The sequence below is a fragment of the Cygnus olor genome, chromosome 13 (assembly GCF_009769625.2).
Source record: "Cygnus olor isolate bCygOlo1 chromosome 13, bCygOlo1.pri.v2, whole genome shotgun sequence".
NCBI lineage: Eukaryota > Metazoa > Chordata > Aves > Anseriformes > Anatidae > Cygnus > Cygnus olor.
The window spans coordinates 21,343,351-21,451,304 of NC_049181.1; the positions used below are offsets into that span (position 1 = coordinate 21,343,351).

The 107,954-nt window shown below is 50.6% G+C and overlaps 4 protein-coding genes across 10 annotated transcripts; 2 read left to right on the forward strand and 2 right to left on the reverse strand.

The window, feature by feature from the left end:
* Positions 1 to 3,059: 3,059 nt before the first annotated feature.
* LAMP2 (lysosomal associated membrane protein 2) lies at positions 3,060 to 21,382 on the forward strand. 4 transcript variants are annotated; one of them, XM_040572395.1, is made up of 10 exons: positions 3,115 to 3,277; positions 8,208 to 8,326; positions 8,813 to 9,026; positions 9,673 to 9,834; positions 10,624 to 10,841; positions 12,147 to 12,266; positions 12,546 to 12,621; positions 13,052 to 13,219; positions 17,550 to 17,616; positions 18,279 to 20,390. In XM_040572395.1, the coding sequence occupies exons 1-10, from the start codon at positions 3,196 to 3,198 to the stop codon at positions 18,280 to 18,282; spliced, it is 1,230 nt and encodes a 409-aa protein (XP_040428329.1). In that variant the 5' UTR covers positions 3,115 to 3,195; the 3' UTR covers positions 18,283 to 20,390. The 4 variants fall into 4 exon arrangements, with proteins under 4 accessions (XP_040428328.1, XP_040428326.1, XP_040428329.1 ...); XM_040572394.1 differs by lacking the exons at positions 17,550 to 17,616; positions 18,279 to 20,390 and adding an exon at positions 14,499 to 16,932 and having other exon boundaries at positions 3,060 to 3,277; XM_040572392.1 differs by lacking the exon at positions 17,550 to 17,616 and having other exon boundaries at positions 3,110 to 3,277.
* Positions 21,383 to 21,568: 186 nt separating this feature from the next.
* On the reverse strand, positions 21,569 to 34,705 carry ATP1B4 (ATPase Na+/K+ transporting family member beta 4). 2 transcript variants are annotated; one of them, XM_040572398.1, is made up of 9 exons: positions 32,380 to 34,705; positions 32,176 to 32,222; positions 30,289 to 30,451; positions 28,983 to 29,111; positions 27,844 to 27,948; positions 27,439 to 27,635; positions 26,825 to 26,881; positions 26,174 to 26,269; positions 21,569 to 25,607 (listed from the first exon to the last, which is right to left on the reverse strand). In XM_040572398.1, exons 2-9 carry the CDS (start codon positions 32,212 to 32,214, stop codon positions 25,446 to 25,448), a joined length of 948 nt encoding a protein of 315 aa, XP_040428332.1. In that variant the 5' UTR covers positions 32,215 to 32,222; positions 32,380 to 34,705; the 3' UTR covers positions 21,569 to 25,445. The 2 variants fall into 2 exon arrangements, with proteins under 2 accessions (XP_040428332.1, XP_040428331.1); XM_040572397.1 differs by lacking the exons at positions 30,289 to 30,451; positions 32,176 to 32,222; positions 32,380 to 34,705 and having other exon boundaries at positions 28,983 to 30,282.
* A 49-nt stretch (positions 34,706 to 34,754) lies between these two features.
* On the forward strand, positions 34,755 to 60,113 carry TMEM255A (transmembrane protein 255A). Of its 3 annotated transcripts, none has more exons than XM_040572399.1 (9): positions 34,755 to 34,891; positions 38,653 to 38,795; positions 43,734 to 43,796; positions 48,450 to 48,539; positions 50,435 to 50,497; positions 51,473 to 51,561; positions 53,634 to 53,796; positions 55,117 to 55,260; positions 58,666 to 60,113. In XM_040572399.1, the coding sequence occupies exons 1-9, from the start codon at positions 34,834 to 34,836 to the stop codon at positions 58,822 to 58,824; spliced, it is 972 nt and encodes a 323-aa protein (XP_040428333.1). In that variant the 5' UTR covers positions 34,755 to 34,833; the 3' UTR covers positions 58,825 to 60,113. The 3 variants fall into 3 exon arrangements, with proteins under 3 accessions (XP_040428333.1, XP_040428334.1, XP_040428335.1); XM_040572400.1 differs by having other exon boundaries at positions 53,637 to 53,796; XM_040572401.1 differs by lacking the exons at positions 53,634 to 53,796; positions 55,117 to 55,260.
* A 2,281-nt stretch (positions 60,114 to 62,394) lies between these two features.
* ZBTB33 (zinc finger and BTB domain containing 33) lies at positions 62,395 to 68,218 on the reverse strand. Its single transcript, XM_040572391.1, has 2 exons — positions 68,101 to 68,218; positions 62,395 to 67,325 (listed from the first exon to the last, which is right to left on the reverse strand). Exon 2 carries the CDS (start codon positions 67,321 to 67,323, stop codon positions 65,284 to 65,286), a length of 2,040 nt encoding a protein of 679 aa, XP_040428325.1. The 5' UTR covers positions 67,324 to 67,325; positions 68,101 to 68,218; the 3' UTR covers positions 62,395 to 65,283.
* Between the last annotated feature and the right edge of the window lie 39,736 nt (positions 68,219 to 107,954).

Here is a 107,954-nt window from a genome sequence, read left to right on the forward strand (position 1 = left end):
ACAAATTAATTATTCACAACAAATAAGAAGTAATGAATATTTGTCAGAGCTTGAATCCTACCAGTACTGAACATACCAGCTTTCCACAGAATTTAAGAGAAATCAAACAACCTCTGACCCCAGCCAGTACAATTTTTTTCTAAGGAAAGCTGGAGGGTTTGTTAACAGAGGGAGAGGAGCACAGTTCATTTTGTTCCTTCCAGAGCTACCAACAGAAGACAGGCCTTGGGAACTGCCCAAAAATGCTCCCTTTAGGGAGAATACTGCCAAAACCAAGCTTCTGTCAGTTGGCTGGGCCAGAGGAGAGTATCACTATGCAAGAACACACTGCTTTGCAAAACCCCAGACAACCCTTGTGGATAACCACCATGTTCAGACACATGAAGCACATAGGTTTTGCTGAGCTAACTCCAAGACGGCCCTTGTCCTCTTGCAACTTCAGCTTTCTGCTAGTTACTCTTACAGCCAGTTTGGGGCTAACTTCATGGCAAGAAGAATTAGGCTCATACGTTGTTTTCCATAGCTCCAGGGGAGGAACCGTCCTCTCATTTATCCTGATTGATACAGCAAGCAAGAAGTAAACTCCTGAATAAAAAGTACATACAACACATCACGGTAAAATAGCATAACACCACAAAATGCATGTGGAAAGTGGTTGTACAGCAAGGATGGAAATACAGGGAGGGTAAAGCAACCAGGTGCAAACAAGCAAAGAGATGAATCTGTGTTCTGATATTAATGAAGATATTTCTGGTGCAAAATAATGTATTTCTCACTGTACTAAGTTATATAAACTGGTTTTTAATCCTACACCAGTTGCTAATTTCAGTCTGTGTTACTGAACAGAAACCGATTCACTTGTTATGGTATCTGCCATTTCATTTCACATTTCCCTAAATTGCTGTAACGGAAACAAAGTAATCGGTCTGCCCTTTACTTGTGCAGAACTTCTTGTAATTTCGGTCTGTTTCCTAGTACAAAGCAAAAGATCAAAAATGTTCAGGATTCTTCACTCAGAACAAGGAGATATTTGAATACAGCAATGTTTATAAATAAAGCTACATGTCCTGAAGTCAACGTTCCAGTTAACACAAAATACAACATTCCAGCACACAAAGTGCCTGAAACATACCAAACATTTTCTCCTCCTTCTATTAATTAAAGCCCAATTATGTCTCTATCCTAATATTCAAATCCTCTTAATGTAATTGCTCATAACTCCCTGAGACACCACTCTTTATAGACAGGACTTTGCACCAAAGCAATGAAGCATGAGGAAATGTAAAAGCACCAGAGGCAGGGCCCTCCCAAGCCTCTGAAACGTCCTGTTCTTCACAACAGAACTGAGAAAGATGAAAGACTTGCTACTTTCAGAATTAGTGGTTTTAGCTCTGATGCTGTTACCTGATGCTCCCCTGCAGCCTGCAACAGGTGCTGGCTCGGGTATGAAGTTTATTTTGGTAGGTAACTTTTCTGTAAATTAAGCCCAAAGGTTGAATAAAAAATATACTATTTCTGTGTATTTTGAAATGACATGAATTTTGATGTTCACACACAAGATGTTTAGGCAGATGTACCTACATGTATGTATATACACAGTAGGTTGGTTCTAGGAGAACTTGTGAATCACAGCAAGAAATGTAAAGAAATAGAGAACAAATCTGACCACACAAGCACATAAGCATGGATCCCCCATAGCACAACTCACTATTTTCAGTGGTGATCCTGCCTTGCCAGGTGTTGTTTTATGGTGCTTTTTGAAAAAGTACAAAGTATTTTACCATGGAGAAGTATGGTATTACAAGTACACAATGGAGAATATTTAACTGACCTTTCACCACCAATTGCATTATTTCTACTTCCTCAGGACTTCATACCACTTTCTTATCTACACCATCTATACTCCCACTGTCTCCTTGTATCAGATTAATGTGTTTTATTGTCCTTGAAGAGAGCTGTCATTTTCTTTTCTCACGACTGGGCATGTCTCCTAGTTCCTGACTATTCAGATAGGATTTGCAGTTTTCCTCCAGCACCAGATGCAGGAATATCTTATTCCAGAAGAGCCTTTCCTTGCTGGACCCAGAGCTCCTGCTTACTCAGAGCATCCTCCTGCCATTGCTTTTTCTGTCTCCCAGTCTCAGTCTCTTCTTCTTCTTCCCCATATCTCACTTCTTTGCCAGACCAGTCTTGTCTTCTTTTCATTTTCTTTTTTCTCTTTTCTCCCCTAATCAATACTCTGCAGGCCGCAGTCCAGCATACACCACACTTTATACCTTCATCCAGCCTCAAGTCAAGCAGGTTTCTTGCCTTCCCTGCCTTCCTACCCCACTGTCCTTTCCCCAGGTTTGCACCAGGCAGCCGCTTTCTCCCACCTTCGCTCTGCATTTTGGCATCAACAAAACCAGCAGCAAAGCATCCCAGCTCTCGGTGCCGGTGCCAAACCCCACCCCGCTCAGCGGAGGCAATTACGGGAAATGTTTCTGTCCAGTCATCGCACCAGCTTGCCAGGGCTGAATCTGCTCCAGCATTAGGGACACAAATATCCCCCAAAAGCTGTGGCTGCTGCCTGTGGGGCAGACGATGGATCTACCACCACCCTGGCAGGGCAGCTGGAAATGGGGGCACCACACAGGGCACTGCAGCCGCCATTTCGTGACGAGAAGCCTGGCTCACCCATCTTACGCTCTTGCCATGCCTGCCCTGCTACCCAACTTCAGTGTTTTGTTTTAGCTCATTTCTCACCCCTTTATTACTTTATTTAACACGGCAGGTGTTTTAAAGCTTTATTTTTTTGCAGTGAACACCTGTGTATGGGGTGCCCTGGTGGACGCACCTTCCCTCAGCTCTCCTCACGCAGCCCAGCCTCCCCTGAGGCTCAGGCCACGACTTTGATGCCAGGCACAGAACATCTTTTCCCTCAGCCTCGCTTCTGGAAGGGGCTCAGATGCGCCCAGAAACACCATTCCCTTCTGCCTGGGAAAGGCGAGCACGGACGGAAACCCCCAAGGATCCCTACATGAGGAAGAAGCGCGATCGTGCCGCGGGAAGTCCCGCCCGCCTCGCGGGCGGCAGGCTCTCCGTCCGCGAACCACAGCACCGAGCCGCGCCCCTCCCCTCACATGATCGGTGGCGAGGCTCTTGCCGCGCCCGCCTCCCTCGCTCACCCCTCGGCAGAGCCCTTGGGCCGGCAGCATGGAGACGCGCCGGGGCCCCGCCGCCCTGCTCCCCCTCCCCCCGCTGCTGCTGCTGCTGCTGCTGCTGCTGGGCGCCTCCGGTGAGCGGGGGGGAGGAGGGGGCACGTGACGCGGGCAACGGCCGTGCGCGAGGGGCGGGGGGGGGTCGCGCGCTCCTTCCATCACGGGGCCCCGGCTGAGGGGAGACGGCGGCGGGGCGGGGGGGTGAGGGGGGCGCTCGGTACGGCCCCGGTGCCTGAGCTCCAGGGGGGCTGCGGAGGGACCGGGGGGGAGTGTGTGCGGTCCCCAGCTGCCGCCCTGTGGGTGAGCAGCCTTCTCCTGACGCAGCTTCGGGCCGCTCCCTCGTAGGGGGTGTTGTAATACTTGTGCTTGTTTTTTTTTTCCTTCCTCCTCACGAAAAATAAATAAATAAATAAATGGTTTGTTCAAGTGGTGCTGATGCGGCTTTATATCTTTATAGCTGTGCGCTTATATGTGTTGTGTTTTTTTTTTTTTTTTTTTTTTTTTTTGAGGCGGGATCTCCCTCACAGGCCGCTCTGGAAGCATGAAGCATGCCGCCCAGAGCTGCCCTGCTCTTGTGAAGCCGGCCTTCTGCCAGTGGCCTTGTCAACCTGTTTCCTTCCCCGTGTTGGTTAATGCTCTACCTGCTCTATTAAAAGGTCTTACGCCTAAATGCTAACTTCAGCAACTTTCTGCAGTTGCGTTAAGTGGCAGGCTGTGCTACAGCTTCCTGGTTGAGTGGGTGCCTTTATAATACAGACAGCAAAGTGTGTATATATATATATATATATATATATATATATAAATCACACCTTTATACACTATATGCATTCTTATAAATGAATACGCTGACCAATTTGTAAAAAGACAGATTCATCTCTCAGTAAATGTAACCTACCTTTTTATTATCATGGGCTTTACTGTCTCCAGCACTGTTATGCAAGCAAAGCACGTAAGGAGGCAGTTTGATCCTTAGGTTTTGTGAAGAGTAGCTCTCGTGCTTTTGGTGCCTCTGTTTTCCAGATTATGTATTATAAATTTAGCGGTTAATGTAGTCCATTGCTATGCTAGTGCTTCTTGCCAGGTGTGTTAAGTTACCTTTGCACACCTGACTTTTGAATGCATCCTCTAATCAGTTATTTAACAGTAGAACAAACGCTTTATAAAGCAGGGATCGTGTATTTTTTTCTGTCATCTGGAAAGAAGTTGTGCTGGACAAAACATATTTTTCCAGTTGTCGTTAGCTGCTGTTGATGTAACTAAGTAGGTCAGGGTGTGCAAGGTGCATGTGTGTATTGGAATTACCTGTGTTGGTCCAGTCTACCCCGTGAAGTTGCTTAGTGTAGGATTTCTCCATTTCTCTTTACTGTTGCATCTAATAAAACCTATGCAGAAATATCCCCTTTGGAGAAGTTATTTGCAAGCTAATTTCTCTGTAAATAAAACAGTCTGTGTGCTAGTTAACCCGATACTTCTGATTAGGGCCCACTTTGTTCTGAGGATATTTTCAGTCTCTGTAAGTATTGCTGTCTCTTTGCTGCTGTCACTTGCTAACCCATAGCACAAACAGAATGTCACACCTCAGTTACAGCATTCTATACTTGTGTGTCTTTTTAATGAAGGTGAAAAATACGTGCTGTGTAAAATAACATGGAAAAATTTTAAAAATAAAATCACAGCATTACAAAGCAAATCACTGAAGCATCGTTATCAAGCTCCTTTTGATTTATACTGTTCTGGGGTTGTGGTAAAATAATTATGTCCTGCACGTACCATGCATTATGGCTTAGTGGGGGTGTTTAAGACAGCAGGTGATGTGACCTATAGATGTGTGTATATGGCTGTCCTGGCTAGGTTGCAGCTGTTTCCAAAAACTTAAGGTTTGGCCATATTCCTTCTGAAATGAGACTGGGCAGTAATGCAGAGCTGGTGCTCAGGTACAGTAACAAATACCTCCTTAAACGAAGACAGAGAATTTTATATTTCGTGTTGCTGGAACTCTAAGCTGCTTCTTGGCAACAAGTGTGTGCTCTATGGGAGTAGATCGCAAAGCTGTTATCTCTTGGTTGCACCATAGAGCTATGTGCAAACTTTGCCTGGGAAGTAGATGCACTGCCTGCGTCTGTACAGTATGGGTGCTGTGGAGGTCTAACAATCTTCTGCGTAGAAATTAGTGAAAATAGGGAGATTCAGATGTACGGGTATTCTTCATGTGCTGTTAGTCATTTTATTTGTTTGCTGTCAGTCTGAAAGTGAGCTGGGTTCTGCTCTGCCCACAGTCAGAATTTTATTCAGTGGTTAGGTGGCAGAGGAAAATAAATATTACAAAATTTTGAGAAACAGCAAGTGTTGTGGATGGTGGAAATAACATTCAGAACCGTCTTTTGATTTATTGGATTGCATTCTCCTTTTCTTCAGTTACTTCCCAGGTCTAAGTATAAAGTTTTACAGTTAGTTAGGGTCAGCATCCGTGCAGATATTAAATGGAGAACTTCCAAGTGCTGTAGAAAGATCTGCAGGCTTCAATGGATCACACGGAAATGCCGCCGCATACAGCAGATGATTGTAGGAAAGTGGGAATGTATGGTAGCCCTAAGGATTTTCAGGAGTAAAAGTCCAACTGTTGTTGTTTCTGGTGTCTCCAGGCAACCATCCGTGAGCAACAAACTTCAAAGGTCTGCGCAGAAAGGAGTTGCTTTCTTTGAGTTGTCTCCTCCTCCTGTTTGTACCTGGCAGGTTTTACATCTACCTAGTACTGCTGGTTTTGGCAGGGGATGGGGAATAGGGTAGTTAATGAATATTTAGGTGTTGTTTATCTTCAGTGTTTTTAAGTAGAAACTTCCAGAAACTTGAAAAATATCCTGAGAGTAATAGTTCCAGTTCTGTCAAAATTGTTTTTGTTCAAATTGATGGTCTGAAGAAATAATAGATTAAAATAGATAAACAGAGAAATTGTGTGATACAAAACATCTTCTGCTTCATTTTTAATGCCAGAATGATGCTTTGTCCTTCTGACATAGTCTGTAATTGTTGTGAGAGCACTGTATAATTCTGCAGTGTTGAAGCTCTAGCTTCTACATGTTCTCAGATCTCACTCCAAATTCAGCCAGCAACGTTTCCTGCTCTCCCACTGGAAAGAAGCAATGCTCATGCTTCCAGCTGCCAATGCTGCCCATGCTGCTCTTCACTTGTGCTGAAGCTGTTACGCCAAGCAATCACAGTGATACCAAAACAACTTTCCCCGATGGTAGAGGGTGCGGGTGAGCTACTACGGGCTGCGTTGCTGGAGGCAGTAGCCCGAAGTTCTGGTGTACCCTTTCAGCTTCTAAGGGAGGGAGGACATCCTTTTGAGACCACACACTGAGTGCTGTTGAAGGCTGATCGGTCATTGATCAGAAAAGTATTGCTTAGCAAAACATGCAGGCACTGAGGGCAGGAGGAAGCAAGCTCGATGGTGCAACAGAACCCAAATTTTGGTTGTGGGTTTTCATTTCCTGTCAGTGACTGAGGAGGATAGCACGAATATGAAGGTTGCTTCTGTTAGAATGGTAGAGCCCATATTAGTAGGTCAGAAAAAAAATAGTGTGACTGTTAGCAACGAGTGGCTTTTTATGGCTCTTTCAGATTATTGAATAAGTCATTTAATGAGCTGATTTAAAGTGGTTGGTGAATTTTCTTCCAGGAAAATGTAGATAACAGGGGCAACAACAATTTGTGTAACGAGAGCAGGGTGCACATTTATGTGCCTACTCTCGACAAATAGAGTATGGCCTCAGTTACTTGACGTGATAGGTAAATGGTTTTAACAGGTATTATGCTTCGTAAGGTGGGGTAGTGTATTTGCTGCCACCATCGAAGCTAAAACTCTTTGATATTTATTGCTTCAAGTTCAAAATAAACCACGTCCAAACCCTAATTTACTGCCTTGTTCTTAGTCCAAAACGTTCTTACAACACGATAGCTACATGAAGGTTATAACACTAATAAATCACTGGTGTGGCATCCAGCACAATTTCCTGTGCTTCAGAGTGGACTTTTCTCCAAGCTCTGCCTTAGATACTTTTTACAGGTATGCCAGTTTAAGCTTGTCAGTGTACATAGAGTTTTGAGTTCCAGACAGCATCAACAATGCAAGCTGCAGTTTAGTGTTGTGACAGCCAACTGACTTTTGTACTGAGCTTGGTATTGCTGCTAGAGGAGAGAACCTGTATGGGGCAGGGAGGAAATCCTCTAATATTGAGGTAGAACATGAAGCTAGTTGTGAAGTATTGTTGTGTGTTAGAGGATGAAGAAACTCAGATGGCTGTTGAAGAGAACTGTGTGGTCATAGTTACTGTATGTTTAAGGAAGGTTGCCTGATAAACATGAACCTGAGGTTAGTCAGGATTGATTCTTTTGATCCTTATGATCTATCTGTTATAGAGAGATGTGGCAGACTAGAAATTGCAGACAAAAGCAAATGAAAACTGACTATGGGGAAATCCCCCTGTTGAGAGTCAAGACTGGGTTAAAAATCCAGCAACTATAAAAAGTTCTCTAAGATCTTAAATGGAATTTAACTTCCATGTCCCTTGAGCAAGAAATCGTGGAAACACAATGAGGGCACGCCAGCGTCTTCTCTTAGAGGTCAACTTGGGTCGTACCACTGATGAAACATGTCAAATAGTTTGGAGACTGGTCTACAAGCACTACTTTGTTTCAAGTGTGGTTTTTGTGCAATTCAGTTTACTCAGTTTCAGTCACCAGAAAGTGAATGCTGATTTAGATGATTAGTTTTCGTCAGGTAAGTAGACTATAAAACATCCTCTCAATTTTTATCTAGCCTTGATAACGTCATGGTGGGCTTCCTAGTTTTTACATTTGTCAGAAATTCACTGACTCTCATTGTCTGGCAAATTGAATCCAGTCCTGAAATAATTTACCCTACTACTTTGTAATGAATCATTCTCCTAAGTGCTTCTAGAAAATGAAGTAAAATCTGTCTTACTAGCTAATAATCCTATCTTACAGATTTTTTCCAGTCCTATGCAGTGGAAGTAGATGTAAAGGATGCCTCTAACGTTACGTGCTTGTATGCACAATGGATGATGAAATTCTTGATAAAATATGAAACAAACAGTAGTGATTATGTAAGTAACTGAAGCTAACTTTCATTGAGAAATGCATTTTGCCTTGGATAAAACTTTTAAGTACTCTCTTGTATTTAGTTTGTTGATTTTCTTGACAAAGTCAGTTAAGAATACTCCTAAACATGCATTTTGAAACAAAGCATAAGTTCTTGATTAATAATACAAGTAACTGACAAGTGCCCTATTGTATTTATGCAGAAGGCATAGTGGTCAGACTTGATGGAGTTTGCTTATCAATGTAGTAGTGTTCTTAACACAAACAGTAAATGCTCAGCGTATCTGAGATTTTCATCCAAGTGAGATTTGTACTTTTGTACTCAAATCTGACGTGGCTCCTCCCTGATACCCGACTCATATAGGTTATTGTACAAAATTGTGAAAAAGAACATTGCGCAAGATTATTTTAGCCTATTGCCAGGACGTTTGTAGTACCATCACGGGGAAGAATTGTTATCTGAAAACATTTAAAACTTTTTTTTCTTCTAGAAAAATGCAAGTTTGGATTTGCCATCTACTGTGACACACGATGGAAGTGTCTGTGGCAATGACACACAAGCTGCACTTCTGGCAGTACAGTTTGGAGATGGTCACTCTTGGAGTGTTAACTTTACAGAAACTAACGAAACTTACCAGGCTGACTTTATCACGTTTACCTACAACACCAATGATGCTGCTGTATTTCCTGATGCTAAAAGAAAAGGTAGTATCCAGTGCGGAATCTTGCTTAGAAAACAGTCTCAGGTCATATCTCACGTATCTGACCTTGCTAGGCTTTTTCAAAATTTTAAGTATTAAGAGTGTATCTAGTGACTTTGATGCCGTGTGCTGCCCAACCGTTGCTCAGAGTACTTCCATGCTGGATAAGAATGCCAACTAGTTAGCTTAACTAAATCTAGTAGTGCCTCTAAACAGAAAGGAAGGGGAATGTTAACCATTTGAACAGCCTTGATTGGTGTGCTGCTAGTACGTAACAAGTATATAGAAGACTTATTTCTTTGTGCACTATTTCACCTTCCACCTAGTGAAACAATGCGGTGTTAGGCTTTCTTTCTACTAATGCCTACTAATAATAGGGTTTTTTTGCTTGAGGAAAAATAATAAATAGGTAAGAGAGTTCTTCTTTCTAATGACTTCTCTAGTTCCGGAAGCTTGGTTACTTCTCAGCAGTACTTAGCACCCTGGGTCAGGACATGTGGGTAAAACATTCAAGAGAGGATAGGATTGTTAAACATAACTCCCGTTAGTTCTCTCTTATTTTTAATACTATGGAATTATAGATAATGTGACACTGCCTATAAATGTTCTTGTTGTAAACAAGGTATTAAAATATTTGTGCTTGTTTGTAGGGCCTGTTACAGTTGTCGTAAAGGATTCTATGCATCCAGTTCAAATAAATAATGTCTTCGTGTGTCATCATACTACCTCTTTTGAAGCAGAAAATGTAACGCAGTTTTTCTGGAATATTACTATGCAGCCTTTTGTTCAGAATGGCACAATTGGTAAAACAGGTGAGCTTTTCAAATTGTGAGTGAGCATTTTTGTATTGCATTTTAGTGCAGGGACCGAAGTCCTGTAATACAAAAAAAAAAATCCAACAGTTCTAAGATGTGCTATATTCGATAATATATAAATATCCTTTATGCCTTTCCTTGTTCCTGGAAAAATAAATTAATAGAGCAGATTTAGCTATATATTGTAAGGTAGATTGTTTTCATGCCAAAGCAACAGTCTAATAAAGTGTGTATTTCAATAATCGGGGTATTAAACACTACAGAACTATTGTTGTAGACTAGATCATTGGAGCTTCAAGATTTTTAACTCATTGCCTTCTGTTTTCAGTGGTAGATTCTCTGCTTTTAAATAATACGGAGCCTGCTGTAGCTTGTAGTCTCATAGCTCAACTAGTCAGAATAGACTAGTACATTATCCTGCTACCTACAGCTCAGTAGGGTTGTTTACTTAGTTTGAAGCAAGTGTGCATCAATTTTTATAACCACCAAGAGTAATTATCTTTGTAGATGTGTTTCAGTTCAGTGTATCAGAAGTAGTATTGTTTGTGGTACATGGATTTAAAACTGTGGGCATTAATAAAATTTCTTAGAATAAATTGTAGCAGTTAATTGCTTGGCATCCTGTGCCATAGGGCAGAGTTTGAAACTCTTGACTTGGGGATTAGCAGATTCCCAGTGGGCTTAGATTTCACCAGAGAAATTGGTATTTGTATTGAACTGACCTCTGGGTCATGAGACTTTAACCACCATTTCAATGCTGAAATTTGTGTTAAAACTTCTTTTCAGAGACTAGATGTCATGCTGATACGCCCACTGCTGCACCTACTGTTGTGCCTACTGCTGCCAATGTAACTACCACATCCACCACCACTTCATCACCTGCTCCAACCGCTGCTCCCAAACCTGTTGAGAATCCAGTCACAGGAAACTATTCTCTTCAATCTGGAAATAAAACTTGTCTTCTGGCTACTGTGGGGCTGCAGCTGAATGTTTCCCAAGACAAGGTGCCTCTCTTATATTTTAGAATCATAGAAGAGTTTGGGTTGGAAGGGACCTTAGAGACTATGTAGTTTCTACCCACCCGCCACGGGCAGGGACACTTTCCACTAGTCCAGGTTGCTCAAAGCTGCATCCAACCTGGCCTTGAGCACTTCCAGGGATGGGGCATCCACAGCTTCTCTGGGCAGCCTGTTCCAGTGTCTTACTACCTTCATAGTGAAGAATTACTTCCTTATATCTAATCTGAACTTACCCTCTTTTAGCTAAAGAAACATTAGCCCTTGTTCTGTTACTACATTTCCTGGTAAAGTTTTTAACATCTTTCTTGTAGGCTTCCATTAAGTATTGGAAGGCCACAGTAAGGTCTCCTTGGAGCCTTCTCTTCTCCAGGCTGAGCAACCCCAGCTATCTCAGCCCCTCTTCATAGGAGAGGTGCTCCAGCCTTCTGTTCATTTTCATGGCCCTCCTCTGGACCCGCTATCATAGGTCCATGTCCGCCTTGTGCTGGGGGCACCAGAGCTGAACACAGTGCTCCAGGTGGGATCTTAGGGGAATAGAGTAGAGGGGCAGAAACACCTCCCTTGACCTGCTGGCCCCCCTTTTGATGCAGCCCAGGGTACAGTTGCCTTCTGCAAGTGCATGTTGCCGGCTCATTTTGCGTTTTCCATCCATCAGTACCCCCACGTCCTTCTTTGTGGGGCTGACCTCAATGCATTTGTCAGCCAGTCTGTACTGGTGTTTGAGATTGCCCTGACCCTGGTGCAGCACCTTGTACTTGGCCTTGTTGAACCTCATGAAGAAGAGTAGAAAGGTTGTCCAAACTGCTTCTCAGTGTACATGACACCTCTCTGGCATCAGGATAGTTCTGCGGCATGATATGTAATTAGCTTCAAAACCTTACCTGCATTAAACTTAACTGGTTACTGGAAGCACCTCTAATGTCATTAAAGGCCTGGAACTTTCTTAGCTTCTAAGGCTGTTGGGCCCTGCAGATGCTGGCTTTTCCCCCAGAGGGAGCCAAAGCTAAGCTGTTGTTTTAGGAGCACAAAAGAAAAGCACTGACCTTTGCTTTTTTTTTCCTTTGCTTTTTTTTTTTTCTCTCTCAAGTCAGGATGAGATACCACAGGGCAAGTTGTTTGTGTTACCAGCATGTAAATGTAACTCAAACAGCCTTGGTTAGGTAGTAGCCAGACGAGGACTTCATGTTGTCCTCTCCTTCATGACAAGTTCTTCTAGCTTGAGACTGCTGTTGACTGAAATAATAAATTCCTGATGTTAGCTGAGCTGCTTTGACATGGTATGTATTTCAGCCTCTTTTGATCAACATCAATCCGAAAACAACTAGTGCGGATGGGACATGTGGGAACACATCAGCTACTCTGAAATTGAACGATGGAAACAGCACATTGATTGATTTCACGTTCATTGTTGTAAGTAACTTCTTTTATTTTTAACTAAGATTTAACTTTTAACAGCATTGCATGATGAGCATTTTTGGTTTAAAAAAACAAACATTTCTAACTTGCTGGTGGTAGGCTGCTCCATAGGAAGTGGAAGTGGCAGCTCACTGCCTCAAGACAAATGGATAACTGGGATAAAGTTGTGGGAAATGTAAGACTGGTAAATGTGATAGGCTTTGGAAAGCATGTGTTACTAAAATTAAAAATGCAGACTGGCACACTGACAGTTGGTTCTTGCTCGTTAAACAGAATGCAAGTGCAAGTGTACGAAAATTTTATCTGAAAGAGGTGAATGTTACACTACTCAACCACCTGAATGGTTCTGGTAAGAGATAATACCTGCCTTAAAGCAAGTGTAAGCTTTAATTCTATGTCTGTATTTATCAGTTCCTTCTGAAATAAATACTGCTGGTGCTTACTGTTACTTCCTGCTTTTAAATCTTTAAGTGGGTATGAACCAAGTATCAACCACAAATGGCTACAAAAGTTGCTCTAAACAACAGTGTAGGTTTGTTTTTTCTTAGGCTTCTGCTCATGGAGCCTCTTTTTGATAAATATAAATCGGGTGGGCTTCTGTATCACAGTTCTCAGTAAAATATTTTTTTGAGGTACAACTGTTGTGTCCACTGTGAAGCTCTTTGTCTTTCTTGGTCCATCTAGATTCAGCTCCTTAGTCTTATGAATGTATTAACATCTTTCTTGCATTTAAAGTGTGCGTGCAAATTCCCTTTTTTTTTTTCTTCCCCTTTGCTTAGTCATTTTAAATGCAGATAACAACAACTTCAGCAAGTGGGATGCTTTCCTTGGTAATTCCTACATGTGTCGAAAAGAGCAGACTCTTCAGATTAATGAAGATCTTCAAGTACATACTTTTAATCTATGGGTTCAACCATTCCTCGTGAAGGAAAACAAGTTCGCAATAGGTAAAAGTTCTTTCTTTGTATTTGATTGTTTTTTTGCAACAGCTCTCGCTTGCAAAATCCTTACTTGCTAAAAAGTACTAGAGCTGGACATAAGTACTTTGCTTTTGAAGCTCTTGCCCCACTGGTTTGTTTTTTTTATATACATGGAATGAATTGAACTTCTGAGACTGACATTCCAGGTCAAGGAAGACTGTCAGCTTTGTTCTCATTACTTAAGGAAAAAAAACAGTCTGCTAATTATGTTGGTTCTCCCTCTCAAAGGATCTAGAGACGCTAAAGAGGGACTTAGCATTGCCTTGCACAGTAGGTTAGAAGTTCTCCAACATCTTCTTGACATACATACAGCTTTTTGTAGCTTAAATGTATAAGAACATGGGATAAAACTTTAGTGGAAGACCTTCTTAACACCATCAGGCGTTTCTTTTCTTTAGACCTGTTCATCTTTTCTTTAGACCTGTGGGTCTAAGGAATAGGAATGTTGGGGAAAAATGAACTGACAGAGCTACTTTTGGAAACAGTCTTGAGTATCCAAGACCAAAGAAACAATCCAAAACGATTGTTTGCTGCACTATCCTGATTGTCTGGGGAAAACTGGAGTGGTTTAAATGACCTAATTCTTACCCTTTGGCGTAACCTGGTATTCAGACTGTGCTTCATGATAATATTTGTAGATTAATCTGTAGGTAAATAGACTGGGTGCAGATTTTTGAACTATTTTTCCCCTTAGCGAGAGGTAAGTAACCTCCCTAGATATAAACAGGGTAAACAGTATTTACTGTAATATGCTGTAAAGAGTTAGTCCCATTTTACCTTGTAGTTCCAGTTGCAGCTAGCTGCTGCTTCTTCTTCCTTCTAGCTAGCAATTTCATCTCACTGTAACGTCTCTATTCTAGATAGGTTCTCAACACCAAATCCAGGTTACTTTACTCTTAATCAGTAAATGTACCAGACTTGCCTTAAGCATGAAATAGGTAAGCCTGGTTTTGTCTTAGCAGTAGAAGAATGGCTGCTCCATTGTCTAGTACAGACCTTGTGTACATGAAAACTTGTACGCCAGGACAGTTCCTTTAGTTTGTTAGCTTATCAAATGTTCCAAATGATTGTTAGGATTAATATATGCTAGTAATACTCATGTGACCTCTACAGTTCTTTTAGCATAAAGATATAATAATACTTGATTTTGAGCATCTTCATATTAAGGAAAATAGATTTTTATACCACACTTGGCAAGTATTCTATCTTTATTTATTCCTTGTTGCAACCTTTCTCTCATCTACAGCCCAGGAGTGTTCGCTGGATGATGACACCATTCTAATCCCAATTGTAGTTGGTGCTGCACTTGCTGGCTTGATTGTCATTATAGTGATTGCTTACATAATTGGCAGAAGAAAAAGCTATGCTGGATATCAAACTTTGTGAATCTAAATGTAATCACTGTTCTGATTTCACTCTAAATGAAGCAAGTGCAAGTCCAAAAAAGCCCCAAACCTTAGGACTAAGTGCTAGCCACAGCTAATTGGAGTTGGGAAACAAAGGGAGAATGTTTATCCCAGATGAAGCAGAACTACGTTCTTAGTTTTCCTGCTCCAGAGAAGACGACGTGGGTTTCATAGCTGTTCTGAAGATGTTCATATACCACTATTGGATACATTGCTAGGCTGAGTATTTTATTTTGGAAGAAAAACCACTGAAGTGTTTAGGATTCATTTCCACTTTTTACAAATTGTAGCCTGAAACTAGAACACATTCTAAACTGATGTGCATTGGGCAATTCCCAGGATTGCATAGGATATGTACTTGCTTCTCCCTTCTGCGTTCCTTATTTGTCATAATTGTCGGTTAAGTTGACAGCATTAGTCACTATGTTGACTCACGTAGTACTTACGGATTGTATGATGCCCAGTAATAACTTTGTTTTTCATAGAGTTGAACTTCAGGCTGGTAATTAAGTGGTGTTTTGAAGTGGCAGCAGTAACTTACTTAGCTTTGACGGAGTTTGAGTAGTTTACTCCTGCCTTGGTGGTTTCAGGAACCATTCCCATACCCTGGCTGTACAAACAAAGCGGGTAACGTATGCTTGCCAGGTGGTTGATATGTTAGAAGACTTCAGTGCAGTTTCCAAATGCTTTCCAAAAATAAAAAAATACTGTTAGGCACTGAATTCTTCATCAGTTATATACCTTGGCAATCCCCTGAAATAATTCAACTGAGGCAGATTTCTGCTAAAGTCATGCAGGCTTTTTTTTTTTTTTTTTCCTGGAATCAGTTTAAAGGGAATAACTGGTCTAAATATTCCAGAACTTTAAAGTGCACTTAACTTTATATCATACCTTGCACAGAACTGGTCTGTCTTGTTGCTTTGAATTACCATTGTTTAAAGATGCTTTCATTTAATGAGCCAATATCTGTTGGTGCAACTTGAGCTGTCTTTAAATCTTCATCTTGAATGGTTCTCTGCTAATCAAAATCCACATAACAACTGTCTGCCATTGGCATCCTCAGTGTTTAATGTACTTTGTGTTTGATTGTTTGCTGTGTACCATTTATTAATGTTAAGAATGCAAAAGCCAAACAAGTTTGAGATAGACAAATCACACCTATTTTTCCTTGCTGTGTGGAAAGGCTAACTAGCTTAAAAAATGCAGTGCAAATGGACTGTTCTTAAGCTGCAGCTCTGTAGAGTCTAACCCTTGCTGCACTTTTTTTTCTGACCTCCTTGTGCTGTAATACATAATTTTTACTGCATGGAAAAAAACTCTTTTTCTAAAATGTGTGACCTTTTTGCATATGTCATAACATGAGCTGCCTAAACTAGTCATTTAATGAACATAATGTCTCTTCTTTAGAATGAGTTTAGCTTGCATCAAAGCTGGTTTAGTGTTTTATTAGTGTTTTCTAGGCTTGTAGAGATGTCTGTGGCATGTTTGTGTACAGATAATACACTTTCAGTAAAAAGACTTTTTTGGTGAAAACAGTTTTGCCTTGACAGTAGCTAAGGAAGCAAGAATGGGTGGATAAAGCTTACTATAGCTTGTAGTCTGCAGCTTGAATTTTGCATCAGTTACTGAATCATTTTAATGAAAGTGGGGAACTACTATAAGTTTAACCTCAAAACAGGCTTCAAGACTTTACATTTTAATTAAAAACAAAATCAAATAGTGGATCTAATGACTTTATCATATTAATACATCATTAAGTGCAGAAGTTCCTATAGATTTTTAGCGTTTTCCTGACTGATGTTCAGTGTCACCAGTTATACGTACATTTCTGTTATGGAGTAGTCACCACACTGTATTCATCTGATCATGTGCATTTTTGATCTTTGCATGATTTCCAAGTGACAAAATAGAAGATTAGTGCAAACTGCTCCTAAAATCCAACAAAACTAAATGCACCTTTGCAAAAACCTGGAGCTTGATCTTTGTTTGCAACTCTACTGGCTGAGAGATTAAAGTGCTCCTAGACCGATGTGCAGATAACTGGTTCAAAAAACATCTAAGTTTCACCTGACTGCCTGCTGTTATAAAACCACTAGTTTTCCTGTATGTATTGCTCCATAGGGAGTTGTCGACCCGCTCAACATGTGCTCTAAATAATAAAGATTGTTCTGTTTCTTAAGGAAACTTGTTCATATTTTTTAACTGATTTGAAAACAGACATCTTGTATTACCTTTTTTTAAAGAAAATAAAATAAAGGAGTAAGGCCAACTTAATCAGTCTATATCTGAGATTCTGTTATGTAACTTGTGAAGGTGCTCCTCAAAGAGTCCTTGGTTGCCTGTGTCTTAATGCTTTGTTTTGTAGTACATTCTGCAGTGTGCTTGGGTACAATCCTCTAGCAGAAGACAGCTTGAGAACTAATTGAGACACTGTGTCCCATTCATCATTAGAAATTTGCTTGTAAACTCTTTTGGCAATTGTTGCTCCTTCCAGATAAGATGCCGTTACAATTTCATTTTTGCTAGCCATCTTAAACTGGTGTACAGTTGTGAGTAGTTCATTTTTTTTTATTTTTATTTTTTTTAAGTTGTCTTGGAAAATGAAGTAAGTCCCAGCATTTAGCAAGAGTGGGAAAGCATTAGGGACTCGTCAGGGAGCTGGTTAGCAGCTTCATCCTCTAAGGCAGAAGTTATGTTGGTCCTCTCTGTGCTGCCAGTTCTTCTGATAACAGTACTACTAAGCAACTAAGCACTTTGGCTTTTTCTGCATCAAGAGAGACACTAGTCTTCTCTTTACCATGCCTCTTGCTGGCCTGTGTTGTGAACTGAATGGTGATATGATGGGAGGAAAAAGTACAATCTAATCACACACCCTTTCTTCTTGATTCTAGCCTGCACTGCATATGCCATCATTACATTAAAGCTACCTTCACGTCTGCTACCTAAAGACAAAATAATGTTAGTACCTTTCTGAAATGTAAGCTGAGGTCAGCTGAAGCGTTTTAATGTGAAGAATAACAAATATTTTAACAGGCTCTCGTTAAAGAGCTTAGCAGTTTCTGTTTCTGAGGCTGTAAATCAAAGTGAACTTAAACTACGATGGGACTGCAGGCATCAAACTGCCATCAGCTTGTCAGTACGTGTCAGTCTGGCTGAGTCTGACAAATCTTGAAACAAGCAGCAATTACTGTTGTCCTATAATAAGCATAAAGGTTTCTTAACTTTTTTTTTGTTTTAGTCAAAGCATTACTATTTTGACCGTAATTATATCTCCAGTATTGCTCTCTATCCTGGAGACTTGCAGTTGGTAACTGGTCACCGGAAGCCTGGGTATACAAAGAGTATACAATAATTATAATTCTTTATATAGTAATATACAGATAGCTGCTTTTCAACAACATGCATCATGGAATTATGAATCTGTTAGTATGATGCTTGGGAGGGGGGACTATTGCTACCATATTTTGGGGAGGGGGGAGGAGGACAAGGTTTTCTGGATGACTGTCTTAATGCCCTGATGGGGAAAGGGTAACTGTTCTAAATAATTAGAGGGTGCTTATAGTATTAAATATTTATGTTGAAATGCATTTCTTTTTCAAACTTGCCCTTTTTCTATTTAGCTGAAGACTGCAGCCCAGAGGTGGACAACTTCATTGTACCCATAGCAGTAGGAGCAGCTTTGGGAGGATTAGTTGTCCTAGTACTTATGGCTTACTTTTTTGGCCACAAGAAACACCGTAATGCTGGATACGAGCAATTTTAAAATGGGAAAGTGTAACTTTCTTGAAGCAAATTAGTAAAACTGAACTCAAAAGACTCAGAACAGCAGCTTGCTTGCACAGTCAGGCAAATCATAGGTTAAAACTAGCATCTGGCTAAGAACTGATGTGGAATTTATTGTCATGGTTTATGTTTGAACTTTACGACGTGCAGAGTATGTTCTAGTTCTTAATCAACTGATGAATTAATTTCAGTTCTTCTAAAATACTACATTTCAAATTTCAGAATTGTGAAGACATGCAGTGGCATTATAAGAATAAACAGTTTTGTTCTGGTCTGTGGAAACAGTATTTAATGTGTGTGTTTGTGGATGTTGAATATTAATGTATATAATCTATCGTGCACTGCAGTTTGTTTTAATTAGTATTGACTGTGCCTTATATACAGTTTACTAAATATGAAAACTGTGCTTTAAGATACCAAGATTTCTGGTCTTTTAGCTTAAAGATGCCATGGTAGTAGTCCTTGAAAAGTTTTTTCAGCCAATGAATGCTTCCTTTTAAAAAGTAAAAATAATAAACACTATGGCGTTCTCTATTGTATAGCCTACACCAATAAAAACATTACAAAGTTTTGGGCTATTAGTTGCATCTCATGACTGGAATTAAAAGGGAAGCTAGCTTTTTATACCAAGGCTAAAAATCTTGGTAGCCAAAATTTCTGGTTATTTTGAACAGAGACGTTCAATCTAATGTGTCTAAAACATTTAACCCTTTTTCTCCTAATGGCCTGAATGTGAAGTCTGTTTATGGTGATGTATGGTTTCCAGGTGGTCTGTTTGGAGATGCTTCTCTGAAGCTTCTCACAATTGTACAGTGGCAATATTTAGACAGACGTGAGCCAGCAGCGGTGGCAGACTTAAGAGATGGGATGTTTCTGGTCTTAAACTTTAAACCTTCTTTATCCTGTTAATTTCTTGCAACGGTGCTATATTGTAACATGCATTGCAGCAATCTCCTTGCTTTTAAAAAGAGGAAAAGGGAATTTCTGTTGCTACCTGCCGGGCACACTTCATCCCTAGCAAATTGATTCACGGTATTAATTACCCATTATGCAGCATGTAGTAATTAAATCGTATGTGTTAATCCTCAGTGATCAAAGGTATAGCACAATTCACGCTTCTCTTTTAAGATGCTTAAATACTTTTTTCAGTAGTCCGAATGTTTTGCAACAGCTCATTGTACAAGGTGCATGTCCCATTCCTCTTCTTTCCACTTTGAAGTGTTGCTCAGCTTGGCAGTCGGTGCCTTCAGAGTGTCTGAGATCAGTATTTTCAGGTGCTGAGCCCCTCCATATTCTTGTTTTCCTTTTTACAAACCAAAGGCCTTGCATAGCCTTTCTTTGAAGGTTGGTGGTCACTGTGCTGGACTGTGAGTGAGCTAAATCAAGACAGTAAACTTCCCATAACTAAGGCTGATTGACACTCAAATGGTTTAAATATCCACTTAATAGGTGGTAACTTTTGATAAAGCATTGAGTGTGTGCATGATGCTTATTCTGCTCTAAAACTTGAGCACATTCTAAAATAAACTTGAGCAAAAAGGAAATTTCTAAGGAGATGCTTTAAAAGCCCCATAGCCGAACACCCTCGCGGTGCTGAAGCAGGATGCTGATGCTGAATCTCACTTACTGAACATCCCATTTCTTGGCACCACGTGAGTGGAACCCGGCCCTCTCTTGAAACGGGTGAAGAATGCTAAGCTCTGCTTCCACGTGTGCTCCAGGCTGCATTTGATGGGATCCCAGCTGTGTTTGCTGATACTTGCATGAGTGTTTGTGTCGGCGAGGAGTTGGTCATATACTTTCCAACTGGTGTGTTGAGAAGCACTGCAGTGTCACAGCTGTCTCCTCTCTTCTGTTGATTTCAGTAAGGTCTGCCTAATTCTCAGCTGACAATGGTAACCCTTTTCTTGTACTTGAATTGAAAATAAATAAAGTTACCCACCCAAAAAGAGTGTCCCTCAGTATTTTCCGCTCAGTGCTTTCAGCATTTGCATCTTGGCTGTCTTTTAAAGTCTCCAGTAAGTTTCTACTTTCAGTTACTTCGTTGGCTTCTCTGTTATCTGTCCATGTCTAAAGCCTAGAGCAGGTTGGTGATTCGAGGGTTTGGGAAATCGCTTGGACAAGACAGCAGTATACCAGTCTGGTTTATGTTCCTTTATTGCTGTTAACTCAGCTGTAATTAGCCAGGTGTAATTAGCTAGTGCATGCTCAGGCTATGGTCTTGTCTTCATGTTTCTAGTATATCTGAGGGGATGGTACACTAGAGCAAGATGAAAGTTAATGTACAAATCTGGAGTATTTTACCAAGCAATGTGCTCAGTATATATGTTTAAAGAAATACATCTTTATATCAATTTTTTACTTAATGGTGATGTTAATTCAAATGTATTATTTACATAATACAGTGATACGTATTAAAAAATGTAAGCATCTTCTTGTTCCTTGCTGTACTTGGATTCTAATGCTTGGTTTCCTTCACTAATTTGTTCTCCCTTGCCTTTTTCTTTTTTTTTTTTTGTTCGTTTGTTTTTTTGTTCTTTCTGCAGCCGAAGAATGCCTTGCTGATTCTGACCTGAACTTTCTTATTCCCATCGTGGTGGGCATGGCACTTGGCTTCCTTATCATTCTTGTCTTTATATCTTATATCATTGGAAGAAGGAAAAGTCGTACTGGCTATCAGTCCGTATAATCTCTTAGTTCCGTCTCTGCTGCCACCTCTCCTGCTCTTCTCCTTTTCCCAGACTCACTGATCTGCCCCTAAAAAAGAAAAGTTCATAGTTTATTAAAAACAAACAACCCACATGCATCATGACAGAATAACTTGCCATGAGATGAATTGGAAATGTATTTGAAGTCCCTGTATGGTTTTGGAGAAAGTAAATATTCTGAGGACCGTAGGACTGAGCGGAGTTAATGTGTGCACACGTGAGAAATGTGATTATTTTGACTACAGACAACATCTAAGAGACTTTATTTCTGTTGTTTAATCTTTTTATACGAGAAAATTTCTAGTTGTCTAGAGCTTATCTCAGATAATGCTGAAGCTAAAACCATGTGATAATTAAAGGTATGAGTGCTACGTAGAAAAGGATTGTGTGTGCTGTGGGAGAAGACTACCAAGCTCTTAACAGACTTCAAGTTAGAGCTTGGCTTATGGCTGTTGTCTTTTCTCATTGCTTTGCAGCTTTTTCTTGTGAACCAGTCTGAATTTCCTGTTCCTTCTGAATGTAAAGGTAGTACTTGGCCTCACTAGTAAATCAACCTAATACGAGAACAGCTTATTCTTCTGGTAAATCCACGTGTATAACGCCAGTATGAAGAAGTTGGTTGCTAACGTGTGTGCAACGGCTTTGCATTAGCATGTCTGTGCTCACTAAGATAAGTTTTGGTGAATTTCCACTACTCAGAGAAGTCAGCAGTCTGCTAAAGCTAATGTTTTTAATTTGTGTTTTTCTTCTTGTTCTGAGCCCAGTTGTGAAATGAGGACGGGAGGATGGTGCTTCACTGGCAGCAGCTTGTCTCAGTTTCGATTCTGTGCACAGAGGAGAAACCTTGCAGCCTTTCAGCCCTGCTCCATACGAGGCTTGGCTGTTCTGAGCGCTGACTGAGAGCACAGCTTGTTCAGAGATTCCTGCAGCTCCATTGGAAAGCTTGCATGGGTTAGTAGGCGATCACTGAAAAGCTGTGGTCTAGGAATGTGTTTATAGGATTAATCTGGCTTTAACCTCCTAGTTATTACACACTCAGAAATGTTTAGCAGGGTAAGGGCACAAACTTTATAGTATGAGAAATGCTGACCATAAAGCAGAAACTTCAAATATATATGTGTGTATATATGTGTGTATATATTATATACACACATACACTAAAGAAAGTGGCTTCTGAAGGAAAAAATATCTGAGGTTGCTTTTTTTTGTTACTTCTTTTGTTCTGTATCTAACCTGTTTCAAAACAGAAGCTAGTCATTTGAGGTTGAATTCGTCTTCGCTCACTAGGTTCGTGTTGATAGATGACAGAAGCCACTTTCAGCCTCTTTGGTCCAGCAAGGCAAAAGCCTTTTGCAGCTTGTGAACCCCGTTCCTATTGTGCGTGGTTTGAGAGCTGCCGGGTCTGCAGGGAGGTGCTGGTGGCTTGCAGTGTGGTGTTCAGTAAATCTGCTTAGTGCTGAGTCTCTGTGCGCTGAGCCTGTACCTATGCCATGGGGAGGGCACCTTCAATAACTCATCCACAAAGGAGGCAGTCAGGAACGTTGTTTAGTAGCTCACATCTATTCACGGGAAGGGAGATTGCTAATAAGTTAGTGCCGATTGAGAAATACCTGTGTGTTCAGTTATTTCTGTCCTCAGTGTGACCAAACCTAAGCTCTACCTGAGTCTGACTTACCTGACTTTTGCACTGCAATGGGTCCTGGAACTGAGCTTTTTTTTTTTTTTTTTTTTTTTTTTTTTTTTTTTTTTTTTTTTTTACAGAGTATAATTTAATGCTGCTGACTCAGACTGGGTTTCAGTTTTGGTTGTCGTGGTCTTTTATGTTGTATCTTTGCTATCACAATACCTGATCTCCCTGCCAGAGAGCTGAACGGTGAATTATTTTGAGGCTGGCAACTTCTGCATAACATCTGCTTGTTGAGGGGCATTGCTTCTCTGCTGCCAGCAGGTGGATTCCAGCCACGGTTTCATGCTCAGGTTGCAATCTTGCATCACTTTTTTGCATCATGTGCTAGGTTGTTTTATTAAAATGTGGTGAACTCCTGGTTGCACACACACGTATATTTTATATGTGTGTGTATATATAAAATATATGTATATAAAAGACTCTTTTGGGCTTCAATAGAAGTCAGAAATTGAGCCAGCACTTAAAGGTTGTTGTAGCATGAAGAACGGTGTGTACAGCTCTCCAGATCTTGGAGTGACAGTTTGAACCTGCTGGAAGCAGAATATGTGTATGGCAAATAAAGTTAACTCTGATGGTTGTAAACGTTTGCATTGGTGTAAGTAGACACGCATGCAATTTCCCAGAGCTTTTCCAAGGGGCTTTTTAACATGCCTAGGTCTGGCTGTTGGGGTGACAAAAAAAAAAATTGTATATTGGTACAGCATCTGCCAAAGGACAGTCCCTGCTGCTTCGTGTATCCTTCCACCAGGCAGGCATGGAAGGGATAAATAATGTTTGATCCTGTTGCTGGCTAGATAGCTGTTCATTTCTTGGCCTGAAGCACAGTGGGGTTTGTTTCCTTTCAGGATCCTATAGAAACAGAAGTGCTTTAAAAGACCTAAAGCTGTTGGCAGGCTGGGAAACATCTGTGGTTTTAACTTAGTTCTGATGTCAAAATTAGAGCAACTATCACTGCAGTGCCTTCATGGGCAGAGGCCGTTTTCTGTTAATCAGAACAAGCCCTTTTGGGTAAGTTGTGGAGGAAAAAATGATAACGTTGCCCTGTCTCCTATCAATTTCATGTGGATAATCACATCTGAGGAAAATTAACTCCTAAAATACCTGTATTTAATATTTTTAAGGGTTCTTAAGAAACAGGTTTTGCCAAAGGGTTGATTGTGATATTTGCCATTTAGTGAGACTTGCTGTACTGGACTTCTAAACTCTTCAGAAAGTTAATCAAATGCTCAAAATTCAAGGATTACACACATTACATTCGTCTTTGAAAACCAGTCCCTAGCTGGCCAGCAGAGCCCACAAAAGTTACAAATTACGTTTGTTACATTAGTGTTTTAAGAATGATACCATAGAGTTAATTTTACTGTAGTCACTTTATTTTTAATACAAAAAAAGACTTCTTAGAGACTTATATAGATAAAAAATGATGGCAGATTAAGTATCTGGACTAGGACGTAGGACAAACATACCACAATGCTCTTGTTCAGTCAGTAAGTAATTTTAGTTAAGTGTGCTTTCCAAGCAGTACGTTATCCTAAGGTGTCCTGTCCTGCTCATAGCTGATAAGAGAGATTAAATATACTCTCTGTATGTTAATTGTGAAGGTGTATAATAAAAAAAAAATCTCATTTTCCAAAGAATCAAAACTACTTTAAATTGAGTTTGGGTGTCTGTAGGAACAAAGTGTTTGGCTGTAATAGATGCTGAAATCACCACTGCTTTGCCCTGGGGAACAAAGATAGCAAATACCTTGATCGACATGAACATGGATTAAGCCTTGTAACGTCTCTCTGAGCTAGCGCAGCCCTGCTTCCACCTGAGGAAGCTGGGGATGGAGCAGAGTGGGGGCTTCCCCAGGGAGGAATATTTTTCACGGGCACTTCTGGGCCTGAGCAGGGGAAGGAGGAGTTGTGAGCCGTGACAGGGAGAGAATAAAGAGCTCCTTTCATTTGTCCCCTGCCCAACAGACTCGAGAGAAGTACTGAAGTGAGGAGGAGGGAGAAAGGCACTTGTCTGCCTGGGAACAACTGGAAAAGTTCAAGGGCTGCCCTATGTGGCCTTTGCTCAAGCACCTGGCACACGTTGACCAAGCTGCATGAGCTGCTGAGGCTCCTAGGAGGCATCCTGAGATTTGCCATTTTCACTTCTTAGCTGTCACTGCAAGCATAATCCAGATTTTTTGCTGTTTATTATTTTAACAAGAATAGTACTTATAAATTACCATCTTGTTAGCATTTGCCTGAGAAATGCACATAAAACTATGGTGAAGACTGAAATTTAAAGCCAGGAAAATGCATTCCACAGGGGTGACTTGTAAAAGACCTTATGAAAATAGTGTTCAGATACCAGAGTTCCTCTAATAAAAACTGAAATGCTCTTGCAGGTTCCCTGCCCAGGGTATAACTTAACTTTTACTAATAATGATTTACGTCAGCTGGTAAAAGATGTGGTTCCACACTGTTGCATCTCATTTGTTTCCTAACTATAAACAAAAATAAATTAAAATTTTCCATGTGTCTGTTTTCCTAGCAGGAAAAAAAATGCTGCCTTTATGCTTTAAAAAGGAAAAAGCCTCTGCCTGACAAAACCTAAGTGCCCTGTGTTTGCTGTGGCTACTTCCCGATGCTGAGCATGAAGATGATCCGGCCCAGGAAGCGGTCGCTGTTAACGTCATTGACGATCCCTTTCCCGTGCAGGCTGCACTGAATGGGGACCAAAGAATTCCTCTTCACATCTGTGAAGTGCATGGCCACCAGTGGGGACGTGTAGTTGACCTGAAAAGGAGGGAGATTTGCTGAGGGAGCAGGAAAGCAGGCGATGTTCTGTCATGGTCAGTAAATATCACGGGTAATTGGCTGCATGACCCAGCTCAGCCCCCACCAGTGGGACCAGAAACACACTGGTGTTTGCCTGCTCTGCATCAAGCTGCTCAATTTGCAGTGGTTTTGTCATGTCTTTAATAGGAACCTCATTTTAAGGGGCTTTTCCTCCTGTGTTGCCTGTCACCTTCCCCAGCACCCTAGGAAAATGCTGGTGTTGAGACCAGTGTTAGTGTTAGTTAGCATCCCCCCAGAGTTAGTCTGGGGGACTAGCACAGCCAGTCCTGGACTCCAGGCAGAAAAAGTAACTGTTCCCACTGCTGGCAAGGGAAAACCAGCGTCCCTAAAGATTCCCTGCAGTTTGTTAGAGACAAAAATAGAGCGCTGCAATCCCAGTGCCCATGGCCTCCCTCCTGCCTGCAGCTGCCTGAAATAGCCAGTGAGCACATCTGTACCCTCTGCAGTAGCTCCTTCCCAAGGAGAGGTAACGAAGCCACCAGAACATCCGAACCCTTACTTACGTGTGTGATCTTGCCGTAGTAGGGATAATACATGAGGTCAAACGTGCCATTCCCAGGGTAGAAGTCCACTGACCTCAGGTCACTCTCATTGCCTTTCTGTGATGGAAACAAAAAGGTACTCACATAGCGTGTGGGACACAAAATAAGTAAGGCAAAGGAGCTTTAGCACAAAAATCTCCTGCAAATCCCCACCACAGCTCAGCTGCGCCAGCTGCTCACTCGTGGCATGTTTGCTCCGTGAGCCAGTGGCTGTTCCAGCAAGCCAGAGCGAAACTGTGCTAGGAGGGTACAGGTGAAGGTTACAGCGTTTGCTGCCCATGGATCTCTCTCTGTGCTTGGCTACTTCTTTATCGCTCTCTGAGGGTACAATCCAGCTGCTGCCCTGCATGGGAGTCACTCCTGCTGCTGTCGGCTTGCAGGGTGCTCTCCGGGACAGGGCTGTGGGTGGATGCCAGCAGCTCCAGCCTCTCCCCCTAGCTCCGGGGGCTTTGGGAACCAGCAGTGAGAGGGTGAGGGCCAGGATGGGAAGCAGGAGGCTCGTGGTCAACCCTGCAGCCCTCAGCAGACCACCTCGCTTGGGCTGGGAGCATGAGGAACACAGGGCCTCGTGCAGGCACTGGGCTAAGCTGAGGGCACAGCGCGCAGCGGTACCTGCACTTTGCAGTCCACGCTCACGGGGACCCCAGCGCCAGGGCGGTAGCCTATGATCTGCAGAGAAAAAAGACATTCACGCTTGTAGGAAATGCAACGCCAAGCATGTGCTGCCTCCCTTTCTAGAGCTCTTGTGCACAGCAGTCGCATCGCCCAGGAAGACCACAATGTGTCAGGAGAGGCAGAGCAGGGTGCTGGGAACACCCCTGGTATAACACAGCCACCTCCTCACACAGCTCACTTTCCACCCTCCTTTATTTTTCCAGCAGCATGCGTTGAGCTGCCAGAATATTGGAAATTTTCTAATAAATTTGGTTCTGCAAAAATACCCATTATAAAGAAATGAGGGCCTGAGGTGTAGCCCTAAAGCTCACTTTAGGAGGCTGGCACAGGTGCTGCCATGCACCCAGCCCTTCATCAAATCAAATCTGGAGAGTTTTGTAGTGCTTCCTTTTTAGGTTTTCTGGTAGGTACAAGTCAGCAGGTTTGGGGTTTCTCATTCCCTGTTTCCCTGGGCCTGAGAACAGGATGAGTTTCGGTCCCCGCATAGTCCTTAGTCTGTCCCACTGGGATCCACTGAAGGAAGGAATTACGACAACCAGATTTTTTTGTACCCGGTTCATCTTCAGCAGGATGCAGGGCTGGCCTCTGGAGTAGCCAAATGTTTGATCCTCGATTCCCGAGCAGTTCTGCAGCAGCGAGCGCTTGAACTGGCAGGCCTTCTTCTCTTCGCTCTCATTGCCCCCTTGGATGAAGTAGTGCCCCGAGATGCATTCAATGTTCTTCTCCTCTTGAACCTTGTCATCATAAGCTGGTGGGGACCAAGCGACTCATTAATGCTTCTCCAGACCTGCTTACATCAAATCACTGAGTGCACCCTCACATGAAGGGCAGTCCCACCTGGATCGGGAAGTTTCCTCCCACAGAAGCTCCTGAGACCACCTCACGAATCCTCCCTTTCCAGGCAGGAGACGTGAGGCACCCAGAAGTGCTCTGCCCCACGGCCCCCCAGCGCCCACCTGCTAGGAAGTGGTGCATGCTGTCCACGTATGGCTGCCACGTGCTGCGCTTGGAGATGTTGAAGGCGATGGTGAATCCATTCAGGTACGGCCTGATCATCACTCCTGGAGAACAAGATGGACGCCGTCAGAGCAGGTATAGGGACTGGCCACGGGCTGGGGAGCACGTCAGGTGGGCTGGGCACAGGCATGGGCCAGCAGCACCAGCTCTCAAGCAGACAGTGACATCGTTATCATCCTCATCATCCCCATCCTCATCCTCCTGCAGCACGCAGGGGCCAAGGGACCCCCATGCTCTCAGACAGTTGTGGGTAGGGAGAGGGCCGGGGGGGGTCACTTGTTCCATACTGACATGAAAGCCCAGGGAAATGCTGCTTCTGCCATGGGGAAAGAAGGTTTTGAACATTGTCCCCTATTCCTCCCCCCCCCAAAAAAAAAACAAACCAAAGAAAGTGTAAAAGCTACTCCTGATTTGCATTTTGGTTTCGAAGGTCTGAGGTATAAAAGGGCAGCAGATGAAATGAGTGGGTATCATCTATGAAATGCCTAAACTTGCCTCTTTGAGAATAATCAGAATAATTGAGTAATTACAATAACAATTAATATAATCTGAACAAAGGCTTCACATGGGGGCTATTTAAGACGTCTGGTCCTCTCCAGACAGCCTGATGGCTGGGGAGCTGCAGCACCATTGCTGCTGCAGTGCATGGTAGCACCCTGGGCGATGCCATTTAGAAGCACTTTGCTGAACTGGGCTTGGAGCCTGGCCCCCACAACAGATGGGGACAGGTCTTCAGCTGGTGGAAACCCAGTAGGGCTCTGCCTGGATCTGCAGCAGCTGGGACTTGGCTCGGGACAATCTCTGGTGAGTTTTTTGGTTCTTTATTTCTGCTTCAACAGAAGCTTTAAGATCTTACCTTGACTCTCTGTCTATTTGCAAAGAAGGTAAGAAAAAAGACCTCTACATTTAGTCTGCAAAATTTCCTATTATAAGTCTATTATTAGTAGTAATTATAATAATTAATAACAATTATTATTAATAATAATTAATACTAATAATATTTCTTTCTGCCTACCCAACTCTTCCGTCACAGCCTCCCTGTGTGTGTCAGCAGAGGCACCCGAGGCCGGGCACGTACCTGGCGGAGACACGCGGTCCCGGTAGGTGGGTGTGTAGGGGCTCAGGGTGAGCAGCATCACGTACATGCAGAAGGCGAACATCCCCGCCAGGCACGTGTAAAAAACGAAGTAAAACAGTAAGATCAGGCCTGCAGAGCAGAGAGGGCATGTTGCTGTCAGTGCAACCCAAGCATGTCCCATGGGGATGCTGGCAGCCACCTCCACCCTGACACCAGAATTTTGGGGCACGGGGCTGTCGGATGGACTCCCTGCCTGCCCAGGCCCTGGGGATGGATCCTTTGGATCTGTTTTGTGGCACAGCCCTTCCCAGAGCTGGGTCAGGACCCAGGTGGGGGCTGTGTGAAGGTGCTCCCACCCTGACCTCCCGTTGGCTGTGATGAGGACCCAGGCACTGGGATCGCAGCAGACGGCATCACCCGGCCCGCGGCACCACCGGCATCTCGGCCCTGACATCCAGGCACGGGGTTTGTTTTCCTCAGGGCCAGGCTGACGGCTGAGGATGTCTCAGGAGGCCACGGCCTATGAATAAAACCCAGTGGCGCGTAGCGAAGCAAAACCTAACCCAAACATTTCCCAGGAGAAACGTGCCGGCAGCGCAGGGGGAGCCTGGGAACACAGCTGTGTGCAGGCACGGGGCTGGGAACTGCTGTGGGGCTGCGTCCTGCTGCGGGCCAGGATGGGGCAGATGGGGCTGTCACCACCAGGGGTGGCATCGCTGCCCACCCGTGGGGCACCAGGAGATGATACCCGTGTGCCGGTCCTCGCTGTGCCCTCCCCATGCCTGCAGATGTGCAACTTCCAGCACTGCTTGGCTGGGGACGCATCCATGCCAGCCCAAGAGTTGTACCCAAGGAGCAGTGGGGGGATGGGGAAAGGGACAGGGACAGGGATGAGACCTTCCCGGGGTGCAAGGAGGGCTGCCCGGCCAGCATTCACTGCAGGCCCACCACTACTGCCACCTTGCCAGGTGCAGAGGGCTTGCTCCCTGCTTGCACTTGCAGGATCCAGGCCACAACAGAGCTGGGGTCCCCTGCATTTGCTCCGTCTCTTAATTTTTTTCTAAACTTTTGCTGATGAGTTCTTGATAAACACTGGCATCCAGACCAAGGTAACTTTTCCTAGCTTGTCTCCTTGTCCTCCCCCTTCCCAACTAGCTGTTTTTATTGCCCCGCTCAGAAATGTGCACCCATCACTGCTGGGACGGGGCGGTGACCCAGGCTAGCGAGGATGTTCGCAGGCAAGTGCATCCACCACGAAGGAGAAAAGGCACCAATCCCTGAAAACGAGGCTCAAACAAGGACCTACCCCAGCTCTTGGCTGTTCTCCCCAGGCAGGTTCTCTCTTCTGGGTTCCACAGGAAGGTCTTCATCTCCCTGGCCAGGTCTGCCCAAGTTTTGTTCCCCATCTCTGCCTTGGTCTCTGCTTCCCCTGTGTTGGGATCCTGCACTTTCTCTTCATCCTTATTTTCCTGGAAGAGTTACAGAACACAACCCCCACAGGCAGGCTGAGCATCTCATTGGCCAAAAATAAATGCAAAAGCACTTAATAGCTGGAAATGTTTCAAATTTCCATTTTCCCATCATCACTCTTGAGTTAAGGAGCGGCAGTTTCTGGCTGTTCTGACTTATGATCACTTAGATTCCAGTGTTCTTTTTTTTTTTCCATGGCACTGCGGTCACGCTGAGTGCCGTCTCCTTGTCCTGGCATTTACAGAAGTTTGTCTTCTCTAACCTGCGTCAACGTGACCACAAGAAAGCCTGCAAGCTGGGCGAGCTGGGGCTGTTCCCACACTACCACATCTCTTATCACATGCGCGCATTTTCCGTGTTACTGCGGATGACACCAGGCAGCATCACTGAAGAGGTCATCCACTTTATTTTTCTTGGCATGCGAGCAAGTGTTTAGTCTTTGGAGAAATCCCTGTGATGTTATTTTTTGAATTACACCAAGTTCCCAGGAAAGGCGCATCCCCAGGCACAGAGAGAGTTTGTTTTGTGCCATGGCCCTGGTGATGAAGAGGCATTTATCTGGAGCTCACAGACGCTAAATTCTCTCTCTCTGGCCATGAGTCACTGGAGATGTGATTTAGGGCGACTGTCCCTAAATGCCTTGAACCTGGGGAAGCTCTAAAACCAGGCGGCAACGTGGGACAGGGTGCAGCCCTTGCTTGGAGCTCAGGGCTGGGTGACCCCAGAGCAGGGCTTGCCCACCAGGAGGAGTTTCTCCCCAAACCCACATTTCCCCAAAGGAGCAGGCTTAGTGTCGAGGTTGGATGCCGGGAGAATGGGGGCTGAGCTAAGACACCAGATGGAAAGCATGCAAAACCAGAGCCCTGGGCTCGGCCCATCGCCTCCCCGTGCCGTAAGGCTGAGCTCGGGCGCAGTTGGCTGGGTCTGGCCGTGCTTGCAGCGGGCTCGGGGAGATGGGGCTGTGCGGGCAAGCACGGCCAGACCCCACAGCAGCTGCACTGGCACCTTGTGCCAAGGGCCGTGGAAACCCGCTGGCTGCAGACACCTGTTGGGCCAGCGATGCATTTATAGCCTGCGGATTGCCCTGGGACGCGGCCAGCGGCTTAGCAGAAAGTCTGGCTAGGAAATCCCTCCGGATCGAGGGGGATTGAGCTCCATTCAGATAGCGCAAAGTAGTGAGAAGTGGGGGAAAGGCGTGGGTGTGCGGGGCAGGACACCTGCACGGGGCAACTGATGGAGGAAGATGACAAGAAGGAGGAAGAAGGGGATGAATTCTCCTTCCTCCCACTCTCCTCCCTGCTAAAAAGAGCCGTAGCACGGGAACACAGGCTCCATGCTGCAGATGCAGCACCCAGTGAAGGTCCCATCCTGCTGGCTCAGTGGGGTGGGCTGAGCGGAGCTGAGGCAGCTGGCGGGGGCCCTGGAGCAGCTCCCCCAGCACTGGCTGTTCCCGTGAGGATGTCCAGGTGCTGAGGGTGCATGGCCAGCAAGGAGGGACAGGGCAGGAGTCCGGGACAACCGTAAGGATTTTATGGAAAGCCTCTCACAGGGCTGCAGCACCGCCGGCCCCGCTGCCTCTCCCTTCCCTCCCAGTGCACAGCGCTGGCATTTTGCAGGGGCATCAGCATTTCCTAAAGCAAAGCTGCCACTTTCACCCGCCAGGAGGTGAGCTGCGTGGCTGCAGCCCCTGCCTCGCCTCTTGGAGCAGCCCCCGAACACTTACCGGCCTTTTGCCTCCTGGGGAGGCAGCGTTCACCTCCATCCCTGGCTCTGAAACAGACAAACGTGAGCGTTAGCCCAGGGCTGAGCCCAGCGCCTCTGTCCCCACCGTGGGGTCCATGGGCACAGCCCCCTGCCCACTGCAGCCCCCAGCCCCGCTGCTGGCTCCAGCTGAGCGAGGCTCCCCCAGCCCAGGGGGGCGGGAGACCTTTGCCTGCCCGCAGTGGTAGCGGCTGACGAACCACGGCTGCTTTTGCTCACTCACCCAGAAGACTTCAGTGTTCAGGAGCGGGTCAAAAAATAACTTGCTTTCCTAAGAGGGGTGAGCTCAGCGCAACAGAATCCCGTTCCGGGCATAAGGCCCCTGCCATCTGGTGCCCTTTGCAGCGGCCCCGCAGCGTACTGTACTGCTGGAGCCCCCTCAGCAGCAGCTAACACCCGACACGGGGAGCGGGGCGCTGTGCCGTGGGGAGACGGGGTGTCTGTTAACAAACACTTGGCGGTCACTAGGGCTCTCGGTGGCTGTGTTGCTGTCAATATGTGGTTGTCAGTCACTGCCGGACCCTGCTCCACGCTTGCAAAACCTCTCTTGCAGCAGAGGGGCAGGTTTATATTTATCCCTTTGAATCGAGGCAGCACCTGGGGGCACACAGCGTCTGCTCCCCAGGCATGGCCAGTGGGACATGCTCCGGAGTGATGCCTTGCTGCGACTCTGTGCTGGGGAGGATAACATTTTCCCTTGTCAGTGAATTATGGGCACAGGAGGCTGTGTTAGGGCACAGGGTGCTAAGGTCCTGTGGCTGTGAGGGACCTGCATGCTGGGAGCAATGGGTTGCGGGTGGGGGGCAGTGGGGGGACGAGGGGAAAAGCCTTGCTGAACCTCCTGGAGTAGCTCCAGCAGCATGGGAGCTATGTGAGAGCCACTGTTCCTGTTGTGCCCCATGCAGCTCTCGAGGAACAGTGGGGTTTGTTTTACACCAACAGCCTGAGCTGGAGCATGGCACCAGCCACCAGCTCAGCTCACACCCCCAGCACAGTTCGAACATAGCCAGAAACCTTCCTTTCTTCAGGTCCCGCTTAGCGGTGAGGAAATGCTGCCTTGCCACAGCCCGAGGCTTTGCACCGAGGCACGGGGACGTCACAGGGCCGCAGGAGCCGAGCGCCGTCTCACACCTCCTTTCCCGCACGTGGCCGAGAGCTGCTCCCTGACGGCGCTAGCAAATGTGCCCAGCAGGAAGGAGCAGGATCTGGCAACGGCCCCGGGCTGCCCCATGTCTGCCACTGGGCACACGGTGGGGCTAGCATGGTACCAGAGCCTGTGCAGGATGGAGCTGGGATGGGGCACAGGTGCTCCACTGGGCCTGTGGGACTTGGGGCGCACGCAGCTCCCTGTGAGCACACGCACGCCCCTGCATCGGTGTGCGTGGGGCTGTGCTGGTTCATCCAAGGTAAATAACTGCTGCTTTCTCTGGAGGCAAAGCGTTCTTTGCCATTAATTGATCTGGGCATTTGTAGCTCGCCTCTTGCACCGCTGTCAGTGTGTGCTTTCTCTTTGCTCCCGGGAGAGGCTGGTAATTAGGCTCTTATCCAATAAAAGTGTGGGTTTTTGAAGTAGGGATAGGATTAGTTTCTTTTAACTTGATGAAATATGATTTGGCTTGAAATAATTACATGATTTGCACTTAGCGCCTCTCAGCCCAGGGCATTAAAAATGATTTACAAGCAATTACAAAGCCTGCTGGGAAGATGCTTTTATCCCCATTTTACAGACACGATGTGGAAAACAGAGGCTGAGGGCCTGCCCCGGCTCCTCAGCCGGGGACATGAGGTGCTCGTGGGGCCTCTCAGGATGGGGCCTGGGCAACATCAGGCACTGCAGGGAAACCGGAGCACTGGGAAGTAAAAATCTGCACCAAAACACGGGGGGACAGGGGCTGGAGGTGCCCAAGTCTGTCTCTGATTGTACTGGATTCACCATTGCCCCGTGTGGGTGGGGAGGGCAGGTACGTTTGGCAAAGGATGGGAGCACCCAAAGCAGCAGGGCATTGAGATGGGGGGGAGCTGGTGGGGTGCAGAGAGGCCAGGGGAGCGATGTGGGGAGCGGGGAGGATGAGGCAGGGCAGCCCCAGCCCTGAATTTTGTGGTGTGCCACTGGTGAGTGCAGGGGGCCGAGCACTGCGGGACAACTAGGCTACAGTGCAGCACTTTCAGCCCTCCTGTCCCCAAAATAACCCCCTGGGCAGAAACACCCCACCGCACCCCAAAATGTGCTAACGGCTGTGGGGGCCGAGCTGTAATTCTGGCGGGGAATTAGGGTGTGTGTCTGTAATGCCCCTCCCCTTCTCCCCTGGTGATATTGGGGCTGCCACGGGGCTTCACGGCTCGGGGGGGTGCTCCTAAAGGGGCCGAGCCGAGCCCCACAGCGAACCGGCCCGCCTCTGCGAGGGGTCCCTCAGCTCAGAGCTCGGGCTCCCGGGTGGGATTTCGGGCGTCGCACGGAGCCCACAATACCCTCAGGGCCCCACAGCGAGGCCCCGGCCCGGCCCCCACCAAGCTCCGAGCCCGCCCCCGGCTCCGCAGCCGCCTCAGCCGTTGCGCGCAGGCGCCGCGGAGCCGCTGCCCGGGCCGGGGCCGGGGCCGGGGCCGGGGCCCGGCGGGCAGCATGCGGCAGGCCCTGACTCAGCAGCGGCCGGGCGGCATCGCCCTGCCCGACTCCGTGGGTAAGCGGGGCCGGGGCCGGGGGCGGCGCGGCCATGTTGGGCGGCGGGGCCGGGGGCTGCAGGGGACCGGGGGCTACTGGGGGCTGCCCCGCTGCCCGCTCGTCCCCCCTCTCGCCGAGAGAAGTCGGCGCTGTGCCCGGGGGCAGGAGCTGGAGCCCATCGGGGCCACACGAAGGTAGCTGTCACTCCGAACTTCTGCAGCAGTCTGCAGAAAACCGCCCTGGTTTGGTAGGGGGCTCGCCCTGCTGACACCCCGGTTGGTGGTGGGCTTGTGGCTGTTGTGCTGAGGACGTTTCTGGGGCTTAATGTAAAAATGGTCTTAGTGAAGCCTGAATGCATTTCGAGTGCCGTTCCAGTGAAAGAAATAGGTGATACGCAGCGCTAATTTCTTTACATCTGCCTCACAGACTTAAACGTAAGCTGCCTCATATGCTCACACTGCAAGATACCTCTAAACACGGCAAGTTCAGAGGTATCTGGATAAATCACAGAGGTATCTGGTCTGGATAAATCACAGAGAAAAGGCTGTTACTGCCTTTTAAAAGGAGAGATGGCAAAGCTGCGCAGTGCTCGTGGCTTCGCTTTGCTCTCCTGCACGTAAAGCTGCACTGGGTTCAGTAGTAAAGAGGAAAACAGCCGAGCTGCTGGGGAATTTTGCAGCAAAAATTAATGTCCTGATGGGTGATTTAGCCAGGGCAGCCATCAGCGGGCATGCTGTTTACGAGCCCCGGGGCCGCTGAAGCAGCTGCAGGCATCCTTCTGGAAGTACAAAACCACTTTATCAATGTACGTGTAACAAAGAAGCTTTTCAGAGAAAGGAACAATGACGTTAGTGTCCTAGAACAGAGATGAAGTGGAGATGATCGCATTATCCGTGAGATTTCAAATTAAAAGGTTATGGTGGTTTTTCTTCAGACCTGGGATTAAAGCATTTGGCTTTTTTTTCCCCTCTCTTGTTAAGGCATATTTAGATTTCAGAAGTTTTTTGATTGGAAACCTTTTGTTTCACTCTATCGCATGTTAGCGTGTGTCAATTGTGAGCTGGGAAACAATAGAGAAATGCGAATGTGGGGAGCAGGGTTGTGAAACAAGTTCCAAGTGCATATATGATGTTTCAAGCTTCTTGTTTTAGAGCATTTTCTTGAAGAAAAGTTACTACAGAATACTCTGGTTTTGAGGAAGATGGCATATTTTGCCATTTTTCATTGTGACTTTTTGAAGGATCGATAATGGGACATGCAGAAGGACCGGTGTGTAGCTCCATGTGTATGCCCTGCTGTATTCAGGCTGGCTCTGCAGGGCTGTTTGACAGGCAGACAAGCATCTGCACACCCACACAGCCTAACCCTAAAGAGTTTAAGCTGTGTGAGGAACGTATGGCTGTTCTAGTTCTCATTTACCAGCCAAGCTATAGTGGTGATCAGAAGGTTGGTGACCTACTGTGTGTTTAAGCAAGACAGGTTCTTCCCTCCTTCCATTCAGAACTAAGCTCTGTAAAAGGTAGCAACTTGCTCCCCCCCTTCCTGAAGCTTTTTGTTCAGCTGAACCTTTAGTCCCAGTGGTTTGGTATTTCATGACATTTCTGTGATGCTTGCATTGAAAGGATGACATTGGAACTGGAGCGTTGCACAAGCTCTGGTATTTGGGAGGCAGTACGTTCAGAATGGCCTGGTATCTTGATGGATTTTAAACACTTAAAAGTCTAGATTTTATATTATTAGCTTATTTGGCAGATCTAGGAGAATAAAAGGAGAGTGCTGATAAAAGATCCAGCCTGGGCCCTAGGGATGCTTTAGCAGTTATTTGAAATCTGTGTTTTATTTGGAACTAGCACCTGTCTAGATATTCACTCCAGCTAAGAACTGACTAACCACTTGTCAGATCTCTTGCTTTTGGACCTTGTGATGTCCCAGTACTGCAGTTACAGCTGTGCCCAAGGGCACAAGCAGGAGACGAGCTTTCCTTCCAGAGATGCTAGCAAGTCAAAAAGGACACTGTTTTTCCCTACAAACTCCTCCTGCCTTTTATCTCCTTGTTGTGGGGTGGTAAGCCTGCTCAGGACTCGGCTGTGGTTTTGAGCTCATCTGCTTTTTGTGGATGTGATGGTTCAGCCTGGAGCTGATCGTGGCTGTGCCACCACAGAGCATGGACCAGCTCGGTGAGGATGTGCTGTGGCTGGTGGTGGGGTCTGTGCTTGACAGGGGGAGAGCTGTCCCTACAGAGGAAGGAAGTGGTTTGTACCAATGTGTGTCCATGTAGCTGTTGTGGTGAACACAGAAGATCTCTTTAGCTTTGCTGCAAAAATTTGCAGACCCTGAAGAAGGTGCAGGCCCTTCTTTACGGTCTGGAACATCCATCGTCAAGATAGCAAGCTGCCTTGCGAGGCCTGAAGTGCATTTACCTTTGGAGAATTTGGGCAGGACAGTGGTGTTTGGCTTGGCCAAGTCCTGTCAGCCCGTTGGGTTAGCAGTTCCTTTCTGCGGCTGTTTTTTCTACCACATGCAAGCTGCCAGAGTGCCCTGCTCACCTCAGATGGAGGCTCCCAGGGGTGGTTTTGTCCTGGTTTTGGCTGGGATGGAGTTAATTTTCTTCTTAGGAGCTGGTATTTTCCTCCTAAATCCAAAACACAGCACTACATCAGCTCCTAGGAAGAAAGTTAACTCTATCCCAGCCAAACCCAGGACATGTTTTCTCTAGGGAACATGCTCCATGGTAGAAGCAGCCCCTTGCTCCTGGGGTGCGTTCCTGCCCTGCTTTGAAATACCTTGCAAACTGCTCGTGGTGTGCACACCACTTGGGAGCCTCTGGAGTGGGGAATGCCTCTGCCTGCTCCCTGGGTGCTTCGGAGAGCCCCGGGCTGCAGGGATGGGATTTGGAGTGGTCCCAGCAGCCGCAGGGAGCAGGCACAGCCCCAGGGCCGGCAGGGGACCATTACAGCCTGTTATCCTGCCAGCTGCTCGCTTGCGATGGGTTGTGTTTACATAATGCATGAAATATAATCAAAAGGATTGTTCCACAAAGTGATTTAAAGATTGCAGAATACACACTGAACAAACACCCCTAAAGATTTTGCTGAGCGTAAGATGGCAGCCAGCTTTCCTCTTGGCTGATGGGATCACTATTTTATATTTATGTTTGTTTGGGAGATCTATAAATACATTTAAAAAAAAAAAAAGAATTAGGCAGCTGTATATGAGTTTCCTTAACCCACAAATTCATTATTCAAACATCTAAAAATACCTGGTCCTTGCTGAAAGTAGAGGATGATACCACAGGAGAAGTGGCTGTTACTGGTGATGTCTCATTTATATGGAAAATTGTGGATGCCTTCTGATATGTTTACAGTGAAGATTTCCCCCTTCAAAACAGGTGGTGTAGAGTGTGGATACTTGGCTCGATGTAAGCAGACATATCAGAAAAGAATACCTAATGGTAGTATTTCTCATTAGCTTGATTGTCCCAGACTGGAAGGGACTGGAAAGCTTTGTTGTATCCAGGTGAGCTTTGCCAAGTTACAGTTCTTAAGGCTCTCTTCATCCATATCCTAGCAATGATAAACAGATGTGAATTCAGATGCCCTAGTTAGCAGTTGATAAAGCATGTTAGTGAAGGTGAAAAGAGACAGCCAAAACCAAAGATATTCTCACCTTACCAGAAAGGAAATTCACTGTTATGTGGTTGGTGGTGGGAGGAGAATTTTGCGATACCGTGACCGTCCCCAGATGGAATTAGCAAATTCTGTTGTGTATGTGTGTTTTTAGGGTCGTTCAATAGAAGAAAAAGAAATTCCCTCTACGTAACTGTGACTCTCCTCATTGTGTCAGTATTAATTCTAACGGTGGGCCTAGCTGCTACAACAAGAACCCAAAATGTGACTGTTGGAGGTTATTACCCAGGGGTTATTGTAAGTATAGAACTCCTAGGTAGGTCTAGAAAACTTATTGCCTACAAAGTCCCTTGTGATGCTGCAAATGTTGTAAAGGGTGATCTTGTCCTGAATATTAACGTATGCTCAGCTACTTCATTGCAATTTGATTTGTTTGTTTTATTATTATTTTGCACCTGCTGCTCATTCCCATGCAAAAATCCCATCCAGTCAAGTGACAGTTTCCCCTGAGCTTAGGTAATTACATGCTTTTGATCTAACAGTGAGACAGATAAATAGGTGTGACGTCAGTCAAAGCAACGCAAGAACTTGTTTGCATGCATCAGATTAACCCCAGCCATAAGTGAGGAGAAGGACCAGAGGTGCTAACAACAGCTGAGAGACTGGGTTTTAGGATAGACTAGTTCAGCTGAAAGGGACCTACAAAGATAATGGAGTCCAAAAGCGAAATACTGTTCATATGAACTCATGGTCAAAAAGTTCACGTGCAGAAGTGTTTAATGGTTGGGAGTCTGAATGGAGAACCACGCTGGCAATAGCTTTGGCAATTTGCCAGGGAAGCATACATATCAAAGCGGCTAGCACATCGATTTTTTTTTTTTTAATTTTTATTTTTTAAACCAACAAATGAGAATGGGGAAGGATGATCTTCAAATTGCTTAATTTAGGGAAGACCACTGGTGCCCAGCCTTCCTGCCAGTAGATGCACAACCATCTGCAGAAGCATGTGGGGAGAGCACATTGTGCACCTCCTGGCCCAGAACCACATGTGTGCACTTTGTGGTGCTGCCCAAAAAGAGGTCCAGCATGAGCTGGAAAGCGTGTGCTGGGCTGTCCCGATGTCTAAGGCATGCTTGTACAGGAGAACAAAAAAGACTGAGCTGCAGCTAAATCCATTTCTTAGGAGCTGAGCACAACTGCAGCCCTTGAGCTAGAGGCTCCTGGTGTAACAGCCAAAGGCTGCTGCGTGCTTAGGTTTGGAGCCCCAAAGTTGGAGGTTTAAAGCCAGGTCAGATTACTAGGGGGAGAGTTGTTCTTGCCTTATTGCTATCTGATTTATTTACCATGCACTGCTGATCTCTGGGAGGTTTTTACTTCCCTGTGGACAAGCTCTTCTGTGAGTGAAGAAATCCCCTTTGCAGCCATTTGTGTGGAACGTTATTACAGACAGCATTTGGTCTCTTTGATTTAGGATCAGTTTTCTGGCTCATGCAAGTAACTCTGCTTTTAGACCTGATCTTTTTAAAAGAGAACTATCGAGGAAAGGTGTCGAGAAGGGCGACGATCTGGCTTCCAGCTCTCCGCGCTAAGCCTATGCTGTCAGCCCGAGCTGGACCTTGTGCCTCAGAGCAGGTCCCCCAGACTGCTGCAGATGGTGGAGCCTGGTGTTTGCGTCCCTGTGACATCTCCCTTGCTATTTATTCTCCGGCAACGTCAGCACCGCTTACATGTTTTGTGAGATTCGATCTGCTCAAGGGCTTCATGAATTCCTGTACTTGAGAAGGGTGTCAAGTCACTCGCTTTATTTGGAGACCCCCTGATTGTGTCTGTAGGCCTGTCACCAAATTCCCTCTTGCAGTCCACTAAGCTGTGGAAATGCACAACCACCTCGCTGGTCTCCTGAGCAGGAAAGCATTCCCGTTTGCTGCTGGGTGCCTCAGCAGGTACTTAAAATAGCTGATGTTTTGTAACAAGATGGGATCTCTCCCTTTGCTGTGCTGAAAGGGCATTGGTGAGGTGTCCCTGGGCAGATGACGTCCACAGGCAGCAGCTCCACAGAAGTCGTGTCACCCACAGCTTCACACCAACGTTAGGCCCACACATGTCTCCACCGCATTGCTGGCGCTGTTACTCTGTGTCAGCGAGGAAAAGAGAGAGCCCCAAAGCTCTGTTTTGGTCTAGCTTTGTGCTCCTCAGCCTAGGGCCCTGACGTGTGCGAGTAGACGAAGCAGCAGGCTCCATCTGTGGTCGCACAGCAGCCCTGTGGTGATCTGGGTGGACGTGCAGCTACACTGGGTGTGATGGCTCCACATATGTGCTGTCACTGTCACCTGGCTGGCACTGGCTCCTTTAAAAGTAGATCTGTACTGTGCCATTTGGCCGCCAGGGTGCCTCCTAGCCCCCAGGCCTAATGCTCCTCCTTTGGGTCGCCTGTGTTGGGTATGGAAGGAAGTGTCTGTGAGGAAATCACCTTCCTAGGCCTCTGCTCCTGAGGAAGGACTGAAGCAGGCACTAGAGACCTTCCATGCGTCAGCGGGGTTTTGTTTTTTTTTTTCACAAACAGAGCAGTTCCTCACTGACACAGCTGGAGGAGCTGAAGCAGAGGGCACAAGGACGTGTCCCGTACCCAGGCTGCCTTCACTGCCACCCTGACCACTGGTACCTTCACAGCTACTTCTGTGAACACCTCAGCTGTGCCTCCATGGGAGATAGCATCACCTGTGGCTGACTGACTGATGTGGGCCTGGGAAGCCCAGATTAGAACAGTGATGCTCAGCAAGCAGGAGTAATCATCAGGTACAGAGGGCAATTACCCTTATGGGAGTGGGGATCACAGGTTGAGAGGTTAGCTTAAAAATCCTGCATCTTTTTAAAGTAATAACTCACAAGTTCCTTCCATCTCTTTTGTGAATCTTCAAGAAAAATGTTCTTCAAGACTTCTCAGCTATGAACTCCAAGAACTCTTTCGCTTTGTACAGTGGAAGAGGGGCGTCCAGCAGCTGCAGAGGCAGCCAGATGTGGCACAGCTCTGTGCAAGACAGCCGGATTGAGGAATGGGACAGCGCCTCTGAAGGCAGAACAAGGCTTATAAGAAGCCTCTCCTCTGTGTTGCCTTGTTAAAGGCCATCCATGTGGTACAAATGCACTCTCCAAGTTATAACAGCTTCTGGCATCAGTGTAAATGATTGACCTTTCTTAGGCTTTGAGTGAAAAACCTTTTCTGTAATGGCTCCTTGTCAAGGAAGTTGGCCTGGGGCATTCTTCTGGAAAAGCACGTTCATTTGTACCCTGTCCTCCTTCCAGACAGACGTCCTTGGGGGATCCTATCCACCAGCAAATAACAGTGATGCAATTAATGCAGATTACTAAGGGCTCTGATGAAGAACTGCTGTTTTTCCCATTAATGCAGGATGAGAATCTACCAACTTATTTGATCTTTGCCCATTGGATGTACTCAGTCACTCTGATTTTTTCTTTTTTAATTATCTTAAATTATCTCAAGTCTCTCACACTTCGGTTTGGGGCTGCTCTGAAATGCCATGTGCACTTCTCTTAAACGTGTCAGATCAAGTTTAAAGGGTACAAAAGGGTTTTCTTGAATGTTTGCCTTAGGTGTGTATTGCCAGACATCCTCTTTGCTGCTAAATATCACCAGACTGAAAATATTAGCTGGATCCAAGTCACTGTTAATGTCTGGATCCCTCAGGTTTGGGGCTTGAAATTGAATTTTAAGACTCTTCTTACATGGGAAAGCTGGGGGTTTTTGTTTTCCCAAGCTGAATAAAATAATAAAAGATCAGCCCAGAAACATCAGCAGATCTGTTTGGGGCAGTTCAGCCACGCCCTGGCTCTCTTCCCTTTAAGTGCCTGCCCTCCTGCTGTGCTTCATACCATGGTGGCTGGTTCCTTTGGAGCCCAATGTGGGTCCACTCTGAGAGCTCAGAGTGCAGCACAGACAGCTGGGAAGCAGTAGCTAGGTCAGCTGCTCTGCTTTAATCCCCTGCTGTTGGAGACAGCACTCCTTGCTGCCTTTGGCACCAGCACCAAATGTTACAGGGCTTAAGCAGAGCAGGGTAAGTTTTAACACCAACTTTTTGTCACGTTTCTGCCTGCTAATCTCTACTTATGCCCCTCCTTGTTAATACTGGATTTGTTAAACCACTCCTTTCCATTCCTGGATCTTAAAATACCGATTTCAGGTTGCTTGACCCATTCTTGAGTCACTGCAGCTTGTTTTGTGCCTTACTTTGCTTCCTTAGGATCTGGCCAGTTATTTAGCTTTCTCACCCAGATCTTCACTGCCCTCCTCATCTACTGAATGGATTTGTAGCCTGCTGAGTACAAGCAATGGCAGCTGTAGGACTTCCCAGCATTTCTCTTTGCCGACCAAGAGAAGCAGGGTTGTGTGTGCTACGCACTGATCAAAGACCTTTCTAGTTATGACCCTTACAGAAGTACGTCTGGATCTTCCCCTGTAGTCCTCAGTTCCCTGTTTTTAGCTTGGTTGAGGCATACTGTGTCCTAGAAACTTCTTTAGTGTAGTTAAATAGCTTAAGGCTATAGAGAAAGGTGGTAGGACACTGCACTCCTAACTGACTTCACTGAGCTGAAATAAAACCAGGGTTGTCAGTTACAGCAGCAAGAAAATATGCTTTTGCTGGAGTAGCTCATTCTGTTGGCTGGACTGCTGTGGGCTCTTTTGGTGAAAGAAAGACACTGGTTGATGACTCTTCACCCCTGGAAGTGAGGGAGTGGTAGCAGGTGGAGAGAAACTGCTGAGTCTTCGTGAGTATGAGCTCTCCCTTATTTCATGCTTCACATCAAGGGACTCTGAGCTGAAAACTTAGGTGATAGCTCGCATCCTTGGTGAGGTTACTAGAGCCTGGTCCTGCAAATGCTAGTGACGTCCTGCTAGGTTTGCATCTGAGGACTGCTGAATGTTGGCAGGGTTGTTCCAAGACAGCAGTGCACATCCTCATCCACCACCCATTTCTCAGCATCACCAGGGAGGTCAGAATTCATCCTTTTGGTTTTTACACACCTTTTAGTGTCACATGAGGGATACACTTGACAGTTCTAACTAGTGACAGACTCCATTGATTTCCTTGCTGAGGGAAGAGTGCTCACGCATCAATGTGTTCTTTTGCTGCTTCTGGATTTAATTGTGCTCTGTCTGTATGTGAAATATGTTGGGTGTCTTCCTGATCTAAATGCTAACAATATGTTGTCTTTCAGCTTGGTTTTGGGTCGTTTCTTGGAATAATTGGATCAAACTTGATAGAAAACAAAAGGCAAATGGTAAGTTCACTATGTAGACTTTCAAGAAAAAAAAAGTGACAGTAACTTGAATTTTGTATGTAAAGAGTGTTACTGGTTTTCCTAACCCTTCCAGGCTAGAGTTGCATGCCTCTTGAGAACTGTGGATGGTTCTTGGCAGCCCAGGAGAACAGGGCTGTTAACCCAGACACTTTTTTAAATTTTAAAAAAATGCTTGAGGAAGCGCACAGTGACTATACACAGTCTCATTGAACTCAGTGGGAATTTTCAAGGGCTCAAAATAGTGTTTGGCATTTTTAGGATACTCAGTGCTTCGTGGACTCACTCCCAGCGCTTTTTCATTTGAGCTGTCACAGTATGTGGCACAGAATAGAAATAGTTTAGGTACAATACAGTTATTTTAAATCTTTTAAAATAAATTCCTAGAGGCTTGAAGCTCTGCAAAAATTGCTTTCGGTGGCTTTCTATTCTAAGCAAAGGATAGAGAGGAAGATCAAGCACGTGGTGAAACAGCCAACCCAGAGACTGGAGGCGAAAGCCTCTAGAGGGCCCAGCAGAAAGGCCTGTCTTGGCTGGGTCTCTGATGTCCCCTAAGGGTGTCTTGCAGGGTCTGTTTCACAACCTCCTCCTCTTCCCACCTGTGCCTGGAGGTGCTTGGAGATGTCAGCAGCTGCAGTGTCCCTCCCAATGGCTGCCCCAGGCCCTGGCAGCGGGGTCTTTCCAGCCTTCCTCATGTGAGGTGGCACGGGGGGACCGTGCTGCAGCTGCCCGTCCTGTGCGCCCACCACCACTGCCTGCTTTTGCAGTGATGGAGCTGCCTTTGCAGAGAGGCCTGTGGACTTGCTTAGCACCATGTGCTGCTGACAAAGGCAGAAGGGGATCTGGAGAAATTCCTGCTTGTGCTAAGTCAGAGGCTGGGCTGCCCTTTGCTTTGCAAGCAGCATCCTCCCCCCAGAGCACAGCCCTGGCAGCAGGGAGAGGATGGGACAGACCCTGCAGGAGAGGAAACCTTCCTTTCCTACAGGGCTCAGGGTAGGTGGGTTTCCTGGTGGCTATTTGTTATTCTTGCCCCAGCTATGTGAGAGCAACATGTCCCGCTCCTTCTGTCCTTGCAGCTTTCCAAGCCTCTTGCTCATCGTGTATTAAAAGCGGATCAGAGCCTGGTTGAGCAAGCATCATATTATACCAGTGCCATGTTCACAGGGCTGCTCGTAAATGACAGCGTGGCTCTGACCTGGCTTGGTTGTTTATTCCAAAGAGCCCTGGGTAGCAGGTGTCTGTTCTTCTCATTTCTCTGTCATTTTGTGTCCTAAAAAGCATGTGTGACCCAGCTTTGCAAGGATTGCATCACTGCCACCTCAGTTTGCAGGCTAACGTGAACCTGCTCTGACTGCAGAGGACGCGGAGTTGCTGCCACTCATTGTCCCCATACTTTATTCATGTTTCCTCTTTACCCAGGGGCACTTACTTTTACAGTGGCACTTGAACCCATTACGTGTTTCCTTAATACCACTGGAAGTGCAAGATGGTTTTATTTTTTTATGGACTTCCTTGGTGTCCTAATTTACTAGAAGGCTGTCTGCATTGCTCATTACTCAGTCTCTCCTCAGTGAGGGCAGGACGAGCTAAAAGCAACTTTTATAGCTGTGTTCCTGTGCATGTTTCTCTCCATGAGCTGGCTGGGGGGGCACGAGGAGTCGAGTGTGCCAACATGGCCAAAGGGAGAACTAACCTGAAACTTAATTCTGCCCCGCCTGCTGGCAGAAATAGATGGCTCTCATTTCTCCCACCTTGGCACGCTGGCTTCCCTGCCATGTGGCTGCTCCTCTGGCTTGTCAGAGTAAGGGAGAGCTTTCAGCAGAGCTTGTTCCTCGGGGGCAGCAGTTTTCAAGTGAGGAGTCAGCATTTTATGCAGCTTTCTGACAGTCACCCATGCCATGCAAAAGGAGTTGCCAGCAGCTTTGCAGCCCGCGTATCGCTGGGAGGTGGCCTGAAGGAGACTTCAGACCAGAAAGCTCCTATTTTATAGTTCCTACTTTATCCAAAATCAGTTTGTCTTTTCTTGTGCAAGTTCGGCTCCATGTAACTGACATCAGTGACAGCTACCTGAAGAGCCAATATCTTTTTCTTGTTATAGTAACAGTATTGTCAACTCTGAATCAAAAATCTTCTTGACAAATCATAAGATTAGTTGAAAACCACGCGATTTTTAAAATGCCCTTTTATACTTTAATTTGCCGTTTTATTATCTTTCTCATAAATTCTCAGTGTTTGTTTTTCAGGCTTCTTTTTCTCCAGCTCAGAGAGGAAACTGGGGGTATGTGAAGTTAGCAAACCCATTTCTGACACCAGATCCTCAGATCCTAGTGGGGCTGTTATGAAAGTCTCATCATTAACCTTGCGTCATTTGAAATAACCACATTAACAGCTCCTGTCTGCAAGAGGGGGGCCAACAGACAAATAACCCAATTGTATATACTTAGGTTTTGGCTCAGTTACCATCTCCAGTGCTCGTGCTTTTTAGGGAGAACATCCTCCTTTGTGTGTGCATGCAATGAAGGAAAGTACAGAGGGAAACTTACTACAGAATAACCTAAGCCATAAAAAACATTCCTTCCACTGAGATTGTACGAAGCTGTGGTTTCCCCCATTTTGTGCTCTCACTGGTTAGGGCAGAGGAGCGTGACCGTTGTGAGTGATGGTCCAAGTTGTGCTCCAGGTGTGGAGATGGAGCGGGTCCAAGTGGGGAGGAATTGCTGGTGTTTACAGCAAACAGAAATGGGGTCCTGACCCTGGAAAACTTGTCACTTGCTACCATCGGCAGGCTCATTGGGGCATCTAATTCCAGCAGCAGCTTGTTACTGGTGACAGTGACTTGTTTTTACAGCAATTGGATTAATCTTAGTCTGCTCTGCCTACCACCACAGTTTCTCTTTGCAATGGGGCAGTGCAAGTCTTGGAAGCATGCTTGTGTGTCCAGGATGATGTCTCATCCCATTTGGCTGGGGAAGAAATAGGATTGTTCGAAGGTCTGGATTGGAGGACAAGACAATAGGAGCCTTTCAGGGTTTTAGCAGGGTTAAACTTTTACTGATAATTTGCTGAGGAATTATTAGAGGCTTGGTAAAAGCACATACGTTCCAAATAAAGGAAAAAGATATAGGGATAGAGAGATGTATCACCACCTGTGGATTCCACATTGTCTTGTTCTGTTCAGGTTCTTGGGTGGTGGCTGTTTACCAGCTTGGGTGGGGAGGGGGCACCCTGCCTGCCCTCAGGCCTTCAGGGATTTTTGTGGTCTCCCTGAAAACCGCTTCAGACTCTAGGAGAGAGAAAAGGTGTTTGAGATAGAGAAATGACTCCTCTTCCTTCAGGATCACCAAACGACTGGCTGGAGAGGCTGCAGCAGTGGGAGAGAAGTAGGGGTGTCTGCTCTTTGTTGGCACTGCTTTCACAGAATAAAACCAGTGTGACTTACCTGAAAATTCCAAGATACTTAAAGAATACATATAGGATCCTTTCTGGCTTGTGCTTGTCAAGGGTTTTGGTTTGTTCTCCTGAGAACTGGCTCTTTAAGCAGTGCCAAGAACTGAGTTTTTCAAGTTAAGTATTACTTAACAGCTAGGCTTTAAAACAAACATCCCCATCCATGCCCAGAGACCTGAGGTATTTGTCAGTGCTGGCCAGGCTAGTTGTTACTTTTGCGTGTGTATTATTAATCATTTTTAATGTTGCTCAGAGCTCCTAATTACCAGAATCACCTCTGTACTTGTGGAGAAGCAGCTTTTAGCAAGCAGCACTTGAAGACTACAACCTCTGGAGTGAAAAACCACTGGGGAAAAACTCACCAAAGCTTTCAGTTCTTTAAATGGAAATGCTGCCGTTCCCAAGTGTGTGAACCTGTCTGGTAGGCTGCTTAGTCTGGAGGGCAAATGCTAATACTGACAAAATGCTTGTCTTGCCCCTCGGTGCCCCCCTGCTTTCGGTGATCTCCCTGCTCGGTGTCTCTCCATCCCAGCACAACACGGGGTGCGACATGGCTGTGGCTGACTCCTTGCAGCCCCTCCAAGCCAGAGGGGGCTGTTCTGGCACTCACCTGGCATGGGGTACAGAGGCAGTGCACGCACCCCTCCTTGCCAGCTGAAGAAGCTGCAGCCCTCAGCCATTTGTTGTGCCAGCCAGTACAGTCACTGAGGTCCTGTGGCCTTTGCTGGCTTCAGCAGATTCCACTGTGGGCTGAAATGGCCTGAGCGGTGTTCCCAGGAGCACCTTGTCTGCAGCTCTTTGGGGTGGGGGAGAAGAAATCCCTCCTTTCTCTGCAGGGAAGAGTTAAGGACAGCAGCAGCCAGAAGAGGAGGTGTATCCCCAGCCTAAGTTTAGCACTTTGGTGTCATGGAAAAACTTGCATTACAATATCACGTCCCCAGAGAACCTGTCTGGCACAGCGCTGCTGCTCCTACTGTGTTGCCTCTACCTCTGCATGAGAACAGGCTCTCCTCTGAGACATGGATCCCATCGACTTCAATGAGACCAGTCTGTGCAGCCCGGGCAAATGTTTGGGTCATTGATTGCTCGAGGGCTTATTGACTGTGGTTTCTGTATTCTTGTGGAGCGGGCACGAAGCGTTTGGTTGTGGCGAGGCAGATCATACTTTGCTTTGTTTTCCTTTCTCAGCTGGTCGCATCGATTGTCTTCATCAGCTTTGGTGTCATTGCTGCGTTCTGCTGTGCCATAGTAGATGGCGTCTTTGCTGCCAGACACATAGTAAGTGCTTCCAGGAAAATACGGGGCCTGCCGTCCTTTTACTCGAGGAAAAGAGGTGATGTGTCCACACGCCACAACAGACTGCATCGAGCTCTGTAAATACATGTCAGGTGCTGAATGCTGGTTTAAATTACAAAATTTAGAAAAATGTGTTGGCTTTACAAAAAATATTTTGAAACGCACATTAAGCATTAAGACCTGGAAAGTTTGCTTTAGTTCTTTTGTGCTTTGTGTGCTTACTGAGACTGAAATGTGTAAGGCGTAATGTGAATTACAGCTAGTGCCAAGTGATAATATACGAGGAGTAGCATTAGTCTTATTTTACATGCTTGTAGTGGTCATTCCTAATGCTGATTGAATCAGTGTATGCTCTAGTAGAGGGAAGCAATTTGATACGAAGCTCATTGAGGGGGTGCAGTCCAAACAGGAAGCACTCACTGGGCTCTAAGTTTCTATTTGATGACTTAAAAACCAATATGAGCTGCTGCTGGCATGACCAGTCAGTAGTACAGCAGGACATGCAAAAACTTCAGCTGTTAGGATATAAAAAAACCAAACAAACGTGATTTCATTTGAAGTTTTAAATTGAAATTTGTAACTGCAAACAGATTTTTTTTTACTGCAACTTTGACATTCGATGATTTTGTTTTTGTTTGGTTTTAATTTTTGTCAAAATGGGATTAAAAAGACACGCTTAGAGTTTATTTGCAATCAGAGTGGGAAGCAATTTCAGACTGTCACAGTTACCATGAAATGGAAACTCCACATGTCAGCTGGCTCTTTATTCTGCCTTGTAATGCAGACTCCCCTTTCTGCCTCTGAGCATCCAAGTGGTAGAGAGACGTTGGGATGGCAGGATTTGCTGGCAGAGCACACAGCAGCGATAGGTCTCAGTCTGTCGGGATATGATGAGCAACTCTTGACCACCTCTGCCCACCTCTCAGGGGCTCGTGAAGCTTTGATAAACCCTCTCAGGGGCTTGTGAAGCTTTGACAGAGCCTCTGGAGCCTGAGCCCACAGGCCAGCTGCGTGATTTGGGGCGCTGACCTCGTGGGCTGGGTGACGGCGTGAGCTGGCACTTGGTCCTGCCAGTCGCTGGGATGCCTGTGCGTCTGCAGCAGGGGCCGTGTGGCTGAGGTGACGAGGGCTCTGGTTTCTGTCTCGTGATTAATGGGTGTGCTTTCGGCCTCCCCTAACAGTGCAAGAATGTCACTGTCTGGCCGGAGACGTGCTCCTGCCACCTGAGCACATAGCGTTCCCACCGTGGCCCTGCCACTGGGCGCGCTGGGTGACACCCAGAGAGCGGGCCCGGCTGCCCGCAGGGAGGGTCCTGGGCATGGGTTTGTCCCTACAGCACATCAGCCAGCGTGCACAAGGCAAAGGAGCTGCCACCACCCTTCCTGCCCCGAAGGGAAATCTGGCATTGCTTTCTCTGCAGGTCTGGCCGGGGAGCAGGCTGTCCCTAAGCGAGGCATTAACGCGTGTTTGCAGGCTGAGCCACCCATCATCCTTTCCCACCATTCACTCAGGAGCCCAGAAAGGCAGATTTCCCGCTAATTTAATGATAAAGCATTATGATTCAGCATGAAGAACCCTTGGAAACATGTCAGGTGTCCCTGGGATGCATCTGGGGAAAAAAGGAATGAATAATTCAGCTCAGGGTGGCTGCCATCACCCAGGTGAGGCTGGCTTAAGAGCCCGCTGCTCCCATGTTAGCTGCCACAGATATGTGCCTCAAAGGACCAGAGCTAAAAACTATCTGGGGCTTGGGGGGGCTGCCGTGGGTGGGTCCTGAGGCAGGAGCCTCTCCAAAGCCTGGCCTGCTTCCCTAGCCCAGCTGGGCAGCAGATTTTGGTTTTAATGTGGTGCTAATTCTGGTGCTTTTCCATCGGCAGGACCTGCGGCCGCTGTATGCAGGACGATGCCAGTACTACTCCAAGAGCACCACGCCGCCAGAGGTGAGAGCAGCTTTGGCTGCGCTGTCTCCTTGCAGGGGTGGCTTTGTCTTGCAGGTGGAGAAACCTCCTGTCAGGCAGCTGCTGCCATCTTCAGAGCTCTGCGGAGCGGCTGGGAGGCTGGGAATGCCTTTCTCCATGTTTGGTGCTATGCTAGCGGAGAAGTAGGTAGAAAGGAGGAGATGGGAGAGGAAAATACACTGATTTCTTTAGATATTCAGCTGCATGTTCATTACAGGAACAGAGTGTGGATTAAGAGTCCAGACAGCAGTGATTTCTGTGGATGTGAACAAAATGTACCTTCCTCTGCACCTCTGCTCGTGTCTTCTCCTGCTGGGGACAGGTGTTCCTGCCACACAGTGACAGTGTGTATGGGACACCCTTGGCTTTTTTTCCTCTAAGATTTCCTCCCAAGTGTCTGAGTAGCTGTGAATAACCACTACGTTCCACATAAAAACGCCTGCTGGAGGTGCAAATAAAGTGCTACCCAGTGGCATTGGTGGTGTCCATTCCCTTTTCAGTCCAAAGACCATCCACGTGAACTTAGGTGTTAGCACCCACAGGCAGCCAGTTAACCTCTTTGCTCAGTTATTTGCTGATACGGGAATCTTTCCCTCAGTTAGTGTCAGCCTCTTGACAATTCTTTGCTCTACATTGCCATCTGGGGAAGAGTGTTAATTAAGCAGGGTCTTATCTCTTTGCAAGAGTTGCACAACCCCCTTCCTATGCAGACGCGTGCTTATCTGTGACTTCCCCATGGTGGAAGGAAAGCCTGGTCTGTTCTAGTCATGTGTGTCTTTATTGCAGTCTGCCTACTTTGTGAGAGCTGTGCTGCAAGATAAGGGAAGAAAAATCTGCCTGGGGCTTGTATTGGGATCAGTGCAAAACCTACATGTAGAGCAGGCCAAATGGCAGTGGAAATTGTGTTTGGTGATTGTATCCTCATGTGCTTTATGTATTTCTTCTGGATTTACACAGGCAATCTGTCATCCACAACGCCGTGCACCCTGCACACCGAAAATAAAAACCAACACCTGCTTCTGTTGTGACCTGTACAACTGTGGGAAGTGAGTAAGCTTAAAAAAAAAAAAAAAAAAAAAAAAAAAACAACCATTCATGCTATGGGCAGAGTAAGCAGTGGTCATGCTGTTTTGCAGGTGTCTGAAGGGCCAGGATAAGGCAGGAGCAAAGTTTTGGTTAATGACAGCTGTTGTAGGAAGGGAACTGAAGCTGTGGTTGCTTCCCATAAGGACTCCCAGTCAGAAAGAGAGTGAAGGGGTGTATGAAGTATACTAAATCTATGCCAGCTACGTGTAAGCATACCCCACGCCAGTCCATCTGGAAAAATGGGTGTTACTTCCCATTATGGGTGTAATGTCCCGTTACTTCCATTCCTGGTCCCTTTTTTTTCCACTGTTGAGTGTCCTTTGTCCTGACACCTGTGGGTACCACTTGTTCATTGGGTTTTATTTCATTTTAGTAGGTAAAGACTGTGATGCTGTTTTTCCTCGCTATTTTGTTTCCCACCCTAGTAACAGGGAGGAGAATTCACAAACTAGTGCCACCTGCATGTTCATAAATCAGCGCCCTCTTTGCCCAGCGAATATCTTCTATGGTTACAAGAGTGGAAAGCGCACCAGCAGTGTGCAAGGCTGAGTCAGAAGGGTGGTTAGCAATAGAGCACCCTCACACAGTGATCACACCATTGTTTGATCCGGCTGCTGTGCCTAAGCTAACTGTGGAGCATGCAGTTCTTATATCATTTGGGGTGTCTAGTGTGTGTCAGCAGAGAAGAAAATGATTTTCTTAGTGCTGGCTCTTGCCTAGGGCTGTTTCCGGGTTAATGCTTCTCATCATACTTAGTTGAGCTGGCCCCTGCATAAATCATTGACTGTGGAGGGAGATCAAAAGATGCTGTTGGAAGAGGGTGGCTTGGCATGCTGGGAGGGGTAATCCCTGGTCTCCGTAGTACAGCATTTCTGTGTGAGCATTTAAGGAACATGATTGCTTTTTACTAACTGAAGGGAATGATACACCTAGAAGTGACTGGAACAGAAAAATTTGTAACTGTTCTGTATTAATGGGTGTTTATTTTTTCCCCAGCCAGCCTGGTTCAGGGTTCTGCCTTGGACCCATTTTCCCTTATTTTGTACCAGTTGTTACAATCTTAATCTTGCTTGGTGCCCCATAAGTGCATTGCACTGTGGAGATGCTGGTTCTTTTGGGATCTCAGGAAGAAAGGCATGGACACTAAAGGCTGGTTAACACGTTTATTGTGTAAAGGATGGGAATTACTGAAAAAGCGAGGCAATTTTACATCCTTTGTGATGCCAGGAATGCTGGATGCAGCAGTATTGTATGAGCCCCTTCATGTTGAATGCTGCGCAGGGTTGCCATCCCTGGTGAGATTCAGCAGCTTCATGGTTCTTCACGTCGTTATAGTATTCTTTAAAGTCTGTACAGTGCTGAATGTTCTTGATGGTGTACCAGGGTTCACTGAGAGCATTATGCTCTTACGCATCTCCATAGGAACAAGCTTGTACAAGCAGTAAGTACAGGTTATGTTGTTAAAGGCAGTCATGGTATGTGCTTTCTCTAGTTCAGGTTGTTCAGGTACTTCACAGCCAAGGCCAGTGGTTAACCTCTGCCTCGATTCTGCTTGAAATCATCTCCTCATTGCAATCTCTTCTGCAGTGGCCCACTACAACAAGAAAAAGGAAAAGAAGAAACTGGAAGTGAGTAATAGGGGAAGGAGGCTGGTTTCCCTACTGATTCCAGGACTGGTATGTCCTTGGGAAGCCACCAGCATGAAGGGCTGGCTCTGGAGATTTCAGTTGATGGAAATAAGAGGCAGGTTCAGACTCAAGGGCATTTTGATATTAGTAGGTCTCGCAGGACTTGTTTGTTTCACAGCATATCAGGCCATCTCTGCTGCCAGTATCATGCAGGGAGATCTCAGATGCCACAAGAATGGGATCTAGCAGGCTTTACCCTCACTCCCTTCTTGGTGGTTAGGTCCAGGCAATCATTAAATTGCAGAGTGTGTTTTACTGCCCAGTGAAGAGCTTAGGTTTTATTGTGTGGTGCATTTTTTTTAATCATTATTGTTTTATTGTGGGATTTTTTTTTCCTAATACAGCAGAGTAGAGATTTCTGGAGGCTACTATGAATACATTGATGTCAGCAGCTGCCAGGACATCATTCACCTTTACCACTTGCTTTGGTCGGCAACAATTTTGAACATAGTGGGGCTATTCCTAGGGATCATTACAGCAGCGATACTTGGAGGCTTTAAAGACATGGTAAGGTGGTACCAATTTCTGTGCAAATCAGACAAATTGCCTTTTTAAAATAAGCATGGAAACAGCTATTGATATTTCAGTGCAAATGATCTATGCATCACTGCAATCAGGCCAGGAAGAAGGACATGAAATAATTCTAAGGAGCAAGTGAAAATGATTAACTTTTCTAATCTGGTGTCACCGCCTGAACACAATTAGAAAAGATGAAAAGAAATAGGGATTTTATTTTCAAAAGGAACCTTCTCGGAAGTGTTGGCAATACCAGGATGAATAAAAATGAACTTTTTCTTTAAAAATGATCTTTCTTTTCATAGCGCTGACCTTCAACAAGGAAATGCGTGGTTGTTGCTCTTGAATTGTTGATTTTATAGCAATAGTAGAGTTCTGAACTTTACAGAATATTTACACAGCCCTGCTAGGCTGAAACTCTCCATCTAGTTTCTTCATGGTGTAGAATCTGAGAAGGTAAGCTTAGGACCAAAGCCAGGCAAGAGAGTGCAAACTTCAGAGAGTGGGAAAAAAATGCTGTTCTGGCAGCACAAGCTTTGAAGTACCCTCACTCAACCAGGCTGCTTGTCACGTCCCGTACAGTTTTGTTCTGCCGAGAACAAATCAATGGGGAGAACTGAACATTCAATACATATATATTTCCTTTTTCAGTCTCTTGTGACTCATTTGGAATAATACAAAATGAGACACACAGAAAAGAGCATTTTTTGTCTCGGCAATATATTTTTCTTACAAACAAATCTTGGGCCCTTTGGCAGGGGTGCCTTATTTCAGAATTTTGAACTTTCCTACTCTTTTCAGACCCACTAAAATCTTCCCAAACACATCTTGAGATACATTCCCAGCTGTGCGTTACAGTCTTTTGAGATTTGACTCACACCAGACAGCCTGTAAACCACTGCAAAAAGATGTATGGAAGTGTCTGTGAACAGAAGCACAAGAGGATTTGAAATATGCCGATCTCAAAATGCACTGAATAATAGAGTAATCAAAATTAACACTTTGCATCTTCACAAATAGGAGAAATAGTCCGAGCAGTCACTTTGAGTACTAGCATGCACTGGGCTATTGCCAGGCTTGTTCTGGGGAGTCTAAAGGAAACAATGGATTGGTAAAGAATGAAATGACCTCAAGACTTGCCTGCTGCCTAAGAGGGAACTAGCTAGATTGCTAGCTGCTGATTCAGCAGAATCGAGCTCTAGGGAGACACTTTGCTCCTTTAAATCATCTCTGTTTTCATTCACCTGTCAGTTTTTGGTGACTCTGAAGATGTCCTGGTTAGCAGCTGAGATTCTCTCTTTGTTTTAACAGACTCCTTCCCTCCCTACGCTGAACTGCACGGTTGAAAATGCACATCCTACGGTGTCCTATTACTCGAGGCCACAGGTGACATCTTACAACACCTACTACCACAGCACTCCTCACCTGCCTCCGTACTCCGCGTATGACTTTCAGGTACAGAACCTTATGGGATGTTTCCTTGTTTAGCTAGAAAGTTAAATATAGCCCAGTCTGCAGGACTCTGGAGGCCTGTCTTCCTGTCATTTACACGGTTTAATTTTCCTGTTCATACAGAGAACACCAGGCCTTTCCTACTAGCCACTGCTCCTTGGCAGCACTCTCTCTGACTAAGACAAGGTTTTCCTGAAAGCTTCTCCTTGAAGAGAAGGCAACAGGATGTGCTGCCTGCTTCCCCTGTCATTCACCAGCAGAGGCCACATTAAAAATAGGCATTGCCTCTGGCATCTGTGATGCTCTGAGGATAGAGGCAAAGCAAGATGTTCAGGTGATAGTTTTTATTAGGCCAACTGCTGTGCCTGAGAGAAACAGATGAGCTTTTGGAAATGAGTTCTTTGAGCTCCTGGTATACCAACTGAAAACCTCTTCTGTTTTTCCTACACACTTCAGCTGTTCTAAGAGCAGTCCCTGCAAACACCACTGCTGCTGCAATCCCTGTCTCTTCTGAGTTACGGACCCGTGATTTCACTTGAACCTTGCTGTCAGCATCAGTTTTCACTTGTAGAAATGTGCATAACTGCTTCAACATTGGTTCTTCCTTCAAGTGGATATTACCAGAGTGGTGATGTTAATTTAACATCATACACTTTCTTGGCAACCATCATGGCTGGAGACTTGTTTTAATTAACAAGAGCTCAATTTCTTAGATGTCAGCTAAGAGATGTGGTCTGCAGTAGCCACAATCTCCCCCATCAGACCCATGCACTAAATGTGCCTTGCATCCAAACCTTTCTGTTTTTACTGCTAGTGCCACTGGACAACACTGTTGTTGGAATTTCTTAGAGATATTTGAACATCAGAAATTCTAGGACTTACGTATACAGATTTGACTTATTTTTTGAGATTAGCACAACCTGGGACACTCAGCAGTGTTGTATAACTTTTTCCTGTTACAGAAATGCCAACCTCAGCATATACCTAAACAAGCTCTTCTGTGAAGTCCATTTGCCAGACACTCAGCTGATAATAAGCACTGTTTAACTCTGTGATTGTCTGTACTGCTACTGCACCAGCAGCGAGCTCAGCATGGGTTGATTTGCCCTGCTTTTCAACTAAAAGTACTGCTGGGGCTCTCCTGGCATTTCATCTCAGCCAGCAGATGAAAGCCCTTGTTTCTCACTGCTGTGATACCACAGGTGTTGGCTTAGGAGCTGGCCAACAAAAGCCGGTTGTAAATTAAGGTAATCTAAATTTAAAATAGCCAAGTCTTGCTTTCAGACGCAGTTCTAAGTGTGAGCCTTTCTTGTCCTCGAGGAAATGTGAGAGCCTGCGTGAAAGCATTAGGTGAGGGCTCTGGTTGTGTAGGCTCTTTATCTTTTCTGATCTGAGCAGTGTCTTTACCACACTGATACCTTCTCCCCTGCTGTTCGATAGCATATGGAGCATGCCCAACCTTGCTCCTCAACGCCCTCTCGAAGGCTGCAAAAATTCTGGTGCTAAAATTGGCAAGGTCAGTACTTCCCAGTGTAAGTGACCTCTTTCCCAAGAAAAAGAAAAAAATGCCACTCCAAAGTCTGTAAGGAAATTTGTGCCCCTGCAGCATCTTTGCTTTCCCACACAACGTAAGATAGCAGAACTGGCGCTCTGGTTTTTGCCGATTGATGTTGGCAGTTACTAGTACTCACCATGGGAAGGGACATCCCCCAGGAGGGCGGGCTCTTCATGGTTACAAAGCCTTTGTGATATGCTGAGACCGGAACTGGGCAGGAGGAAGCTGTTCTGGTGGGGGTGGCAGCCTGTATGTTATTCCTCCCTTTGCATGGTCTGGTGGCCAGGGGACAATTAGCTGAGCACATCTCAGTCCTGCAACATTTTGTCCTCTGCAAGAGGACACAGATGAATGGTTCATTTCACCCCAGCAGCAGCAGCATGTTCTGCCTCTTTTCCCCTTTCGAAAGAGAGGTATTAGTGCTGGCTTCGTTAATAAAACCGGGCTGCTGCCTGAAGCCGGAGCAAGCCAGGCTGGCTCTGCAGCTGCAACAAAGGCAGCTCTCCTCAAAGCCTTGGGCTGTTGCCAGGCAGCAGCACTCAGATGCTTTGTAGTGTTTGAAACCCAAGGCTGCCTTTGCTCAACGGTGTCCGTGCTGTGCTGCTGCAGCAGTGTCCTTCCAAATAAGTGGCTCTGCAAGCTGGGGGTTGCCACTGATGGGGACTGCTGTGTTATTTAAAATGAGAATGAGCTGTATGGCTTTCTGTGGCCACCTAGATGACCAAGCTGGGCTTTCATGGGTTATACATCCAATCAATAAACTGTCACAGGTCAGTTTTAGGTAAGTGATTTAGTAAGTAAGCATTAAAAAAAAAAAAAAAGCTGTTTGAAAACAATTTACTATCTCCACAGTCAGTCATCCTTGCCCCCACCAGGATAAAATTTGACCTTGAACGTTGTCTGCAGCTCAGCCTTGCAGGGTGTGAGTGCCCTGCTCCGGTGCTCATCCCTCAGCAGTGCCGTACAAATCCTCTGCTGGCATACCTCTTGTCATGCTGGCTCTGGGTGAGCAGTGCCTGCCCACAGCCCAAGGGATGAGCCAGCCTGAGGGTGCTTGCTGCTCAGTGCCGAAGCAGGAACGCTTTTCAGAAACGCGGTGTGCTGATAGCATGACCTCATCCCTTCCCCAGGCTGCCCTACGAGTGTCTACTTAGGATGGGCCAGGTGGCATATGGTAACACAAGGTGCAGCTTGGGAATATGATTGCCAGGGATAAAGATACCAGTGTATTGGTGGCCCAGGAGCCAGTGTAAGTGACAGTATTTCATTGCCTATTCAGAGTTAATTTGTCTGGCCTATTTGTGGACAGAACGCAGCATGTTCACAGGTCTCTCTCAGTGCCAACATCATATGACTTTAGGCTTAAGCTATTTTTGATAGCAAAGGTATTTTGGAGAGCAGAAGTTAATTTTCAGGCACGCACAAATTTTCTGTGTAAAACCTTTTGAAGCTTTGTACTTACTGAAGGATTTCATTATCTTATTGCCATTGGTTTTTTTTTGGTTGCTTTTTTCTTTTTTAATTAGTGATAAAAGTAGTACAAGAAGAAATGATCTCTAGCCTCTTTGTTGCCACTGGCTGATGTATGAAACCCAAGATGTGAAAGAGACTAATCAGTTTTCAGTTGGCCAGGCTGTGTGAAATGCAAGCAGATACGCAGCAGAAGTGATGAGAGAGAAATTCTTAAATGCCTCCTTGAGTGCAACGAGTTATTTGAATGCTTACTTGTGTGTACACATGCTTTGCAGAATTGAGTCTTGAAATATTAATCTTACACTGCTCGGTAATGAAATCTTATTTTACCATTGTCCTTTATTTAGAAATGTTACAGCTTTCTTGCTTTTTTCCTGCAGCATTCCAGTGTGTTTCCAGCCTCCACTCCTTCTGGCCTCTCCGATGACCCCCAGTCAGTGTCACCTTCTCCCAGCTATATGTGGTCTTCCAATGCACCTCCTCGTTACTCCCCGCCGTATTTTCCACCTTTTGAAAAGCCACCACCTTATACGCCATAAAGAATGTGGGAGAGAAGAAATACTTGCCATTGAAATAATTGTGAACATTTTGTATTTATATTTTACTGTGGGAGGAAGTAGGAGGATAGAAACAGAAGATAATTGCAAATATGACTAGTTGATCAGACTGTTATTTCATGCAAGACTTATTTCAGAGGTTTATCAATGAGGTGTGAGGAAGGGGATGTATTGTGGATGTTTTGCAGTGGTGGTGAGTAGCAGGGGACCTAAATTCCAGCCTCCTCATTTTCCAGTGAGGTTCATATAGTCATTGGTTTTTAATAAAGTGATACGACACGTATGTTAGATTCTGGTCTGCCTTACTCCATCTTGAGCCAAGTTGAAGTAAGAGTAGCCAGGACCAACAGCTGCCCAAGAATATCTATCTGTTCAAGGTGAGTGTGCTTGCAGACGGCTCAGCTTGATGCTTGTTTTGTTTGGTCTTTGGTCTCCAGTTGTTGGGATTTTGTGGGGCCACAGAACCTAGCTCATGTCACTTGTTGATTACAGTCTATGTAATGGAAATCCTCGTGAGGAGCCACGACAGTGTCTCTTAACACTAAAACTAATGAATAGAGGTAACTTCATAGGGTATTTTCATATTTGTCTAGCAGAACAACTGGAATATTGCTTTTTTGACAGGAAAAACTTTAATAAGCTTTATTAACTGGTTTATTTTGGGTTACTTCTTAAGATAAAAGGTGAAATGCAGTTGTTTGTCTCTGAATTCTGTATATGTAATGCTGAAATCAAACAGTTTGGGTGGTTGCACTGCCTAAATCTTCCTTGTATTCCTAAAAAGAGCATCAGGAACTATCCACAAGTCACTGAAACAGTGCAGTGAAAACTTTTTTTTTCCCTTCTGTTTGGTTGGGAATTTTTTTTAAGCTTCTAATTTTAACTTTTTTAACGAGTTGAATCAGCACCCTGAATAAGCACCGTTTTAGTAGCTGTATTACAGGCTGCACATAAGGAATTTCCACTACTAGTTCTCCAAGATGTAAGTCTCACATGGATAAAATTCAACACCATGTAATATAGGATGAAGCTGATAGGAATTTACAATTATTGTCGTGACTTTCATTTAATCTTCAGCTGATGACTGTGCTGATTGATCTAGATTCCAACAGATTTTGCATGCATCCTGCATAACAAAAGAAGGTCAGCTTTGTTATGGGATACAATAATGTCCTGTAAAGTGTGGTTCTACTCCAGGAAGTGACTTCAGATGACAGCTTTTAGATCTGAGCTGCTCAACCTGAGCATTCTCAACTGCTTGCTTCAGAGGTTAAAAAAAAAAAAAAAAGGTATTGACATTTTATTCCTTATTTCCTAAAGATTTGATTTCCTTTGCACCAAACTGTTGATCCTATTCTTAAGTGGTCTACATGACCTTCAATTTGATGCAGACAGAAAGGTACCAGAAAGCTAAATCTGGCATGCAGAATCTGGAAGGATACATGCTAGGGAAAGAAAACAACAGCTAGAATTTAAACTGTAGCATCTCTCTGCTCTTAAGCTAAAAAAATTGAAATACTGTCAAAATGGAAAATAAATGCTGAAGTCCCTGATCTCACTTTTCAAAGTATAACCACACTTTATAATGCTGTTTTTACTACTATGCATTTGCAAAGCCTTTAGGCTCGGCTGCGTGTTAACCTTATCATTCCACTGTCAAACACTAGTCAATATATCAGTAAGTTAAAGGATGACACCTTTTATCCAGAAGCAAACATGTACCTCTTCTCCAGCAACAAAGAAAAATAAATAGCTGGAGAAAGCAATACAGCTCTTGGGATTTAAAGCAGTAGTGTATGCAGAACATTTCCTGGTGACATTTTATTTTACTGAGATCGTTGAAGTGCAGCTCCTGTAAATTTGCATATTGAAAATAAATTTGCATACTAGGGTTTCATCCATTTTATATTACGTTTTTGTGAACGAAATATTGTTAAAGAGATTCGTGTGCAATTTCCAAATAGGCAGTACCTCTGATAAAACTCCCCACAAACCTAGAATTTGAAGGACACATAAATTTAATATCAGAAAACTTTTTATTGCTGCATCCTTGAAATGGAAGCTAACAGTCCTGTCCCACTTTCAACAAATGTACTATACCATTTGTGCCTGTCTACTAAATAGGGCTAGAAGGACTAGGGGGCACTACAGGACAGGACTAAGAAAACTCTTGAGGGGAGCACAACTTAGTGGCAGAGAAACAATAAGGAAATGATGGTGTCATTGGTTTCGACTTGACAGATATACTAAACTTAGGAAATTATTCAAATTCTTGTTTTTTAAGGAACTCTAAGGAATATTTAAGCAAAAATTACATTGCTGCTTTAAATTCACTGTAAAAGGATAAGGCCATTGTCACATTTATAAAAAAAAAAAAAAATAATAAAAAAAAATTACCAGTTGGATTTTTCTGTTGAACTACCCACTACCTTCTGCTCGAGTAAAACTAAGTGTTTAATGTAAATGCAACATTCTGCACTGTATTCATTATTTCTTATGCAAACGTAAACTTGTGACTCATATGTACCCTTTTATTACTTTACCAAAGTTAAATAAAATTGTGTGATTTTTGTAAACGTTTATAACTTGCATTTTATGCTTTAGCAACGGTCCTGTTTCACAAGCACCTTTAATGCTAGTTGAGGAATTTGGTTTAACAGCATGCATTTAAGAACAAACAAAAACACAAAACAACAGGATTTGCTGTACTGGGAAATGGGTGGTTCTACCAGGAGTAGGCAGAGATTTGTTTTATTAAGTTCTGTTTTGTTAAGCCTCAGATGTCCCCACATGTCATAGTTTTGCAGCCCTACCCACATAACAGGGCACATTGATTTCAGTCACTGTAAAGTCATTGCTGCTGAATTTCTGCTTAACATGGATGAATAATCCATCCAGTTAAGAGTTTCATGTACTTTTGTGTTTATTGTATTTGGGCCTAATTCTTTCCTGATCACGCCAACTGCTATTTGATGTTAGCAGAAGTAAGTGGAAAACCTGTGCCAAGTAGATAGTTTAGATGTCTTTATCATTTTTATATATTACTCATTGAATTGTATCCCTTATCTGTGCTAAGCTCAGCTAAAGTAAGTAATTTTCTCAATGTTAGCCACTGTTCCACAGCAATCTAACGATTCCATATGATAACCAGTTAAGAATAGAAGACCTAACACTGAGTTAGCTGAAATGCATTGTGCTGGTCACTATATATATTTTTCTTGATTTCTAGGTCATTTGCAACCACATTACTAGTTGGACAGAGTACTCTACTGGTCTGAGGGTAAGCATATATAACAACATTCAGCTTAAAAATATACAGAGGAGTGTTTCAGCTAAAATGCTTTCTTGGAAAGTGCTCAATCAAAGGAAAAACACAAACAAAAACAACAAAGAAAACCTCAAATAAAAATAAACAACAAAAACAACCTCTAGGGAGAGTTCCCTGCTATTCTCATAGACCTGGAGAAGAATGTTACAAACTATTAGCCATCGAACACGTTAGATTGCAGAAGCTGATTTGTGATCGAAAAGAAACATGCTACACATCTCTGGAATTAAACTTTTTATTTTTTGCCATAGAAAGCTCTAAGAACTAATATCAAGTATTGATTAATGAAAAGTAGAACACAACTTTAAAAAGTATGTTAAAGAAAGACTATACAAGTATATACATTACAGATCTAGCAAAAATTAGTGATTTTTCACGTGGAACAGTTCATAGGTAACAGGTGTAGAACTCAAATGTTCAATGTATATAGTTGTCAGCTTCTGCATCTTTTTATAAGCTGCGTGCCTTAACAGTACAAAATAAATAAGCAGGTGATTTTTTTCTTGTTTTTTATTTTATTCATATACTGGAATGCTATGGGATGAATCTCCAAAGAAACCATACAATGAGGATGCAACCACCAACATTACATTTTGCAGCAGCTCCGTTAATGTTTTTATATGTGTATAAATGACTGTGAGGTTTGCTAGCACTCTGTTGAAATTGTTAATTTTTATACAAATGCTTTTTCAGATTCCAACTTTTTCGCTCATTACCCCAATTACCCCAAAGCCAATTTCTTAATATTTACATAAGTTTTTTCATTAAGTTAAAGTGGAAGCTAAATGTTTAAAAACAAACAAACAAATATAAGTGCAATAGCCAGAAATCTAAATATAAAAGCTCATGGCCCCATAAAGTTTAAAGAGGATCTAACATGTTTCCAAATCAATAAATATTGGAAGTAAAATTAAAAAATGCTTTATGTGACCTCTGGACTTTGGATATCAAAAATCACTTCCGAGGAAAACTGAAGACCCTGAGACACATGCAAGCACGAGTCTTCTAGCAAAAATACAGTTACAAAGCCCTAATTTTCCAGTTTTCCTCCAAAGAGAGACCTTTAGTAGGCACAGTTTAATTTAAGGTTTAAATATATCAGCAGCAAATATTGATAGCCATTATTTTTGTTATTACTGAATGCACACTTTGCAGTGTATCCTTAATTCTCTGTGTGTCATGTCAACTATAGAACCATCACATTTTTTATGACCAAAAGTTCATGAAATTTCTACACAGCACGCAGCCAGCTACGTCAGGCAATCAATACTTACTCCTGCTGAGGATTACATGTGGCTGCTGCAATGCCATCTCAGACTACATCCAACCTGTAACATTTGAAAGTGTATCCCATTATACTCAAAGGCATTTGCAACATGATCTGGGAAATAACCACGTATATAATTTTTGGCCTACAAAACAGAAGTGCTGAGTATTACACGTAGAAAGTAAACATTCTCCTCTTTCTCCCATCGTTATGCATTTCTGCTACCCTTTTTTATAGCTCCAGTTGTATTTGAACCATTTACCAGTTAAGTATCTTTCTGTCAGGAATACCGGATGCCTAAAATCTTTGAAGGTCGTAGGACCAAGATGCTTACTTGAAACAGGAGAAGAAAACTTTCAGCTGTAATTTAAGCAATTACAATAACTAACTAGCGCTATGCACAACGATCTCGCTCAGTCAGTCATCGCTAGAATTTCTGTGCAGTTTTCATATTACCATTTACAGAAATTCAAGAAGTCACTAAATCTGACGTGCTAAACTATGGTAAACAGTTTTTTTTCTCAGATCTACTGTTTCCTGTTCAGGTTGGACTTCTTGGATCATCTCCTGAGTCTAAAAATGTACCAATTGCACGGAGAAAAAAAGGGGCAATATAATAAACCTGAAACTGAAAACAGATGACAACTAGGCAGCTGTAGAGGAATTATACTGTGGACTATGAGGGATGAGGGGTAGTTTTTGATTGTTGGTTCATCATTATTACATGGTTACACTCCTTCTATAAATGGGAGGAGAAAAAAAAAAAAAAAGAAATTCCTGTTTCACTTAAAAATCTAGCCAAATAGACATACAAGATCCTCAGCAGTCTCAGTGCTAAGCTGACACGGCCCTTGGGTTATTTCTCAATTTTAAGCAAATTTCAAAGCCTTCAGCTAGCAAAAAAAAAAAGTATCATAAGGATTACTTTTTTTTTTTAGATACCAGATTGAAACCTTTCTTCATGAAGAGCAAAAAACAGCACTTTATTCCAAACTACTGGTATCTTCTGTAATAAGAAAACCTAACAATATTCCTCAAGATTTGAAAGGGCAAAATTATCTTCCTAAGCGTTCCAAGTTTCCTCGCTACGGATCACTGACTTTTTTCCCTGTTACAAAAAGAGTAAATTATAATGGTCCAGACACTGAATACTCTGCTCACCATACTGCCAAACACAAATATAAAGTTTGTTCAAGTTAGCCCAGACTGGCTAAGTTGTTGGCAAGAATATTTGCATGAAGACAGATGATTCATATTGCTTGTAAAAGCAAAATGAAGATGCTAGTTCAAAAATACACTACTCCAAACTCTGGACCCTTGCAGTAATGCATTGCTCAGAAAAATAAAATGAGTTGTGGGATTAATTTTTTAAATGGTTCCACATTCAAGAGACTATGATGAATATTTTTACTGTTTTCTTGATTAATGTTTAAACACAGTTCAGCATTAAAGTGCTACCATGAAAGAAAGGGTTTACGTAAGAAGTGTGGGTACAGGAAATACATCGATTACTTTACAAATGACTTTAGATCTCTAGTTCTTTAGAATAAACTGTACCTTTTTCTAGTTACGAATCCCCACGGTTTGATCAAAATTAACATACTAGCAAACACTGCTAGCTCCTTGGAAATGTCTTAATCTGTATTCAAGTAAACTTTCAGATGAATTGCTTCCACAAATTGCTTGCAGCTACTAACGATCCATCTAAGTACTACCATTTGATGACTTGGTAGAACAAGTTAACTTGTTTTCACTTTAACAATTTGTTCTGCAATTATTTTAACAGTTCATTTAAAACAGCTGCAGTGTTTCCGCACTGAAGCCCTTTTCCAGCATTTAATGCATTTCAGTAAGATTCTGGTATTACAAACTCAAATTCAGTGCTACCCTCTGATTGATTTTGTTTAAAAATTGCTTCGTTTCCCTGCGGAATGAAAATATCATCCCAGGTCATTTGTTTGGCTGGAGGATTCAATGTTGTTCCTTCGGTGCTCTCCTTTCCTGTGTCAACACGATAAACAATTCCATTCTCATTTAATACCGGTATACTGCTTGAACGATCAGTAATGTACGCGTACTGTCTGATCTGCAACGACCTGCAAGGGTGCAATCGGTAAAGCTTGGTGTCTCCAGAAGGGTCTTGGCTATGGACCGATCTTACGTGCGAGGCCATGATTTGGTAGTTGATGAAAGACTTGCCACATGTCAAGCACTGGTACCTCCGTTCGCCGGTGTGGTGGATTTCGTGCTTTGTACGGTATTCTGCGAGAGGGAAAACCTTGTCACAGTATCGGCATGGATACTTCTTCTCCCAGGAATGAACGTTAAAATGTCTCCGTAAACTCGTCAGACACACATACGATCTCTTACATACAATGCAGATGTAGTAGACCCTTCCGTCCACTATCAGCTCGTAGTGGTCATCGTGCTTAACTTTCATGCGTTTCCTGCCTGGAGAATCATCACCAGATGTTTTGGGCGTTTCATCACGCTTGGCTTCTCCTTCCTCGGGATCATCCTTTACGGGAATGACTATGTCATAGGTGTCCTCACCAATGTTTGCATAGACCTTACAGCCTGTGGATAAGCCTTCTATTTCAGTGGCCGTATCTAACGTTATGATTTTCTGCCCTTCTGCCACATGTTTTGGTGCAATGCCTGCACTGAATTCCCTGTTGTTTCCAGTAAGGACATCTGAAATTTTTATTTTAAATTCTCCAGGCTTAGAAGATGGCTCTTGTGAAAACGTAACAACCTGTTTTTTCTGTACACCTGATCCTTCAGAGGCTGCGGCCTTGGACGCAGCAGGCTGCTGAACCAAAGAACTATTGCTGACTGAACCAGGACTAGAGGAGCTCATGACATCGTCGTCATCTTCAACCACCTCTTCTCCATCATCAACAGCAGTCGTTTCTGTTTCAGCTGAGGAACTGTTGTTAGATGGCTTCTGGTTCTCCTCAACCAAATTAATTGTAGGGGTCACATGTGTTTGATTTGAGGAGCTGACACTGGGTGATGCGTTAACTGGAGGCCGATTTAGCAAAATAATCTCAGGTGTCAAATGCTGCGGTGTCCCAGAGACGAGGGATTCCGCACTTGATTGTGTTTGGTTTGGATGCAGCTGGTTAACAGAGGAAGAGAGTTTTTGAGTTGCTGTGGGGCTAGTCAGTAGTGGGGAGCCACCACTGCTGCATGATTTTTGGTCAGAAACTCCATCTGCATTTGGGCAAGGTTGGTTGTGGGTTGCAGCACTTGTATCTTTAGTACATTCTTTTGGGGGAATGATCTCAGAGCAAAAAATGACATCATCGTCATCATCTGAGTCGCTCACTGTTATTTTTGCAGTCTCATATGATATGCCATGCAAGGAGAACGATTCAGTTATAACCGGCATCCCCCCCAATACATCCCCACCCTCTTGCCTGATTGCAGGTACTTGTGTTTCAGCATCCTTTTGAGTGGGGCTAGAAGTTGAAGTTTCTGAAGCAGCATCTTTGACCTCATTTGACGTGCTTTTTCCTTCAGAAGGTGTTATGCACAGATCGGCTATGAATTTAACGCCCAACAGTTGCCCTGATTTAATCAATTCGTCAAGTAAGTCAGATCGGACAGAGATTATTTTGGAACTATACATATAGTTAAGTATTTCCGCAAAGATTTCAGCTCTTACAAAGCTCAGTTCAACCACTTGCCCTGCCACTGAGAAAAGCTGGTGAAAGTATGTGCTTGAGGCAGAAAGAATGTTTCTGTGAGCTCGAAATTTCCGGTCCTCCACGATGACAGTAACATCACAAAAAAGTCCGTGGCCACGTTGTTCGTTCAAAGACTGAAGGAGTGCGCTAGAATACTGCGTGTCTGTTGCAGAGATCAGTTTTTCCCCCTCCATTCCTACAAAGAGAAAGCAAGAAGTATCAAATAAGCAAAACCACGGATTTATGGCTTTAATGGTGTGACAGTGTCCCACATTTACAGTTTAATAATTTTGAAAAAACAAATCTCGGCATGAGATACTATGCATAAGCTTAATGCTACAGCACTCTGCGAATTTTTTTTTTTTTTAATCTGTCCCTTTGCCTCCCGTGCAAGGTACGTGCAGAACTGAATATACCCTCTGTTCTTATCTCCTAGAGAGGAAAAAAACCTGCTGGCCTAATTCAATAGCAAATAGGGTAAGTTTGAAAACCAGGATGCTGTATGGGTGTTCCTCAAAGGGTCTAAGCGTTAACAGAGGTTTGTTTTCAGTTGTGGAATATTTCCACCAGTATTTAGGAGAGGCTCGGCAGCGTGTTTAGGGCCCGGCCACCAGGACCCGTGCATGCCTGCCCCGGCGCCGCTGGAAACGCTGCGGCTACCTCCCTTCCCTGCCCAGGAAGAGAAACAGCCCCGCTCCCCGGGCATCCGCAGGGCCGTTCAGGGGAGGCGAGGCAGCAAAAGGGGGAGCGGGGCGCCCCGAGGGGCCGGGCAGCCCCCGGGAGGAGCTCCCCGGCCGCGGCTGGACGCGGAGCCAGCGCCCGGAGGCCCCCGGGGGCGGCGGGCCGCGCTGACAGGCGGCGGGCCCGGGCCCAGGCCCGCAGCTCCGGAGCGGCCCGGCCCTGCCCGGGGGAGCGGCGGCGGGGAGCGGGGGGCGGCGGGGGACGGGGGGGGTGGCGGGGGTCCGCGTTACCTGCGCTCCGGCCGCCCTTCCCCTCACGAACGGCCGCCGCCGCTCCTCGGGCTCGGGCTCGGGCTCGGGCTCGGCTCCACTCGCGCGCCGCCCCCGCCTCGCCGCCGCCAGGGGGCGCTGCGCCGCGCTGCCCTCCCCCGCCGGCCGCCGCGCTCCGCCCGAGCGCCCTCGGCTCCCTTCGGCTCCGACCCGAGCGGCCTCGGCGCCCTTCGGTTCCCAACCCGAGCGGCTTCGGCAGTTTTCGGCTTCCCGCCCCGGGAAGCACCGCGCCCCGCCGCCCTTGTGTGGCGCTGACCGAGCGCTGGCAGGGCATGGCAGCGGGGCTGTCGCAGCCGGGAGGAGAAGCGGCTCCTCCAACGGAGCGCTCGGGTCTGAAAGGCCGCAGAACCAGTTCCGGATTGTTTCTGGGCTTGTCCCGAGAGTTCAGTGACGAACAGAAAAGAGTAATCGGGAAAGATTGGCTTTCTGCCTTATAAAACCCTTCAGTTGTGTTCTCTCCTGATACAGGCTCTCAGTTGTTTTTATACAGGAGGTCACATCAAATGAAAATAGCACTACGACTGTTTCAAGTCTTAACATACAATCCACTGTTCTTTTCTCTCCTCCAAAAACATCCAATGGTTCAAATTAAACCATCTTTTAGCCTTCTATCCCTCAGCTTTAGGGATTTTTCTTCATCTCATTGTCAATTCCCTTTCTAAACACTGACAGGAAAATTCAGATGAGCACGGAGTTGGAAGAAGCCCTGCTCCTGAAGCATCATCAGCTTTGAACAGTCAGGTTTTGAACTGCTTACCCTTAGGCCCTGTCTCATGTAAAACATGACGGGCTAGCTGTGCGAGTCTCACCATCTCCTGGACTTCCCCTGCTTCGCTGAAACTTTTCACTGTGGCAGCTTCTTAGATCAGGTGTAAAATCTGAACTCCGCTGTCATCTCGCTGTGGGCAGGGCAGAGCTAATGCTTGAAATATTTTTAAATTTTAAAAGCTGGCCAGCTCAAAAAATTTTACTGAAGCTGCCTCTCATTCCTCCTGCACCTCAATGCAGAATTTCAGTGACTTTTTTTTTTTTTTTTTGGTCTGACACACACCTCTTAGGGTTTTGTTTTGTTTCTTTCTGCCTTTTTTATTTTTAGATTAGCCTAGAAAGTCTTATGTGACTTAATTTACATAAAAATTTATGTAGTGACAAATTAAATGAACCATTTTTTCTAAGATATTGAAAAGAAAGACATCTAGAACATTTAATTAAATGTGTTGTTCTTAGAACTGGAAATACAGGTGAGAGAAACAACGCCAACTTTTATTTTAATGCCTACCAGTGATCCAAAGAAACTCTGGATTGGAGATTCTGAAAATTACAAGTACAAATTGCAAGAAGTGATGTTTAAGTTTTTTTTTTTTTGGGGGGGGAGAAAACAAGAAAATACACAACCCAGCAACAAGTTTTCAGTTAAGCCCTTCAAAGAGCTCTCTTCTTTTTCAAAAAGGCAGCTTGCGGGAACAGAAAATTGTTTTAAAGACTTGACAAATCAGAGACAGAAGCATTCTCTGTCATAAAAAAGTGTATTTTACATTAAAATAAATTACATTGGTTAAACAAGCCAATGAGTTTCCACTTGGGGACTTCAATAAAATAAAAATTCAACAGTTATCCTAGCTAAGATTACTTTTAGGAACGGAAATATTCCACTGTGGAACTTCAAATTCTTGAAACGCCTGGGGGGAGGCTGGGGAGGCCTGGCTGCATCGCCTGCCCTTCCAGAGACCTCAGGGGTGCATTCGTGTGCCACGTGGACAGGTCCCTATGTTAGGCATCTGTCTGGAGTGTTGGTGACAAGAACTCATGTACCCGGTGCTGGGAGTACACGGAGGCCTGGACTTTTTCCTAGGGAGATCCGACTTCACATACCACGGGGGGTAGATGAACTCGGGCAGCCTGTGAGGACAGCTTGGTGCTGGGGATCACCCCAGGCTTCAGGTTCCTCCTGAGGCAGGAAGGTCCCGAGCTGTAGCTCACACAGTGCAGTCAGCTGGCAAAGTTACAGCCACTGCAGCTTCCACCTGCCTCATTCAGATGACCCCACTGTCTCATTCAGATGATCCCATATGTAACTCTTTACTGCATATAACCATGGCAAGTTGCCGTGTCGCGCGTGCACGATTTTGGTGGGACTACCCCCCGTGCTGCCCAGCGCTGAATAAACATACCTACTTTACAATCTTACTGATTGTGGAGTCCATTTTCTGCGAGTCAGTTTGGCGAGCCAGCCAGGAGACGCTCTGCTCGGCTGCGGGATTGACTGCAGAGCGGATGCCCCTAGGTGCACCCCGAGTATTTTCCTTGGAGGAGCCTCCACTCTCAGCCACTCACCGCAGGAGCAGACAAAGACCTCCTGAAGCTGTGGACAAACGGTATGTTTTATAGTACAGGAAGGGCCTGAGAGAGGGAGTTAGGAGAATCTTATCAAGTAGAGATAGAGCACTGACAGCATTAAACTAGGATGCTACTTAGTGTCTTTGCTAACTACGGTGCATTGTGAAATTTGAATGGTAATGTAAAATGGTAATGGTAAAACGTAAATTGAATGGTAATTGGAGAACATAATAAAGCATGCTGGGGAGCTGAAAAGTAAACCACAGACAGGAATCAAGCTCCAAACAGTGGTAAATTAAATTTTTTCAAACTCCCAAGAAAAGGGGGTATCAGTATTTATTGGTATTAACTGACACCTTTTCAGGATGGCCAGAAGCATTCCCGACCAAAACAGCCAAGGCTTGGGAGGTAACTAAGATATTAACTCGTTTTGGAGTTCCAGCAATTATATCCTCTGACAGGGAACCACGATCTCAAAAGTGGTACAACAAATTAGCTGCCATTTGGGTATAGACTGGCAACTTCATACCCTATATTGCGCTCAGTCGAGTGGCCAAGTAGAAAAAAATGAACCACTTAATCAAACAGCAAATTGTGAAGCTGGGACAAGACGCAAATTTGGTCTGGCCTCAGTCTCTTCCTTTAGCCCTTTTGCGTATACCAAGGGCAAAGGAAGGGCTAAGCTCCTTTGAAATCTTATAGGGACAACCCTATGGAATACAAAGAGGAATATCCATGCAAGCTGGGGATGAAATTATGACCTTCTATATGGTGGCCTTAGGTAAACAGCTCAATTAAATTGGAAAGCATGTGAGTGGGACTCTGGGTAGAGGGCTAGATGGACCAGTTCACAATATACAACCTGGAGACTGTGTGTATGTAAAGTCTCTTGCAGAGAAGACCTTGGAACCACAGTGGGAAGGACCGTTCCAGGTACTCCTTACCTCTTTCAGGTGCGACCTGGAAGGTTACATTTCTCACAGTCTTAATGGTATCATTGGTCAAGGAAACTGAACAGTGGGTGCACAATACCTATGTGAAAATCACCCAGGCAGTGAGTGATAGTTTCAGCCTTTCTGACTGTTGGGTGTGCACAGTGCTGCCTAGAGGCAACCTAGAATTCCCCGTATGGGGCATACCCAGTATGAATTGGACATTGACCTTTGCGCACCCAAGAAATGGAACATGTCCATTTGGCAAGGATGATTGTGAACGTCTAGGGGAGAGATTTGAACTACTCCCATGCGAAAATGTTAACATATACACCAGATGCTTAAATGATAAAACCCCATGCATAGGTACAGGTCCACTTAGTTATTTAGCCCAGTAACCTGACAACTGTAGTATGGCAGAACATGTAGGAACTTTTAATCTTACTAAAATTAGAGATTATGGTGTAGGTGTCACAATATGTGCTGATAAAAAGGATACGAACTCAGGATCTCATGGCCTCAATTCTCTCATGCAAATCTGCAAGCTACAAAAAGGATTCTATTGGCTATGCGGAGATGAGTGTGCTAGAAAAAGCTTACCCTTAAATTAGAAGGGTCATTGTGTTGGGGGCTATCTTAGCCCTCGAGGGGGTATATTCACTGAACCACCTCCGGGAATAATCCGGACCTTATGGAGACAAACCCGTACTGTTTCAAATAACCCCCTTGTGATGAGACCCATGGGATTCCATAGTTTTGTAAGAGGGTTGATTCCATCCCTGGGAATGAATTAGAAAAAGCTATCATAAATATCTCAGCCACATTAGAAATTATTGAAAATGCCGCAGCCGATGCTCTTTTGGCATTACAGTAAGAAATTTCCTCCCTACACAATGTAGTGTTTCAAAATAGGATGGGATTAGATATGCTTTTAGCCAAGGAGGCAGGATTGTGTACAGTCATAAACTGAACTTGCTGTGTATATGTTAACAAAAACAGATTGAGACTGACCTGGAGAAGATTTGGGAAAAGAATAAAATTTTGCATGCAGTAGCTCAGGATGATACATCCTGGGGATTTACAGACTTGGTAGAAAAATTAACTTCCTGGTTGCCAAACCTAACCTGGCTGAAAAAGTTTATTACAATAATCATGGTCGTGGTTTTGTCCATGGTTCTTTGCATAGTGATCCGATGTACCTTACGGTGTTTTAAGAGTCCGGGAAACTCCTACAGCGAGTGGAAAAAGAACCAACTCAGATGGAAACTGGAGTCTCACAGGTATTTTGAAAGAGTGTTAGATAGGGAAACACTATATTGAACCTAGAAATAGTAAAAGAATTTATTAACTTTTTAGAAAAGGGGGGACTGAGAGAGGGAGTTAGGAGAATCTTATCAGGTAGAGATAGAGTGTTGACGGCATTAAACTAGGATGCTACTTAGTGTCTTTGCTAACTATGGTGCATTGTGCAAATTAACCAAAGCAAGAAGCCTTGGGCCCCTTACCAAGGTCAGTCTCTTAATAAGAGTGTGAGCCTATCTTAAGAAACTGGCAGAAACTGGTCCTGTGGATGGACAAGAGCCAAGGAGCGACTGAGTCTGCGTAAAGACAAGAGGTCAGCTAGCGGTGACGAGGAAGAGTCATCAATCTTCATCCCCACGACCCCCGACGACCACCACCAGGAGACACTGCACAAGTGCAGATGGGAGGAGTTTATGGAAATGACACCTTGGAACTAATTTTAATATGAAGCGGGGACAGGTTATGAATATGTATAGGTGTATTGTGAAACTTCATGCATATGTAACTCTTTGCTGCATATAACCATGGCAAATTGCTGCGTCAGGTGCGCACGACTTTGGTGGGACTACCTGCCGTGCTGCCCAGCGCTGAATAAACATACCTACTTTACGGTCTTATTGATTGTGGAGTCCATTTTCTGCAAGTCACAAGGGTGACCAGCCTGCAGCTGAGGTGAGGTAGCAGCTGCTAACTTTGCAGTTATTGCCTTTCACCAGCAGCTTGAGTCAAGAATTCGCCATGACCAGAGCTTGAGTCTGTAGGGCAATTGTGGAGAATAGATGCATTTACTCTGTTATTAAGATTATGGTGCTCATCTCCTGTCAATGGAAAGGGGAGATCCTTTTGTTTTCATTCAGGACAATGTTCTACACTTCATATAGAATTAGTATAAGTAAAACACAGAAATATTTGCAGTACTTTTTAATGCATAGCAATGGTGGGACAAATTGACTGTTACATTCAGTGAAATATATCTAAACGTTCATAAAGCTCTGGGGCACTTTAACTCCACGGACTGCAGCATGGCTGTGTATCCTGCCCATCGCATTCAACATCTGTGTCTGCGTGTGCTAGCCGTTTCCCCGGCCCTTTGTCTCTCTCTTCTTGATGCTGCTGCTGCTATGGGGAAAAACAGAGAGAAAGAACAACAGGATACTGTCTGGTTCTGGGCTGTGTGCCAACAGTGACAAAATGTTTTCTCCTCGGTTTTGGGATTCTTGTTGGCTTTTATTAGTCTTGGGCGAGCCTGAGCACGTTAAGATGTTTTTTAAATTCTTCCAGTTGCTGTGGAAACCTTGAGTCTCCAGGAGGAAGGCGGCGTCCTGTGCCCTTGTGCAGACATTCCTGTTCTGGAGGATGACACCCTGACTCATGCAGAGGAAAAGAAGAGCCCCGTTGCAGAACACAACAGGAAGACATTTAGAGCTGCTCTTTGCCAGGATGACACCTGCAGGGCTGCTGCAGGAGTGGAAGTGAGCCAAGGACTGGATGGGTAGTGCTGAGAAAACTGCATTGCTGTACAAATCTCACGCCAAACCGGAGCACCGTTTTGGCTTCCATTCTCCTTTTCTGACACCTGTAGGTAAGCATGAAGTGCACTGCCAGATAGACTTCTGCAGCAAGTTACCAAGCAAAGGAATCATCCTGGGGTGCGGATTCACACCAAAGTGGTCTAGTTTAGCTGTCAGGATTATAATCAAGGAATATCAACGACAAATATGCTGGGGTTGCCAAGGCAGGAGCTGGCTGCTTGCCAGTGCTTGAACGAGGAGGTGGCACCTGGCAGGACACCTGAAGCTGCAGGTGACATGCAGGTAAGTGCTGCTGAGGCTGAAGGCTGCGGGGTACAACAGGAGGAGAGCGGGCGTACGGCCACTATTTTGGGATGGGGATGTTCCCATGTCTAATTTGACTCTGGTAAACTCATTTCACCCCCCAGTAATTCTGCTTTCAAAATAGGTTATTAGGGTACAGTGACACACTTTGTGATTTTTAAGAAAATCTTAGCTTTGATAATCTTCTTAACATGCAATAAACCCAAGTAGTCTGCAACTTCTGTGAAATGTGGGCAAAAGCTTTCATTTCTGTGTGTTCTTGCGGTTGTGGGGACCACTGTCCCTTCTTTGCTGCACCCATACAAGGCACCAATGGTGATAAAGGCCTTTGTGAGAGGATGAAGTGGGGTGAAAAATGATAATTTTGCCAGCTAGTGAGTTGTATTAAAACCACACAGGATAAAATGGAAGTTTTAATTTCTGCAATAATGTATCATATAGAACACCTAAAGCTAGGACACAAATGTCGCAAACACTTTGAAAGATAAATGGCAGAAATTAAAAAAAATCTGCTTGAAGTGTGAGAAGTGACAAAGTGAAATAAAACTACAAAGGTGAAAGAAATTGATGTGCTAATTACGTAATTGTGGGACTACGTAAGTAAGAAATGCCTGCGATAGGGGGAGTTTATGCAGTTTGTGAAGACTTTGGTATTGATTTAGAAAGGCTGAATTTATGGTGTTGCAACTTCTGTTAAGGTGTAAGCTTTTTAAAGAACTTCTTAATAAATTGGCCTGTTATTACATTGTTTTAGTGTTCTAAAATGTGAAAAAGGCTGTGATGTGTGTTTTCTAAGATGTGAAAGGCTACTATAGATGCCTGAGGGGATGTATCTTAAAAAAATAAAAATAAAAAAGTCACTAAGACTACACTGTTGGGTTTTATCATAGCTTTAGGACATGTATAGTCTGTGAGTTTTCTGTTTGTGATTCTGATTTGGGATTGCTGTGTTAATAGTTCTCTGTGTTCTGGGAAGGTCTGGGCTCTGTCTGATGAACTGGTTCTGTTGCCGATATAAAAAGCTCTTTTTTTCTGGTTTAATGGCTTTTTGGAGTTGTAGAGTTCTCTTTCCTTTGAACTTCTCTGTGTCTGTGAAGAGCAACTATGTAAGACATAAGAATACTTTGTTTTGCAAATATTTGTGAAGCTTAAGCGTTCAATCTGTTGTGCTTCTAAACTGTTCTTTCTGGAAATACTAAATAGTTGAGAAGCTTTGGCCAGCTCTAGTTACAACAGGGTCATTGACTGTTAAACAAGACTTAGTTTAGTTCTTGTTTTGCTTTAATTACACTTCTTTACAGAAACTAGAACATATTCTACTTTCTGTCTGGGAATAAATGTGCATGCTTCTTCATGGTGTTTTCTGATGTGAACATACTGATTTTTAAATTGACGCTGCTGCTCTATGTAGGTATGTCTAAAACAGTTCTCTTACAGACTTGTTTCAGTCTTGTTGAAATCTCTGTTGCTCAATAACTGTTACCAAAATTTTAGATATTTTAGTATAAATTAAATAATTTCTTCTAGGTATACTTATCAGATGCTTTCTGTGATCTTTTCTCTGTGAATCTGCTCAAGCAATTCCTTCCTAAATTCACTTTAGGAACCTCATCTTGGTCCTTGTACTGCTTTAACTCCCAGAGAAATAATTAAGTAACAAGATTGTATAACCTACTGAAAACGTATAATGACTGAATTCCTGGTTTGTTTTAACTGGTGCAATGGTGAACAACCCCAGCTGGTAGGTAGATGCACAACTGCCATCTTTTATCACATTTGTAATTTTATCTTTTGGTTATAATATAAAACACTTTTACTATCATGTTGTTTTGATTAAATTGGACTAAGTAATGGAAAAGCTAAGAATGGATGTGTTATGCTGTGTTTAAGCTTTATATGTTTTTTTGCCAGAAACTTTGCCTGTATGATTGTTTGCAGTTCTCAGACCCCGTATGTAGGGAACTGACTTTTGCAAAATTCAAGAAAGCTTTTGCTAAAAATCAAGTAGCAGTAATAAAGGTGATTTTGACCCTCTCATAGTGTGACCACTGTGAAGCTTCAGCCTTGTGGTGCAATTGCCTAAAGTAACTAGGAAAATAAAACTAATATTCACATTTTAAAGAAAATGTACAGCATTGAAGAGGCTTTCAGGGTAGGGTGTAGCTGCATTACCTGAGCATTCCCTAGGCTTCCAATCTTAGATGCTATTGCACTGGCGGAACCTGGTGTGCTGACTCTAAGGAACAGTACAGAGCATAGAGTGGAGTGGAAACACCACGGCTAGGCTCTGTGATCAGGTGGGGACTCGATTGTTCATGTGCACACCGAGACCCATATGCTGCACTTTTTGCTACCCTGAGCCAATGACCTGTCATGTTTTGACAAATGCTGTACTCTAGTGTACTTTTGCTCATTATAATGTCATTATAATACCAAAACACACCTCCATCCCAAAAGCTACCCGCCTCCAAGGTGCGACCACCCCTCACTGAGCACACGCTCTGAATTTCTCGGAGCCTATACCTTTAAACAGAGACGGGAAAACTTTTCACCAATCATAACTAAGATATGCTTGACTAGAGTCACTCAAGCTCCACCTAAAAGATAGGAAATAATATAAATTGGCCTAAGAGAGACGGCGTGTCAGGGAAGATACCGTTGTCAGGGAAGATACCGTTGTCAGGGAAGATACCATCATAAGGGAAGATACCATCGTTAGGGAAGATACCACCATCAGGGGAGGTACCATCACGAGGGAATACACCATCCTGAGGACCTCCTGACCCCTGGGATCAGTTGACGGGCTGAGCCTCTCTTCCCCCCCCATTGGGATGCCTTTGGGTGAGATTTGAACACTTGGTTATACTGTGTGTCTCCGCGGAAACTTAGAAATCTCTATAGAGTCTTTGTGCCTTTTAATGTGTTAATTTCCAGGCTGCACACCTGTGTATTTCATGCATGCTAGCTTGCATTTGCAGACAGTAAATTATCGCCAGCAATCCAAAGAACCTGTGTACCTGTTGCTGTAATAAATTGCACTTAACTGCATTGTTCCTAGCCGTGATAGTTCTCACTGAACGCGACTAGAGTAAGGACGGTTATACGGTATTGGTGAATCCGTGACAGTGGTAGTTCAGTGCTCTGAATCTGATCAGACCCATATTGGTTAATGCGTTATTGGTGAATCTGTGATTGTGATAGTTCAGTACCCTGAATCCGACCGGACCTGTAAAGGTTAATTGGCTACACCCCTTAATGCGACAAGCCTGGTTGCCACAAGGAGTCACTGGGGGGTCAGAACTGACTGTCTTTTTTCTTTGTTTGCCGGTCCTTGTTTCCGTCTGAAAGCTGCCTCATATTTTCTGAGTAGAAACATATCTTCCTGAGGTATCAGAAGAGGTATCATAAGAGGTATCAGAAGAGGTATATATTCCTGAGGTATTGAAGAGGTATCAGAGACTGTACCGGAACATGATAGGAGAGCCAATGAACTTTGTCCACAATGCTCATGTTGGGACAAGAGAGATGAGTAGAAACTCTTCATCAGTAAGTGCGCACTCTTGGATAAGCAGGAATCTCAGCTCAGTAGCCTGTAGAGCCACTAGATACTAAAATACTAGGTAATATCATGGAAGGAAAAAACATCTGTCTTCATGTTCACCCAAACCCCCCAGAATAGCTTCAGAACAGAATCGCCCCTTGGTCTGTAAGCATAAAATACCGTAGAAGATATGTTCCACAAGACAGTCTGACTTCCCCAGTGTCTCTACATGTGAAGAGAACCTTTTGGGATAATGATTCTGTGGGTGGAAGCACTTGATACTAGGTCTAGATTTCGCATCACCCAAAATCAAAATTGTGTCAAGGTGAGAGATGTAAGAATAGTTGGACTTTGGACAGCAATACCCATTTCATACACTGACTTAACACAGAACTTCCAGGTTGTTGGTTTTTTTTTAGTTGCTATTTCTCTCCATTGCTGTTGGGACCTAGCACTGTCTGCTTCTTCAAACTTATGCTTTTAGAAATTGCTCTGACAACCAGACTTTGTAAGATGAATGTTCTAACTCACTCTACCCCTTCTTCTTCTAGACTGCATCAATTCAGGACCACATGAAGTCTAAAGGTGGTTACACAAACGGCACTTCTGCAACTGCTGAGCTATAGGAAATTGAAAAAATTCTGACATTTGCCCTGTCTTAAGAAGATCTCCTGGGCTGTGCTTTTATCTTCTCTAAAGCCTCTTTATCATGAAGTAGAGAGAGTACTTGAATTATAATAGGTCAGTGCGAGCTTTTGCGTTCTTTGCACAATAGCTTCTGAAGGAGTTACTGGAAATTACCCTTAAAATGGTCTGTCGCAGTAGTGTTGTAGTAGCAACAGTAATTTGTCACTGGATGACTTACTGGCTGTTCCAAAAACCTCAAAGTTTTCTTGTAGGATGGGATTGGAAGCTGGCATGAATTGTCTGGGGTTTTGGTCTCCCTCTTCCCCTCAAGAAACAAGATTGATTTTTAATTGGAAGATAACATATTTGCACTTCCTATGTGGGCTAAATTGAATTTCTAAGTAGGATCTCGTAGCCTATAACATTTGACCTAATTTTTGGATGGCTTACAATTAAGGCGTTAATTTACTGAGCTATACTTCAGTATTTTTCTCCATGACTTTCAATAGCGAACCAACTCTAATGTGATGTAAATAGCTGAGTCTGCAAAACCGAGTGAAACTTCTGTCTTGCTGTGATAACGCTTTTGTAGCTAAAAAGGCAGGTTTTACAGACCTGCCCACTCCCAAATGAGGCTTAGAAAAACAAGCATTTCTCTCAGTTACTGGCCTGCCTCCCCTCTGTATGTGCACTAGTATAACTGACAGGTATTAATACAACAAAACTAATGATATCAGGTATCAGTTAATTTGAAGTGGTGCTACAACATGCTCAAAACTTTATGCTAATTTTGCATGAATACTATGGAATTTTAAGCTAAATATATTTAAGATCTCTCTGTATTACCTATCTGTAATGATAAATGCACAGAACTGGAAGGGGTATCTCTTGCTTCTGTCTCCTTAATTTCAAAACCATTTTCTTAGATGAACTGAAGTCTTTCTTATATATGATTTTAAATGATATGGGTTAAATAAAGTATGGTTTAAATGATAGAGCCAGGAGAATATTACATGGAAACTGTCTCTTAGAGTTGCAGCACTTCAAAAATATGGATATTTAGCCATACCCAAACTACAGTTTCTCTCTTATATCACTGAATAGAAAAAATAAGAACTGACAAAACTGCTGAAATAGAGATTTTCCTTTTATCACATCACTGACAACTGTTCTCTGACTTAAAATTATGAATGACTGCCAGTGCAGAAACTTTTTAAGTTTGCTGTCGTGGGACTAACTAAATACAATTGTTAAAATTACTGCCAAATCAGCACCAGTTATACCCCAAGTCAGTGCAACTCTCCCTTTCTTGCTCTAGGCATAAGATCATCCATTAAACTTTTTTCATTAAAAATAAGAAACCGAAGGATTTGTCCGCTAGATTTTTGGAAGGCAGATTTTTAACTTCTATGATACTTCATGGCTTATGATACTTTTCAAATTGGCTTTGCTTAAGTCTTAGGCTGCCTGTTCTGAGTATATTAGGTAACTTAAAACATGAAAGGTAGATTTCTGTATACATTATAAAAAGAAACATTTTCCCCATGCTTCCTTCCCATATTTCATCTTTAAGGGCCAAAGAGGAGGAGAATGCTACTTTCTGTAATAGTCAACAGCTGATCATCGCGTTCAGCAACCACATCAAAGAGAAAATCTAATGTCCGACATCTTTCTATATCCTTGCTTTTGATTTAAATACGTGCCATATTTTAATACCTTTTAAAATTAGCACATTAACTGTAAACTTAGCTTTTTAAACACTTTCATATTTTTGTCTTCTAACTTCAGACTTATTCCAGCAACCTAGTTAGGATGCAGAGTTCAAAGAAGTTAAATTCTGTATACTGTTGAGGAAGCATAAAGTGGCCAAATTATTCTTTAAAAATACATTCTAATTCATCTGCTATTAAGTTGAATTCATGTGTTCATTAGCCCATACCTGCCCAGAAAAAATAAACATAGGACAGCAGTGATGAAGAAAATGGGTTATATTTTTCTTAACACTACAAGAAAAGCTAGAGAGTTAGTATTTCCTGAAGACTCATTCAGTATATTTAAGAATAGAGTGGTGTATGTATGACTACAAATAAAGAAGTTGGGGATCATGATAGTTCTTCTTCCTATAAATAAATCAACAGAGATAATTCTGTTATTCAGCTTATTTGTAGAAAAATCCTACTCCTTATTCTGTAAACCAAACAGCATTACCTAGTGTAAATACACAGTATACAGACTATACAGTATTATCTAGGACTACATTAAAATTAACCAAGTAGTCATGTTATTAAAAAAAAAAAGAAAAACATGTTTTGTTATTGCATTATGTGCCACTTTTTTAAATGTAAACAAGCATAAAAACATGTCTCAGGTATTTTCTTTGTATAATTAGAAGCCTTATTTAGCTCTGGTCTGTCATGTAACTCAGTATAAACCTATCTCGGTTATAATAAATCTGTTGAACGAGGCACTTGCACTCTTTTCATGTTGTCCAAATCTTGATATTTTTCTCTGCACCGAAGATGTGTTGGTCAGGTGGATGAATCCGCATGGTTTGAAACTTTATTGTGCAAAATCACATTTATCCACTAGAGAGCACAGTTTTCCATCAAGTCTCTGTCAACTGCTCTATACAGGTTGTTACTTCAGTGTGGGGTGGTTTTTTGTTGTCGGGGCTTCTTGTTTATTTTATTCCAGTCAAGTTGAAAACAGCAAATGATACCAAAGGGTCAAACCTCTTAATCTACTTTGTAGGCTGTGACAACCTTACACCAACAACGCAATGTGGCAATGAAATATTAACTGCTGTGACTTGATGGAATTTTTACGTTATTTTTTTGTAGTCAAAAATAAAGTAGCTTACAAGTGGTATAGGATTAAGTCTTTTATATGTAGTCTGCCAGAGTCTCATCACTGTATCTGTTTGCCTTTTTTTTTTTTTTTTTTTTTTAAAGGTAAAGGGCCGGGGGCGGGGGGGAGTAGCTGTTATTTTAAACACTGTCTTACCTTGTGGTGTCCCTGGTAGGCTTTACCGACTATTCCATACTTTTGCTTAAACCTGTAGTCAGTATTGAGAAAAGGTATTTTGATTTTTCACAACCTAATATGTCCTTTTATCTCCTGGAATGGCTTTGTAAAGAATATGTAGTGTCATGCTATGTTCCAAGTTATCCTGTAATATGGCAACTTGGGACTCAAGCATGTAGGGCTAGTTCCTTGTATGGTCTCGCCATAGTTGGACTACCACTTGCTTCTGTAACTTCCACTCTGTATAGACAATAATTGTTTGAGATTAATAAATACTCTTAACCTTATTGTACCAGCAAGAATAAGCATAATTTAATAGTGCTAAAATCCCTGGAGGAATGGTTATGAAATTTATTACAAGTTACTAAATATGGTAATGTTAGAGGAAAAAAATTATCAAAGCTGCCGTTTAGAGATGATTGCTTGGGTGTTCTTGATTGTCTTTGGATGCAATTTGCTATCATCGCTGCGACAAATGATGAGTGACCCTTGACCCCCGAGCCACTGACCCAGACTCAACACCAGAGCCCCTGCCTCAGACCAGACCCTGGAGACTGGGACCTCTCACTCTGGACCTGACTCTGGAGCCCCCGACCCAGACCCAACCCCAGAGCCCCGGACCGGTTCCGACCCTGAGCCCCAGACCTGGACCCATGCCCGAGCCCAGGACCCTTGACCCCAGAGTTTGCCCTGACCCTGAGCCCTGACCCCAAGCCCTGACTCTGAGCCCCTGACCCTAGAACTGACCCCAGACTTTTGACCCCAGAGTCTCCACTTCAGAGCTAACTATGAGCCCCAAACATGAGCCCTGGACAATGGAGCTGATCCTGGAGCTGACCCAGGACCCAGATCTAACCCCAAGCCCCATCCCTGAGTGCCAAACCCAAGCCCCACCCCAGACCTGAGCCTGGATCCCCCACCCCGGACCTGACCCCGAGCCCTGGACCCAAACCCAACCCAAAGACCTGGACCGAGAGCTGACCCTTGGACCTGACCCTGAGCTCCAGCCTTGAGCCCAAGGCCCAGACCCAGACCTGAGATCCAGACCCGCACCCGGACCAGATACTGAGCCTGAGCCCTGGACCCGGACCTGAGCCCCAGTCCTGAGCCTGCGACTGTGGAACTGACCCTGAGCCCCCAACCCCGAGACCCCAGCCCCAGAGCTGACCCCGACCTTGGAGCTGACCCTGAGCCCTTGAACCTGGAGCTAACCCTGAGCCCCAAACAAGAGCCTCAAACCTGAGCCCCAAACCCCAACCCCATACCCACGACCCCGGACCCTTGACCATGGAACCATGACCTTGGAACCCCCAACCCAGACCAACGCTGGACCCTGGAGCCGAGCCCTGGAACCGGACCCAACCACGATGCCCAACCCTGAACCCCAACACCGATCCCCAACCCTGGACTCTTGACCACAGAGCCTCCAACTCCGGAGCTAAATCCAAGCCTCAGACCCAAGCCCCAGGCCCCATAGCTAACCCCAAGCCCCGACTCTATATCTGACCCGGAGCCCCACCTGGGACCTGTCCTTGAGCCCTGGACCCGGACCTGACCCAAGGACCCAGAACTGACCCCGAGCCCTGACCTGGAGCTGACCCTGAGCACCAACCCCATGCCCCAGCCCCAAGCCCCTGTCCAGAGCCCCAGCCCCGAGCCCCAACGCTGGACACTTGATCCTGGACCCTCGACCCCAAAGCTGACCACAAGCCCCGGACCTGGAGCTGAGCCAGAGACTCAGACCAAGCTGGAGCTGACCCAGACCGCCGAAATGGACTTCAGACCTGGACCCAGAGCTAATCCTGAGTCCCAACCCCAAGCCCAACCCCAGACCCTTGAGCCCGGAGCCTCCGACACCTGGAATGGACCCCAGACCCGGAGCTAACCCTGATTCCCAACACCGAGCCCAAACCCCAAGCCTGAGCCCCGTACACTTAACCTGGGACCATCGACCCTGGACCCTTCACCCTGGCCCCCGGACCCCGTAGCCCCCACCCTGGAGCTGACCCCAAGACCTGACCCAGCAGCTGACCCTGAGCCCCGACCCAGGAGCTGACCCCGAGCCCCCGACCCCAAAGCTGAGCCCGAGCCCCCGACCCCAGAATGGATGCTAGACCCAGAGCCCCGAAGCCAGACCCCAACCCCGAGCCCTTGACCACGAGGTACCGACCCCGGAGCTGACCGCGACCCCGGAGATAACCCTTAGCCGCGACCCCCGGAACAGAACCTGGAGCTGGAGCTAACCCTGAGCCCCAACCCCAGACCCTTGATCCCAGACCCTCGACCCATGACCCTGGACGCTGAGCCACAACCTCAAGACACAAGCCCCAGCCCCAAGCCTCAAACCCAAGCCCAAGCCCTGGATCTGACCCTGAGGCAGGGACCTGAGCCCCAGACCCCGGAGCTGACCCTGAATTCTGACCAAGGAGCTGACCCCAAGCCTCCAACACTGGGAACAGGCCCTGGACCCAGAGCCCCGACTGCGAGCCCCGACTCCGATCCCTGACCCCGAGTCCCTGAACCCGGAGCTGACCCTGTCCTGGAGCTATCCCTGAGTCCCAAACCTGAGCCCCAAGCCCCAACCCCGCACCCTCGACCCCAAACTCTTGACCCCGGAAACACAACCCCAGAGCCCCCGACCCGGACCTGACCCTGGAGCCCCCTCCCCCGACCCCCAGAACCGGGCTCAACCCCAAGGCCCAACCCTGAGCACCAACCCGAGACTCTTGACCACAGAGCCCTGACCCTGAACCCAAGACCCCAGACCCGTGACCCCTGAGCCACTGACCCAGACCCAACGCCAGAGCCCCCACCCCAGACCAGACCCCAGAGCCCCAGACATGGATTCGACCCTGAGCCCCAGACCCGGACCTGTGCCCGAGCCCAGGACCCTCAACCCCAGAGTTTGCCCTGAGCCCTGACCCCCAGCCCCCAACCCCGAGCTCCGAGTACAAGCCCCCGACCCCAGAGCTGGCCCCAGACTGTTGACTCCAGTGTCCCCACTCCTGAACTGACCCCAAGACCTGGACCCAGAGCTGACCCCCCATCCCAGACACGGATCAGACCCTGAGCCTTGGACTCGAGCCCAAGGCCCAGACCAAGACCCGAGATCCAGACCCGCACCCGGACCAGATCCTGAGCCCAAGCCCTGGACCTGGACCTGAGCCCCGATCCTGAGCCTGCAACCGTGGAACTGGCCCCGAGCCCCAACCCTAAGCCCCTACCCAAAGACCTGATGCCAAGCCTCCAACCCCGAGACCCCCAACCCCGGAGCTGACCCCGGACCCAGAGCTAACCCTGATCCCAAACCTGAGCCCCAAACCTGAACCCCAACCCCATACCCTCGGCCCCAGACCCTTGACCGTGGAAACATGATCCCAGAACCCCTAACCCAGACCAATGCTGGACCCTGGAGCTGAGCCCCGGAACTGGACCCAACCATGACACCCAACCCTGAACCCCAATACCGAGCTCCAATCCCGGACTTATGACCACAGAGACCCCAACTCTGGAGCTAAATCCGAGCCTCAGACCCGAGCCCCAGACCCCATAGCTAACCCCAAGCCCCGACTCCATATCTGACCCAGAGCCCCAACCCGGAGCTGACCCCGAGCTCCAAACCCGGAGCTGACCCCAAGCCCCCAGTCCATAGCTCACACCACACCTGGAGCTAAACCCAGGCCCCAACCCCAAGCTCCAACCCCGAGACCCAAACCTGAGCCCCAACCATGAACCTCAACTCCGAGCCCCAAACCCAGACCCTCAACACCAGACCTTTGAACCTGGAACCCCCACCCTGGACCCGACCCTAGAGACCGCACCCCAGACCTGACCCCGAGCCCCAGACCCAGACCTGACCCAAGGACCCAGACTCGGAGCTGACCCTGAGCCCTGACCTGGAGCTGACCCCAAGCACCAACCCCATGCCCCAACCCTGAGCCTCAGTCCAGATCCCCAGTCCTGAGCCCCAGCCCCGAGACCCAGCCCTGCACCCTCGACCCCGGACCCTCGACCCTGAAGCTGACCACAAGCCTTGGACACGGAGCTGAGCCCGAGCCTCAGACCAAGCCAGAGCTGACACAGACCCCTGAAACAGACCTCAGACCCGGACATGAGTCCCAACCCTGAGCCCAACCCCGAACCCTTGAGCCCTGAGCCCCCACCCCGAGCTGACCCCGACTCCGAGTCCTGACTCCGAGCCCCCAACCCCAGAGCTGACCCCAGACCCGGAGCTAACCCCGAGCCCCAACCCTAAGCCCCAACCCTGGACACTCAACCCCAAACCCTTGACCCTGGCAACACGACCCCAGAGCTCCCAACTCGGACCCGACCCCGGAGCCCCCGACCCCAACCCCTAGAACCAGGCTTGACCCCGAGGCCCAACCCTGAGCATCAACCCTGAGCCCCAACCTCGGACTCTCGACCACAGAGCCCTGACCCGGAACCCTCGACCACAGACCCCCAACCCCGGAGCCCCCACCCTGGACCCTCGACCCCAGAACCTTGATCCCAAGCCCTTGACCCCAGACCCATGACCCCCGAGCCACTGACCCAGACCCAACGCCAGAGCCCCCGCCCCAGAACAGACCCTGGGGACCCCACCCCAGATCCAACTCCAGAGCCCCCAACCCAGACCAGACCCCAAAGCCCCAGACACGGATTCGACCCCAAGCCCCAGACCCAGACCTGTGCCCAGACCTGCTCCCCACACCTGCTCCCCACACCTGTTCTGTAGATCTGGTCCCCAGAGCTGGTCCCCAGATCTGGTCACAAGACCTGGTCCCCAGACCTGATCCCCAGATTGAGTCCCCAGACCTGTTCCCAACACCTGGTGCCCAGACCTGGTCCCCATACATAGTCCTCAGAGCTGGGCCCAGGTCTGGTCCCCAGAACTTGTCGCCAGGGCTCGTCCTGAGACCTGGTCCCTAGACCTGCTCCCCTGATCTCATCCCCAGATCTAATCCCCAGATCTAGTCCCCACATCTGGTCCCCAGCTCTTGTCCCCACATCTGGTCCCCAGACCTGGTTCCAAGACCTCTTCCCCACACCTGGTTCCCAGAACTTGTCCCCACATTTGGTGCCCAGACCTGGTTCCTAGAGCTGGTCCCCAGACCTGATCCCAAGACCTATTCCCCAAACCTGGTTCCCAGAACTTGACCTCAGACCTGGTCCCCAGAGCTGGTCACAAGACGTGGTCCTCAGATCGAGTCCCCAGATCTGGTCCCCACACCTGGTCCACAGACCTGCTCCCCACAGTTGGTCCCCAGAACTGGTCTGCAGATCAAGTCCCCAGATCTGGTCCCCAGATCTGGTCCCCAGACCTGGTCCACAAACCTTGTTCCCTGATCTGGTCCCCACATCTCGTCCCGAAGTCTAGTCCTCACAGCTGGTCCCCAGACCTGTTAACCTGATCTGGTCCCCAGAGCTGGGCCCCAGATCTGGTCCCGAGAACTGGTCCCCAGGGCTGGTCCAGGGCTCCCCAGACCTGCCAACCCGGTCTGATCCTCAGATCTAGTCCCCACACCTTGTCCCCAGATATGCTCCCAGCATCTGGTCCCCAGAGCTGGTCCCAAGACCTGGTCCCCAGACCTGGTCCTCAGATCTGGTCCCCAGATCTGCTCCCCAGATCTGCTCCCCAGACCTGATGCCAAGACCTATTCCCCACACCTGGTCCCCAGACCTCATCCCAAGATTTGACACCCCATATTTGGTCCACAGATTTAGTGCCCACACCTTGTACCCAGATTTGGACCCCACACCTGGTCGCCAGATCTGGTCCGCAGATATTTTCCCCAGATCTAGTCCCCCAGATCTGATCCAAAGAACTGGTCCGCAGACCACGTCCCCAGATCTGGTCCCCAGACTTACTCTGCAGAGTTGTTCCCCAGAGCAGGTCCCCAGACCTGCTACTCAGAGTTGGTGCCCAGGGCTGGTCCCCAGACCAGGTCCCCAGATCTGGTCCCCAGACCTGCTCCCCAGATTGGCTACCAAGACCTTCTCTCCACACCTGTTCCGCAGTTCTCGTCCCCAGAGCTGGTCCCCAGATCTGGTCCCCAGGATTTTTTCACCAGGAACACAATTCGACAGAGCTGTCAACTGTTTATTTAGCTTTGAGGATGCTGAAATGGTCCCCGGCTTGAAAAGAACTGCTTCCCAGCCTGTCTCTAAAAATAGTTGCTTAGTGCTAAAATCTGAGTTTCCTTTCTGTTATGTGAACGTCCAGAGAGACTCATCCTCCCTTCTCAGTTGACTTCGGTGCTGCCTAGTCTTAAGATTTTCAGTACTTAGTCGTGTAGCCCAGACTCTCGTATTTTGAGAGGGATTGCTCTCCCCTTACATAATATGGGAATCCCATTTTTCTGTCTCAAGGGTGAATGGTGAAAGGCACTTATAAATCATTGCAGATTGAGGTTGTTGTCAATTGCCCTGTAAATTAAGGCCATGCAAGTACCTTCTATTGTTTCATCTTCCCTTTCATTTGTTGTCTGGTTACTACTCAATATTACATATTGGGTGAAATGTCCCAAAAAGACATTACTTTTTAATTTTAACAACTTTTGTTTTTTCTTTCTCTAGGTCTGCCAGCAGATGACAAGGTAGAAAGATGTGCTTTTCTCTTTCATTCTTGTGAAGTTAGAGGCAGTGCCGATTTAAACTGTGACTGAGGCTCTGCAATGGTACAAGTCTATCCTACTACTTCAAATCCAGTGATGCAACCTGAGTTTACATTAATTAACTTTCAAGGATTCAAGCAATTTAAAGCTTTTGGACAATGACAATTATTTCAAAACATTCCTACAGGTTTATTTTCTTCATTTACATTTGGTTGCTATCTCCATCTCATTCAAAGCAGTCAGGACTGGTTTGCTTCTCTCTTCTCTGGAAATTTGCACTAGGAACCAGTGTTAGAATCAGAATCAAGATCTAAGCGTATGATGAAAAATGTTGCACTCTAAGTTGGAAATTGGAGAGGAAAATCTTCATGTATACATAAGAATTGTGCTCAAACAGCTGATGACGCTTTTTCTTACACCTTAACAGATGCTTACACCTTTTAACTTTCTGCCTGAGAAGCAACAGGTAGTTTCTACGTTTCCCTTGGGGATAGTGTACTCTTCTGTATTTTGCTTCTATACAAACAGTTCAGAATTTTAAAGTCATGGTGTCAGTCATACAACCAAACAACCTTGCACGGCATTCCATGTTCCCCCCCAGATAGATCAAGCCCTGAATGCAAGACCAGACAAGTAAATAATGTCAACAAGTAAAACTAACTTGTAAATACATTACTTTTTGGCAGGTTTTTTGGCACTTTGTGGGGCTTAACTGTACTTCAGTGAGAAGAATGTCCTCTGGTGTGAACTGAAATTATACCTCTATGCCACAAGGTCTATTTTTTTTTTTTTTTTTAGAGTTGGGGGGAGAGGGGCAAAATTCCTTGTGGACACCTGTAGGAGCTGCAAAATAATAATAAAATTGAGGTGAAGGAAAAGTTCCTTCTCTGTTGATGTTGTTGCTTTTGTTCTCTTTTCCATACAGTCTTAAAATGAAGGTCCCCTTTTCTGGCCTTTGGCAGATTGTAAGCATGCCGGAACACTTCACATCACTAAGATCATATTTGTCTGAAATGATAATATCATACATATAGTCTGCTGCAGGTTAAAAAGTAGCCTATGCCTCAGGTACTGTTTTAGGGCTTTGCTTTTGTTCCTACATCCTTGTAAGTCCTCAAGAGGGAAATGAAATTATCCTATTAAGAAGAAACACCATCCAGAAGAAAATTCAGTTGTGAGGGCCTTAATTCTCGCTGAAACCAAAAGCGAATATAGAATCATCGAATAGCCTGAGTTGGAATGGCCCCCTAAGGATCATCGAGTCCAACTCCTGACACCACATAGGTCTACCCCAAAATTCAGACCATGAGACTAAGTGCACTCCCCCCCCGCCCCACCCGGTGACCACCAGCGGGCCCTTGGGTGCCCCGGTGGACCCATCCTGGAGACCCCTGGAGGGCCGCCGGGGGTCACCGGGGTGGGTCCTCTGGGGCACCCGGCGGCCCGTCGGGGGTCACCGGGGTGGGTCCTCCGGGGGGGCCTGCCAGGGGTCACCTGGGTGGGTCCTCCGGGGCACCCGGGGGCCCGCTGGGGGTCACCGGGGTGGGTCCTCCGGGGCGCCCGGGGTCCCGCCGGGGGTCACCGGGGTGGATCCTCCGGCCCGCTGGGGGTCACCGGGGTGGGTCCTCCGGGGCTCCCGGGGGCCCGCCGGGGGTCACCGGGATGCGTTCTCTGGGGCGACCGGGGCCCGCCGGGGGTCACCGGGTTGGGTCCTCCGGGGCGACCGGGGGTCCGCCGGGTGTCACCAAGGTGGGTCCTCCGTGGCGCGCGTGGGCCCGCCGGGGGCCACCGGCGTGGGTCCTCCGGGGCGCTCGGGGGCACCGCTGGGGCACACTGGGGTTGTCCTCTGGGGCGCCAGAAGGCCTGCCGTGGGTCACCGGGGTTGGTCCTCCTAGAGCGCCCATGGGCCCGCCGGGGGTCACCAGGGTGAGTCCTCCGGGGTGCCCGGTCGCCCACCGGGGGTCTGTGGGGTGAGTCCTCCAGGTCGCCAGTGGACCGCCGGGGGTCACCTTGGTGGGTCCTCCGGGGCGCCGGGGGCACCGCTGGGGCACACTGGGGTTGTCCTCTGGGGCGCCAGAAGGCCTGCCGTGGGTCACCGGGGTTGGTCCTCCTAGAGCGCCCATGGGCCCACCGGGGGTCACCAGGGTGAGTCCTCCGGGGTGCCCGGTCGCCCACCGGGGGTCTGTGGGGTGAGTCCTCCAGGTCGCCAGTGGACCGCCGGGGGTCACCTGGGGGGGTCCTCCGGAGTGCCCGGGGCCCGCTGGGGGTCACCGGGGTGGGTCGTCCAGGGCGCCCGGGGGCCCGCCGCGGGTCACCGGGGTGGGTTCTCCGGGGCATCCTTGGGCCTGCTGGGGGGTCACTGGGGTGGGTCCTCCAGGGTGCCCGGGCGCCCGCCGGGGGTCACCGGGGTGGGTCCTCTGGGGCATCCTTGGGCCCGCTGGGGGTCACCGGGTTTGGTCCTCCAGGGAGCCAAGGGACTCGCTGTGGGTCATCTGAGTGGGTCCCCCGGGGCGCCCGGGTATTCCGGGCGTACCTGGGGTGGGTCCTTCGGGATGCCCGGGTGCCCGCTGTGGGTCACTGGGGTGGGTACTCCGGGGCGACCGTGCACCTGCCGGGGGTCACCGGGGTGCGTCCTCCGGGGCGCAAGTGCACCTGCCGGGTGTCACCGGGGTGGGTCCACCAGGGCGCCCGGGGGCCCGTCGGGGGTCACCGGGGTGAGTTGTCTGGGGCGCACGGGGTTCCGCCAGGGGTCACTGGGGTGGGTCCTCCGGGGAGACAGCAGCCCGCTGTGGGTCATCTGGGTGGGTCCTCCGGGGCGACTGGGGTCCGCCGGGTGTCACCGAGGTGTGTCCTCCGGGGCGCCCGGTGTCCCACTGGGGGTCACCAGGTTGCGTCCTCCGGTGCCCCCGGGGTTCCGCCGGGTGTCACAGGGGTGGGTCCTCAGGGGCGCCTAGGGGTCTGCCAGGGGTCACCGGGGTGGGTCCTCCGGGGAGCCCCGGGGCCCGTCGGGTGTCACCAGTGTGGGTCCTCCGGAACGCCCAGGGGCCCGCCGGGGGTCACGGGGATGGGTCCTCCGGGGCTTCCGTGCACCTCCCGGGGGTCACCAGGGTGGGTCCTCCGGGGCATCCGGGGGTCCGTCGCAGGTCACTGGGGTGGGCCCTCTAGGGCGCCCGTGCACATACCGGGGGTCAACTGCGTGGGTCCTCCGGGGAGACCGGGAGTCCGCCGGGGGTCACTGGGGTGGGTCCTCCGGGGAGACAGCAGCCCGCTGTGGGTCATCTGGGTGGGTCCTCTGGGCAACCGGGTTCCGACGGGTGTCACCGGGGTGTGTCCTTTGGGGCGACAGGGGCCCGCTGCGGATCACCGGGGTGGGTCCTCTGGGGCCCCTGGGGGTCCACTGGGTATCACCGGGGTGGGTCCTCCGGGGTGCCTAGGTGTCCGCCAGGGGTCACCGGGGTGGATCCTCCGGGGTTCCCGTGCACCCACTGGGGGTCACCAGGGTGGGTCCTCCGGGGCGCCCGGGGTCCTGCTGTGGGTCACCGGGGTGGGTCCTCCGGAGCGCCCAGGGGCCCGCCGGGTGTCACCGGGGTGGGTCCTCCGGGGCGCCCTTGCACCTGCCGGGGGTCACCGGGGTGTGTCCTCCAGGGCGCCTGGGGGCCCGCCGGGGGTCACCGGGTTGGGTCCTCCAGGGCGCCCGGGGGTATGCCAGGGGTCACCGGGGTGGGTCCTCCGGGGCGCCCGCGGGTATGCCAGGGGTCACCGGGGTGGGTCCTCCGGGCGCCCGGGGGTATGCCGGCCGTCACCGGGGTGGGTCCTTCGGGACGCCCGGGTGCCTGCTGTGGGTCACTGGGGTGGGTCCTCCGGGGCGACCGTGCACCTGCCGGGGGTCACCGGGGTGGGTCCTCTGGGGCGCCTGCGCACCTTCCGGGGGTCACCAGGGTGGGTCCTCCGGGGTGCCTGGGGGTCCGCTGGGGGTCACTGGGGTGGGTCCACCGGGGCGCCCGGGGGACCGTCGGGGGACACCAGGGGGGTTCCACTGGGGCGCCCGTGGGCCGGCCGTGGGTGAACGGGGTGGGTCGTCCGGGGCGTCAGTGCACCGGCCGGGGGTCACTGGGGTGGGTCCTCCAGGGTGTCAGGAGGCCTGCTGGTGGTCATCGGGGTGGGTCCTCCAGGACGCCCGGGGGCCCGCCGGGTGTCACTGGGGTGGGTCCTCCGGGCCGCCGGGGGCCTGCCGGGGGTCACCGGGCCCGGGGGCCTGCCGGGGGTCACCGGGGTGGGTCCTCCGGGGCAACAGGGTCCGGCTGGGGGTCACCGGGGTGGGTCCTACGGGGCGCCCGGGGGCCTGCGGGGGGGTCAACGGGGTGGGTTCTCGGGGGCGCCCGGGGGCCCACCGGGGGTCACCGGGGTGGGTCCTCCGGGGCGCCCGGGGGTCCGCCGGGGGTCTCCGGGGTGGGTTCTCCGGGGCGCCTGGGGGCCCGCCGGGGGTAAACGGGGTGGGTCCTCCAGGGCGCCCGGGGGTATGCCAGGCGTCACCGGGGTGGGTCCTCCGGGGCGTCCGGGGGCCCGTCGGGGTCACCGGGGTGGGTCCTTCGGGACGCCTGGGTGCCTGCTGTGGGTCACTGGGGTGGGTCCTCCGGGGCGACCGTGCACCTGCCGGGGGTCACCGGGGTGGGTCCTCCGGGGTGCCTGGGGGTCCGCTGGGGGTCACCGGGGTGGGTCCACCGGGGCGCCCGGGGGACCGTCGGGTGACACCGGGGGGGTTCCACTGGGGCGCCCGTGGGCCGGCCGTGGGTGAACGGGGTGGGTCGTCCAGGGCGTCAGTGCACCGGCTGGGGGTCACTGGGGTGGGTCCTCCAGGGTGTCAGGAGGCCTGCTGGTGGTCACCGGGGTGGGTCCTACGGGGCGCCCGGGGGCCTGCGGGGGGGTCATCGGGGTGGGTTCTCGGGGGCGACTAGGGGCCCACCGGGGGTCACCAGGGTGGGTCCTCCGAGTTGCCCTAAGGCCCACTGGGGTTAACCGGGGTGGGTCCCCCGGGGCGCCCCAGAGCCTGCCGTGGGTCACCAGGGTGGGTCCTCCGGGGCACCCAGGGTCCCGCCCGGGGTCACCGGGGTGGGTCCTCCGTGGCACCCAGGTGCCCGCTGGGGGTCGCCAGGGTGTGTCCTTCGGACGCACTAAGGCCCGCCAGGGGTCACCGGGGTGGGTCCTCCGGGGCGTCCGGGGGTCCGACGGGTGTCACCGGGGTGGGTCCTCCGGGACGCCCTGGGGCCCGTCGCGGGTCACCTGGGTCGGTGCTCCGCGGCGCACGGGGGTCCGCCGGGGGTCACCTGGGTGGGTCCTCCGGGGTGCCCGGTAGTCCGCAGGGTTTCACTGGGGTGGCTCCTCCGGTGCGCCCGGGGGCCTGCTGTGGGTCACTGGGGTGGGTCCTACGGGGCGCCTGGGGGCTCGTCGGGGGTCACCGGGCTGAGGCCTCAGGGGCGCCCTTGCATCTGCCGGGGGTCACCGGGGTGGGTCCTCCGGGGTGCCTGGGGGTCCGCCGGGGGTCACCGGGGTGGGTCTTCCGGGGAGCCAAGGGGCCCGCTGTGGGTCATCTGGGTGGGTCCTCCGGGGCGCCCAGGGGCCCGTAGGGGGTCACCGGGGTGGGTCCTCCAGGGTGCCCGTGGGCACGCTGGGGGTCACCGGGGTGGGTCCTCCGGGGCGCCCGGGGGTCCGCCGGGGGTCACCGGGGCGGGTCCTGCGGGGCGCCCGGGAATCCGTGGTGGGTCACCTCGGTTGGTCCTCTGGGGTGCCGGGGGCCCGTCGGGGGTCAACGGGGTGGGTCATCCGGGGCGCCCCGGGGTCCGCGGGGGGTCACCGGGCTGGGTCCTCCGGGGCGCATAGGGACATTTCGGGGGTCACCAGGGTGGGTTGTCCAGGGCGCCCGGGGTCCTGCTGTGGGTCACTGGGGTGGGTCCTACGGGGCGCCCGTGCACCTTCCGGGGGTCACCAGGGAGAGTCCTCCGGGGCGCCCGGGGGCCCGTCGGGGGTCACCGGGCTGAGGACTCAGGGGCGCCCTTGCATCTGCCGGGGGTCACCGGGGTGGGTCCTCCGGGGCGCCTGTGCACCTGCCGTGGGTCAACGGGGAGGGTCTTCTGGGGTGACCGGGGGCCCATCGGGGGTCACCGGGCTGAGGCCTCCGAGGCGCCCGAGGGCCCGCTGGGGGTCACCGGGGTGGGTCCTCCAGGGCGCCCGGGTTCCCACCGGGGGTCACCGGGGTGGGTCCACCGGGGCACCTGGGGGCCAGTCGGGGGTCACTGGGGTGGGTCCTCCGGGGGATACAGGGGCCCGCTGGGGGTCACCGGGGTAGGTTCTCTGGGGCGCCTGGGGGCCCGCCGGGGGTCACCAGGGTGGGTCCTCCAGTGCGACCGGGGTCCCGCCGGGGGACACCGGGGTGGGTCCTCCTGGGCACCCGGGGGCCCGTCGGGGGTCACCGGGGTGGGTCCTCCGGGGCCGCCCGAGGGTCCGCCGGGTATCACCTGGGTGGGTCCTCCAGGGCGCCTGGGGGTCCGCCACGGGTCACCGGGGTGGGTCCTCCGGAGCGCCCTAAGGCCCACTGGGATTAACCGGGGTGTGTCCCCAGGGGCGCCCCAGGGCCCGCCATGGGTTTCCGGGGTGGGTCCTCCGGGGCAACCAGGGGCCCGCCGGGGTTCACCGGGGTGGGTCCTCCGGGGCGACAGGGGGCCCGCTGGGGGTCACCAGGGTGGGTCCTCCGGGGCGCCCGGGGGTCCGCCGGGGTTCACCGGGGTGGGTCCTCCGGGGCGCCCGGGGGCCCGTCGGGGGTCACCGGGCTGAGGTCTCCGAGGCGCCCGGGGGCCCGCCGGGGGTCACCAGGGTTGGTCCTCCGGGTCGCCCTAAGGCCCACTGGGATTAACCGGGGTGTGTCCCCAGGGGCGCCCCAGGGCCCGCCATGGGTTTCCGGGGTGGGTCCTACTGGGCACCCGGGGATCCGCAGGGGGTCATCGGGGAGGATTCTCCGGGGTGCCCGGTGGCCCGCTGGGGGTCACCGGGGTGGGTTGTCCGGGGCGCCCGGGGGCCCTCTTGGGTTCACCGGGGTGGGTCCTCCGGGGCGCCCAGGTGCCCGTCGGGGGTCACCAGGCTGAGGTCTCCGGGGCGCCCGGGGGCCCGCCGGGGGTCACAGGGGTGGGTCCACTGGGGCGCCCGGTGGTCTGTCGTGGGTCACTGGGGTGGGTCCTCCGGGGCACCAAGGGGCCCGCCGGGGGTCACCGGGGTGGGTCCTCCAGGGTACCCGGGGGTCCACCGGATGTCACTGGGGTGGGTCCTACTGGGCGCCCGTGTACCTGCCGGGGGTCACCTGGGTGGGTCCTCCTGGGCACCCGTCCACCTGCCAGGGGTCACCGGGGAGGGTACTCTCGGGCGCCCGGGGACCTATTGGGGGTCACCGGGCTGGGTCGTCCTGGGCACCCTGGGGCCTGCCTGGGGTCACCGGGGTGGGTACTCCGGGGCGACCCGGGGCCCTCTGCGGGTCACCGCGGGGAGTCCTCCGGGGCGCCCGGGGTACCGCCAGGGGACACCGGGGGGGGGTCGTCCGGGGCGCCTGGGGGTCCGGCGGGGTTCACCGCGGTGGGTCCTCCAGGGCGCCCAGGGGCCCGTAGGGGGTCACGGGTGTGTGTCCTCCGGGGCGACTGGCGGCCCGTTGGGGGTCACCGGGGTGAGTCCTCTGGGCGGCCATGGGCACGGCGGGGGTCACCGGGGTGGGTCCTCCAGGGCACCCGGGGGTCCACCGGATGTCACCGGGGTCGGTCCTCCGGGGCGACCGGGAGTCTGCCGGGGGTCACCGGGGTGGGTCCTCTGGGCGCCCGTGGGCACGGCGGGGGTCACCGGGGTGGGTCCTCCAGGGCGACCGGGAGTCCGCCGGGGGTCACCGGGGTGGGTCCTCTGGGGAGACAGCGGCCTGCTGTGGGTCATCTGGGTGGGTCTTCCGGGGCAACCAGGGTCCGCCGGGGGTCACCGGGGTGGGTCCTCCGGGGTGCCCGTGCGCCTGCCGGGGGTCACCGGGGTGGGTCCTCCAGGGCGCCTGGGGTCCCTCCGGGGGTCACCGGGGTGGGTCCTCTGGGCCGCCCGGGGGCCTGCGGGGGTCACCGGGGTGGGTCCTCCGGGGCGACCCGGGGCCCTCCGCGGGTCACCGGGGGCGGGTCCTCCAGGGCGACCATGGGCCCGTCGGGGGTCACCGGGGTGTGTCCTCCGGGGCGACCGGGGGCTTGCCGGGGCTCACTGGGGTGGGTCCTCCGGGGTGCCCGGGGACCCATTTGGGGTCACTGGGGTGGGTCCTACGGGGCGCCCGGGTGCCCGCTGTGAGTCACTGGGGTGGGTCCTCCGGGGCACCCGTGCACCTGCCGGGGGTCACCGGGGTGGGTCCTCCGGGGCGCCCGGGGGCCCATCGGGGGTCATCGGGGTGAGACCTCCAAGGCGCCCGGGGGTCTGCTGTGGTTCACCGGGGTGGGGCCTCCGGCGCGCCCAGGGGTCCAACGGGGGTCAGCGGGGTGGGTCCTCCGGGGCGCCCTGGGGACCGTTGGGTGGGTCACCATGGTGTGTGCTCCGGGACGCACTGGGGCCTGCCGGGGGTAACCGGTGTGGGTCCTCCGGGGCGCCTGTGTATCCGTCGGCGATCACCAGGTTGGATCCTCCGGGGCGCCCAGGAACCCGTCGGGGCTCACCGGGGTGGGTCCTCCAGGGAGCCCGGAGTGCCGTCGGGGGTCACTGGGGTGGGTGCTCCGGAGAGCCTGTGAGCCCACTGTAGGTCACCGGTGTGGATCCTCTGGGGCTGCCGTGCACCTGCCAGTGGTCACCGGGTTGGGTTCTCTGGGGCGACCGGGAACCCGTCGGGTGTCACCGCGTTGGGTCCTCCGGGGAGCCCGAGGTTCAGAGGGGTCACTGGTGTTGGTCCTCCGGAGAGCCCGTGGACCCGCTGTAAGTCAACGGTGTGGGTCCTCCGGGGCGCCCTGGGGACCGTCGGGGGGGGGGTCACCATGGTGTGTGCTCCGGGACGCACTGGGGCCTGCCGGGGGTAACCGGTGTTTGTCCTCGGGGGTGCCTGTGCACCTGCCTGTGATCACCGGGTTGGGTTCTCTGGTGCGACCAGGGGCCCGCCGTGTGTCACCGGGGTGCTTCCTCTGGGTTGTCCGGGGGCCTGCCGGGGGTAACCGGTTTGGGTCGTCCGGGATTCCATTGTGTTCCCGCCGGGGGTCACCGGGATGAGTGCTCTGGGGCGCCCGCGCACCTGCCGGGGGTCACGGGGTTGGGTCCTCTGTGGCACCCGTGCACCTGCCGGGGGTCACCGGGGTGGGTCTTCCGGGGCGCCCGTGCACCCGTCGGGGGTCACTGCGTTGGGTTCTCCGGGGCGCCCGAGGTTCAGAGGGGGTCACTGGTGTTGGTCCTCCGGAGAGCCCGTGGACCCGCTGTAGCTCAACGGTGTGGGTCCTCTGGGGCGCTAGAGCACATGCCGGGGAGTCACCGGGGTGGGTCCTCCGGGGCTTGTGTACCCATCGGCGATCACCAGGCTGGGTCCTCCTGGGCGCCCAGGAACCCGTCGGGCGTCACCGTGGTGAGTCCTCCGGGTAGCCGGGAGTACCGTCGGGGGTCACTGGGGTGGGTCCTCCGGCGAGCCTGTGAGCCAGCTGTAGGTCACCGGTGTGGATCCTCTGGGGCTCCCGTGCACCTGCCAGTGGTCACCGGGTTGGGTTCTCTGGTGCGACCAGGGGCCCGCCGTGTGTCACCGGGGTGCGTCCTCCGGGGCGCACAGGGACATTTCGGGGGTCACCGGGGTGTGTTGTCCAGGGCGCCCGGGGGCCCGCTGTGGGTCACTGGGGTGGGTCCTACGGGGCGCCCGTGCATCTGCCGGGGGTCACTGGGGTGGGTCCTCTGGGGCGCTCGTGCACCTTCCGGGGGTCACCAGGGAGAGTCCTCCGGGGCACCCGGGGGCCCGTCGGGGGTCACCGGGCTGAGGCCTCAGGGGCGCCCTTGCATCTGCCGGGGGTCACCAGGGTGGGTCCTCCGGGGCGCTCAGGGGCCAGTCGGGGGTCACTGGGGTGGGTCCACCATAGCGCCCAGGGGCCCGCTGGGGGTCACCGGGGTTGGTTCTCTGGGGCGTCTGGGGGCCCACCGGGGGTCACCAGGGTGGGTCCTCCTACGCGCCCGTGGTACCACCGGGGGACACCGGAGTGGGTCCTCCGGGGCGCCCAGGGGCCCGCCGTGGGTCACTGGGGTGGGTCCTCCAGTGCGACCGGGTCCCGCTGGGGGTCACCAGGGTGGGTCCCCCGGGGCGCCCGGGGTGCGCCGTGTATCACCGGGGTGGGTCCTCCGGGGCACCCGGGATCCCGCTGGGGGTCACCGGGGTGGGTCTTCCGGGGAGCCCGTGCACCCGTCGGGGGTCACCGTGGTGGGTCCTCCGGGGCTTGTGTACCCGTCGGCGATCACCAGGGTGGGTCCTCTGGGGCGCCCAGGAACCCGTCGGGGGTCACCGGGGTGGGTCCTCCGGGGCGCACAGGAACCCGTCGGGGGTCACCGGGGTGGGTCCTCCGGGGAGCCCAGAGTGCCGTCGGGGGTCACTGGGGTGGGTCCTCGAGGGCGCCCGGGCACCCGCCGGTCTTCACCGGGGTGGGTCCTCCGGGGCGCCCAGGAACCCGTCGGGGTTCACTGGTGTTTGTCCTCCGGGGCGCCCGTGCACCTGCCAGTGGTCACCGGGTTGGGTTCTCTGGTGCGACCAGGGGCCCGCCGTGTGTCACCAGGGTGCTTCCTCTGGGCCGTCCGGGGGCCTGCCGGGGGTAACCGGTTTGGGTCGTCCGGGATTCCATTGTGTTCCCGCCGGGGGTCACCGGGATGAGTGCTCTGGGGCGCCCGCGCACCTGCCGGGGGTCACGGGGTTGGGTCCTCTGTGGCGCCCGTGCACCTGCCGGGGGTCACCGGGGTGGGTCTTCCGGGACGCCCGTGCACCCGTCGGGGGTCACCGCGTTGGGTTCTCTGGGGCGCCCAAGGTTCAGAGGGGGTCACTGGTGTTGGTCCTCCGGAGAGCCCGTGGACCCGCTGTAGCTCAACGGTGTGGGTCCTCCGGGGCGCTAGAGCACATGCCGGGGAGTCACCGGGGTGGGTCCTCCGGGGCTTGTGTACCCGTCGGCGATCACCAGGGTGGGTCCTCCTGGGCGCCCAGGAACCCGTCGGGGGTCACCGTGGTGAGTCCTCCGGGTAGCCAGGAGTACCGTCGGGGGTCACTGGGGTGGGTCCTCCGGAGAGCCCGTGGACCCGCTGTAAGTCAACGGTGTGGGTCCTCCGGGGCGCCTGTGTATCCGTCGGGCGTCACTAGGGTGGGTCCTCCGGGGCGCCCGGGAACCCGTTGGGGGTCACTGGTGTTTGTCCTCCGGGGCGCCCGTGCACCTGCCAGTGGTCACCGGGTTGGGTTCTCTGGTGCGACCAGGGGCCCGCCGTGTGTCACCGGGGTGCTTCCTCTGGGCCGTCCGGGGGCCTGCTGGGGGTAACCGGTTTGGGTCGTCCGGGATTCCATTGTGTTCCCGCCGGGGGTCACCGGGATGAGTGCTCTGGGGCGCACGTGCACCTGCCGGGGGGTCACCGTGTTGGGTCCTCTGGGGCGACCGGGAACCCGTCGGGTGTCACCGCGTTGGGTCCTCCGGGGAGCCCGAGGTTCAGAGGGGTCACTGGTGTTGGTCCTCCGGAGAGCCCGTGGACCCGCTGTAAGTCAACGGTGTGGGTCCTCCGGGGCGCCCTGGGGACCGTCGGGGGGGGGGGTCACCATGGTGTGTGCTCCGGGACGCACTGGGGCCTGCCGGGGGTAACCGGTGTTTGTCCTCGGGGGCGCCTGTGCACCTGCCTGTGATCACCGGGTTGGGTTCTCTGGTGCGACCAGGGGCCCGCCGTGTGTCACCGGGGTGCTTCCTCTGGGTTGTCCGGGGGCCTGCCGGGGGTAACCGGTTTGGGTCGTCCGGGATTCCATTGTGTTCCCGCCGGGGGTCACCGGGATGAGTGCTCTGGGGCGCCCGCGCACCTGCCGGGGGTCACGGGGTTGGGTCCTCTGTGGCACCCGTGCACCTGCCGGGGGTCACCGGGGTGGGTCTTCCGGGGCGCCCGTGCACCCGTCGGGGGTCACTGCGTTGGGTTCTCCGGGGCGCCCGAGGTTCAGAGGGGGTCACTGGTGTTGGTCCTCCGGAGAGCCCGTGGACCCGCTGTAGCTCAACGGTGTGGGTCCTCTGGGGCGCTAGAGCACATGCCGGGGAGTCACCGGGGTGGGTCCTCCGGGGCTTGTGTACCCATCGGCGATCACCAGGCTGGGTCCTCCTGGGCGCCCAGGAACCCGTCGGGCGTCACCGTGGTGAGTCCTCCGGGTAGCCGGGAGTACCGTCGGGGGTCACTGGGGTGGGTCCTCCGGCGAGCCTGTGAGCCAGCTGTAGGTCACCGGTGTGGATCCTCTGGGGCTCCCGTGCACCTGCCAGTGGTCACCGGGTTGGGTTCTCTGGTGCGACCAGGGGCCCGCCGTGTGTCACCGGGGTGCGTCCTCCGGGGCGCACAGGGACATTTCGGGGGTCACCGGGGTGTGTTGTCCAGGGCGCCCGGGGGCCCGCTGTGGGTCACTGGGGTGGGTCCTACGGGGCGCCCGTGCATCTGCCGGGGGTCACTGGGGTGGGTCCTCTGGGGCGCTCGTGCACCTTCCGGGGGTCACCAGGGAGAGTCCTCCGGGGCGCCCGGGGGCCCGTCGGGGGTCACCGGGCTGAGGCCTCAGGGGCGCCCTTGCATCTGCCGGGGGTCACCAGGGTGGGTCCTCCGGGGCGCTCAGGGGCCAGTCGGGGGTCACTGGGGTGGGTCCTCCGGAGAGCCCGTGGACCCGCTGTAAGTCAACGGTGTGGGTCCTCCGGGGCGCCTGTGTATCCGTCGGGCGTCACTAGGGTGGGTCCTCCTGGGCGCCCGGGGGTCTGCGGGGGGTCACTGGGGTGGGTCCTCCAGGGCGCCAAGGGGCCCGCCGGGGGTCACCCGGGTGGGTCCTCTGGGGCGACCGGGAGTCCGCCGGGGGTCACCGGGGTGGGTCCTCCGGGGAGTCAGCGGCCCGCTGTGGGTCATCTGGGTGGGTCTTCCGGGTCGACCGGGGTCCGCTGGGTGTCACTGGGGTGTGTCCTCCGGGGCGCCCAGGGGCCCGCCAGGGGTCACCAGGGTGGGTCCTCCGGGGAGATAGCAGCCCGCTGTGGGTCATCTGGGTGGGTCTTCCGGGGCGAACGGGGTCCACCGGGGGTCACCGGGGTGTGTCCTCCGCGGCGCCCAGGTGCCCGCCAGGGGACTCCGGGGTGGGTCCTCCGGGGACCCTGGGGGTCCGCCTGGTATCACCGGGGTGGGTCCTCCAGGACGCTTCGGGGTCTGCCAGGGGTCACTGGGGTTGGTCCTCCGGGGCGCACATGCGCCGGTGGGGGTGACCGGGGTGGGTCCTCCAGGGTGTCAGGAGGCCTGCTGGGGGTCACCGGGGTGTGTCCTCCGGGGCGCCCGGGGGCCCGCCCGGGGTCACCGGGGTGGGTCCTCCGGGGCACCCGGGGGCCCGCCCGGGGTCACCCGGGTGGGTCCTCCGGGGCGCCAGAGGGCTCGTCGGAGGTCACTGGGGTGGGTTCTCCGGGGAGACAGTAGCCCGCTGTGGGTCATGTGGGTGGGTCCTCCGGGGCGACCAGGGTCCGCCGGGTGTCACCGGGGTGGGTCCTCCGGGGCGCCAATGGGCCTGCCGGGGGTCACCCGGGTTCGTCCACCGGGGCGCCCGTGCACCTGCCTGGGGTCACCGGGGTGGGTCCTCTGTGGCGCACCGAGGCTCGCTGGGGGTCTCCGGGTTGGGTCCTGCGGGGCGCCCGTGCGCCCGCTGGGTGTCACCGGGATGGGTCCTCCGGGGCGCCCGGGGACCCGCTGTGGGTCACCGGGGTGGGTCCTACGGGACGCCCGTGCACCGGCCAGGGGTCACCGGGGTGGGTCCTCCGTGGCGACAGTGGGCCCGCTGGGGGTCACCAGGGTGGGTCCTTCGGGGCGCCCGGGGACCCTCTGTGGGTAAGTGGGGTGGGTCCTCCACGGCGCCCGTGCACCTGCCGGGTGTCACCAGGGTGGGTCCTCCGGGGCGCCCGGGGGCCCGCTGTGGGTCACTGGGGTCAGTCCTCCGTTGCGCCCGGGGTCCCGCCCGGGGTAACCGGGGGTGGGTCCTCTGGGGCGCCAAGGGGCCCACCGGGGGTCACCGGGGTGGGTCCTCCAGGGAGACAGCGGCCCGCTGTGGGTCATCTGGGTGGGTCCTCCGGGGCGACAAAGGTCCGCCGGGTGTCACCGGGCTGGGTCCTCCGGGGCGCCCAGGGGCCCGTCGGGGTTCACCGTGGTGGGTCCTCCGGGGCGCCCGGGGGCCCGCCAGGTGTCACCGGGGTGGGTCCTCCGGGACGCCCAGGGGCCCGCCGGGGGTCACCGGGGTAGGTCCTCCGGGGCGCCTGTGGGTCCGCCAGGGGTCACCCGTTTGGGTCCTCCGGGGCGCCCGTGCACCCGCTGGGGGTTAGCAGGGTGGGTCCTCCGGGGCGCCTGGGGGTATGCCGGGCGTCACCAGGGTGGGTCCTCCGGGGCGCACGAGGGCCCGTAGGAGGTCACCGGGGTGTGTCCCCCGAGGCGACCGGCGGCCTGCCACGGGTCACCGGGGTGGGTCCTCTGGGCTGCCCGTGGGCACGCGGGGTGTCACCGGGGTGGGTCCTCCGGGGCACCCGGGGGTCCACCGGATGTCACCGGGGTGTATCCTCCGGGGCGACCGCGGGCCCGCCCGGGATCACCGGGTTGGGTCCTCCGGGGCGTCCGGGTAACCATCGGGGGTCACTGGGGAGGGTCCTCCAGGGCGCCCGCATGCCCGCCGTGGGTAACTGGGGTGGGTCCTCCAGGGCGCCCATGCCGGGGTTCAACTGGGTGGGTCCGGCGGGTTGACCGGGGGCCTGTGGGGGTCACCGGGGTGGGTCCTCTGGGGCGCTCAGAGGCCCGCCGGGGGTCACCGGGGTAGGTACTAAGGGGCGCCCAGGGGCCCGCCGGGGGTCACCGGCGTGGGTCCTCCAGGGCTTTTGTGGGTCTGCCAGGAGTCACTGGGGTGGGTCCTCCGGGGCGCCCGAGGGCCCGCCGTGGGTCACCTGGGTGGGACCTCCGGGGCGACCTGGAGTCCGCTGGGAGTCACCGGGGTGGGTCCTCCGGCGAGACAGTAGCCCGCTGTGGATAATCTTGCTGGGTCCTCCGGGTCGACTGGGGTCCGCCGTGTATCACCGGGGTGTGTCCTCCGGGGCGCCCGGGGGCCCGCCGGGGGTCACAGGGGTGGGTCCTCCGGGGCGTCCTGGGGCCCGCCGGGGGTCACCGGTGTGGGTCCTCCGGGGAGCCAAGGGGCCTGCTGTGGGTCATGTGGGTGGGTCCTCCGGGGCGACCGGAGTCCGCTGGGTGTTTCCGGGGTGGGTCCTCCGGGGCGCCCGGGGGTGCGCAGGATATCACTGGGGTGGGTCCTCCGGGGCGCCCTTTGGTCCGCTGTTGGTCACCGGGGTGTGTCCTCCGGGACGTTCGTGCACCGGCCGGGGGTCACCGGGGTGGGTCTTCCGGGGCGACCGGAGACCGGCCGGGGGTCACCGGGGTGGGTCCTCCGGGGCGTCCTGGGGCCCGCCGGGGGTCACCGGGGTGGGTCCTCCGGGACGCCCGGCGGTCCGCCAGGGGTCACCCGCGTGGGTCCTCCGGGGCGCCCGAGGGCACGACGGGAGTCGCCAGGGTGGGTCCTCCGGGGCGCCTGAGGGCCCGTTGAAGGTCACCAGGTTGCGTCCTCCAGGGCGACCAGCGGCCTGCTGGGGGTGACCGGGGTGGGTACTCCGGGGCGCCCGGGGGTCTGCCGGATGTCACCGGGGTGGGTCCTCCGGTGCGACCGGGGGCCCGCCGGGGGTCACCGCGGTGGGTCCTCCAGTGCGACCGGGGGCCCGCCGGGGGTCACCGGGGGGGGGTCCTCCGGCGCGCCCGGGGGTCTGCCGGGGGTCACTGGGGTGGGTCCTCCAGGGTGCCCGGGGGTCCGCCGGGGGTCACCGGGCTGGGTCTTCCGGGGAGCCAAGAGACCCGCTGTGGGTCACTGGGGTGGGTCCTAAAGGGCGCCTGGGGGCCCGTCGGGGGTCACCGGGCTGAGGCCTCCAGGGCGCCCTTGCATCTGCCGGGCGTCACCGGGGTGGGTCCTCTGCGGTGCCCGGGGGTCCGCCGGGGGTCACTGGGGTGGGTCTTCCGGGGAGCCAAGGGGTCCGCTGTGGGTCATCTGGGTGGGTCCTCCGGGGCGCCCAGGGGCCCGTAGGGGGTCACTGGGGTGCGTCCTCCGGGGCGAGCGGGGGCCCGTCGGGGGTCACCGGGGCGGGTCCTGCACGGCGCCCGTGGGCACGCCGGGGGTCACCGGGGCGGGTCCTGTGGGGCGCCCGGGGATCCGCGGTGGGTCACCTCGGTGGGTCCTCTGGGGTGCCGGGGGCCCGTCGGGGGTCACTGGGGTGGGTCATCCGGGGCGCCTGTGCGCACGCTGGGGGTCACCAGGTTGGGTCATCCGGGGCGCCCTGGGGTCCGCCGGGGGTCACCAGGGTGGGTCCGCCGGGGCGCCCAGGGATCTTTCGGGGGTCACCGGCGTGGGTTGTCCGTGGCGCCCGGGGGCCCACCGGGGGTCACCAGGGTGGGTCCTCCGAGTTGCCCTAAGGCCCACTGGGGTTAACCGGGGTGGGTCCCCCGGGGCGCCCCAGAGCCTGCCGGGGGTCACCAGGGTGGGTCCTCCGGGGCGCCCGGGGTCCCGCCCGGGGTCACCGGGGTGGGTCCTCCGTGGCACCCGGGTGCCCGCTGGGGGTCGCCAGGGTGTGTCCTTCGGACGCACTGAGGCACGCCAGGGGTCACCGGGGTGGGTCCTCCGGGGTGCCCGGGGGTCCGCCGGGGTCACCGGGGCGGGTCCTGCGGGGCGCCTGGGAATCCGTGGTGGGTCACCTCGGTTGGTCCTCTGGGGTGCCGGGGGCCCGGCCGGGGGACACCGGGGTGGGTCCTCCGTGGCGCCCTGGGGTCCGCCGGGGGTCACCGGGGTGGGTCATCCGGGGCGCCCAGGGGCCCGCCAGGGGTCACAGGGGTCGGTCCTCCGGGGCGATAGGGGCGCGCTGTGGGTCACCGGGGTGCGTCCTCCGGGGCCCCATGGGTCTGCCGGGTGTCACCGCGTGTGTCCGCCGGAGCGCCCGTGCGCATGCTGGGGGTCACCAGGGTGGGTCCTCCAGGGTGTCCGGAGGCCTGCCGGGGTCACCGGGGTGGGTCCTCCAGGGCACCAGGGGGCCCGCCCTGGGTCACCGGGGTGGGTCCTCTGGGGCGACGGGAGGCCCGCCGGGGGTGACCGGGATGGGTCTTCCGGGGCGCCCGGGGGTCCGCCGGATGTCACCGGGGTGGGTCCTCCGGAGCGCCCCGGGTCCCGCCGGGAGTCACCGGGGTAGGTTCTCTGGGGCGCCTGAGTGCCCTCCGGGGTCACCGGGGTGGGTCCTGCGGGGTTCCCCGGGGTCCGCCGGCAGTGACCGGTGTGGGTCCTCCGGAGAGCCAAGGGGCCCGCTGTGGGTCATTTGGGTGGGTCCTCCAGTGCGACCGGGGTCCGCCAGGGGTCACCGGGCTGTGTCCTCCGGGGCGTCCGGGGGTCCGCCGGGCGTCACCGGGGTGGGTCCTCCGGGGGGTCCGGGGGTCCGCTGGGGGTCAACAGGGTGGGTCCACCAGGGCACCCGGGGGCCCGTCGGGGGTCACCGGGGTGGGTCCTCCGGGGCGCCCGGGGTCCCACTGTGGGTCACCGGGGTGGGTCCTCCGGGGAGCCCGTGGGCCCGCTGGAGTCACCGGGGTGGGTCCTCCGGGGCATCAAGGGGCCCTTAGGGGGTCACCGGGGTGGGTCCTCCGGGGCGCCCGTGCACCTGCCGGGGGTCACTGGGGTGGGTCCTCCAGGGTGCCCGGAGGCCCGCCGGGGGTCACCGGGGTGGGTCCTCCAGGGCGCCTGGAGGCTCGTCGGTGGTCACCGGGGTATGTCCACTGTGGCGCTCGTGCACCTGCCGGGGGTCACAGGGGTGTGTCCCCCGGGGCGCCCCAGGGCCCGCTGTGGGTCACCGCGGTGGGTCCTCAGGAGCGACCAGGGTCCCGCCGGGGGTCACCGGGGTGGGTCCTCAGGGGCGCCCAGGGGTCCGCCGGGGGTCACCACGGTGGGTACTCCGGGGCGACCGGGGGCCCGCCGGGGGTGACCTTGCTGGGTCCTCCACGGTGCCCGGGGGCTCGTTGGGGCTCACCGGGGTGGGTCCTCTGCGGCCCATGGGGGTCCGCCGGGTATCACCTGGGTGGGTCCTCCAGGGCGCCTGGGGGTCCGGCAGGGGTCACCGGGGTGGGTCCTCCGGGCGCCCTGGGGTCCGCCGGGGTTCACCGGGGTGGGTCCTCCGGGGTGCCCGGGGACCCATCGGGGGTCACCGGGGTGGTTCATCCGGGGCGCCCTGGAGCCCGCTCTAGGTCACTAGGGTGGGTCCTCCGGGGCGACCGGGGGCCTGCCGGGGGTCACCTGGGTGGGTCCTCTGGGGTGCCGGGGGTCCGCCGGATGTCACCGGGGTGGGTCCTCCGGAGCGCCCCGGGTCCCGCCGGGAGTCACCGGGTAGGTTCTCTGGGGCGCCTGAGTGCCCTCCGGGGGTCACCGGGGTGGGTCCTGCGGGGTTCCCCGGGGTCCGCCGGCAGTGACCGGTGTGGGTCCTCCGGAGAGCCAAGGGGCCCGCTGTGGGTCATTTGGGTGGGTCCTCCAGTGCGACCGGGGTCCGCCAGGGGTCAACGGGGTGTGTCCTCCGGGGCGCCCAGGGGTCCGCCGGGGTCACCGGGGTGGGTCCTCCGGGGCACCCGGGGGCCCGTCGGGGGTCACCGGGGTGGGTCCTTCGGGGCGACAGGGTCCCGCTGGGGGTCACCGGGCTGTCCTCTGTGGCGTCCGGGGGTCCGCCGGGCGTCACCGGGGTGTGTCCTCCGGGGGGTCCGGGGGTCCGCTGGGGGTCAACAGGGTGGGTCCACCAGGGCACCCGGGGGCCCGTCGGGGGTCACCGGGGTGGGTCCTCCGTGGCGCCCGGGGGCCCACCGGGGGTCACCAGGGTGGGTCCTCCGAGTTGCTCTAAGGCCCACTGGGGTTAACCGGGGTGGGTCCCCCGGGGCGCCCCAGGGCCCGCTGTGGGTCACCAGGGTGGGTCCTCCGGGGCGCCCGGGGTCCCGCCCGGGGTCACCGGGGTGGGTCCTCCGTGGCACCCGGGTGCCCGCTGGGGGTCGCCAGGGTGTGTCCTTCGGACGCACTGAGGCACGCCAGGGGTCACCGGGGTGGGTCCTCCGGGGTGCCCGGGGGTCCGCCGGGTGTCACCGGGGCGGGTCCTGCGGGGCGCCTGGGAATCCGTGGTGGTCACCTCGGTTGGTCCTCTGGGGTGCCGGGGGCCCGTTGGGGGTCAACGGGGTGGGTCATCCGGGGCGCCCTGGGGTCCGCGGGGGGTCACCGGGGTGGGTCCTCCGGGGCACACAGGGGCCCGCCAGGGGTCACAGGGGTCGGTCC

Coding starts and splice junctions, on each gene's coding strand:
- ZBTB33 (XM_040572391.1), bottom strand. CDS start 67,323: ATGGAGGGGGAAAAACTGATCTCTGCAACAGACACGCAGTATTCTAGC.
- LAMP2 (XM_040572392.1), top strand. CDS start 3,196: ATGGAGACGCGCCGGGGCCCCGCCGCCCTGCTCCCCCTCCCCCCGCTG. Junction 3,278..8,207: donor GCTGCTGCTGGGCGCCTCCG/GTGAGCGGGGGG, acceptor CCTATCTTACAG/ATTTTTTCCAGTCCTATGCA. Junction 9,027..9,672: donor TCCTGATGCTAAAAGAAAAG/GTAGTATCCAGT, acceptor GCTTGTTTGTAG/GGCCTGTTACAGTTGTCGTA.
- TMEM255A (XM_040572399.1), top strand. CDS start 34,834: ATGCGGCAGGCCCTGACTCAGCAGCGGCCGGGCGGCATCGCCCTGCCC. Junction 38,796..43,733: donor GTTATTACCCAGGGGTTATT/GTAAGTATAGAA, acceptor GTTGTCTTTCAG/CTTGGTTTTGGGTCGTTTCT. Junction 53,797..55,116: donor TTGGAGGCTTTAAAGACATG/GTAAGGTGGTAC, acceptor TTGTTTTAACAG/ACTCCTTCCCTCCCTACGCT.
- ATP1B4 (XM_040572397.1), bottom strand. CDS start 29,436: ATGTCAGGGCCGAGATGCCGGTGGTGCCGCGGGCCGGGTGATGCCGTC. Junction 27,636..27,843: donor CATGCACCACTTCCTAGCAG/GTGGGCGCTGGG, acceptor GGTCCCCACCAG/CTTATGATGACAAGGTTCAA. Junction 26,270..26,824: donor GCGTGGACTGCAAAGTGCAG/GTACCGCTGCGC, acceptor TTTCCATCACAG/AAAGGCAATGAGAGTGACCT.